Raw genomic sequence first — 112,005 nt, forward strand, 5'->3', positions numbered from 1 at the left:
TTCAATAAATAAAATTTAGTTATCTTATCAACAACGAAGTCCGAATATGTTACAACCAGAAGTTATTGTGCTCGAATTCTATAGATAAGATAACAACTTTCAGATTTTGAAATTAAAATAAAAAATATTTTCATTAAGTGTAATAACACTAATGCTATTAACTTAGAGTAAAAATTTTATAAATAACTTTTGAAAAAAAATTTTAAAATAAAATAAAAGTTTTAAATTTTTTTATTGAGTCACCTTTAAATTTCGATAATAAGTTTTCATTTGTAAATCAATTCTATTAAGAAAATGTATTTAAAACTTTTTCTTTTATTTTCTTGAGTTTTGAAAATGAAAATCTTTTAAAAAAAATTTTTGTGAAAAAAAAAATAATAGTATGATGAATTAAACACAAAGTAACTAACTTTTTTGTAAAAAATAGTAAAAATCTCATATAGTTGACTTAAGTAAGATGAAATATATAACACCCAACCTTTCTTTTTTCTTTTTTAATTATTATTATTATTTTCTTTTATATATAAATATAATTATTATTTATATAATTTTAATTTAATTTATTTAATTTTAATTTGATTTAATAATAATAATAATAATAAAAAGGGTAAAAAATTAGTTAGGAATTTAATTGAAAATAATTTTGGAGAAAATGGGTAAAAATTTGGGTTCTTGGAGTATTTTTGAAAGCAAAATCAAAAACTGGGGGTCAAAATATAATTTAAAAAAGTTACGCCACGTTAACTGCCCAGTCAGCAGCCCCAACCAACCAGGACGCGTCAGGTGGCAGAGACGCTGACGTGGGAGGCCACGCGGAGGAGAGCCACGTGAGTGATATGCGTGCGCGCGATCGAACGGCTAAGATCTGTTCCCGCGCGCACGGACAACCCAAATCAAAAACGCGCATGGACGGCCCAGATTGCATCGCGCACGAATGGTCCAGATTGAATCACGCACATACGACCTAGATTAAAGATGATGGACGGCCCAGATCAAAAGCAAATAAGTATAAATAACCCCATCCGCACTCAAACCCTAACCCTAGCCGCTAGAGCCCATCGTCGGAGAAGACAGCCCAGCTGACCGCCGTTATCCACCGCCGTACCAGAGCAATTTTCGACTGCCAAACGAGGTAAAAAAATTTTTTCTTGCAGGAAATTCATTTTAAACCCACCCATGACCAAATCGGAGTGAAAGAATCAGCCAATTGGCCGAAAAATACTGCCGAAGGTCAGCGACGCCGTCGCAGGGTGTTTCGATTTTCGCATCCGATGAGGTTCTTCCCGATTTTTGTTCGATGTGATTTTTTCACTGTTGTGATCACTATTTCCTTCTCTACATGTTAAGCAAAGCAAAATACCCAACAGCAACGTGAGCCGGAGAAGCCGCCGCACTAGAGAGCTCCACCGCCGGTGAGTTTCGATTTTCTACGTTTTTTGGCCCATCGATGGCCCTAAGTGTGTTTTCTCACAAGAACCGATGCAAGTTTGGCTAAATTCAGTCAAAAACAACGAACTCGAGGTGGATCGCCGCCGCGGGCGGCAACCGTCGCCGGAGCACGGCGGAGCCGCCGTGCCGAATTTTTAAATTTGGTCGAGTAGGCACTGAGATTGATTTTGGGTTATTTGAGATATTTGTAGGTACCGTAAGCGCGTTTCAGTTCCCGAAGGAAATTCATAGAACCCAAGGACCGCCCGTAGACGCAATAATCATCTAGTTTTCGGTATCGAATCAAGTAAGGACCCCTCACCCTATTTTTTATCATGGGATTGAAGTTTGAATAAATGATAATACTGTACTTTGTATAAATTAAATAGATAGATATGTATAATTAATTAAGGGTACTAATAGAGTTCGAACCGGACATTATTCTCTGCCGATTCCTGTTTGATTTATTTTACAGTTTAAATGCATTATGGTATCTGGTCTATCTATTCTATGGTTTTAAATGCATGTATTACTGTCTTACTTGATTATTGTGTGATTTTAGAATTTAAGATATGATTGTATTATCGGGCACATGTTTATTATTTATGTGATTATGTTTAACTTGGTAGCAGAAACTAAAAGAAAACAGATAAGGTAATAACCTCACTAGATATCCTGAGAGATGGTGAACGGACCGAGTTCATAGGGAACCCTATCGTGAACATTGTCTCATACCGGGCGAGATATGAAGACTTGGTCATTTGGCACTCATACCAGACGGGATATGGGGACGACCCACTTCACCCTCATACCGGACGGGGTATGGAGACGGCTCTGAAATTAAGATTGTTAATGAAAAGAGTTCACGTGTAGCGAGGACACCCCTATGAATCTTCGTGGATACTAGTAGACTAGTGAAAATGAGAAATGGTGATAATCAGTTATTGTTAATGAATACAGATTTATGATATATTTTATGTTACTGATTATGCATGAAATTGTGATCTGCATGATATTATTTCTTCTATAATTTGTTTTCATAAATTTCTCGATGGTAAGAAAAAGGGTAAATAGTTTTATTTTAAATAAATGTATTGGTTTAAATCTACTGTTCCATTGGTTGTTTTGATTTTCTACCAATCTTTACTTATGTGACGGTGATATATTGTGATATCCTTACTGGGTTAGTGTAACTCATTCCTTATTTAACCATTTCAGATCAGGAGGTCCTGGTTCCCGAGCCTGATCCACAAGAATACTACGAGTAGATACTATATGCTTTATAATTTTATTTATTTTTTCATTTCTCGTATTTCTTTTAGAGAACTTATTCTGTGATGTTATTTAGTACTTTTAAGTTATTGTGTAAAAGATGTTAACTTTAATCTTTTATTTCGTTTCCGCACTTAAATTATTATATGTATTTCCTTTTGAATTTCCGGAGCTGTTACAAAATAAGTGCAATTTATATATAATATCTATAAATATAAGTTTGCACATTCTATCTATCTCTCTTTAATTATTTTACTATACTTTTTATTATTACTTGACATTTATTTTCTTTCTTGTATATTATTGCTTGTAGTGGTATAAAAGGTTGAAAATTTAAACAACTTAATTTGCCTCCCTTTTGGATTATTTTAGTAATTGAGACCAATTATGAGAAAAATGAGAGAATATAAAGAAATTAAGATGAACAGGTTAGAGAAACCATAAAATAAAAGAGAAGACAAAGCCAATCTCATTGGATAAGAACACCCATGTACGACTTTGTTACCAAGAATCGACACGTTTCATAGTAACCACATGAGTTTAGGAATAACAAAGTGCATCATAAGTTAGAGAGAACAACAAGAATAATGAGTAAAGGTTGAAATAAATCACAGACTATTTAAAAACAATAAGAGATACTAACAAGTAAAAAATGATTTTTTTTTTAATATTAATGTAAGTAGTTACTAAATAAAGAAAAACTCAATTCATATGATTATGAATTTTACAATTTTTAAAAGATAAATGAAACATAAAAAAAGAATGCACGTAGACCAATGATCTAGTTTTAATAACATTTACTTTAAATTTTTAATTTTAATTTAATCAAAAACTAAACTAAGTTTTATTTTTATTAGAAAATATCATTATTTTTTATATTTCACAAATAAAATACATTTTTCTTAACAGCATTAAGGACTAGGATATACTGATTTATTTTCTAAGTCCATGTTAAATTGCCAAGGTGGCCCTTCCCTCATTAACAATGTACGCATAACCGTACAGCTGGGATCAAGAGCAAATTCTAACTTGTCCCTTTTGTGCGCTTGTTGAAGAACTTTCCCTTCTTCTTTTATTCTCTTCCCTTCCAAGAAGCAACAGATAAATCGTTTCCACCTTGAATCCATGCTAAACCTCACCTAATTTTTTTCTTAATTATCTCTATTATTACTATCAACTAGTTCTTCAACCTTTTTTTCTCTTCCACTGATTCTACGGAGGATCGTACACAATATTTCCTTGCAAACGCTGAATCAAAAGGTCTCTCAAAGGTTTTCACAGGGTTTCAGTCTTCTTCATCTCGATTCACAACAACTGTCGATAGATATCCTTCTTTTCACCGCTCATCACCATCATTTCCGTCGTCTCCGTCGTTTCATTACCTCTTTAATCCAGGTTCTGTGGCATTCCCTTAATTTCCCATATCTCTTTTTACTAATTTCTCAAGAACATTAAAGAACCACATCCATAGTTCTAGAATTAGATCTGTTCCTGATTTTTTTATAAAAAATATGGATGCTTTCCCCGACATATTTGATACGGCCTGTTAAGTAAAGGTTTTCCGTTAATTTGATCATCTGATTGACTGGTATTATTATTGTGGATCTTACTACAACTGGGATTTGGTATGCTCTGTTTCTGTTTCATCCCATACTAATTATTGAATGGAATGGGTCTGATGATTTTTCATTTAGGTGTTAAACAATATAGAAGATGGGAGGATTTATATCCAAGTTTTGGTTCATGCTGTTCCCTGCAAAAGAGTACAAGATTGTGGTCGTTGGATTGGATAACGCTGGGAAAACAACAACGCTATACAAACTACACCTAGGAGAGGTGGTCACTACTCACCCTACTGTTGGAAGCAACGTTGAGGAGCTTACCTACAAGAATATTCGATTTGAGGTACTTTTGCAACTTTTAAGCAGTAGTTCTATTTGATGATTTGAGCGGTGATGGGTGTTTATTTGGTCCTAGCATGATCGCAACCTTGAAAATTTCAGTTCTTAAATTTATACGAGTTCAGCTGCGTAAGCTTATGTAATGTTCACTTAATGCATGGCAATTTGTTTGTGTGTGGACTTGTTGATTTTCTCATTTTATGATTTTGATTAGAATAGATTTGTTACGTCTTCTGTGTCTAGAGCAAGAAAAAAAGTGTTCTTCGTGGTAGAGAGTTGTAGTGGGAATATCTGTTTGCTTATAGGTTACAGTATTGTTAGGTTGTAAGTGATCTCGCATTTGTATGAATAAAAAATCAGGCAGCTATTTGATTTGACAGGTTTTAGAAAAAGTTGGTGTATTTGGCCCACTGGTTTTCCATGGGCAAATATGGGCAAAATGATTACCTGTTTAAATAGTCAAAAGGAAATTTATGGAATGGAATGCCCTAGAGCTGATTGTAATTGTTCTGATGTTTCCAGTAGTTGCCGGCATTAGAGATGCATGACGGCAAAGCATAAGTAATCTGTGGTTTCAATCTGGAATGAGGTGCTTTATTTATTTTTCGATATTTTGGTACTGTTATAACCTTACTTTTCAAAGCCTTTGGAGGGCGACTGTGTGATCAAGAATCAGAAAAAGACTGCTGATATCAAGAGACAAGAGGTTTGAGTTGGAGGCTATGGAGGTCTGAGGATTTTGAAAATTGAACTTAGAAAATTGAATTTTGAGTGGGTTGGGCTTTGGAGTAAGGCTGAACTTTGAACCACATGGAGAAAGGTGATAGGCTTATGGGCTGGGAACTGGATGGCTTAGAAAGTTTGCTCTTCTGTTCAGGATTGGAATAAAGCCTGAGTTCAGTCCATGAAATTTTTTTTCTAATTTTATTTTTTATACTTACATATTTGTATACATAAAATAGAAGCATATGTGTTATTTTACTAATGAAAAACAGTATTTAGAAAATGAAAGTATAACATGTTTCTTTAGAATAAAGAAAAAATATCTTTTATATTTTCTGTGAAGTTGTTCTTATTTATACTTAAATTACCATACATGCACATACTACTTTTATAAACATTTATTTAGAAAATGAAAACTCTGAATTATTTTCATGTAACAATTGGAGTCTCATAATCTAAGCGTTTCGTTCAAGCTCCTGGACCGAAGATTGTACCAAAGTAACTTTGTTTTCTTACTGGACTGCTTTTCAGTTGGATCCAGTCCATATCAGAATTTGAACACCCTTATGATATTTGGAATTTTTAGTTGATAACTTTGCTCTTGGCTGACATGTTCCTCTCTTTGTTCTCTCGCTTTTTTCAAAAGCTGCTAGTTCAAAATAGCCATTTTTTAAAAGAGAGGAGATTATGGTATTCTTTGATGTTACTTGTCGCTTTGTTGTTCAAGGTATTAAGAAAAATGTGAAAATTAGACAGAAGTTCTTAAGGTTTGTGGATAATTACAATTGGGTGCACAGGCTTTCAAAAAAGAAAAGAAGAGTCCTTTCATCATTTTGTCGTTGTAAAGATGAAAAAATGTCACGATCCTTAGACATTCAATAAGAATTTTCTGAAGAAGAAGAAAAAACAGAGTTGCAGAAAAGATGAGGAAGAAAAGATAAGAGAGCTTCAAATTGATGATTCTGCTTAGCGATCTCATTCCGTCTTTTGTTGTAAAGTTTCCCATTCCCCTTACAGTCATAATTCTGCTATATATATCATGCTGTCCAAGAAAATAGGACAAAGAATAACAAGGAAGTACAGCTAATAACAGAAAAATAAAAATATAAACCACAAAAATAAAAATTCGAAACCAACAGGCCATGTAGCTCTTCTGTAGAGCTCAGCTGCCACATATTGCCTCCAGACCTGAAATTTCCCTCATCTTTCAGATCTTCCTTGTCTGAAGGGAGAACTCTGGAAAGTCAGGCTTGAGAAAGGAAACATACTCCTAAGTTACTTAATTGTCACCATAATCCATGCTGCCATCAGACAGGCATGATCCCATAAAGAGGAGTTGCCTATTATAATGCTAGTAATCAGCTCCCATAGGAGAAACTTGAAGTTGAATGTGGTTTGTATGACAAATTTTTCAATAAGTATAGCTAGATTAGTTCGATAGAGGTGACATTTGGTATACACCCAGCAATCGACTAGAAAGGGTCTATTACCTGTGTGAAAATATTTCCATTGATTCCAAAGAGGGTGATCGTGCTTTGTCACTAGAGTTGTCACTTCCACGACTCCAAAACCATTCTTTTCTCTATTGACTTTTCACATATATTGTGTGTTAATCCTTTCGCGATGGAGTTTTAGTAAGTTTGGCTCCTATTCTATCTATCAGCAATTTCAACGATTTTCTCTTCCCTCTATAGCTCTCCTCATTTCCAATTTCAAGAAAAGGATCAATAAATTCTTTCTTCAAAAGGCCATTGTCCCGAATTCTCATGGTTTCCATTAGCTTTCATTCCATAGTATTCTTCAAGAGAAGGTGAACTCAAGTATGCTGCCACGGTTCTTGGTGTAATATTTAATACTCAATTTTCTGAGGATACAATGTCATAATCTTTACTTTCTAATCAGTATTTAAACAACCTTTTTTTTTACAAACACTTGACGTGCATTATCTTCCAGCTTCCCAAAGCCACAAAATTCTTCTCTATAATCCCAAGTAGGAAACAATATAGTACTAATTACTTCACCAGTAACTGTTGAGGTGCATTTTTTTTTGTTGCGCTTGTTAGCTGTCTTGCTAGAAAAAGAGATCTAGAAGATTATAGGGAATTTTCTTATCTTACTGTTTGTTGGTTGGGTTGCTGGAGAAAATAGCTTTATAAGATGAGAGAGAAAGGATAAACAGTAAAAAATGTGGAGGTTAGATGAAGAATGAGAAGCAGAAAGAATGTCCGAGAAACTTATAACGTTAATGCCAATTAGTCAGGATTCTTAGCCATTCAATAAGAATTTCCTAAAGAAGAAGGAAGAACAGGATTGTAGAAAAGATAAAGAAGAAAAACAGACTGAGTGAGAAGAAGAGAACATCAAACTGATGATGCTGCTTAGGGATTTTATTCCATTTTTTGTTTTAGAAAATTCCCATTCCCCATACAATCCTAATTTTCTTATATAAAATAGGAGAAAAATAGCAGAAGAACAGAATGAAAGAATTGCAGCTAATAACAGAGAATTGAAAATATTAACCACAAAATTAAAAATGAATGAAAAAATACAAATATGGAGAGTTAACCATCCTCCTCTTCTCAAAAATAAAGGGGAACAATATAACTTGTGCATGACAGTAAAATAAACACAAATTTAAAAAGAAGCTAAAGGTTTGGAGCAAGGAGGTCTTTGCGGGAAAAGCCTAAGATGCCTAAGAAGAAGCTCAATTGATAACTCATTTGAGCTTTGTAAAATGAATTTCAAGAAACTGAAAGGTTGGGGTGTATGATTAAAGGATTTTAGATATGAGTATTTCTTTTTAGTTGTTTTTAGTTAAGCAGTTTCAGTTATGGTGAAGAGTACGGGTTTGAACGTCATATTCCGAGTAGAAAGGAAAATTTTCAGCATTGATGGAAAAGGCGGATATATGAACATTTAAGAGTTCTTCAAAACAAAATCCTCTAATCTTTCTTTGGACATTGAAGGTGTAAAGTGGTTAACTCAGGTTATTAAGTCCGTGTTAGATGCCAGAGGGAAATCTGTCCCCATATGGAGAAGACCTGGATATTGTTTAGCTGAATTATCTTCCAATAACAATGGGAGCTTCCTGTCTGTATCTCAGCATGAGGGAGGAAAGAGGAAGAGAAATGTTTAGCGGAAGGGAAGCAACAAATTGACTGGAAATATCTTCAAAATGCATTAATGAGATTCTGTGAGATTGTGGCCACAACTGGGATATCGTGGCTGGCGGTTGGAAACAGCAGAACAGGGCACAAAGACGGCGCATTGCAAATACCGAGGAGCGCCTGGGGAAAGAGATAGGTGGCAGAGAGGGAGGAGCAAAGGAAAATCGAAGCAATATTCAAATTTCAAAATGGCTATAGTCGTACCTTAAAATAAGGAAGGAGTGAATCAAGAGGCAGCATTTCAGGATGCTTAAATCAAGGAAAATCTGCATTTATTATCTAAATACACAGTTGTTATTGAGGTTGACCCCGAGAAAGAAAGGCAAATCAGATTGTTTGAAAAGGTGAATCTCAAAGAGAATCTCAAGCATAACAGATCTTGTAAAGAGTCAAACAGAATTCCTCTTTTACGTAGGTCTTTTAAATCTGCTCTTTTTACATGAGCTGTATCGGATCTTGTAAAGAGTCAAACAGAATTCCTCTTTTACGTAGGTCTTTTAAATTTGCTCTTTTTACACGAGCTGTAACGGACCTTGTAAAGAGTCAAACAGAATTCCTCTTTTACATGGGTCTTTTGAATCTACTCTTCTTACATGATCTGTCCACCAACACGAGTTCATCCCCGTAATAAATCAAAAATCTCGATATGATAGTACTGGCCTCCACCTCAACCGATCCATAAGAATTAAAACTAGGCTTCTTCGGCAGCCTAAAAAGTCAAACTGGAGCACCTATCATTAGGAGGTTACAGACCCATCGCTACTCTGTCGTCCACAATTCTTGAAGATCTAGAACGTGGTGGTAGTATGCAGGGGCACAAAGCAAGCCAGAAAAATAAGGGGTGTGAATCGAATGTGGTAGAAGGGGAGAGCCTAAGATCTATCATAGTCTCACCCAAAACTGGGCTAAGCAACTGTGCAGAAAGTGTAGTAGAAGAGGTGAAAAAGACCCCAGGTCTTGAATTGGATCCAGAGGTCAACCTGGAGCATCCAAAGAGGAAGAAAGAAGTTTGAGCTTGGCTAATCATGGAGCGGTATATGGTAGATTGGAAGAAGGAGATATGGGACGGGCTGTGGACGCTATTTCGTCCATTTCCTCATTTGACTTTCCAGTGTTCGAGGATCCAGGCTGATATTTTGAGGAGGCTTTTGAAGAAGCAGAGGCAGATACTGTGAAGGGAGAAAGGGACCATGCAGGAGATGTATGGGAAGATGTACGAAAGCTGTTTGATACACCTGTCAATGAGGAAATGCTAGAAAAAGACAGAGATCAGCGGCTTGATGGTGCAGAGCCCGAGACAGAGTTACACACACAAGAATCATTAGATAAGGAATTTGATTGGCACCAGAATAGCCTTGGAAAATTATCGGAGTATTCTTTCATAAATCCTAATCCCAATGCTGGCCTTAACCTTTGTTTTGTTAAACCCTTGGCAGGCATGCAAGCTGAAACAGATGATCCAGAAGGCTTGCAGGTTGGAAAGGATACTCAGGGCATCCTCTCTATTCCATGTGACTCACATGAATACCGGAGGATTACTTATGAACCAAAGAATTAGGTAATGTCTAAAATCTCTATACTGTTAAAATGAATAATGACAAGCTCTAAAATGGGGAATCCCAATGTCCTCCGTAAGAGTTTAGATTTTAAACTAGTGAAAAAATCTGGGGAAGTAGTTAGAATAGAAGTGTCACCTAAGACTTACATATGAAGAAAGAAAAGGGTAGAAGAGGGAATTAAGAAGATAACGGGTAAATTAAATCAAAGAGATCTAGGCAAAGTCGAGGGAAGTCGCATATCTCATGAAGATAATTTGCTGGAATGTAAATGGATTAGGTTGTGGTCTTATGAGGAAGACAATTAAGGAGGTGGTTAATAGTGTTTGCCCCAACAAACTACTCTTGCAAGAAACAAAAAAAGAATTTGTCTATAGGGTTTTGATTAGAAGCATTTGGGAGTTGAGCTTTAAGGATTGGGTGGTTGTCCCATTCTTAGGTGCCTTAAGAGGCTTGAGTATTTTGTTGGACACTTGGGTTGCTAGTCGAGTGGATGTGATAGAAGGTTTCGTCTCAGTAACTGTTCTACTTAATATGAAAGGAAAAGAGTCATGGTGGATAACATGTGCTTACGGGCCAATGATGCAGACCTCTTTTGTAGGAGCTATCATTTCTCTTTGGATTGTGCAATCCACATTGTTGTGTTGGGAGAGACTTTAATGCTTGTCGATTCCTTCATGAGAAGTTAGGAGGTGGTGAGGAAACTATGACCATGCGAAGCTTTAATGATTTTATGCAGGATTGCAACTTTGCAGTCTCCCACTTAATCATGCTTGAGTCATCTGGTCTATAGAAAGATGAGGTAGATGTTTCATCGTGTATTAGACGCTTCTTGACTTTATCTTGTTGGGAGGACACCTTTCCGGATTTCATATAGGAGGTGTTGCCAAGGCCTGCATCAGATCATTTTCCTATCATGTTAGACTCCCAACATGTGCAGTGGGGCCTTACTCCATTCAAGTTTGGGAACATGTAGATCCAACATCCTGATTTTGTGGATAGAGTGAAGGATTCGTAGTAGGAGGACCTGGATAAGGTTTGGGTGGGGTATAAATTCATGCAGAAATTGAAATTCCTTAAGGAAAAATTGAGGAAATGGAATAAGGGGATTTTTGGGGGTATAAGAGGAAGACAGATGTTGAACTGAAAGATTTGGATACTTTAGCTTCGTAAAATAATATATTTCAGAGTCATTTAAATCGAATTTCCGACCTTAGGATACTTGAGGAGGTTTTGTTGAAAGAGGAGCAAAGTTTTAGGCAAAAGGTTAGATTGAAGAGGGCGAAAAAGTGTGATGCAAATACTAGGTTCTACCACCAGATTGTTAATGCTCGTAGGAGGAAGAGTGAGATTAAGGAGTTAGAATTGGATTGGGGAAGAGTTGAGCGAGATAAGGAGTTGATAAGGCATGAGATTACTGAGTTCTATCATAGGTTGTATACTGAAGAGGAGGTATCTAGGCCTTTCATTGGCAGTCCGTAGTTGTGCCAACATATCGAAAGACAATTTGAGGGAGAGGAGGTTGGGAAGGCTATTTAGGCTATATCCATTGAGAAATCCCTTGGTCCTGATGGGCCTATAGGAACCTTTTTCCAATCTTGTTGGGACGTTATCAAGAATGATGTGATGAAGGTATTCAAAGAATTCTATCTAAATGTGAAGATATGCCAAGATATGAATTCAACCTTCATAACCCTAATACCTAAGAAAGATTAATCAAGAAGAGTATCTAATTATTTTCCTATCAATTTGGTGACTAGTGTCTATAAAACCATTGTTAATGTATTGTTCTTATGCCTTCATGAAATTTTGAATGATACCATATCACCATATTAGAGTGCCTTTGTTGGAGGGCGACAAATCCTGGATGCATCTTATACTGCTAATGAGTCTATAGATTATATATAAAGGGCTAAGATAGAAGGGCTAGTACTTAAAATAGACTTTGAAAAGGCCTATGGTAGGGTGAATTAGGGATATCTGGACTCAGTGATGGCTTACAAGGGTTTTGGACCTAAATGAAGATCATGGATGAGAGGGTGACTGTCTTCTATCTCTTTTGCGGTGTTACTGAATGGTAGACCCCAACAATGGTTTAAGGGTACTCTAGGGATCAGACAAGTGATCCATTATCTTTTTTACTCTTCACTTTAATAGTGGATGGTTTAATTAGGATGCTTACAAAGAGGATTTTAGAGAAGAGCAATTGAAGGGTTTATTGTGGGGAATGATAGAGTTGAGGTATCCGACCTCTTTGCGGATGGCGTAATCCTATTTCTATCTCATTACAATAGATCTACCTTTAATGTACTTAACTTGGTATTGGTGTTTGAACTTATATCTGGGCTTCGCATTAACATGGAAAAATGTGGGCTCGTTGGTATTAATATGTCTGATAGCAAAGTCAACAATCTAGCAGATGTTATTGGTTGTGTGACTCTAGCATGGCCCATTACATATCTTGGTATTCTGTTGGGTAGTAACCCTAGGTGTAAGTCATTTTGGAAAGAGGTGGTAAGGTATCTAAGCGCTTAGACAAAGGGGGTTTGTTTTTGCTAGGTGGTAGGGTCACTCTTGTCCAAGCATGCTTGTCTAGTATCTCTATCTATTACACCTCCTTATTTAAGGTCCTTGTTAGCGTGCTTAAGTGCTTAGAAGGTGCGATGAGGAATTTTCTATCGACAGGGAATGGTAAGGATATGAAAGATGATCTAGTTAATTAGGAGGTATGTTGTAGGTCTAGAACATTTGGAGGATTATACACAAGGAATCTTAAATTTAGGAACTTGTCATTATTGGTTAAGTGGCTATGATGTTTTGTGCAGGAACCTAATTCTTTGTGGCATAAAGTAATTAAAGGTATTCACAGGAGTCAGTGGAGTGGCTGGGATGCTATAGCCATGAGATCTACCGGCCTCCATGGAAGGCCATTTCAAGCTTGGTTAACATCTATAAGCCTCTTACTAGGTATAAAGTTGGAGACTGTTCCATGGTCCTCTTTTAGGAGGATCTTTGGAGGGATGACTGATTCTTGGGTATTCAGTTCACATGTCTCTTTCGCATATCTTCTTGTCATAATACCCCGATTTACTAGTTTTTTGCATTTTCAATGGTTCTCTGACTTGGAATTTTCACTTTTTCCGTAGCTTGAATGATAGAGAAACCGTTGAGCTTCTTACCATGTTGAACTTGTTACAACCATTTCAACCTTCCCATCAGCCTGATTGCAGGATATGGACTCTAGATTCATCAGGTACATATGCCTGTAAATTGTTTATCGATCATATGATAAAGAATCCTGATTGTTAAAAAATTACCTTTACCAAGTTATTCAGGCAAGTCAAGCTCCTTTTGAAGATATGGTATTCGTGTGGACTGTTATTTTGGATCAGCTTAACTCTAATGAGTTGCTGCAAATTTGTAGACCTAACCGAGCTTTGTCTCCTGACATATGTTTTACGTTCAAAAGGGCGGGGAAACACATTCTCATCTCTTTTTACATTGTCAAGTGTCATGGAAATTATAGGTAAACTTTTTTGACACTTTTAACCTAGTATAGGTTACTACTCCTTTGGATTGTTTTATCAACACAAATTTGGTGGCTTTGGGATTGGGTTAAGGTCAAACCATTGTGGCAGGGAGCGTCGTCTGCTGGTCTTTGAACTATTTGGATTGGAAGAGATTGATGGATATTTGAAGACTGTTCTTTGTAGGACAACCTTGTTTGGAAGAAGATGACATTTCTAGCTTTCTTTGGAGTCAAGGCTCATGGAAAATACTCTGATATCGCTCTCCCGATTCTACATGGGAGCTGGGATGTTATAGCCACGTGATTTGTTCTCTTTTTGATGCTTTCTTTTTGTATTTTTTGTCTTTCCTTTTGTTCCAGTTGGATATCTTATATGCTGTTATTTTTGTAATGTTTCCTCCTTATCTTAATATATTTTCTTTTTCTACCAAAAGAAAAAAAAATTCCAAACCAATAAACCACATTGCTCTTCTGTTGACAACTAAGCTGCTACATGTCCACTTCAGGCCTGACAGGTTTTTTTCAGAAAGTGCTAGTTCAATTTTCTAAAAGAGAGGAGATTATGATGTTCTTTGATGTTAAAATTGTAGCTTCTGTAATTCAAGGTATTATGATAAAGTGTAAGTTAGAAGTTCTTAATGTTTGTGGATAGTTACAAGTGCGTCTACAGGTTTTCAAATAACAACGACGTGGTCCTTTCATCATTTTATCATTGCAAGACTGAAAAAATATATATGGTAGTTTCCTGTACACACCGTGTTCTGCTTAGACTGTTATCGTTAATTTTTCTTACATATTGGCTAGAGCATAAACGATTTTGTGTTTTCTCAACCAGAGTATCTAATTATACTGTTATTCTTATCATTTGACAATCACGTGACTGTCACGTGATATAATATTAGATTATCATTCAATGTCTATTAAGAAACTGAACTTAGTTGATGTATATACTTTTTATAAGGGCCACATCTTAATTTTTTTTTTTTAAAAGTGTAGACTTACTTATAATTATACATAAACCTCAAGGAATGCAGAATGGCATAAAACCGGCCAGTCGTGCTATTTATGATTGAGGTAAATGAAAGTGCTCTGTGTAAGGAACTGGATAGCTTGTGGGGATACGATAAATGTTTTCCTTTAATAATGTTGTTTTAATAAGATAACGACGGGAAGCTTGTAGGGGTGGCTTCCTTTCCAATAAGGTAATGGGCTCAGGAACTAAAGTTTCTTTTTCTCTCTGGAAGCACATGGGAAGGAATTTAAGCGTCTAGAAGGGGAAGAAAATCATTGCCTTCATTGCCCTATTAACTTTCTAGGTGATTTGGATTGAAGAGTAGAAGGGCTTCTGAAGGATTGAAAACTCCTTTACCCATGTTCAAATATAAGTTTATTCTTCTTTTAATTTTTAATTTAATGGGGATCCTTTTGTAAATGAGAGAGCTCAGTATCCTTATATAAATGAGGAAGAGTTTATAGATCCTTTGGAACTTTTATATAAAGGTCTCTAGATGACGTGGATTAGCCTTTGGGCAGTGTTTGTCTTCTATGATCTCCGTTACTGTGTTAAAACTGGAACAATGCACGAGTTGATAATTGCAACATTTCTATGATTTGTATCAGCTCTTTTTTTTCCCTGTCCGTAAGTTTTATTCGGATACAATATGAAAGAAAAGTGAATCTGTGAGCGTTAATGGCCATAGTCCTTATTCAGTCAAATAAATTGTGGCGGTATATATCAAAATTCTGAAGTTCAGCAAGCATGTTGATGTCTTAGATTTTTGCGTTGTATGTTTGAAATATTTGCTTATATCAGGTCTGGGATCTTGGTGGTCAAGACCGACTGAGGACATCATGGGCAACATACTATCGTGGGACTCATGCAGTTATTGTGGTGATTGATAGCACTGATAGAGGCAGGATTTCCATTATGAAGGATGAACTCTTTAGGTTGCTAAGTCACGAGGATCTACAACATTCTGTCATACTTGTTTTTGCAAATAAACAGGACCTTAAGGATGCAATGACTCCCGCTGAAATCACCGATGCCCTTTCTCTACACAGCATTAAGAATCATGATTGGCACATCCAAGCCTGCTGTGCTCTTACAGGAGAAGGGCTGTACGACGGTCTAGGATGGATTGCCCAGAGGGTAACTGGCACAGCACCAAGTTGAAAAATAAAAAAAAATATGAGAGAGAGAAGGTTCATCTCCTGCATTTTTGTGGTTCTGATAAATGAAGAATAGATTTGTTATATCAACCATTTTAATTGTATGAAAACTATTCTGATCGCGTTTGTAGATTGTTCTTTACATTTCAATTTGGCTGAAGGAAAAAAAAAAATTATTATACTCTGCACAATGAAGCATTTCATTCAAAACATTTGTTAATGATCCAAATGCCGCTATAGAATTGTTATCATCTGCACAATGAAGTATTTTTCATAATTTTTTGCCGGACGAGAAAAGTATCTATCTAAAATTCTGTGACAAGTTGAATCCTCTGCAGACAAATGAGAAGGGAAACTTTTGAAATCAGCAATCATTACAGTATCCAGCACCTGCAACCCCTCGAGTCTTGTGGTCCTTCAAACCATCTGTCCCATGATGGATTTATAGGGCCGGTTGTCCTGTCAATTCAGAATAAATCGATTATCAGAAGGTTTCAATTTTTTCTGCTGGGGATTATGAAAGCAGAGAAATTAGGAAGCCACTTTACTCAGAGAGAAGTGGATCTGGTCTACTTTCCACATTATGCAGCAACCTGGTATGCAGAGAACCAAATAAGGGAAGTTATATTAGATGTAAAGAAAATTAACATGTGTATCCGATTACATTCTTTTCATACTTACTCCTTGCATACTGCTGAGGCCTTCTCCAGCTTCTCAAGCTTTTCCGTCTCTTCCTGTGTAAATTATTGGCAAAAGTAGGTGATTTTTCTTATGGGAAAAAGAAAAACAACACGGGAGGAAAATAAAAGAAGAAAAAGGAAAAGAAAAGGGCAGAAACCATCAAAGTGACAACACATCCTTGTCCCTTTGCATAATTCTAAATGAGAAGCCCTTGAAGACACCACGACCCATTCTATCCCTTAGTAGAGACGGATGAAGATGACATTTTTAGAGAGTCCAGCATCACACTCCAGCCATAACACCCACAAACCCAGCAAATAAAGATTGGCAAACAGGTCACTATCACTATCAATTATCATATATAATGTACTTGAAGCAAAATATAGATGATAGGAAAAGAAACATCTTTCAATCTATTACAGAGTGAGTACAGCAAACTTGTATTTCTTGTGAATGCCTCACAGCGAGGAATTGTTGGAACAGTTCTAATTTATTTAGGCCTACAGCAAAAGACTATAGTTTGTAGCCGCCACCATTGTGATGCTATTCAATTTTGGTACTCGGCCAAGGATCACCTACTCTCTGTGCTCTGCTACCCTTGAGTTGCAAGTTTCTAAGACAGAGAGAGCTAGCTGTGTTCATAGAAGTTGTAGATCCGTGACAGAAGATTGAGACTGACTCTTATTTTCCTGTTTATATTTTGATTTCATAACAGGTTCCGGGCCTCTAAATATGAGTTCAAAGCTATCTTCATTGTTACAATACAAGACATCCTGGGGATATCTCTACTTAAAGTACTATATGACCATTTTACTGCACCAAAAACAAAGTTGTCTTGAACAGAAATCAAGTTGACCACGTAAAATTAGTGCCAGATTAATTCCAGTTGATGCACAGACAAAGATTGAGAGCTAGGAAAAGCCTCTTTTCATTGATTTCCACAGTGAAGGAACTGATTTAATTTCCAACCATAGACATTATGTTCAAATGCAAAAACACAAGAGCCATAGGTTTGCCCAAAGAGAAAAAAGACAGAACAATAATACTTCGGTATGGTGTGAAAGTAACAATTTCAACTAATTAATTCCCCTGGATAGCCATAAATTTGGATTCTGGTTGTAGTGTGTCAGGATCATAGCTCTATTACACTTCTTAGGGTTTGAATTAAGAAAGGGAAGAGACAGAATTTCCAGAATCTGAGAAGATAAAAGAAGGAATTGAAAACAGAGAATCAACGAGAATTGCTGATTCATTTAACGAATTTTGCGAATATCCAAAAATTTGGCCAAACAACCGGATACCCTCCTTTCCTACCCATTATTCCCGTGATTTCACTAACAGCATAACAGAATCCAAAAGGAGAAGAAGCTGATTTACAACCATACATAATGGAAATAAAGGAAATAAGTGAAAGATAATGTTTTGAAACTAATTTCAGGTTCTCACCCTCTTATTATACTAATTACCCCAACTAGTTTCCTGTTGAATCAGTTGCCTATATCTCCTGCTTGTTCATTTTCCTCTTCCAGAGCCTCAGTTTGTCGTCTTCCTCTGTTGCATTATTTGTTCAGATCCTGACATTTCCTTCATCAGGACAACCTTATCCTCAAGGTTAAATTTCGAAAAATGGGTTTTGAGGTGAGAAACATCCTCCCAGTGATGTATTGAAAACTCACTTGAGCTCCACTTCAACGCCCTAGCGCAGTACTTTTTTAGTTGTTTATGTGGGTGGAATGTCACATGTTTCCAAACATCAATTCATAATGTTAGATATTATATACAAAGACTAATTGAGTCCCGAAATACTTATTACTTTCCACAACCAAACTTAGCCTCTTAACATAATTCTCAAACTAATAACTTGGTAAGAGGAATTTTTCCAAATAGTTGATGTTCATTCAAGCATCTACCATTTTTAACAAACTTCGAATGCTCAGTTGACCCATCAAACTTTTCCCCAGTCGAATAAAACTCCTCAAAATCTCATTCAAAGTTTTTGCCATTTTCCATTCCAGCAGTATCCCTCAGTTTCATGCACAACTCTTTATTTGTCTCTTCATGCTTCTCAGTCAATTTTCTATGTAAAACTACTCAAATCAAAATGAACTCAAGTTGGCATTGCTCCCGGGATCGTGTAATGATTTCATTTAATCCTTCTGAAGCAGAAATTTCCAGCACCCTGGTGCCGCATAAATGTATCAGCTTCTCTCTCTTTGCTAAATGATAGTGACGTTGAAGAAAAGATATCATTTTGACTTGCTGTGGAAGACAAAAGGAAATCCACTTTACTGGAATTTGTTGAGGAAGGAGAAGCCATTTTTGAAGAAGTTTCTCCAAACCAAGTCGATGGAGTTATCTTTTTTGGTGAAGCAGGAGAGGTAGGAGAGAATCATTGTCGTGCAATATGTTCCAAGCTTGTCCAATATCTGTTCCAACCAACAGAAACACGCTTGTAGAGCAGCTTTTTGCTTTTGCCACCAGAGTTCTTTGTTCTCTTTGGTTTGCATAGAATAATCCTGAATTCTTGAAGTTTCTGTTTCTGAGTTTAGTGGAAATAAAGTAGATTCACAAAGACAGGGAAGAAAAGAAGAAAGAAATTTTTACCAAGTAAAACTAGAGAGAACTAAGAACAGGAAAAAATGAGAGGAGAAGACTTGCCGAGAATCAATGACTCGGAAACCACTTTGTCAGGATCCTAGATCCATTACACTTATTAGGTTCAAATTAAGAAAGAGAAAAGACAGAATTTTCAGAACTTGAGAAGCGAAAAGAAGGAATTGAAAGCAGAGAAATAAGAGAATTGCTGATTCATTCAATGAATTTCGTGAATATCCAAAAACTTTTACGAGAAATTGGATACCCTCCATTTGTGCTCATCAATCTCGTGATTACGGTTGTAGCACAACAGGATCAAAAAGGAGAAAAAATTGATTTACAACCACATGTAGCAGAAATAAAGGAAATAAGTAAAAAGAGAATGTTCATAACTAATTTCAGGCTCTCACCCTCTTGCTACACTAAATACCCCAACCAGTTTTCTGTTGAATCAATTGCCTATTCCTTCTGCTTGTTCATTTTCCTCTTTCATAATCTCGGTTTTTCGTCTTCCTCTGTTGCATTATCTGTGGAGATCCTGACACATTGACTGCACTTAACGCCAATCATTCCCCAAATTTGAAGAATCAAGCAAGTGCCTATTTAATTATATGCAGACACTTTTTTTTAAATGTACTATCATGTGGAAAGAAAGTAATTTGCTTTTCGTGGTTCACTTGTACCATTATTAATCCAGCAGCCAACGACATGATTATCACCTTCCTTGATTTATCCTATTTGGTAAGAATCAGTCAGACGTTTTTGACAGTTTGATATGGTAACTAATAGATGTTAATACAATGGGAAGTTTAAACCAAACATCTACCCTTCAACTCTGTTCGGCATCCTTTTTTCCAGCTTCTCAATGAAAATAATTGTTTGGCAAATCAGGTGAGATGATCAGTTAAAGAAATGACCATCCTTAGAAAAAGTTGAATCTTTGGTCCAAGAGAATAAATACCTAGTTCCATGTAACAAGAAATTGAAAGTAGAATCAAAGGAACAATCATCACTAGAAAAAGTTGAATTTTTGGTCCAAGAGAATAAATACCTAGTTCCATGTAACAAGAGATTGAAAGTAGAATTAAAAGTCTATGAGTTACAGTGCAACAACTAAATAAATAAAGCCTCATATTCTCCTACTCACTATAACTCCAAAGGTTTGTTTTAAATGTTCAGCAATTAAGCAACAGAGCTGCTGGCGTCAATGCAATATTGATAAATTACATCAGAACAATTAAGTCAATGATCCCACATCTTCTTTATTGGATACTAAGCCTTAATTGTGCATCTATATCGAACATAGGTCTCGCATCTCATACTAATTGGTAGTATTTCTCTTCTTGCCTGATGGAGTATCTTAATTCTCTTTTACCATCAACAAATTTCTGTAGCTTCCTTAGAACATACACCTATACCTCTAGTTAAAGCAATACACTTAATCCTCCTCCTTTTCTCGAACTGTAATTAAACAGAATTCACTCTTCTGTCATGGAGGCTACAAAGCTGCAATCTATAGAACCAGATGTACCATTATTTTGATACAGATAATTTAGTAGTATATATGCAGTTCCTTCACTTTTCCTTGCCTGCCAAAGATACTTATCCTATTCAAAGAAACTATAGTCTCCAACTTATACGCCAGCTTGCCCCACATAAAGCAGAATTTGGTTGATTCTGTGCTGTAACTCTTTTAAATTCCGTAAAATGGAATAACTCCCCTTATATTCCTCAGACTGCAGATTAACATGACCAAAAAAGTACAAGTATAGTAAGCACTTCTCCTTTACACAAGAAGGCAATGCCATGAGTAAATTGAAGCTAATAATAGTAATCAACTCGCTTTCATCAACGTTGAGTCAGTAAAGATAAGCCTAGAACCTTTGACTCAGTGGCAACTTCTCCCTGAATAGAGCTTCCATTCTAGAGTTCAATACTCCCTACTCCTAATTGATTTACACCCCTTACATCACATGGGCAATCCAAATAAACAAAGTTTCTAAATTAAACTATTTTTTAAAGTTGAACTCTAAGCGGTGAAATTCAGTTCCAGATAGCATTTTTTTTTTCTGTCGATCTGTCATATTCAAATCCCACTCTCACTCTCAACCCATTCCCACTCTCATAAACTAATCTTATGGTCAAACAGAACCCTGCACCAGTTAAATCCAGCATTATTCCAAGAATTCAATTCCAAATTTGAATTACTGATAAGCAGAACACAAAAAAAGAAATCATCAAATAAATGCAGATTGCATTCAAGGGTCTAGAATCCTTCCATGATCCACTTGAATAATACCATATTAATACATAAGGAAGCATAGAGACACACCAAAAACAGGAAGGATCAGACGATAGATGAAGCCATAAAAAGCAAAAAAATTTAAGAAGAGAGAAAAAAAGAAGCATCCTGGTAATTTACGAGACGAAACTAGAAAAGAAGAGCTAACCTCTAAGAATCTAGCTTCTTGGTCGAGTCGTTTGAGTTCAGCTTGTATCCTATGCTTGCCTCTGGTATCAGTGGCGGCGAAAGAGTGTAGGCGTTGGGCGAGGGATTGAGAGGTAGGCGATTGCATCTCTATAGAAAGGAATAGTAGAAAAGCAAGCAATCCCAAAAAGCCCTAAATCTTTGTTTGAGAAAAACAAAAAGAAACTATGCCTTATGAGCAAACAAAAGGAACAAAGTTTGAAAGTGTATCAGGTAAAAGACGATGCTAGAGAAGAAAGTAACGATGACCCAGAAATCCTTTTGGACCCATCACCTAACTGTTCTTTTCTGTTAAAGATTTCTTTTTTTTTTTTTCTTTTTCTGAAAAGATCTTTTTAAAACAAAAAAAAAAAACTTTTTTTTTTTTAAAATTACAGAGACAGAGAGATCTGGCAATTCAACTGGAATTTTTGTTTGAATATAGACAGAAACAAAAGAAGGAAAAAATTATATTTGTTTTTGCAGTAAAAGGTGGTGATCTTTTATACCTGCTGCTCATTTGTTGAGTGTTGTTTTTCTGTCAGCTCTGTTGGTGGGCGGGTCAACGGTCAAACTCTATCCTTGCCACTGCCAATTAATAATATGTTATATGATTTTTAAATTTTGATAAAATATTTCAATAACTTCACAAATTCCATTTTTTCTGTTATTAGTAATTAATTCGTCATTCTTTACATCAAATATATTACTTTCTATTGAGGAAAAAAAAGTTGACTAAAGAATGTCCACTCAATTATAGTACCTAATCTAATATATATATATATATTAAAAAAAATCATAATTACAAAATTTAATTAAATTATGTGACAATTATTTTAGAAGAATAATTATTATAGCACATCCGAAGTTTTTATAAAAAAGACAGGAGAAAAAAGAGGGAACGTATATTTTACGTTATTAACTAATATATGCTTATTAAAAAAAAAAAAAAAGGGGAGCGAACGGTGGGTTAAGGTTAAGAAGTATTGTGAAAATTTAACAATAAATTTTAGTAATACGATAAATGCCATTTGTAAAAAGAGTTTATAATTTTACGAGTTTGATTCTAAAAAAAGAAATATTTAAGAGTTTGAATTTTAGAAATATATAATAGAGAATAATTTGGTTAGCTGTTTTAAAAATTTTATTTGAAATGAAAGTTTGAAAATATGTATGAACAATAAAAAGAATATAAATTTTTTGGATGATATTTGTTTAAGGAAATATGTCTTTAATACAAGATATTTTAAAATTGTTTACTTAGCAAGTCGTAAGTTAAGTCCTATTTTATTATTTAATATTCGCGAATAATATATATAAGTTCAGATGATAGATAGTAAAAAAAATTTATTTGGATGGAATGAGGAGATATAAAATTTATATTATATATTTAGTTCGATAAATTTAAATAAAATGCAGATGATAGCTTGCTGTAATATTTAAAATTAAAATTTTTTCATCAAGTTATGGAAAGATAACGTGAAAAGCGTAGTAAATTTGCAGACATTACTATTTTTCAAAGGTAAAATTCGAAAATAAAAAATTTAACAAAATAAAAGTTCTTTTATGAAAAAATTGAAAGGGTAAAATTTTAGCATTAAAATATTTACACAAGTATAATGTTAGGCTTGATCTACTAAACAAGTATCAGGGAGGGAAAGATTCTGTTGATCATGTATATTTGTATTGTAACTGGAGTTGAGAGTATGCGGTACTTGTATTTGGAATGTTGAAGGTTAAAATGCATTTAGAGATGAAAAACAAGGCGAGGAAAGGTTGAAATCTTTTGTTTTATATAATTATTTAATTCATTTGGTTGAAAAGGAATGACAAGATTTCTAGATGAAAAATAATGGGAGTTTTGTAAAAGAGTTTCTCTTGCGAAAATTGGATGGACGTGTTGGGTAAAAACTCTATTCCCGTATGTGCATAGCTGCTTACAAAAACATATTTGTTCCAGTTGCTGAATTACTTTTTCACACAAAAAAGCAAAAAGATGAGGGAGATTGATCTGAGCGAAGATATTGTCTTTGATAAAATCGGGTTCAACCAATGTTGGTATAACTGATTATAATGAAGGGAAGCTGGCGAGGGAGTTTGTGGGTGGCATTGGGGTAGAACTTGGGTTGTGAGTAACGGTTTCTTTATGGGATCTGGGTGGGAGAGAAGCGTATATTTGGTAATTTTCAGTTTCTCATTTTGTAAGTAATCTTATTTGTTAGCTCTTTTTGTAGAGTGAGACAAAGTTTTTGAGTTTATAAATAATTTGTTCATGTTTAATGGTGATTAATGTTTGTAAAACACAAGTTTTGGGCACCAAAAGCTTTTATAAAGAAGTTTCGTTGGTAATGTGAGTTGGGATGCAGTAGAGAGTTTTTGCTTTATTTTTCCTCCTTGGTTTTTGTTTTTTTTCCTTTTATTTCCTAATACCTTCGTACATTCTTAGGTTATTATTGGGCTAACTTTACCAATAAATAATTTAAGCTTAGTTGAGCCAAAGCTCGTCGCATTCAAGTTTGTCCATACATGTTTTTCTATATATATATATATATTCAATTTATTATATTAAAAACTGCATCTTAATTTAATTAGAATAGAGATTTAAATTTAGTGAAATTTATTGCAAAGTTTATTATCTTCTATATTATCGAAATACAAGGTTAGAAAAAAAAAATCGCTCAAATTAAATACAAATTAAACGCAGAGTTAGAGTTTTATAGAGTTAAATAATTCTAAATATTTTAGTAGAATTTACTCTTCATCAGTTGTTTAAAATTACTAACTTTTGAGAGCTAATAATAATTATTATTGATATATTATATTCTTGTCAAACCACTACATTAATTTTGTTTATTATCTTCATATTGCCAAGAGCATATGCTTCTTTTTCTCTTTTAAACAAGACAAACGTTAATCTATGTTAGGTTTAAAATTTAACGGGCACTGTAATAAATTTCAAATACACAAGAATATAATAAATTTACTAGAATGTTCAATATTACCATGAAGTGCAGAGTTTAATGGACCTCCACGTGGATGCTGATATGTCACATTTTGATTGGCTGTGCCAATTGCTGACATGCCAGAGAAAGGTTGGGTGAAACGTGCAAAAAGAGAAAAGTATAGACCCTTCGCCAGTTGGCATGTGGAGAACCTGGAAATAATCACCACAGAAGCTGACACGTGTCAAAACACTCGCCGTTGAATTCGCATAATCATCCCCGTGAGATTAAAAAGCAGTTAAATTCGTTAATATTACTTCAATCACACGAAAATCAAAAGAAAAAGAAAAAGAAAAAGAAAAAGAAACAGAGTATATCACACTCCTTCCCGGCGCTAACTTCAACGAACCTGGAACTTCAAAAACAAAACTCCACCGCCCATTTTCTCTCCATTCACGAGACTCACACATTCACCTTCTCTCTCTAATCAAATCCGGGGGAAAATAAGAAGAATGGCGTCCAATCTCGGTGCTTCCTCACGCGCCATCGCACGCGTCTCCCGCTTCCCTCATTACCATTACGAACGCTCCTTCGCATTTACTGCACTGCCCCGACGACCGGGCAACCGGACAAGCAGACAAGGCCTGATGATCAGGGCTCTTGACCGTGGCGATTCTTATCTACATATGTGGAGGAAGGCTGTTGATCGCGAGAAGGAGGAGATCGAGTTCCAAAAGCTTGTTGATAACTTGGCCGACGTCGGTGCTGACGGCGATAATAAGGAGGGGAAGGGTGGAGAAGAATTAGAGAAGAAGAGTCAGGAGTTCGAGAAGATTCTGGAAGTTTCCAAGGAGGACAGGGACCGGATTCAGCGAATGCAGGTTATTGACCGAGCCGCCGCGGCGATATCAGCGGCTCGTGCCATTCTCGGTGAGAGTAAAGCTCCCAATAAAGACGAGGATTTAAGCGATTTAAACAGCGAGAATGGCTTAGCAACAGGGGGTCGTCAAGGAGGTCAGTTTCGAACTTGATTACCAATTCAATACTATTTGATTTACTTATCCGTTTCTATATTATGTGGCTTTCTTAATTTAGAAGACGATTGTATGATCATTTTTCAAAATAATGTAGCATAGAGCTGCAATATTTAATTAAAAAATTGATGATAGGGCGATAAGGGTTCTGTTGAAGCTAAGCTGGAAACTTTAATTATGAGAGTAGGATTAACTTGTCCCGTTTTGATCTTTGCGACCTGTATGGTTTAATGCTACTCAACTTCTGTCTTATTTGTTTGATTTATTCGGATCTTTATAGAATTGTATCATCATAGTTTCATTTTAATAACCTCCAATCATGTAATCATATCTTAATTTTTTCAGAAATTGATTTTTATTTCATACAAATACGGTAGGAAAGAAACTAATCCTAAAGAATTCTAGTTTAGCAAGGATTCAAACATTATGATGTATTCCATATGTTGATAATGTTTGAGAAACTAATATCAAACTAGTGGGATGAAAACTTGATAGGAATTTAATCAAAAAAATCCTTAAGAGTCCATAAATTGGATTCAGGATTCAAATATTCTCTTGAAAATTTTCTCTCTTAATGTTCCTTTTTCCATATTTTGCATATCACTGATTGGACATCTTATGAATTTGGTTGCCCGCATCCCATGCAAAACTGTGAATTGCCACTAAGCTTTTAAGCTTTACCAGGAACATGGTACAGGGATGTGTTTGTGCCTCAGTCAGAAGCTTCTCCAACTGGGGTACCGGGCCCAGATTTTTGGTCCTGGACACCTCCTCAACAGGGGGACAGAGATTCAGATGATGACAGTACCCTGCAGCCTGCTAAAAAATCTTCTGTTTATCCTACTTTAGCCAGTCACATAATGGAGAAAGAACGATCAGCAGATTCTCTCCCAATTCCATTCGAGAGTAAACTTTATGATATCAATCGCAGCGCCACTCTTCCCCCTTTTCAGTCATTGATAGAGGTTGAAAGAAAGGAAGTCTCTGAGCCCAATCTAGAGACCCCTTCCTTGAATAAGGAACACGACCTGAATGTCTTATTTGCAGAACATGCAGCTGAAGCAGCTCATGCTCTTGAAAAGCTGGATGAATCTTCCTATGGAGTGAATACAGATGGATCAAGGTGGTGGAAGCAAACAGGAGTAGAGAAAAGACATGATGGTGTGGTTTGCAGGTGGACAATGACCAGGTGTGTTAGTGCTGACCAAGCTGTAGAATGGCAAGAGAAATACTGGGAGGCCTCCGATGAGTTCGATTATAAGGAACTTGGTTCTGAGAAATCAGGACGTGATGCAGCTGGAAATGTTTGGCGCGAATTTTGGAGAGAGTCAGTGTCTCAGGTTAGTAGGAACTGAGTATACAATCCTCAATTAAGGCATGATATTTTAATATTCTTGCCTATAAAAAGGTTAGAGTTGCTTGCTATTCCACAATAACTTTGCTTAGTTGTTTTGTGGTACGTGCATGTCTCAAATACCTTATAGCATGCATCACGACAAATTTCCGGCGCCAGTAGTTTGAAGAGCATTGAAAGTTTAATATCTGTTTGGAATGTTCTAAGTCGAGCATAAAAATAGCCTTACCATCTAGGCATCACAGGATCATTTTGGAGAAATTATGATGTCTATTGGTTCAAACCCTATTGACAGTAAGCTCTCCTTCAAATAAAATAAACACATTTAATAAAGAAGGTAAATGAGTAGCGTGTTATGTTTCCCCTAGGATTGTCCTTAAAATTGAATCCATGACAACAGCTTGAGAACACATGCATTTGTCTCTCTTGTCTTGTGTTCTAGAGTTGATAACTTAAATTGCTAATTTGTGGTTTTCACTTTGACCTCTCTTTTCTTGTGTTTTAGAGTTCATACATCAAATTATATAGTTATAAAGAGGTTGACTTCTGCTTCCAGTCCTTTTTGTCTTTTTTCTTTTTTACTTTTTCTTCTCAAGGTTGGATGTGCTGCCAGGAATGGGGGTGGGGATATAAGTCATTTGCAGTTTTATACAGTGAAAATTATTTGGATTCATTTGACAATAAATTTATGTTAGCAACTATATTCCATTAGTCATTTGCTTATCTTCTGCTGCTTCACTGGACTTAAATCCATCACTAGTTGGATGGTTTCTAATTTGTATTTAAGATGATATGAGATTCATGGATATTTGGTGATTCTTACTATCCTTTTTTCGTGATTTTTAGCACTTAAGGTATTGCATTTGAATTGGGGAAATCATGCCATTCTTATTTTACATGCTGGGAATTTATTACAAGAAACTGAAATGTAAGTTTTTGTCTATTCAGGAATGTGGGCTTGTGCATCTTCAGAAGACTGCAGACAAGTGGGGGAAGAATGGCAAGGGTGAAGAATGGCAAGAGAAATGGTGGGAACATTATGATGCGGCAGGTCAATCGGAAAAATGGGCCCATAAATGGTGTAGCATTGACCCCAATACACAACTTGAAGCTGGTCATGCTCACGTTTGGCATGAAAGGTGAAAAGCTAATATCTGAATTAGATTTAGTTTGATATTCTCTTTATCCTTAAAAATTTGTTTAGTGAGATCTCTCAGTTAACCCTAAGTTTCTATAGAATAATCTTTTTTAGCATGAAGTAAACCATTTTGAAATCAGTTTATGAACCTCAAAATCCATTTACTGGTTCTGAATAGCTGTGGTCTTTCCTTCATTCAGTGAAATTGCAATGGTTCTGTAAATTCTTGAAATATCAATAGGTTTTGGCTTTTTTTTTTTTCTTTTAATGAACAGGTGTTCCTCTGAATGTATTTAAGAGTTAATTTCACGGCATTACGAATGTCTTCTACACAAATAAATGTTTAAAAATATTTGAACAAGGAACTGTTATTTTCCTTGGTAAGATTGATTATAATCCAGTATTTTGTTTTCATGTTTGTTTAGGTGGGGTGAGAAGTATGATGGACGCGGTGGAAGCACGAAGTATACGGACAAATGGGCAGAGCGGTGTGAGGGTGATGGGTGGACAAAGTGGGGTGACAAATGGGATGAATGTTTTGATCCTAATAGTAAGGGTGTGAAACAGGGGGAGACATGGTGGGAAGGAAAGCATGGGGAGCGATGGAACCGAACTTGGGGTGAGCAGCACAATGGGTCTGGTTGGGTTCACAAGTACGGGAAGAGTAGCAGTGGGGAACACTGGGACACGCATGTGCAGCAAGACACATGGTATGAGAGATTTCCACACTTTGGATTTTACCACTGCTTTGACAACTCAGTGCAGCTCCGAGCCGTTCGGAAACCATCAGAGATGTCATGAGCCATATATATATATATATATATATATATATATACACTCCTGCACCGCACTGATACAGTATCATAAATAATACACAGCTTACAGCTCCTTACAAGCATCAGATTCCTTAGCAACACGATGTAAGAAATTTTGTTTATTGGATTCAAGTTTATAATTGATGTTATCCATTTGGCAGGATTGATGGTTTAGTTGGGGAGTTTCTTACCACATTTAACTTGTTGTTTCCCCACAGGTTGATCAGAACAAAACTGTGTAGTTAGTTGAGATGAATAATTAAGGGAATTGTGTTATGTCTTTCGCATTACTATTATTTTTCTGTCTTGTGGAACAAGGAATTATGTAGGTATTTCTTCTATATCAATATAAGAAATTGTAAGTTTGAATTAGGTTAGGTTATTTATTCTATGTCTTTGTTAATTATAATTGGTGTATATATTTGTTAAAAGTCAGTAGAAGACCCATAAAAAAGTAATCTTAATTATTTATCCAGTTTCTTCATTCGGAGATCTTTTTTCCTTTCTTCCCTCATTTGTCATCTCTCATCTTTCATCTCCTTGTTTTTCGGCAGGGATGAATGATTTTGAATAAACATTGAATGAATTGTTATTTTCCTTATTAATATTGTATGACCAATTATTCGTTAATAATATTGTGGATACTTACACCTTTTTCTATAAGGATACGAACTTTAATTATGAGTTGTATGTCATATTTAACATTGTTAAGATATTATATTATTTGTGTACTCGTTAAAAAATTATGTTATAATTAATGTGCAAGTATCTTCTAATTAATTTTTACTCAAAAAATTTATTAATATAGATTAAATGAAGAAATAATTATGCATCTTGTACGTCTATTGATTTTTTCTTTTTGTTAAAAATTTTAAATCAATTGTTTTTGGAAAAAAAATTGAGAATAGAATACAAAAATGGTTGAATTTCGGTTTAGTCGTTGGTCTATATGGCTCATGATTTATGTACGCAATTTAACTAGGTGTTGATCGATGAATACCCTAATTTCTACGGTGAATTGAAAGTTATGACCTAATATAAAAAAATTCAAGATTTAAATAAATTATAAAACTCAATTAGTATGTCCTAATTTAGGTAGTTTTAGATAAGATATTTTATTTCTTTATCTTTTTTACTTGTTCATGATCAGTTTATATCATTATTAATTTTTTACTTAAAATAATTATGTGATAATGCAAATTCATACAATGTCTAAGAAAAATATAAGTATGAGATTTTTTGGGTTTTATCATAATTAAATTTATAACTAAATTAGATCATTATCCTTTACGTTAAAATAAAAATAAGTATAAAAAAAGTAAAATATGTAAAATAAATATATCGATCATCTATAGATAAATATTTATAATAAATTTTTTTAGGACATTTTGAATTACTACATGTTGATTTGTTGGATCATATGGAATAAGTATTTACATAAATCAACAAAAGACATTTGAATGAAAACTTAGGTAATCAAAAGCATTTGTAGATGTTTTAGAATATGAGAAAATGTTTAGATAGAATTTATAAATTGAAGAATGAAAATTTTAGACCATAAAAGAAAAAACAAATATATATATATATATATATCGTTCTCATAATGCCACATGAAATGAATAAAACATGGGAAGTATTTTTATAATTTCTTCAAAAGAACCCATTATGTATATAAGAAAATACATTTTTTAAAACAATTTGAAAAACAAAAAAAAAAATCTCTCACCATCAAACTAAAAGAAAATCGTGATAAATGTTATAACAAAATTGCAATCTTGAAAGCCTAGTTTAGAATGCGCCTTAAGAAATCAATGGTGGCATTATCTTTATCATCCATGTGTGTGTGTGTGTATATATATGCATATAGTGCTTAAGATAAGATGGCTCAAAAGCTTCAAAGTCAAACATCCATCTTCCTTGCAGCAACATCGCTACTTTTGAAGGGTTGCAAGTGCACAGAGTAGACCATTGACGTGTGTTGAATCATAAGCCATTAATAATAATACTAATACATAATTGAATTGTATTTTATTTTTTCTTTCTTGATTTTTTTTATGTTGCATGTAGATTAATATAATTTAATTACCTTATTAGTCAAAGTAACTTGGCATAAAACATTTAATTAATTAATTTATATATATATATATGTATGTATGTTTTTGGTTCTCTCCAAAATCAAGTCGGAAATTAATTTAATTAAATATGCACACGCGGGAACTGGAACTGAGGCAAAGATAAAACCGCGTAGACAGGCAGGCACATTTATCGTCTCTGTCGACATTGTCTTTCTTTCATTTATTATCACCTTCTTACTTTGAAAACTATTCTTTCAATATTCTCTTATATTATTAATATATATATATATACAAGTGTGTGCAGTATGTAATATGCTTTTTCACACCCACACCGTCCAAAGAATTTAGCACTTGTACCCGCCATCCTTAAATATATGATGCATGTTTAATTTATTGAGGCAAATAATAGTTTTAGCCATGTAACATGATAAGATTAAACCATGTAGTTTATAATTTTATTTCTTTTATATATATATATATATATATATACATATATTCTAATACAAGGGCAAATTATTTTTAAATGGAAATCCTTTTACTTTCTAACATCTTCTTTGTTTCACACTTGAGTATTCTCTCCATAGAATATTACTACTGATGTGAAGCTAAATATTATTAATTTCATATAATTTTGCTTTCTAAAATATGTATCACTTAAAAGCGATTTGTTCATGAACATATTTATCATTAACATTCAAAGAATTTTACAAAACAAATTTGTAAAGCTTTATGTTACTAGAGTTTTATTATTTTTTTCAAAAAAAATAATATTTAAATAATAATACTATTAAATTATTATTATTTAAGTACTTAAAATGACGTATACATTAAATTGTTGACAAGGATGGCTTTCAATCGAGGAACATAAATTTAGCAAAGAATTGTGTCGATATCGAGCAAGTAGAAATGGACGATAACATGACCAGATAATTATATCATTTTAAGAAGTTTTAAAAGAAGAAATTGCACTGGTTAAAGGATTTGATTTGGAAGGAGGACATAAAGGTTATGAGCCTAAGAATCAGTGTTTAGGAGGCATAACTTGACTTTGACTTCTGTTGTTGACAGATAAAGTAATTAGAGAAGTGGACTTAAGTTTGAGGGTGATTGTTTAAGGGGGAAAGGTTGACCTGGATTTGGAGGAGGGGTTATAATGGGGATGATTGAAGAGGTGAAAGAGGAAGGAGGAGGTAGTGGAAGAAGATGTAGAGGCGACAATAGCAGAGCTAGTAAATGGGGGACTACGAGCTTCTTCAAGTTCTCATTTGTCTCTGATTTTGAGTTGATTTTAATTAGTTTCTTTTCAATATTTCTATCATATTAAAAGGATGAAGGATTTTTGGAGTCTATGTCTGTCCCTTGCAGCGTCCACATCACAATCATATTAAATAGGTCAAAACAATTTAAACTCAATTTTTTTAATCATATTTATAATTCTCCAGTCAAATTTATAATTTAATATAAAAAATCATGTTTAGGATATTTTGAGACATTTAATATGAGCTCTTACATGGACGTCATATAGTGCTGATATGATATCCACGTGGACTATTTCAAACTCAAATTTAAGTGTCAGGCCACATGGCGCCAAGTCATCACCACATAGCCAAATATAAACGATTTCTATGTGTATTAATAAAGATGGTGAAATTTGGAGTAAATTTAAAATTAAAATGTAAAATTTAAATAAAAAAAATAAAAGTGAAATTTAATCATTTTTCAATTGTATACAGTAAATTGTTATTTTAATAGTAAAACATCGCACATGATTAGACCACTATCTATTCACTAATATTATATATCCATTATTGAACTAACTTTTCTAAAAAACTTACTTTATAAAAAAATTCTAAATATATTATTCACATATATATTAGAAAATCTTGTCATATGCAAGCATTAGGCAAAAGTATGGATGAAACACATACCTTTCACACATTTTTTTTAAACTTTAAATAAAAGAAGTAACACGATAAATAGAATTTAAATACTAAACTTTTGAGTATAAGGTGAAGCTAAGTTGTCGTAATACAAAATTCATTTAGTAATAGCTTACGTTACTAACTAAACTAAAACTCTTATTTTATTATCTTAAATTTATTATGAATTTAAATGTTGGATATCTCTTTTCAAATAATGTTTGTGTTATTATTTATTATAAATAATGAGGCTGACATATTAGTTTCATACCACTTTAAATATTGTAAAAAATAAATAATTCAGTTAATTATATATTTTTCTCAAAAAAATGAGAAGGGTAAAAAGCATCTCGATGTATAAAAGAAAATTTCATTTAAGAATTATGTACTTTGATAATTTCCTATAGAAAAAGATATATGTATATATATATGCATCCTGTGTGCTAAATACTTTTAAAAATATATTTTTTTTAATCATTTTATTGAGTTAAATGTCAAAACCTTTCTTCTAAACAAATAGATTCACAAGCTGTCTCATCTTGTTCAAATTAGGTTCCAAAACCTTTCATTTTGAGCAATTAGATTTGATATTTTTCGTTGTACTTAAATTGGGTGTGCAATATTTATGACTATACTTAGTTGAGTGCCTTTTTTTTTTTTTTTTAGTCAACGACGGCAAATGTATTGCCATTGGACATATAATGATATTTACAAAAACTAATTTAGTATGCTAAAAAAATAAAAAATAATAACAAGTTAATTATAATATAAAAAAGTTATCATAATGTAAAAAAAAATTATAAATGGTATCCAATTAAGGAAAATGAAAAAACAAAGCACCTCATAATTCAAAATAAAAATTTAGAAATTTAATTAAACAGAATAAATATAATAATATTATGGCGGAAAAGAAAACATACCTCCAAATGTGATGAGAGAGGCGGAGAGAGCACACACGGTGGTTCGTGGGAAAAGCAAAAAGTGGCACGTGCGAGCATGCAGCGTGCTTGGTGGAGGTTTGAAAATGTGGAAACAAAGTACACGTCTCCCCATACTCACTAATCTCCTAAACATCTAACCCTTACAGCTGTCCATTTATTTTTTAACCAATCCAGAATTTTTCTTTAATTTTGTGATATACCATTTCAATATATTATATATATATATATGTATGTATAAATGTGCATGTAAAAGAAATGTTGAAAACACAATGAGATAAAGAGACTAGTAGTGATTCTTTTCTTCTAATAAAGCCAATCATCCTTGTTTATATATATATATATATATGTATATATATATATATAGAGAGAGAGAGAGAGAGTCACAATCTTGATTTGACTTGTTTGTTCATATGGGTTGATTTAATAATATATAAGTGAAAGAAATTAAATGTGAAATTTCATGGCTACTGTACTTAATTTATTTTATTACCACATTGGAATTCTACATATATGCCCAGCTAAGCTTGAGCTATACACTCTCAATTAATAATTCTCTCTCTTTCTCTCTCAGAGACATTCAAACAGAATCAAATAATTTGCAGAGCAAAGTACTACTCCATGGCAGAGGTACTGACTGAAGATCAGATTGTTGAGTTCAAAGAAGCCTTTTGTTTGTTTGACAAAGATGGAGATGGTGACTCTCTCTGCTTAATTAATTTGTTTTCTTATCTATCTTTCAATTTCTTCTTGAATGCACGTATATCATGTGCGTGAATATGTGTGTGTGTGTATACATACATACATGGTGTATGTGTAGGTTGCATTACTATTGAAGAACTGGCTACGGTGATTCGCTCGTTGGATCAAAACCCAACCGAAGAAGAACTTCAGGACATGATAAGCGAGGTCGATGCAGATGGAAATGGAACAATTGAGTTCGCCGAGTTCTTGAACCTCATGGCCAAGAAAATCAAGGTACATATATATATATCTATAGAGTGTATGTAACTATGTATCCAACCACCCCTTTTACCGCATATATAAAAATTTAATACACAAGTGGGAGAAGATGAAATTTGGGTTCTGTTTGCAGGAAACTGACGCAGAGGAAGAGCTTAAAGAGGCTTTCAAAGTTTTTGACAAAGATCAAAATGGCTATATCTCAGCTAACGAGGTATGTTCTGTTTTACATTTTCATTTCCCTCAACTTATTATGCAGTTTATGTACATATACATAGTGCATACAGGTAGGGTCAGTAATTAATTACACTGGGATAATATATGGTCTTTAATTACTGTATGAAGCAGTTTTTCTGGGTTAAGGGTGTATTGGAATTATACATATGAAGATGTTTTTTTATATACGATTTATGTATGTATATATGCAGTTGAGGCATGTGATGATAAATCTGGGGGAGAAATTGACGGATGAAGAAGTAGATCAAATGATCAAAGAAGCTGACTTAGATGGTGATGGGCAAGTTAATTATGAAGAATTCGTCAAAATGATGATGACTATTGGATAGCGCATATATATATATACACACACACACACACACGCATATATATATATATATATATATATGGATGGCATTGGCGTACTGATTCATCATCGAATTTAAATTTCTTTATCATTTCCAACGAATTGATAATTAATCTGGTATTATTAGCATGATAATTAAATTGTATTCTTTCAAATTTTAGTTGCATAACAGCATGTGGGATCCTCTCCTACTCTACAATTTCCTACTCAGAGCTTAAACTTATAAAGAATTATATGTCATTTCTTCACAACAGATGAAATTTTGATCATTACCAACATTAGTATCTAGAGCCTATAAAAAGTATTATTTAATTAATTACATAACCAATGAATTTATATATTGAAAAATCCCGTTACTTGTAAATTGGTTATTCAAGAAGCATATCTAAAAAACATCACACAACCTTCTAGTTATCATTACCCTATTGAAAATGAGAAGACAAACAAATGAATTCACTAGAACATGCAGTACAGCGCATGCATGCATTCCCTTCTATTATCGCCTTTCTCTTCGAAAATATAGAATTTTTAAAGAACAAGTCCTCCACAATATTTGATTAGAGTGTTCTTTCATTTTCTGCTGGCATCATATAAGAAAATAGATAGAAATTACTTTAGAAAATATTATATTTTAAAAATTATTACTTTGTACATGATTTGTAAAGACTTCATAGCAAAATCAATTCATTGGTGCTAGTATAGTGTAAGATCTGTAAGAAATTTTTATGCAGAAATCATTTGTTATTGAATTTAACATATTTTAAGAAAAGAAATTAAGCATAAAGTTGGAATTACATACCATTCTGAGATGATGCATGTATAATGTGATTGAGATACCTTGTATAAAAAATTTTAATTCTCTGACTCACTTTTTCTTTCTATTTAACTATTATACACAAAAACTTTATAATTTTAATTAATGAAAAATACCTTAAAAAGAGAATTTGTACTCCTTTTATAGATAAAATGAGAGGTCAAAATATATTTAAGGTAATTGAATTTGTTGATAACAGTTTCTATTATTGTATTTTAATACTCATAAAATACAATAATTGTATAATTTATTTTAATATTATACACTCCATCAATGTTCATTTTTCTTTATAACGGTTATCTATTAGTTTAGGTGTCCTTTAAGTTAGTTTCAACTCTTATAAGTAGATAGAAAAATAAAATATTAGATTAGCGGGTCATATACTTAATTGTTGAAATTAACAAGATCAACTTATTAACGGTTAAATCATTCATAGCAACTCGGATCTAAAAGATCTGAAAGACATTTTGTGGATAGAAGAAGTGCCGCAAACTCGACCCACATCTAAATACTATTTAGGTTCACACAAAAATTGAGTGCGCAATAAAAGTTCGTGGGGTTCACGTCATCTTGAGCAATAGAGATCAAAGTGTTAATTGGGGTTAACTAAGACGTGGATTGCTAACAAGGAGAAATTTTTCCTCTCAATTTTAGTTACCTTAGGTGATATTATTTAAAAATAAAATTATATTTTTCTAAAGATTTGTATAAATTTAATTAAATTATTAATATTGACCGGTGTCGTCCCTAATTATCAATTATGATTTCAAGTGAAATAACAAGATCCCAATAATTAAGAAAATTATTTAAGAAATTCTTTAAAAGTCTTCTAAATTAGCAATATTATAAATTTAAGCATACTCTTTATCATTTGTTTATTTTAAGTACATATAAAATTCAATATTTTTGAATATGTTTATATATTTTTTTAGAATAAATCTAATTTCTGATAGAATTAAAAAAAAAAAAAACAAAAGACAAATGGAAGTTTATCTAAAATGATCGGGAAAAAAAAAAAAATTACCACACATAAAATTAGATGTAGAATTGAAACTAATAATTTTTGCCATAATAAATATACTTGAACTCTTTTACCTCTTTGAGAATGGGATTTTAAATTACATGGAAACACATGATCATGTGTGTACGTACGTCAATTTAGACCATTGATCTGCATGCATTTTTATCTTCTTGAGGGTCTTTTGATTTGATATTTGAGACTTAAAAAGTTTTCTTGGTTTGATCAATTAATATCTTCCCTATCCTCCAATTCAGGAATAGTATATTGATGTGAAATTAGTGGAACCTAGGTTGTAATATTTGACTTTTGGTTTGACTTAAAGATCAACGGCTAGAAGTCTTTCCAAAAATTTGATGCAGGAACTTCCTTGACAGTTCTCTTTCTTTTCAGAAAAGACTTAAGAAAATATTGAGGTGTCTCTGTTTTACACGACAGCGGGTCAAACTGAAAACATTTAAATATAAGTAAAATGTCGGTATCAGAAAAAAAGATGAACAAGACAATATTTTTAAGCTACAACTTTGTACCACTTCAATTCTCAATTCCATAAAATTACTACTGTTTTTTATGTTTGGAATAATTATCCAAGAAAATTATCAATAGATCATATTACAATTTTCTTAAATCATAATAATAATTATTAATTCTAATAGTAGTGATATTAATAATTACTGTGCTCTTACACTTTCGCAAATACTACTCCTTTAATTTCCTTAGAGAAGAGATTGATGAACTCAATATATCATAATATTTTTATAAACAGAAAAAAATAAAAATGAATATACAGTCAAATGAAATATCAAAGCTGATCAAGTTACATTTCCTCTCAAAACCTTACAAAATCTTCTCCAAAAATTTAAAAAAGTAAACGAACACAAAATACAGAAAAGAATAGGTATATTGAAGAATCAGATATAAAAAAAAAAATGGGTGGTCATAAATATAAAGTAACAATCACTTTTGTTCGATTGGATTATCACAAATGCAATAACCAATTAGGAGTGTTAAACTTCGGAGAAACTTTAGATTTGAAGAAAACTCAAATAAAAAACAAACTTCTTCAGTAAAAATGGAAACCAGAAAATTGGTTGATTTTTAATTTATAACACTCGCACAGCACATGCAAGTTCCAAATAGAGTAGACCTGCTAACTCTGCGCTTCTCTTTCAGTTTTGGTAAAGCTGGTGAAGCTTCCTCGATTGGCTTCTGTGCAGCAGCAGATGGATTATTCTCAGGATTGATGGCGTTAACCAAAATTTGAGCTTCTTCTTCTTCTTTCAAGAATCCCAGAAATGGAGTTCTTGATTTGTCAGAATCAGTACTTGTTTCTGATGTGACAACCTTCTCTTCCGCTGGAACTATGTCTTGATATTTATTAGTATGTTGATCAATATCAATTGCAGCTTTATTCTTAAATAGCAATGGAGTTTGATCTGATTCCTCACTCCTTTCTTCCATTCTTAGATCAAAACAAAAGCTTGGAGATTTTTGCATTTGAGGATGAACTTTCAAGTTACTAGCTTCTGATTTGATGCTTCGTTGTGCTTCATAACCACAAGTACTTTCAACTTTAGTCTCATTCAAGAGAATTTCGGGTTCATTTTCACGATCTTTTACTTTTTCAGCTTTAGCAGCAAAGTTGTTGTTTGGATCACCTGAACATTCTTGTTGATGAGGTAGAAGAATTTGATGGGATTTCTCATGGGATAGCATTGCCATTGTCTTGCCTTCCTCTTGGGAGTTGTCTTTGTTCTTATTAGCCATATCCTCAGAATCCTTTGCATCTTCATCTACTGAAATCTGCTTGTTAACAGCTACATCAACTGCGAGATTTTCCTCGGGGACTTCTGCTTCATCTAGTTTGAAGTTGTTGTTATCCTCATTATCAGAAATAGACATTGTTTCCACTTTTAATTCTTTGATTAAGTCTTCGCCTATTTCATCATTTTTCATGCTGTCTCGAGTTTCGGATTCTTTTTCTGTCGATATTGTTTTCTCAAAAACAATCAAGCACTCCTCCTGAACAGCTTCTGAAACTTCCATGTCTGAAACACCAATTAGACTGGCTTCTTGTTGTGATTCTGGTAAATCATTTATGGTATCATTCGAATCAGTCTGCAACTTTATGTTTCCAATACAACCTCTAACCAAATCTGATGTGGTTCTGATTTCACCTAAATTAATGTGCCCAATATTTTGTTCACTGGTGGATGTTAAACCAGATTGCATACCATTTTTCGCTGATTGATTAGTACAAATGTTACCCAATTCTGTTTGATCAAGTTCCAATTCTCCAAGTTCTTGCAGTTCTTGGTGACCTGAATAGGACTTTCTTGCTTCATCATCATCTGTTCGAGTTTACGAAAAACTCAATGAAAATGACTAACTATATACAATGAGTTTGGTTTTGTTAATGAGAAAGTATATCACTTGTGCAAAGCAGAAATAAGAAGACTGAAAAGAATTGCAAACTAAACCTTTCTTTACAGGAATTTGTTTGTCAAACTGATGATCATTTGTGTCCGATTGATTCTCCTCTAAAGTCGAATCTTGTATCTTCTGATAATCTCCTGGATCATCCGGTGAAGAAGTTGAGAGGATGTCAATACTGTTTTCTCTTCCGGTAATCTTTACTTGGATGACCTCCCCATTCGGAATTTCTTCTTTCTCTGTAAACTCAAATATATTGCTCCAACTCATAAATGCAAAGAGCGTAATATAAGAACAACATGGAAAATTTACTAACCCTTTTCATTTGAAATGATATGTTTTTCAACTTGATGATCAATCACTCCATTCAAATATCCAGAATCCATCTCTGTCTTCTTCTCATCAACATCTTCACTTGGGTTTTCTTGAATAATATCATTTTGCACTGTTACATCATTTGCACGAACAGCTTGATCTTCCCTGGACTTTTGCTTGGGATCTTCATCTGCAAATTGTCACAACTCACTACTTGTAAAAACATCTAAGCTTGAATCTAAATGATTGTTAGACCATAGTGACAGAAATGGTCTAACCTCTGCCGTCTGATGTATTCTGGTTATGGTCATCAACTTGATCATGACAATAAATCAACCCTGCCTCCTTGGGAACACCTTTAACTTGAGGATTTTGTGGGTTTACATCTTCTTCGCGAACACCCTCTTGCGAAGATTTGTCCTTGGGTTCAATTGTCGGATTATCTTCTTCTGCATTAGCGTATCAGAAATGTAAATAGATAAACATGGGAAACATTTCTAAGAACATAAATTTTAATACCTTGCAAAGTGGATTTGTTGTTACCCATCTCATTCCCCATGTTCAATCACCAAACCCTGCAATATAGTAGCAGAAAAAAGGATGAAACTTGAATTAACAATGGCTTCCGGTATAGGAAATTAAAGCATGAATTGAAAAAGAAAGTTTCGAGATGATTCAAAATATACAAAAGTCTCACAAGACATTATACCATGATTATGATTATTTTCACATGCATACGAGGGACAGCCAGAGTGTTAATGGTTGATTAAACTGGGTAGCAAACTCATATTATGTAAACTAAAGCTGATACATTCCATTACAATGGCCTTTATACTTGTCTCCATCGGAATATTAATTGTTAATTAAGTGGGTAGTGTAGCTAATTATCATAAGCAACGCTTAACATGGATGATTATGTTTCCACTAATTTGTTAATCAAGCAGTTTCCTAAAATAAAACAGACCGTTTAAGACTGGTTTCTTGTTTATTTTGTTACATGTTGAATTGTATATGAGCCGCATATCGTAGTTGTTAGATGAAGAGTTTTTAGGCACACCCGTCAACTATTTTGACACCATTTTTGCATCTCACTCGGTCTTTTGAGGGCAAAGCCAGCTATTATTAATCAAGAACAAAAATATGGAACTAAACTTAAATAAACTTTAACGAAATTCTCAAATCATTTCAAACCAAATAATTTAAACATGGAGGAAGTAAACAATGATTACAAGTTGTTAAATATTCAAATAATTGGGTTTAATTATTAATTTGAAATTTGTGGGGGGGCTACCCACGAGCTGAAAAGCAAATTAATGGGCTCTTCCCTAATCTTATTCTAATTAAGAAAAATGTTGGCAGAAATATTTATTTCAGCGTTTGAATATAAATATTAAGAGTTATAATGATTAGATCAAATTGCACCCATTTGCCTACTTTCTTTTTATCGATGATTAGGGTTTGAGCAAGAGATTAATTAGTTACTTACTTTGATCATGATTCCATTACAATGTCTCTTTTAGTTTGACCTTTAAGTGGGCTTGGTTCCTAACTTTATTTTATTCACCAAGTCCATGTTAGAAAGGACCAAGGTCACAAATATGATTTTGCCTTGTGCCAATAACTGATGATTCAGATGTACTTTATTTAATTTAAGTTTATTTTTACATTCTACATGTATTTATTATTAAAAAATTATATTATTATAGGTACTATTTAATAATTAAAACATATGAATTTTTACTTTCTTGATTACAATAAGTACCTACTTTCACACATTGACATTGTAATATATGTATGTTACCAAACTTGACGGGAATAACTAAATAGATTTGGTTGGATGCATTATTATTTATTTTGATGAGTCTAATATTATAAATAAATAAATAAAAGGAGAAACAAAGAGAATTTTAGAGGTGATGCTGCAAGAGCACAAGTGAAAAACATTTTAACTAAGAAATTAATTGATTATATTTTGAAGTTATATTAAATTAAATATTTTTATAATTAATAAAACAAGATAAATGAAAATTAGTTAATGGTTTTTCCATTAAAAATACAAATTAAACATGTATTTATCGCTCGCAGCCTGGAAAGTAAGGTTGCAGTCAATTTGCTTCAGGTGATATTAGTTCAATTTAGTTGTTTGTTAGGTTGGAAAATAACTTTTCCCAACAACTATATATATATATATGTGGGTGACATCTGGAGTTTGACCCATTACATTTATACCATGATCTGTTTGGAAATAATAGATAGTTTAATTTTTCTAATTATGCATGCTTCAACTTTTTATTCTCTTTAATTTTTACTCTTATGATGTATGTATATATATATATACACACACACACACGCACAGATAGTATGTTTTCTATTTTGTAGTTGCATACATATTTTATTTATATTCAAAACTATCAATACTTGTCGTTATTGTATTTTTTTTATAAAAAAATTCCTAACATGTTTATGAATCATTAAGAGAGAGTTATTATTAATAAACTCTCAAATAATTTAATGTATTAATATTGTATATAATTATATAATTTAAATATCAATTATTTGTTTTATAATATAAATAGTTATTCTTCTTAATATATTATAATGTGATAATCTTTTTTTAGTATTGCAATATTTAATCAAATCTAGCTAGTGTTAAGATTCAGCCCAATTAAAAAAAAATGATAAATTAATAATTTTTTTTAAAAAAAGAAAAAAAATTAGGCCTACAGCTCATATATATATATGTATGTTGCACGATTAAGGGGAAAAAAAGAGAAGAAAAAATTCAGAAAAAGAAAGTGAGAGAAGGAAGATAAAAAGAGAAATTATACATATATATATGGTAAGAGTGGTAAAACGCCGGCCAAGAGAAAAATTAAAAAGGAGGCTTACGTCATCACTGATGTCAGTTATTTTGTCTCTTTACAAAAAATGCTGCATAAAAATAATTTAATTCGCAATTTGACTCATATATTTTTCTCTTTTACGTTAAAGAATTTTTTATGTGAAATTTTCTATCTCCTTAATTTTAAAATTATTAATATCATATTCGGAAGACAACAATTAGTATATGAACTCCTAAGTTAATTATTTGCAATTAGTATATCTCTTTTTTTTTTTTTACTATTTAAAAAATTTATTTTTAAAAAAATAATTTATTTTTATTGTATTTTACGGGAGACATATATAAGCATAATATGTCAATAACCATGCATACAAATCTCGCCCAATGAATGAAAATATTCTACTCGAGATATGAAGTTGACGGAATGGTGGGAAAAGTGTCGAAGGAAGGATCCTGCCCATACCAGCCGTAGTTACATTTTCATCAACCTTTTCAAGTTTTTTGATCAAGATTCCCCGTCCTAACCAGTTCCAGAATATATATATATATATATATATGTATGTATGTATGTATGCAATATACATTTAATGGAATTACACCTCATATATCACTATGTACGGAAGTTTCTACGTTACACCAAAAATTGTTCTTCAAGTTTTTCAGATATTGACAGAATATTGATCCTTCAAATTGTTTATATTAATTGCCTACATATTATTATATAATTATTACTTAATTAATAAAATATATAATCAATTATTATTTAATTTAATAATCTATACATTTTATTATTTAAAAAAATGTAGTTTGTCTAAATCAGATTGTATTCTCAAATGTATTATTAATTTTTTGAAATCATTTTTGTAATATTATCATTGATATTTATATTTATATATTATCTTCTTCACTCAAAATGGTAAAAATAAATTAAATATATAAATCTCTATCGAAAAAAAAATTGCAGATATATTTGTGTTTCAGATCTGACGGAGATATTTGTGTTTGATATTTGATGGATTTTGTGCGCGCCTAATCCCCTCATACACTTGTTTATAACACCCTTTGTATTTAAGACATTTGAAAGTATTTCTTTTCATTCTTTATTTACCTTGCATGTTAAGAAACGTTAAAATGTTTGACACGCCATTGGAGACGCGGCCACCAGTCGACTTCCCAGATGCTGCTGCAACTTCCTTGTCCTCATCCAGCTAACAGGCAATTCGGATCCACACACACACATATATATAAACACGCATTCTGCACTCATCATTTACCCATTACTTCCTAATCGTCAATTGCCTTTAGCTCGCCGGATTGTTATTCCTTGTCATCTTTTTTCTTTTGAAGATTACAACATGTCTAATGCTTCCCATGCAAACCTTTCATGCATCGATGTTCTTCTTGACGTTCCTTCAGGTCTTGCCAAACCCATTGTCAGATGGCAATTAGCTTTTATCAAAATTTACTGTTCAAGAACTCTCTTCTCCATCGCCAAAAACCCTAAACCCAACAGCAAAACCAACCATCTTCTTCCTCGCTCTCCTTCTTATTCCCTGCTCCAAATTGACCAACCCAAACTCTCCGCCGCCTCCAACTTCAACATTGATCAACTAAGCCTCGTTGAGCTTGTCAAGCATAGAAACCTCGACCACCTTCAAAAGCTCGGTGGTGTCCAGGGAGTAGCTTCCGCTCTTCAAACTCATCTGAACACCGGAATCTATGGCGGCGACGAAGAAATCGACCGCAGACTCGAGGCATTCGGTTCTAACACCTATAAAAAACCGCCCGCAAAGAGTTTTTTCCATTTTGTAATGGAAGCTTTTAAAGATGTTACCATTCTCATCCTCTTGGGCTGTGCAGCTCTAGCACTCGGCTTTGGAATCAAAGAGCATGGCCCAAAAGAAGGTTGGTACGATGGAGGAAGCATATTTCTTGCCGTCTTTATTGTCATTTCTTTCTCTGCAATCAGTAACTATCGCCAGAACAAGCAATTCGACAAGTTATCCAGAGTTAGCAACAATATTAAGATTGAAGTTGTGAGAAACGGACGCCGTCAGCACATCTCGATTTTTGACATAGTTGCCGGAGATTTAGTTTGCTTAAAGATCGGAGACCAAGTTCCCGCGGACGGATTGTTCGTTGATGGCCACTCATTGCAAGTCGATGAATCGAGCATGACGGGGGAGAGTGATCACGTAGAGGTAGATAGCAGAGAAAATCCTTTCTTGCTTTCAGGAACAAAGGTGGCTGATGGTTATGGTCGGATGGTTGTCACTTCAGTTGGGATGAACACAACATGGGGAGAAATGATGAGCCAAATCAGTCGAGATACTAATGAACAAACTCCTTTACAAGCCCGACTCAGTAACTTAACTTCATCAATAGGTAAGGTTGGTCTTGCTGTTGCTTTCCTGGTTCTTGTAGTCTTGCTGGTTCGGTACTTTACAGGAAATACAAGAGATGAGAGTGGAAATCGAGAATTCAATGGAAGAAAGACAAAGTTTGATGATGTAGTGAATTCTGTTGTTGGGATTGTGGCTGTGGCTGTTACTATTGTGGTGGTTGCCATTCCCGAGGGATTGCCATTAGCTGTTACACTTACTCTGGCTTATTCAATGAAGAAGATGATGGCTGATCAAGCAATGGTAAGGAAGCTCGCAGCCTGTGAAACTATGGGCTCTGCAACCACAATCTGTACGGACAAAACAGGTACTCTCACATTAAACCAGATGCAGGTCACAGAATTCTGGGCTGGCCAAGAACATGTGGAAAAAGCTACAGTTTCATCAATCTCTCCATTTGTGATCGAATTGATTCGGCAAGCAGTCGCTGTGAACACAACTGGTGGTGTTTACAAGCCAAATTCAGGATCTAAATTCGAGTTCTCTGGCAGTCCCACCGAAAAGGCAATTCTGTCTTGGGCTGTATTGGAACTGAACATGGATATGAATGAAATGACACAGAGCTGTGACATTCTTCGTGTTGAAACCTTCAATTCACAGAAAAAGAGGAGTGGGGTTTTGATGATGAACAAAGCTGATTCCACACTACACGTGCACTGGAAAGGTGCTGCGGAGATGATTCTAGCAATGTGTTCAAGCTACTACGACGCTTCTGGAATTGTGAAAGACCTCGGTGATAATGAAAGAAGCATATTGGAGCAAATAATTCAAGGTATGGCCGCCAAAAGTTTACGTTGTATTGCTTTTGCACACAGTCAAATTTCAGAAGATGAACAGAAAGGGATAAAAGAAGAGAACTTGAGCCTGATTGGCATGGTGGGCATAAAAGACCCATGTAGACCCGGAGTGAAAAAAGCTGTAGAGGAATGTCAATATGCAGGTGTGAACATAAAAATGATAACTGGAGATAATATTTTCACTGCAAGAGCTATAGCAACCGAATGTGGGATTCTAAAACCAGGTGATGATGACATGTTGAGTGATGCAGTGGTAGAAGGTGAAGAATTTAGAAACTACAGTCCAGAGGAAAGAATGGAGAAAGTTGATAAAATCTGCGTGATGGCAAGATCTTCTCCATTTGACAAACTCCTTATGGTTCAATGCCTGAAACAGAAAGGCTATGTTGTAGCAGTCACCGGAGACGGCACTAATGATGCACCTGCATTGAAAGAAGCCGATATAGGATTATCAATGGGTATTCAAGGCACAGAAGTAGCCAAAGAAAGTTCAGATATTGTCATCTTGGATGATAATTTTGCTTCAGTAGCCACCGTTTTGAGATGGGGAAGATGCGTTTACACCAACATTCAAAAATTCATTCAATTCCAACTTACAGTAAACGTAGCTGCACTGGTAATCAACTTTATAGCTGCAGTTTCTGCAGGTGAAGTTCCTCTAACGGCAGTTCAATTGTTATGGGTCAATCTGATCATGGACACCCTTGGTGCTCTGGCTCTAGCCACAGAGCAGCCGAGTAAAGAGCTGATGGAGAAACCTCCAGTGGGTCGAACCGAACCACTTGTAACAAATATCATGTGGAGGAACATATTAGCTCAATCTCTTTACCAGGTTGCAGTTCTTCTGACCCTTCAGTTCAGAGGAGAATCAATATTCAGGGTGACCCAGAAGGTAAACCTCACTTTGATCTTTAACACCTTTGTGTTCTGCCAGATCTTCAACGAATTCAACGCAAGAAGGCTTGAAAAGAGAAATGTTTTTGAGGGGATACACAAGAACAAATTGTTTGTGGGAATAATTGGATTCACCATAATTCTTCAAGTGGTGATGGTGGAGTTTCTGAAAAAGATTGCGGATACAGAGAGGTTAAACTGGAGTCAATGGGGAGCCTGCATTGGAATTGCAGTGGTGTCATGGCCGATTGGTTGGCTTGTCAAGTGCATACCTGTCCCAGAAAAGCCAATTTTCAACTACTTAAAGTGGAGAAATGTATAGAAATTTAATTGATTCGTTTATTTTATGTAAATTTATACATTGGTTCTACAGTCCATATGCGTTATAGTTTTTTTATTAATAAAATACATCATTTGTTAAAGAGGCGTTTGAATTCCTTTGTGGGTGTAAAGCATTGAGCCAGATGTTACAAAACAAGAAGAAGAAATCAGGAAATTAATTTCCACTGATAAAAAATGAGAAACTCAAAACACCCATCAACAAAGGGTTTCCTAAAGTTCCACCAAACACCATTTTGTTTTTCTTATTCAGTGTTTGATGGCTTGCATCTTCAACAATTGATGTCATAAGAAAATTTGAGGCAATCTGGAGAAAAGAAGAGAGAGAAAATAAGCAGTAAAGATACAGGGAAAAAAGACAGCTGAAATTAGCAGAGGCATGACTTTTCTTTTTAAGAAAAAAAGAGAGAAGAAGAAGAAAAAGACTAACCTGGTTTTGCTAGCGGAAGAAAACGGAAGCCATGGAAGCAGATGTGGAGGGTTTTGAAGGGGTTTTGGAAGTAATATCTACAACGTGGGCTTGTGAGATTTGAACCCGCTCAGGATCCCATTGTCCCAGTCGTTGTTTTAAACTTATTATAAAAGTTTTCTCATATGAGATGTAATATTATATTTTATAATTTATGTTTTAAAATTAATAATTAATTAAGAATTAAAAAGTAAGTTTAATAATTACGTAAACAATATTTTTACATTTTTCTTAAAAGTTAATTGAATAATATAAATATTAATTTAATAATTATTATTGATATTTTATAAGGTAGGAATAGTTACGGGGAGTTTGGTCAAGACTTTACATTTTTTAATTGTTTCTATGTTCATCTCCCCCCTTATTTCTCCATTTTCTTTTTCTAATGGTGATTCATTGAGGGTAATATTTCTTTTCTCTCATCTTTGCCACCAGCAATGTTTACAATTCTAGAAAGTAGACCAAAAATTAAGTGGAAAACATGAGACCTGCAGACTGGCATTAATTTGAATATTTGGGTTTGACGGGCAAAAGAAGAAAAATGAATGATGATGGCGGATTTCATAAGAGTTTCAAGAATCAGGATGCAAAACGATTAATCTCAACAACCAAATGTTGTTTATAGGAACACAACAGCAATATGGTACAATGCAGGAGCACCCGAGCTAGGTGCTACAAAAGACGCTCAGATTACAGAGACACAAATCGAAAGCCTCTCTCTGTTCCTGCGTCTCTCCCCCTGATTTTATTACACATCTGTTCTGCACACAGATTCTTTCTTTACATAGTCCAGAAGTTTCTCTCAAACATCAATCATGTTACAAATCTATCATACACAATTCTTTCCGTCATCCTTCCTTCTTAAACAGCAACTGCTTCAGGGACTTTGTCGTTGATCCTGGGTGGACTCAAACTATCGTAATATTCAACTAGCACTTTCCACCCACCAGGGCACATAAATCCGTCGGGAGGATTCTCTTTGTTCTTTGCCAGTGTTCGCATCTGTAAAATGCAAACAAACCGTGTTAAATTACAGAAATTTCTTACATCTTAGCAATTATTTTTACATCAATTCTTTTGCGTAATCTTAACTCCTCCCCTTTTGGAATATCACAAGGCTTTTTTTCCCCTCAGAATTATCCTTAGTTATTAACAAAAATGGCAGTCAGTATTTCCAACAAAATACTACCTTGGTGCCTGATATGAACAGGAAGTCCTGGGCCCTTGAGGGATCAAAGAATGCCATTTTGCCTTGAGTTTTATCATATGCAGCCACCTGCAGTATAAATAATCAATTAAGATCTCAAACTTCATTCTGACAAGTACTGACGTAACATTTACCGTCATTAACTCAATAAGTTTTGATGTCAACTAGTATCTAGTGCAAGCCCAGATGCTTTAATTACCTTGAAAGGAAGGATATTCAGCCGCTCAAGTCCAGGCGCCATGCTCAGTACCTTCTTCCCATGATCAGCATCATACAGATCTCTTTTTTCCACTGGATGGCCCATGCCAGCCGGGTCTCTACCAACAATATAAAAGTTAGCCCCAGCATTTATTCGAGCCTTTGCATGCCACTGTACTTCAGTTGGACCAGCATAATGCATAGGAGATGGAAATATTGAAACCACAGTTGTCTCTGGATCAAGAATACCATCTTCAAGCACCTGATCATTTACAATTATCATTGTACTAAATCAGTAGCAGTCATGGGAAATTCTATGTCAAACTCAAACATAATGTTCCTCGGAAGGAGATTAGGGGAAAAGAAAGCAAGAAAATGTCCCTCAATTTCTACCAGTCATGGGAACTTCTATGTCAAACTTCTATGCCAAACTCAAACATAATGTTCCTCGGAAGGAGATTAGGGGAAAAGAAAGCAAGAAAATGTCCCTCAATTTCTACCAGTCATGGGAACTTCTATGTCAAACTTCTATGCCAAACTCAAACATAATGTTCCTCGGAAGGAGATTAGAGGAAAAGAAAGCAAGAAAATGTCCCTCAATTTCTACCAGTTTTCTGTCTTTGGAAGAAAAAGAAAAGAAAACTCGGGTGTGGTTTGAAAGAACCATCCATACTGGGTTCCTTAGAGATTGTATAGCTCAAACCTTCTCCAAAGCCCCTACCTTCCCTAGAAGAATAATAACAATAATAAATTAAATCAGATGAATTAAGTATGTCCTTACCTTCTCATGTTGTCTCATCCGCCAACTAAGAGGAACATCATCTGCTTTTGTGTAACCTCCCAAAGGATGAAGCAAAAGTATGGGGTTCTTGTATCCCATTTCAAGGAGTCGACGACGAGTATCAGTCATGAGAAGGGCATGGCCATTGTGCACGGGATTCCTGAGCTGGAAAGCAAATACTGCATCTGCATTACGGCTTGTAAATTCCTTACGTAGTTCTGAAGGAGACAATCGAAACCGATCAAGGCCATCATGGTACTTGATAGGCTCTAAAACCTCTAACGCCCCTCCAATCAGCCAATTTCCAGCATTTTTTATAGTTTCTTCCACATAAGGTAGCCCAGGAGCAGTAGTTCCCCATGTTCTGGCTATCCGTTCTTCTTTAGGATGTTTGTATATCTCAATGCTGGAAAAATTAAACAAGCCAAGAAGACATGGGTTATGATAGAAGGTAAACCAACATATAAATCCCCTGAGATAGTATGCACTGGACTCTCTACAGCTAAGCAAGCTGATGCAGTATAAGGCCTATATAATCTTGGAAAGACGCACGTATTGAGAAAAATACAGTAAACAGATCTAGAAATCTTAAGCCTGCTCTTCAACTTCATGTCTCTCTTTTTTTATTTTTCGCTTGTTCTCTTTCTTTGCTATCGGCTAAATTCTCATTTCAAAGTTGACGAATTCTTCGAAAGACGTCAAAGAAATTTTAATATACAAATAAACTTGGAAGAATGATAAGAAAAGCAGATATAGGTGCACCTCAACAAGTAACCATCCTGTATGAAATAATATTTGAATTTACATCTCATGTCATTTTCAAAACTTGACAATCTAATTTGATAGTTGACATTACGTATTCCTACATACTGGATTCTTTAGTCAAAACTGCAGAACAATGGAATCCATAAAAATTCCAGGTAACGAAAATCCGGATTAAGCAAGTAATGAAAGGGCCATAAATAATTAACTAGTTCGGAAACCACAGGATGTTGACTTCGTTGTCTTGAACTTATCTGTCTTTCCCGCCTTACCAGATATTTAAAATCTCCTAATTTAGTTTATTAATGATTAAATTGAAATTTTGAAGGTGATTGACTAAATTAGTTACCAATCACAAGCACCAGGCTAAAAATCCCTGATCACAGGAGCATTCAAATTGCTTATTTTTAGTGGGACCAACCAACATAGATCAGGGGGGGAAAACTTTCTTACCCATTTGGAAGCAGAATTTACTGCTCGGACGGAAAATCGAAACATGAAAAACTTGGATATGAATTTGGTCCAAATTCACAAAATAAAAGTACACCATCAGGAACTGACTCTCCTATTTTCCATGAAAGAAAAACAACTAGGGTCCTCATATCATCACTGATATCAAAATTAGCAGATATTTTCTTGTATTTACAACTCCATTGTTAATTGCATCCCTGTTTGTCTGAAAGTTATTAAGCCAGTATTCATTTTTAAAATTCTTAATAACGCCACAAATAAAAACTGGGTTAATAAAAAGCACTGGTGAAGATACAACTGAGTTTGAAAACTCATAGCACATTTTTATTCTACTTCTCCAAATTGATATTTGTAATAGTTGTTAAACATGAAAACAACTCGTACAGAAATTTTACAAGGATTAATATTTTCCCAAAAAAGAAAAACAATATATTCTCTTGCATTACACTTTTCAGCAACCAGTTTTCATTTTCAATATTTACCCAAAAAACAAAAAAAAAAGAAAATGTTTTTATTTCTAAAATAGGAACTGTTTTGCATAACATAAACCAACCATTCATTTTACTTTAAATCTATAGGCACTACAAACAACCTAATGCGAATACAGCCCCTCATACTAAATCCAATAACAACTTAATCAAAGCTTTGAAAGGAAAGAAGAATGATATTATTTATCAACTTACTCGTTGAGAATGGCAACAAGGTTGTCGTCGGAGTCAACGAGCGCGACCCTGGTCGACTCACCGACTTGGTGCTTCTGCGAATCGTCGATGGCGAGGACGATCGGCACCGACATGTTAACGACCGACCCGTCTTCGAGTCGGAGCGCGTTAAAATGAAGAGTTTGGAGGAACTCGGATTCTCTCATGAATCCACGGAGGGGGCTGGCCCACCCCTCGCTCAACACATGGACCCACTGCACGTCGATCCCGGTGAGCTTGATTTTCGGAAGCGAAGTCGCCTCTCTCCTCTTCGCAGGCCTCTGTGATTCTTCAACAACCAGCTCCACGAGCTTCCCGCCATCGGGTTCTATCAACCCGGATCGGACCCGGAACCTCTGGCGAGACCGGAGGCGGATGGAGGAGGATGACGGAAGGGAGATGGAGAGAGTGCAGGGAGGGGTAAAACGGGGATTGAGGGATTTGTGTACGGAGCGAGAAGGGAATGCGGTATTGTTGAAGATAGCAGCCATGGAAGCCATCGGAGGGAGAGGGAGAGAGAGAGAGGAAGAACGTAAGTGGCTGGCCCCTTGGTAATATAGTAGTGGAAATAGTGGAAGGGAAGGGTCAGTGATGTAAGGGTATTTTGGGAATTTCAATGTAAGAAAGAGGGTTTTCCCAAAGGGTCATTTTGATTAGAGTCCGGCTGTTTGGATTTATAGGGATTTAAGGTTGGAATGGGAGGATGAACCTGGACATTCGCCTTTTCTTAATTAATTATTCATTTTATTTTTTATTTTTATTTTTTAAAAAAGCCATTAATGTAATTAAAACTCACCTAAAATTGCCTTTCCACATGTAAATCAACATTCTATTTAAAATAATTAGTATTATTATTTAATATAAAAAAAATATTAATTATTGCAATTAAGCGTCTCAAAGAGAATTGGCAGATACTGAGTGGATTGCTTGTGAGAATCTTCAAAACTTTAGAATTCAAATTGAATTTGGTAAAAGGGTTGAACACTTCCCATACTACGGCCACATTCAAAACGCCAGCGTTTTCCCCATTTATTTTTGGCTTGCGCCTTACTATCCTTGGACAACATGATGCCATGCATCAAATTTTTTGTGTATTTTATTTTGGGTAAATTATAAAAATATGATTCAAATTTAAAATTATATACAAAATCATAAAATTTTTACCTCTCATATTCATAATTTAAAACATTATACTAATATTGAGTTTACCATACCATATTCATAATTTTATTCTTCTTCTATAAATCAAAAAAATAAAAAATTATTGTATAACCCGAATTTTTATCTTAAATTATGGTTAAGAAAATCAGGATTCATTCTCATATGTATAAAATTAATAACTTATTGAAGAAAATATTTTTTTTCTATTTAAATTCATATGTACAAAATGTATATGTTTAATTATATTTAATTTTATTTTATTTTGTGTCTAAACATGTTAAACAATTAAAAAAATTGAATTTGATTGACAACTAATTTATAAAAGATGAAGGCAATGCAAATAAGAAAGCAACATCTCAATTTGCAAAGCAAAATTTTCTTCTTAATAATCGAAGTTTTTTTGTGAAAATGAAAGTGGGAAATAATTAAATTCATAAATTATTATTTGTAGAAATATATATATATATGGGGTATTGGATAAGAAGAGTGTAATGGGATATTTGCTGGATTTGTATTACCTTAATAATCAAAGAATGAGTATATAATCAACAAGTTTAGTCTGACATATGCACACACCTAAACCATTATTAATAAAATTTTCTTAATTAATTATTAATGCAACCAAAACAAAAGGCTTTCAAATTTTTTATTTACATATTTTGTGCCAAATCGAGATTCGAATCATGGGTGGGGGCAAATTTAAACATTATTTAATCATCAAATCATTAAAAGTATATTAACCAAAAACATTTGCTAACAAATTTAAATTTTATCTTTATTTCTAAAAAAGTTTGGTCAATTTTTCATGGGATGGTGTAGTTTGCTTTTTTTTTTTTTGTGGGGAGATTGTCTTCCATGGATTAATTTAATACAACTAATTAATTATGAACTCTTTGAATTAATCATCTATAATTAATTAAAATATTATAAAAGTTTTATTTGGAGAAATAAATCATACAACATAATTATGAAATATCTACGAAATATAAGCATTATAAATTATTTTGTTTATGAAACAAAAAACATTGATAAAAGCATTATAAATTATTTTGTTTAAGAAACAAAGCACATTGATAAAATAAGGAGAAATGGGCAAATCCTCTTGAGAAATAACATGTGGTTGTGGGTTATAAGTTGTTAAGACTTTAACAAAAAATACTGCAGCTTCCCATTTCCAGTAGCAGGTTTATACAAGATGTTTGTTGTGGATTCGAAAATGTAGAATAGATAAAGTATATCTCTTAAGTTTACATATATCTGAAAGCTTGATTTTGAATGAATATTGATAATGATAATCTTTAAATCTGTGGATCACAACAGATTTTTATGTTGGTAGTAGATATTTATCTATTATGCTCCCTCAAGATGAAGGTCGAGAACGAAGTCCAATCTTGATCTTGAGTAGAAGGAATTGTTGTCGAGGAAGAGGCTTTGTGAGAGCATCAGCAATTTGATCTTCAGAAGAGACATGAGCAACACTAAGAATCCCATATTGAACCTGATCTCAAATAAAGTGAAAGTCAATTGCAACATGCTTCATTTTTGAATGGAAAACTAGATTGGAGCAAAGTTGGATAGCTCCTATATTATCACTATAAATTACAGGGCAAGCACAAATACGAATGTCAAGTTCAGATAAAAGAGAGCAAAACCAATTTATTTCAGCAGTTGTATTAGCGACATAGTAGTATTCTGCCTCAGTGGAGGATCGAGCAATAGTCTTTTGCTTTTTGGAACTCCATGACGCAGGATTTTTACCAAGATAAACAACATAGGCACCTGTGGAGCAAAATGTGTCTCTGTCCCCTACCCAATTCGCATTCAAAAAGGCATGTAAACTGAGAGACTAGTCATGGTAAATTTGGAGGCCATCATTAATGGTGTTAGCGAGATAACGTAATATGTGTTTAACAAATGACCAATGTTCGGTTGATGGATGATGCATATATTGTGATAATTTATTGACAGCAAAGACTATATCTGGTCTTGTGATTAATAAAAGCTACCAATTACTTTGTGGTAGTTAGATGGATCAAATAGAGAGGAGCCCGAGTTGATCGTAAGAGAAGGACTGGTCGATATTAAAGTGAGAACTAACTTGACTTCATGCCTTTTTTGCTTAAGTTAAAAGATCCATAATGTAACGGCGTTGTGAAAGTAATATACCATTGTTGTTAGGTACAACCTCTATGCCCAAGAAATATGTTAACACCCCAAAATCTTTAATAGAGAATCGCTGAGTAAGTACAATAACAAAGCTATTCACTATGGAAATGTCAGTACCGGTAAAAATTATGTCATCAATATATATAAGAAGATATAAAGTATGGCTAGAAGCATTGAAAACAAACAAAGAGATAGCAATATATGAGTTCTTAAATCCAGATGAAATGAGAAAAGTTTAAAGTTCCTGATACTAGTCTTGAGGGGCTTATTTCAGGCCATAGATCGTTTTGGAGTTTGCATATATGTGTTGGGTTATCTTTATCAACAAATCCTAGTGGCTGAGACATGTAGGCATTTTCATAAAGGTTTCCTTGAAGGAAAGCATTGTTTACATCAAGTTATCTTAATAACTAACCACGATTCACTGCTAAACTAAGAACTAGTCGAATTGTGGTGGGCTTGACCATAGGGCTGAATATGCCATGAAAATCTACTCCAAGACATTGATGACCCTTGGCAACCAAATGAGCTTTATACCCATCAACAGAACCATCGTATTTATGTTTAGTTCAAAAATTCCACTTGCACCCAACCAGGTTGCGGTTTGGGTCAGGTGGCATTAAGTCTCATGTTTCATTCTCAACTAAGGCATCATACTCTTCAGACATAGCCTGACACCATCTATGATTTTTGAGAGCTCAAGTCACTGAAGTTGGTTCAAGGTCACTAGTTGTGGATAGTTGATTATGAAGGTTTATTTTGGTGAGAGGTTTGTGAATGTTGTTTTTGGCTCTAGTTATCATGTGGTGAGTGTTTTGTTGTTGAGTGGGAGGGGAAATTGTGGTAGGTGAGGCATTAGATGAGGGAGTGTCACATTGGGATGGCTGAGGAGTTACTTTATCTGATGGTGTATTGAGTGGCATAAGTAAAGAGTGTGAGGAAAATAAAATTGGTGGTGGAATCCAAGTGGTAATGGTGTTTGGTTTATGACGATGAGATGAAGGAGATAGAGTTTTGAAGGGAAATACAGACTCAACAAATTTAACATGCCTAGATACATAGATTTTGGAAGAGGAGAGATCAAGGTAATAATAGGCACTTTAAGTTAAAGAGTACCCAAAGAAGACACAAGGTTTGAATAGGAATCAAGCTTATGTGAAGTATATGGCCTAAACTAAGGGTAACAGAGATAACCAAATATTCTAAGTTTAGAGTAGTTCGGAGTAGTTCCAAATATGTGTTTAAATGAAGAAGATAGGTTTAGAATAGGTGTAGGCATGCAATTTATTAAGTACACAGTAGTAGCAAATGCATGAGACCAGTATATGAGAGGAAAAGCGGCATGAGATAGTAAGGCGAGACCTATTTCGACTATGTGTAGATGACATCTTTCGGAGAAACCATTATGTTTTTATGTGTGAGGTGGTGTAGTGAGATTGGAGATTCCATTGATGGAAAAGAAATTAGATAGAGAAATATATTCTCCACCATTGTTAGAATATAGTGTTTTGATGGTTTTATTAAAGAATTTTTCAACAATGGCTTTAAATTTGATGAAAATACCTTTAACTTCAGACTTTTATTTAATGGGGTAAAACCAAATATATTTTGTAAAATGATCAATAAAAAGAACATAGTAATTAAAGTCATCATGTCAGAGAATTGGTGAGGTCTAAACATAAAAAAATTAGTTCAAATGGATGATGAGAAACAAGTGTAGAAGTAGAAAAAGACAGGTTGTGGCTTTTATTGCATAAACATGCATTACAAAAAACATTTAATGAAGAAGAGGAGGATAAGCGCAAATTGTTACTAGAAATAATAAGTTTGAGAATAGAGACAACTAAATGTCCTAAACGGTGATACCATTCGGATGATGTAGAAATGATATAGATTTTATGGTAGAAAAGGCAAGCAAAGGAGAAGAGACCGGCCACTCATATACCCATTCTTTAGTGTGACCCTTCAAAAGTGTTGTCCCTACGAAGCTCCTTCACAACAAAAATAGATGGTAAGAATTCAATTGAGACATTATTGGTAAAGCAAAACTGAGATACTAAAATAAGATTCTTTTGCATGCTTGGAACACAGAGAACATTATTTAATTAAAATTTATATTAAAGAGTTTTACGAGAAAGAGAACCAGTGTGACTAATGGATATACCCGAGCCATCGCTAATCATAATATCATATGAACCATTGTATGGAGTGTGCAGTGAAAGGTTGCTTAAGTCAGAGGTGACATGATGAGAAGCACTATTGTCTAGTAGTCATGATGGAGTGATCGGAGTATTGGCAGCAAAGTGAGCTCGTGGTTGCCATAGTGTGGTTTGATTATTAGTGTCGCTTGAGGAGCAAATAGGAACAAGTCAAAAGGAGGGCCAACACTTCACAGTGTGCCCTTAAAGTCGATAGAGTTGACAATAACCAAGGTATGGGCGAGAGGAGCGATCATCTTTCATTGAAGTCGACCCACCGGTTGGAGATGCTGAGTGACCAGTAGTATGAGAATATGATGGGCACCAAGAGGATTTGTCATATCCTGTATGGGATGGTGGGGACCAATTTATAGTTCAACTAGTAGGATTGGTAGTAGCAGAAAAGTAAGAGGACTTAGTTGCAGATGTGAGGAGTGAGGCTTCAACATTGAGTAGTTTTTCATAAAGTTCTTCAAATGAGATGGTAGTGTCTCTGGCTTGAATAACAAAGACTAATTCTTTGTAGGAATCACCGAAACCCTCTAGAATTTTCTTAGAAATCTTGTAATATCTGGACCTGAAAAAGTTAGCTTGAAATAATTAAATATTAACAAAATAATAAATCAAAATAATTTAATTCTTAATTTTTTGTTAATTTTTGGAGAAATATGGATTTAGGATGAAATTGAAATTAATTTTGGAAAAACATTATGAAACTGTGAATAAAGGGGGGTGTATTTGAAAAAGAAATTTAAAACAAGGGATCAAATAACAAAAAAGAGAAATACGAGCCACGTAGGACAGCCACGTCAACAGCAATGAAGAATCAGAACGCGTCGTGTAGGGGACACACTGACACGATTCCATGTAAGAGCCATGCGGGCGATCCACGTGCATGGACGATCCAACAGCGCAGATCACATCCTACACGCACAGACGGCCTAGATCCATTTTTTTCTTCATCGGACGGCTGGATTTGATCACGATAGATGACCCAAATTTGCACACGGATCTACCTAAATAGGCTTCGAATCGAACGTCCCTCCTCGCTCTATGTCGACGAATGGACGACCAGGATTAAGGGAATAGAGGTATTTAAGTCTCTCAAAACCGTAGCTTACACCCTTGACCAGAGAAGTAGAAGAAGAAGGGCGGTCAGAGGGAAGCTTAGCCGCTAGAGGGACACTATCGCCGTTGCACTAAAGCCACCACTGACGCTGAAAAAGATATAATTTTTCTCCTTCCGCTTAGAATTGAATTTCGAACCTCCCCACACCCATATCGAAGCGAAAAAAGGCATTGGGTGAGCCAGAAAATGCGAGTGGAGCTCAGAGAGCCGTTGTGGCCATAAACCGAAAATCTCTCCGATGACCCTTTTTTCGTTTTTCGTTTTCCTTGATTTTTTAACCATCGTATTTTTCATTTCTTTCTGGTGCAGGTTAGCCGAAGAAAAATTCTGACCGCAAAGGAAGAACGGCGAAGCCATCGCACTGGGAGACCCCTCCACCAGTACGGTCTCGGTTTTCTCATTTTTCAGCTGACAAAGGCTTCCCAACCTTGCTTTTTGCAAGTTTCCATGCAAAAATACAAAACCGACCTAAATCAGCTGAAAACTGCCAAGCTGAGAGGAACCACTGGCACAGGCGGTAGGGCCAGCGCCAGAGCATGGTGTCGCCGCCATGCTGGAACCCTAAACTGGCCGAAAAAGTTCAAAAACACTTATTTTTGTCTTTTGGGATATTTTTAGATATGTGACGCGTATTTTTAATTTCTGCAAGAAAATCTCAAGAAACTTAGGAACCGCCAAGAGGCATGGTGAAAAAAACATTGTTTCGAACACTGGGGTAAGAATTCATCACCCTTTTTTTCGCTATGATAATTAAAGTTTAGTAATTAATAATAGTGTATTTTGTAAAAATTAGAAAATTCTAAAATTAATTATAGGTCATTAGTGGAGCCAGTAACTGGTCAGTACGAAATTATCTATTTTTTCTATACTGTTTATCTATTGCTAAGATATATTTGTTGGCTTGCTGCGTGCACTTTTATTTATAAATTTATTTTTCTCTCATTATTGATTGCTTAATTATTTCTCTCATTTGTTGATTGATTGAAATAAATGTCCTAATCACGTTTTCTTGATTTACATATTGTTTATTTGCATGACTTACTGCTAATTGGTAAAAATTAAATGTTGGTATGTGATTGGTGATTGGTTGAAGGTGTGGAACATATGAAAGGTTTATTGCGTACCCCAGAGAATGGTGTATGGACTCGGTGCATAGGAAAAATTCTAACGTGGACATTATCTCAGTCGAACAGGACTGATAAGTCCCATACCGGAAAGAGTTGGGATGTATAGTTCACCCTCATACCGGACGGGGTATTAAGACGGTGATATGTTTGACGCCCATTATTGGACGGAATATAAGAACGACCAGTTAATCGATGAATTGAATATTGGGTCCAATCATAGGAGGATCCCTATGGACCCCCAAAGGTACTGATAAGCAGGTAAGAATGTAAGTTTGTTATTATTGCTCATTTGAATATATAATCAAAATATTATTCGGGTTATTGTTTTCATAAGTCGGTTTTGAAAACTCATAAGGGCAAGTATGAAATAACACTTTTTAAGTTAAACAAATTTATTTAAAAAGAAATAAGGGTTCCATTGGTTGTTTGACAATTTTTACCAACCTTTGTTTTTTCGTATTGGCGTTAAGTGTGATATTCTTACTAGATTAGTTTAATTCATTCACCTTATTTAACCATTTCAGATAAGGAAGAGCAAGATCCAGATCCTGAACAGAAAGAATGTTGTGAATAAAATTTGTCTCTCGAATCCCATCAGAGTTGCCTAGTGGAGGTTAACTCTATAGAATTTTTATTTATATTTTGTTTTAAATATTTATTCTGTTATTTAAACTTCTTTAAAGGAACATTCTCGTAACTCTATTGAATATTTTAATTTATTGTGTAAGGAATAAAAATTCTAAACTCAGAATTGCTTCTGTCATTCTTTACTAATATAATATACATTCATTTCCTGAAAGTTTTGGCCCTCTACTGATCCTCTTCATCTATTGATGCTCCAAAAAGAACAAGTTCATTTGCTCAGGCTTTGACATTCTACATGTACTCAGTGATAGTAGCTGGCCCTTTGGTGAGGTTTTTGAGTTGGCTCTTAACTTGCTTGATGCATCCACAAGAAGGCTTAGCATATGGTAAATACGAGAGGATTTACAAGTCGGAGTTGTTTGAGAGGGAGGAGCCTTTTTGGTGTGTGCGTTGGTACACTGGAGGCTTATTGCCAGGTGCTTGGGAGCGGTTGAGCAAGACAGGATGGAGATGGAGAAGAAGTTGATTGAGGCTTTGAGAGAGATGGTGAGGTTGCAGGTTGGGTTTTTGAAAATGTTCAATTCAAATTGATGGCTCTGATACCATTATAAGCTGTTAAGACTTGAGCAAAAAATACTGCAGCTTCCCATTTCAAGTAGCAGCTTTATACAAGAAGAATAGATAAAGTTTATATCTTAAGTTTACATATATCTGGAAGTTTGATTTTAAATGAATATTGATAATGATAATATTTAAATCTATGGATCACAACAAATTTTTATGGTGGTAGATATTTATCTATTAGTGGGTTGGTAAAAATCCTCTCAACCCGTGACGAAAACCCTAAAACTTTTGGTGAACCCATGGGTTTCACTCAATTTCTCTCGTTTATTATTATCTTTTGTGAATTTTAAATTAGATATAAATTTAATTTTTTCTATTTATTTATCCACCATTTCCTTAAGAAGAATAAGTTTGTATGACCAGAGTTTAAAGAAAAAAAAAAAAAATCTTTTGAACTAATTTTGTTTTTCTAGCCAAGAAAAGAAAATGATCTAGATCCTTATCTCGCAAATTTGTATCTTTAAGATTTGTTTGTTCATCATTGTAGAGAGTTGGAACATTTTATCAACAAAAAAAAAAAGGGGTAATGGCATTCGCAGAATCCCAATTTATACTTTCTTATTTGTTGTTTATAAATAATTTTGAACCCTCAATTCTAATAGATATTTTTAAAACATAAAACCACTCGTCGAAAATGTTTTTTTTTTTTTTTGGTTCGTATAGTTTTAGCATTTATATATTTAACTTATCAAGCATGTAAGATTATTTTAGAAAAATAAATAATTATGTAATATATTTTTGTTTTTTGGCTTTATATATTCAGCTTTTTTAAATAAAAAAAAAATTAATCGTGAGAATATTTATTAAATTGTTTTTAGTAATACACATCAAGTCTCGCAAAAGCTGGACACAAAATGCAACCAACGCAGTCTAGTCACGGTGGAGTTTGGGTCACGTGGGAAGCAGGTAGGAACAATGCTGTCTTAGGTGGGACCCGCTCCTTAATGTACTGCAAAATTATGCTGCTCTTTTCCGCATCACTCCTTCCTTGTTCCAACCTCATGGGTTTTATGTTAATTTTTATTTTTATTTTCTACCCACCAACATCAAAAAAAAAAAAATTATTTTCTAATTTAAGAACAATCTTGACATATTTATAAAAATAATTTGCAAATAAGTAATAATAGGTTGGTATATTGTGAAAAATGGAGTAAGAAGAGTATAAGTGGAATATGTTATGTTTTAATAATTTATTTAATATTGTGATTAACTTTAAATCTTTTTTATGAAAGGTGTATGAAAATATAAATATAAATATAAATATAAACATAAACTTATATGCATCGCATGTGACTTTTTTCTACAGGAAAGGAGAGGAAACTTGCCATTCTTTAACTATTATTATTGAAAACCCAAGATTTGAATTTTCTTTTATTTTTTTTTATGTGTCGGATCCATTACCACACGTGCAAAAAACATCCCACCAGTTTCATGTCGGATTTATTTACACGTGCAAAACTTTGGTCAGCAATGCCAACTGCCTTCAACTACCAAGGTGTCATGCACGTGATGCTTTCTTTTCGTGCCACCTAATTTTTGAACTATCATTACTTCTTTACTATTAAACAACATTCACTCTTTTCATAACATTAAATTTTCCCTTCTTAAAAAGATAGTTGTAATTAAATTTATTAAGGTTCTAATATACGTTTGGTTTAAATTATTAATTCTATTTGTAAAAATATAGTAAAGATACTTTTAAAAAATTATATACTTTTTCTTTCTAAATAACTTATTATCATTAAAATTATGTTTGAAATTGATCCGAAATTTATATGATATTCATTTGCAAACCTATACTTATTTTAACTAAAAAAATTATGAAAATTATATTTCACGTAATAACCCTGACTCCATCCAGAGTTCTGACCGTACGCCTACAATATTATAATAAAATAATTAATTGGAATATTTTGCGCAGTAAATCTTAAAATAACAAAAGTACATCCATTGCATACTTAAGTACCTAATATCCATGAGACATATCTAAATTCTAAAATAAATATTTACTATAAATAAAATAATTAATATTAAGTATTTGTTCGAATTAAAATAAAAATTAAATGATCTCCTTCTTTCACTGTTCAGTGACGAGATTCTAAATATTTTTATCTGAGAAAAAAATGAATAATAAATATGGTGAGTTTAATATATTCAGTAAGCGTGTAAGTACCACAAACAATAGAGTAATCCATCTAAGTTAGTAGAAAATATAAAACTACCGACAGAGAGAGTTTAAAATACTTTTCTCTTTAGTTAAGAAAAAACTTATATCTACATTCTAATTCATTCACTGAACCTTATAAATCAGTTTGCTCAGTAAATATCAAGATTCAGTATAAATAGCTAAGTAAACATAAGAATTTAGTGTTAGATAATCAGTTCAATAAATATTAGAATTCAGTATTCTAGTCTCACAAGCTTTACACATAAATTTTGATATGTTCATACTAGTTTACATCCTATTGAGAATGGTTTCATCTTATTTAATAATATCACAACTTTTGATTATTTTTATCACTTCATCTTTTAAATTTCATCGTGCGATGTCATTTTTACTGGAATCATCGAGGGTAAAACAAATTCCTTCTACACGTGGATACCAATAGATAATATATCTTCATTCCCCAAAAGGTTATAGGCACCAGATAACAAATAACAGATTTTCAACCACGACGTCTGATATGGAACTTTCCAGTCATGTCTGATTGACACTGTATCCATGGGTAGGATTCACCTAGATTATCTGCCAAATTGGCCACACACGCACACACCCCTCTTTGATACCGATTAAATTATTTCAACTCGCTAATAAATTTTTTAATTTTATCATTTAATATTTCTTATACCTGTAACACACATACACATACAATAAATATTCATCACCCTAAACTCTTATACGTGTCTTTAATATATTAACAATTACATAGCAATTAGTACATATACGAACTTAGTTACAAAATATAGCAGAACAATTCATCAACAATTTCAATAATAAACATAAATAAGAACACAACAATCAATAGTAAAATTTCGTCGGAATCTTGCACCTAATCATCAATTATTAAACGTCACAGTTGTAATATTCGGGTATAGAATTTGACTCGGGATTAATTTTAAAATTTTTAAAAAATATATAAAAATATAATTTTGAAATTAATAAATTTTTATTTAATGTGAAATTAGAGAAAATATAGGTTTATGATGAAATTGAAAAACAAAATTAAGAAAAAGAGGTGAAAATTTGGGTTCAAAGAATGTTTTTAAAAGAAAAATTAGAAACTGATGGCTAAAACATAATTAAAAAAAATTACGTCATGTAGGACTGCTCAGTTAGCAACCCCGACGAACCAGAGCGCGTCGCGTGGTAAGGCACACTGACTCAGTGCCATGCCAGAGGCTACGCTGGCAATCCACATGTCCGCGATCAGATGGCTCAGAAGCGTTCCCGTGCACATGGACGGTCCAGATCCGTTTCCTCCTCAAGTGCGATTGAACAGTCGCGATTAAACGCGATAAACTATCTAAATTCGTTCTCTCTTTAAACGTGATTGGATGGTCGAGATCAAATTACGATAAATGGTGCAGATTCATTTCTTCTTTAAATGCGATCGAAAAATCGAGATCAAATATGATGAACGGCCCAGATTTAAGCGAGACAAGTATGAATATCTCACATCACACCGAATCCAAACCTGGCTCATCTCGTCAGAGAAGAAGAATCAGTCGCCAGAGAAGAGAGTCGACTGCCGCTCGTCGCCGCGCCGGAGCTACCTCCAACTGTTAAAAAATGTAAAAATTCTCCTATCCGCTCGGAATTTGATTTCGAGCACCTCATGGCTAAACCAAAGCAAAATGAACGATGGATGAGCTAGAAATTGCGGGTAAAACCCAAAACCACCTTCGATGAACCCCTTTTCGTTTTCTGTTTTTCGTTTCTTGCTATTTTTTAACCATTGTGTTCACATTTCTATTTTCTACAGGTTGACCGAAGAAAAATGTCTACCTGCGAATGTGAGCCACCGAAGTCGTCGCATTGAAAAATCACGCCGCCGTACCGAAAAATTATGTCGCCGATAGGTTTTTATTTTTTGACTTTTTTCAGCCAACAGAGATCTACTAACGTATTTTTTCATAGGGACGGGTATAAAATCAATCGAAATTGGCCAAAATTGACCGAAAACGGCCAGACCGAGGTAAAGTGTCTCTGCGGGCGGTGGTGTCGTTGCCGGAGCACGGCAGTGCCACCATGCTGGAATTTCAAAATTGGCCGAAAAAGGTTTTTAACATTAATTTTGGGTTCTCTGGGGTATTTTTAAATACGTGAAGCGTGTTTTAATCTCCACATGAAAATTTAGAAAATCTGGGGACCGTCAGTAGGCGCAGTATAAAGTTCGGTGTTTTAGATACTGATTCAGTTAAGAATCTCTTATCTTATTCTCTATTATGGAATTAAAGTTTAATAATCGGTAATATGGTATTTTGTATAATTTAGAAAACTTTGAGAATAATTACAGGTTATCAATGAAGTCAAAAACCGGTTAGTGATTTATTTGTTGTCCTGTTAAATTGATTGTTAAATTTACAAGTTTAAATACATGATGATATATTGGAATACTTAAATAATTCAATTGTGTTTCTTTGATATATATATTACTTGTCTTATATAATTTACGGTTGATTGTGAAATTGGTAATTAATATGCAAACAGAAAATTGTCTGATCATGTGAATTAATAAATGATAGACTTATTGGATATATTAAGAGATGGTGGATGGATCAGGTACATAGGGAACCCTACCGTGAACGTTGCTTCATACCGAACGGGGTATCGAAAAATAGTATTTTTGGTGTTCATACCAAATGGGTATGGGGACAACCCGATTTACCTTCATGGCAGACGGGATATTGAAGGATGATATTTTTTGTACTCATACCGGACAAGATATGGGAACAGCCGATTAGTTGATAATGTTAGATATTGGTTCAAGCATAATGGGACATTCCTATGGGCCCTCAAGGATATCAGTAGGCAAATAAAAAAAGAAAGTTATTGTTATAGTTCACTTAAAAATGAGATTGATATGTTATTTGCGTTATTGTCTCTATATATCGATTTTAGAAATCTTGCAATGGTAAATATATGCAATAAATGATTTTCCTCATAATAAATGAATTTACTTAAATTAAGAGCTTTATTGGTTGTTTTTATGATGTTTACCAATGTTCAGTTTCTGTATCGGTGAGTAATGTAATAGTCTTACTAGGCTAGTGTAGCTCATTCTTTCATTAACTATCTCATATTAAGAGGACCAAGACCTAGATCCTAATCAACAAGAGGGTTGAGAATAAGTTCACCGCCCAAACTCCCTTCAGAAACTAGTGAAAGTCATCCTAAAATACTCAGTATATTGTCTTTTGTTTATTTCTTTGATTTTTGTTTGTTCTTTTAGAATGGACATTCTCGTAACCCTATTGGGTATTCTAAATTATTGTGTAAAGAATGTAAATTCTAAACTCTATTATTTCACTTTTACACTTAATTCTTGACTTTATTTCCTTTTAAGTTCCGAACCTTTATAATAGTTTTAATATCTTAAAAAGATTAAACTATATTTATAAGCGCTTACGCACTTACCTAATTTTCATTTGCGGATCTACTTCGTAGAAGAGTTCCCGAATGCCAAATATAATCATACATTACCACCAAAAAAACACGTCGTTGCATGCCTCCACATGATGTCACCGGAGCGTACATGTGCCGCCATCGAAAACCGTCACGCGCTGTCGCCAGACCACCACGTGCCGCCACGAACCACTGTGAATCAACCATAACTCACCGTGAAATGGTTTGCTCCCTTAGATCCAGCGCAGATCTAGTAAAATCACACCGAAAAGAGCCACGGAACAACAAAAACATGTGTCAAGCCATTGCACAGATCGTCTTCTTCTCCTATGCACCGCCACGTATAGACGGATCAATTTTTGGATCTACTTTGGTTTTCTCTCCTCTAGTTCTTTCTTCTCACGGGTCTAACGCAGCTTAGGAACACAGCGCCATCGTCGGTTCTTCTTCCCTCCACATGAGCTCTCTCTCTCTCTATATATATATATATCTATTTATCTGCTCTGATCTATTTCTCTCTCCTTTGCTCTCTTTCTGTAGAAACCGGAAAGGAGGAAAAAAAGAAAAAAAAAAAAGAGGGGGGAGGCCACGTCAGCAGCCACGTCAGCAGGCCCGGTCAGCAGTCCCGGCCAACCGGGGCCTGCCACGTGGCAAGACCGCGTCACTCCGAAAGGAGCCACGTTGGCGATCCGCGTGGGTGCGATCCGACGGCCCAGATCAATCGCGCGATCGGACGGCCCAGATTCAATCGCACGGACGGCCCAGATTCAATCAAAAACGAACGGCCCAGATTAAAACGAAATGAACGGCTGTGATCAAAAGGCAAGGGGTTATAAATAGAACCCCCACACCAGACCACAAACCCTAGCCGCCCGCCACTCGCCGGAGAAGACGAACCAGAGGCCGACTGCCGCCACCCGCCGCCGCACCGGGGAAATTTCCGACCGCCGATCGAGGTAAATTTCATACCCCCGACTCGTTTTTCTCCGCTGATTCCTCCTATGGCCAAATTGAGGCCGAAATCCCGGCCTAACGGCCGGAATACGCGGCCGAAACCCAGCGGCGCCGCCGCGCCCCTCTCGGTTTTTGCCTCCGACGAGGTCCTTCCCGGCCTCCGTTCGATGCAATTTTTATATCACCGTGATCACCATTCTTTTCTCTACAGGTTGACCGAAGCCGAATCACCAAAACACGAACCTCGCCGGAGAGCCGCCGTACCCGAGAGCGCCGCCGCCGGTAAGCTCCGCTTTTCCGTGATTTTTGGCCCCCCCGGGGGCCCTAGGGTTGTTTTCTGACAAGGACCAATGCGAGTGTGGCCGAATTCGGCCGAAAACAGCCAACCCGAGGCGACTCGCCGCCGCCAGCGGCGGCGCCGTCGCCGGAGCACGGCGGAGCCGCCATGCCGGAGTTGCGATTTGGTCCGAAAGGGGCTCTGGGCCTAATTTGGATTTTTTTTGGAACACGTGCAGGTACTGTTAGTGTGTTTCAGTTCCCCGGGAAAAATTCAGGGAAAATTAGGGACGGCCTGCAGGCGCACTGTGAATCGTATTCGGATCCCGAAAACAAGTAAGGACCCCTCACCCTATTTCCTATCACGGTATTAAAGTTCAAAATGATAAAACGGTATTTCTTGAATTAACGCATGTGTGAAATTGCTTAAGGTTGCTAATGGAGCCCGAGTCTAGTGTGATTGATGATTTACTGTTATTTGGCCTGTTTTACACTGTTTTACAGCTTTAAATGCATTATGGGGTTTGATGTGTTCATTTTATAGTTTCGAATGCATATATTACTGTTTTATTAATTATGGGTTGAATGACTGAAGAATTGATACTGTATGTTGTCTGTTCGGCATGAATTACGATTTGCTTGTTTAAATGTGAATTGATGATGCTTATTGAGGAAAAGGGAAATGAAACATTGTATAGACTGATAATTGTATGATGGGGTCAGCCTGACTAGATATCCTGGGAGATGGTGGACGGACCGGGTCCGTAGGGAACCCTACCGGGATTGTGGTCTCACATGCCGGACGGGGTATGGAGATCTTATGGTTTTGGCGCCCATACCGGACGGGGTATGGGGACGGCCCTGGAAACTGATTATGAATGTTAAAGGTTAACGGGTAGCGGGACCCCTAGGGACCCCCATGGATACTAGTAGGCTGGTAAATGAGAAAATGATATGTTGTATAATGATTGAATTACAAAAGGCGTGATAAGTGCTATGTTTTACAGCTTATATTATTCCATGATTGTGATAATGTTATTATTTTTCTTATATTGTTTTCATAAATTCCACCGAGGTAAGTGGATGGTAAAGGTTTTCATGTTAATAAACGAGTTTATTGTAAATTATGCTCCATTGGTCTTTTTGTGTTTTTCTACCCACCTTTACCTCCGTGACGGTGAGATATCGTGATGTTCTTACTGGGCTAGTGTAGCTCACTCCTTATTTAACCATTTCAGATCAGGAAGACATGGTTCCCGAGCCCGTTCCGCAGGAGGACGACGAAGGGGATACCTAGAGACTCTGTAGTCATACTCATAGTTTTATTTTCGAGTTTCTCTCTTAGTTAGTTTAATCTTTTATATTTTAAGTACGTTTTTGGTTTTTCGTGTAAGGGATGTTAACTGAAATTTTGATCTCGCTTCCGCATTTGATATATTTAAATACTCATTTCATTTTAATATTTCCGGGGCCGTTACAGTTGGTATCAGAGCCGCATTTCCTCGGACCCATCCCTTACACTATAGTCCTTTAAAGAAATACTCACCGATTGGTCGTTACTCAACCATTCCTTGTAAATGCAGGTACACAGAAATGAGGAGAGGAAGGCCCCCACTAAACCGAGCGGCCCAAGATAATTCGCTTCGGGAGGATTTGGACAGATTATATGAGATGGTGGAAGCTCTCGTAGCTGCCCAGCGAAGGCAAGAGGAGAGAAGGGAGTTACCCGGACCTCCTCCGCTAGCGCAGGTTGAGCCCCCGTTACAGCAGGCTGATCCCGAGCCACCCCGGCAGGAGCCTGTTCCTCCACAGTACCACCCGGCACCACAGCCGCGGTACGACCCGGTACCACAGCCACAGTACCAACAGGTACCGCCACAGCATATTCCAGTGCCCCCACCCCATCAGCAGGCGCCACCACAGGGTCCCCCAGTTCACCCTCAGCCGGCCCCAGTCCCTTTACCTCGGGACCCCGCTCCCTCCTTGATCGACCCCGGCTTCATAGAGAGGTACAGGAGACTGAACCCTTCTACTTTTTCAGGGGGATCCTCTTTCGAAGAGGCCCAATACTGGCTGGCGGAGACTGAGAGAGCCTTTGAGACCTTGGGAGTAATTCCTGAGCAGAGGGCTGCCATTGCCTCCTACATGCTGGTAGGGGAAGCAGTACGCTGGTGGGAGCTCAAGCGGGCCACCCTGCCTGTACCAGTTACTTGGGAGCAGTTCCTAGCGGCTTTCCATGCGGAGTATCTCCCTAAGCACATCCAACATTTAAAGGAAATGGAATTTGCTCAGTTGGTCCAGGGTAATATGACAGTGTCGGAGTATGCCCGCAAGTTCCTGGAGCTGGGCCGACATGCCCCGGAGACATTGTTGGATGAGGGCCGAAAGGCCAGGAAATTCCAGTGGGGTCTCCGCCCGGCGATCAGACAGCACTTGTTGGTGATGGAGCTCGAGACATATTCGGCAGTCCTGGCAAAGGCGCAGATCATAGAAAGGAGCTTCGACACCCGCCCTCAGCTAACGGGAAGTTCCCGACCTTCAGCCCCGCTCCGCAGGCCAGCGCCTACCATGCCTGTCCAACCCAGTAAGAGACCCAGGCCTGCCGTTCAGGGCCCTCCTCAGGCTATGGGGGCAGCTCGTGGGAAGACCTGCCAGTACTGCGGCAGGGATCATGGGGACCGACCCTGCTACCGCCTCAACAACACCTGTCGCATATGCGGCAGTGCCCAGCACTATGCGAGGGAGTGCCCTAGGAACCAGAATCAAGGGAGGCCTCCAATCCAGGGCAGAGTTTACAACCTTACCCAGAAGGATGCCGATGCAGACCCGGACGTGGTACATGGTATGTATACTATCTCTGGCCACATTGCTCATATTTTGTTTGATACTGGTGCATCACATTCTTTTATTTCACATGTTCTTGCTTCCAAAATTTGTGTATCACCTGATAGACTTGATTCATTATTGTTGGTATCTACCGCTGGGGGGGAGACATTACTAGGAGAGGTTGTCTACAGGGCATGTGCCGTGGAGATAGCAGATAAGAAATTGAGGGTAGACCTGATAGGGTTAGACACAGGGGATTTTGATGTAATCCTAGGAATGGATTGGCTGGCGGCGTATCACGCCACCATAGACTGCTTTAATAAAAAGATTGTATTTAATCCTCCCAACGAGGAGCCATTTACAAGTTAATAAAATTATTCGGTACTGATTTTCCCTAATGACAAATTCTTTTCTTCTTAATTCCCAGTGCGTTGATATTGTATTTTCCCTAACTAGGTAAACCCAAGAAGGAAGTTTGTATCCAAGAGATTCCAGTAGTCCGAGACTTTCCAGACGTATTTCCGGATGAACTGCCCGGTCTACCAGGGGACAGAGAGGTCGAGTTCACCATAGACTTACAGCCAGGAACCCAACCCATCTCGGTAGCTCCTTACCGAATGAGCCGCATCGAGATGGAAGAGCTAAGGAAACAAATCACTGAGCTACAAAACAGTGGCTTCATTAGACACAGCATTTCCCCATGGGGTGCCGGGGTTACTTTTACAAAGAAAGGAGATGGAACGTTGAGACTGTGTATTGATTATAGAAGGATAAACAAGGTAACAATTAAAAACAAGTACCCTCTCCCCCGGATTGATGACCTTTTCGATCAGTTGCAGGGTGCACAGGTCTTTTCTAAAATAGATCTACGATCAGGTTACCATCAGGTGAAAGTGAGAGCTGAAGACATCCCCAAGACGGCATTCCGAACCAGGTACGGACACTATGAGTTCCTGGTTATGCCGTTTGGGCTAACCAACGCCCCGGCCATCTTTATGGATCTAATGAACAGAATCTTCAGAGAGTTTTTGGATAAATTTGTCATCGTGTTCATCGATGATATCTTAGTCTACTCAAAAAGTAGAGAAGAACATGCTCATCATCTTGCCCAAGTCCTCCAGGTACTCAGGGGAAAGAAGTTGTATGCAAAGTTGAGCAAGTGTAGATTTTGGCTCGAGCAAACCGCCTTCCTAGGACATGTTATATCGAAGGAAGGGGTGTCGATGAACCCCGAAAAGGTTGAAGCGGTACTTGGTTGGGAAAGGCTGACAACAGTTAAGGAAATTCGCAGTTTCCTAGGGATGGCGGGTTATTACCGCCGGTTTGTCGAAGGGTTCTCCAGTCTAGCGGCCCCTCTAACCCGACTCACAAAGAAGAATGCAAAGTTTGATTGGAATGAGAACTGCGAAAGGAGTTTTTCAGAATTGAAGAAGCGACTGACTACTGCACCCGTGCTGGCTCTACCGAGTGGATCAGGAGGGTATACAGTTTATAGTGATGCCTCCTATCTGGGCCTGGGTTGTGTCCTGATGCAGCATGGAAAGGTTATAGCATATGGGTCTAGACAGCTAAAGAATCATGAGAAGAACTATCCTACCCATGACTTGGAGCTTGCCGCAATCATACACGCCTTGAAAATCTGGCGCCATTATTTGTATGGAGAGACCTTTCAGATCTACACCGATCATAAGAGCTTGAAGCACATCTTCACTCAGAAGGATCTCAACATGCGTCAGAGAAGGTGGATGGAACTCCTCAAGGACTATGATTGTGACATCCTGTACCATCCAGGTAAGGGCAACGTAGTAGCCGATGCCCTCAGTAGGAAGAGTGCAGGCACCCTAGCCCATCTGATGGTTTCGGAATGCAGGTCCATTGGGGCTACGCAGCAGGTTCGACTGCAAGATCTGAAGAGGGCCACATGTTTGAGCCACCTAGCAGTCCAACCCGAGTTAATCCAAAGAATAAAGGAAGCCCAGTCAATCGACCCCGCCCTAGTAAACCGCAAGAAGGATGCAGAACAGGGAGTGAACTCAGAATTTCAGATCTCTGCCGACGGATTGATTCGTTTCAAGGACAGAATGTGTGTCCCAGACGACAATGAATTAAAAAGAGACATCATGACAGAGTCCCATAGTTCAAGGTTCGCCATGCATCCAGGAAGTACAAAAATGTACCAAACTATGCGACCCCGATTCTGGTGGAATGGGATGAAGAGAGATATAGCCGACTTTGTATCTAAGTGCTTGGTATGTCAGCAGGTCAAGGCAGAACATCAACGCCCAGGGGGGTTGCTTCAGCCTTTACCGATTCCAGAATGGAAGTGGGAACACATCACCATGGACTTCGTATCGGGACTACCCAAGGCACGATCGGGACACGATGCCATATGGGTAATTGTTGACCGACTCACTAAGTCTTCCCACTTCCTGCCCATCAGAATGACTGATTCGTTGGACAAGTTGGCAAGAATGTATGTCTGGGAAATAGTCAGACTGCATGGGGTCCCAGTAACAGTGGTGTCCGACAGGGATCCCAGATTCACTTCTCGGTTCTAAAATAGTTTCCAGCAAGCTATGGGAACAAAGCTGTCCCTTAGTACTGCCTTCCACCCCCAAACCGATGGACAATCAGAGACGACAATCCGTACGCTGGAGGATATGCTCCGAGCTTGTGTCCTTGACTCCGGAGGCCATTGGGACGACCATCTACCCCTGATAGAGTTTGCCTACAACAACAGTTACCAAGCAAGCATCGGCATGGCCCCATACGAGGCGCTATACGGGCGTCCGTGCAGGTCACCGATTTGTTGGGAGGAAGTGGGCGATAGAAGATTGTTTGGCCCGGATTTGGTGGAAGAAACCACGTCCAAGATAGTTAAGATCAAGAAGAACATCCAGACAGCTCAGAGTAGGCAGAAGAGCTATGCTGATACCCGGAGGAGAGACCTGGCCTTTGAGAAAGGTGACCGGGTGTTTCTTAAGGTCACCCCCTTCAAGGGAATTAGTAGGTTCGGCAGAAGGGAAAAATTAAACCCCAGATACATTGGACCCTTTGAAATCTTAGACAAGATTGGTACCACTGCCTACAGACTTGCACTGCCCCCTGAGCTCTCCCGGGTTCACAATGTGTTTCATGTATCTATGCTGCGCAAGTACAATCCGGACCCTTCTCATGTCGTGGCTCATGAACCGCTTTCACTCCGAGAGGACTTGTCTTATGAAGAAGTACCGGTCAGTATCACGGACCGAGAAAGCAGAATACTCCGTAACCGGGAAATATCATTTGTAAAAGTCTTGTGGCAGAACCACACGCCTAGGGAGGCGACTTGGGAGCTGGAATCAGAATTTAGGGCCCAATATCCTCATCTGTTTGATCAAGAGTAATGAGGCAAATTTGGGGACCAAATTTCTTTATGGGGGGGAGAGTTGTAGCACCCGGAAAGGAGAAAAAAAAAAAAAGGGGGGGCCACGTCAGCAGCCACGTCAGCAGGCCCGGTCAGCAGTCCCGGCCAACCGGGGCCTGCCACGTGGCAAGACCGCGTCACTCCGAAAGGAGCCACGTTGGCGATCCGCGTGGGTGCGATCCGACGGCCCAGATCAATCGCGCGATCGGACGGCCCAGATTCAATCGCACGGACGGCCCAGATTCAATCAAAAACGAACGGCCCAGATTAAAACGAAATGAACGGCTGTGATCAAAAGGCAAGGGGTTATAAATAGAACCCCCACACCAGACCACAAACCCTAGCCGCCCGCCGCTCGCCGGAGAAGACGAACCAGAGGCCGACCGCCGCCACCCGCCGCCGCACCGGGGAAATTTCCGACCGCCGATCGAGGTAAATTTCATACCCCCGACTCGTTTTTCTCCGCTGATTCCTCCTATGGCCAAATTGAGGCCGAAATCCCGGCCAAACGGCCGGAATACGCGGCCGAAACCCAGCGGCGCCGCCGCGCCCCTCTCGGTTTTTGCCTCCGACGAGGTCCTTCCCGGCCTCCGTTCGATGCAATTTTTATATCACCGTGATCACCATTCTTTTCTCTACAGGTTGACCGAAGCCGAATCACCAAAACACGAACCTCGCCGGAGAGCCGCCGTACCCGAGAGCGCCGCCGCCGGTAAGCTCCGCTTTTCCGTGATTTTTGGCCCCCCCGGGGGCCCTAGGGTTGTTTTCTGACAAGGACCAATGCGAGTGTGGCCGAATTCGGCCGAAAACAGCCAACCCGAGGCGACTCGCCGCCGCCAGCGGCGGCGCCGTCGCCGGAGCACGGCGGAGCCGCCGTGCCGGAGTTGCGATTTGGTCCGAAAGGGGCTCTGGGCCTAATTTGGATTTTTTTTGGAACACGTGCAGGTACTGTTAGTGTGTTTCAGTTCCCCGGGAAAAATTCAGGGAAAATTAGGGACGGCCTGCAGGCGCACTGTGAATCGTATTCGGATCCCGAAAACAAGTAAGGACCCCTCACCCTATTTCCTATCACGGTATTAAAGTTCAAAATGATAAAACGGTATTTCTTGAATTAACGCATGTGTGAAATTGCTTAAGGTTGCTAATGGAGCCCGAGTCTAGTGTGATTGATGATTTACTGTTATTTGGCATGTTTTACACTGTTTTACAGCTTTAAATGCATTATGGGGTTTGATGTGTTCATTTTATAGTTTCGAATGCATATATTACTGTTTTATTAATTATGGGTTGAATGACTGAAGAATTGATACTGTATGTTGTCTGTTCGGCATGAATTACGATTTGCTTGTTTAAATGTGAATTGATGATGCTTATTGAGGAAAAGGGAAATGAAACATTGTATAGACTGATAATTGTATGATGGGGTCAGCCTGACTAGATATCCTGGGAGATGGTGGACGGACCGGGTCCGTAGGGAACCCTACCGGGATTGTGGTCTCACATGCCGGACGGGGTATGGAGATCTTATGGTTTTGGCGCCCATACCGGACGGGGTATGGAGATCTTATGGTTTTGGCGCCCATACCGGACGGGGTATGGGGACGGCCCGTTTCACCCTCATACCGGACGGGGTATTGAGGTTTATGGTTTTGGCACCCATACCGGACGGGGTATGGGGACGGCCCTGGAAACTGATTATGAATGTTAAAGGTTAACGGGTAGCGGGACCCCTAGGGACCCCCATGGATACTAGTAGGCTGGTAAATGAGAAAATGATATGTTGTATAATGATTGAATTACAAAAGGCGTGATAAGTGCTATGTTTTACAGCTTATATTATTCCATGATTGTGATAATGTTATTATTTTTCTTATATTGTTTTCATAAATTCCACCGAGGTAAGTGGATGGTAAAGGTTTTCATGTTAATAAACGAGTTTATTGTAAATTATGCTCCATTGGTCTTTTTGTGTTTTTCTACCCACCTTTACCTCCGTGACGGTGAGATATCGTGATGTTCTTACTGGGCTAGTGTAGCTCACTCCTTATTTAACCATTTCAGATCAGGAAGACATGGTTCCCGAGCCCGTTCCGCAGGAGGACGACGAAGGGGATACCTAGAGACTCTGTAGTCATACTCATAGTTTTATTTTCGAGTTTCTCTCTTAGTTAGTTTAATCTTTTATATTTTAAGTACGTTTTTGGTTTTTCGTGTAAGGGATGTTAACTGAAATTTTGATCTCGCTTCCGCATTTGATATATTTAAATACTCATTCCATTTTAATATTTCTGGGGCCGTTACACTTTCTTTCCCTACCTGATTTATAGTCAAAGAGAGGAGAGCCCTACACGCCTCTTCTCCCTCTTCCTCCCCGACCAGAGGCGAACAGGCCTCTAGTCAAATTTTTTTTTCCTAACCCAAAACGGTGTCGTTTTGGAATTTTTTAAAAAATTACGTCGTTTTGATCTCTTTTTTTCCCCTTAATTTTTGGGTTATTACATTTCGAATTATAAAAATTTACCTTATATGTAATTTCATTTAGAGTTAAAATGATGATACATTTTTTTCTATTGATATGATGAAATCTTGAATAAATTGTTATAATTTCACATAAAATTGTATACAATCTCAATTATTATTATCTCTAAATAGAATCTACATTTATTATAAGATAAAAATATGTAAATTTGCAAATGAAGTATAAAATGATTTTGATTATTTGTTCTAAATATAACCTAACTCAAAATGTTTGAAATTACTAAAATAAGAAATATGCCCTTTTTGATATATCTAATTCTTCATAAATCCAATTCTCATCTTAATTGTTTTTTAATCAAAACTAACTAAACAAAACTTATACTAAATTAATTTAAATCAGAAACCTTATTGTATGGTTTAGAAAGTTGCACTTCATAAATTTGACAGTTCAACATATTTATCTTTAAATTTAAATTTTCGTCATATTTATCTTCAAACAAATTAAGAATAAGCTTAGAGAAAGCAAGTAACTATTCACATTATAAATATATTCACAATTATGAAACTCGTTGCTCATGATATCATCCTATAAACATTTTTTTTATTATTTAATAACTACTTGTCCCTTTGGTTCTACTAATGTTTATAATAAAAGAGTTGCTTAAAGAATTTTGAGAATAATTTTTAATAAAAATAATTTAATTTAAAGTAAAAAGAATAGAGTATTTTATAAAATTATTAGTTGTAAAAGAATATTTGATATAAAATATAAATATTAATAAGATAGTAATATAAAAATTAATCATTAAAACTATTTAAATAATATTAATTAATTTTGATAATTAAAATTATGTATTTAATTAAATTATTCCATTTATTTTGTCCAATATAAATATCAACTAATCGTCATTAACTAATAATAAAATTATAGTAAATTACAATATTTAAAGAGAACAATTATAATTAATTTGCTAACGACCAAACAGAGAAATGTCTAATATTCTTGTGTCTCGGTCTTCATGAAATCAAGCAATTGTAGTTGAAAAATGACTTGTGATTAGAGATAATTAGTGAATCAACATTTTGATTTGTTAACTTCTAGCAACAATTGTTTCTATTCTTGATGATGCTCATAATTTTGAAGCTCTTCTTTTGAAAATTTTAAATAATTATTATTATTAAATCAATTTATAAAGACAGCTTTTTCAATACTACTTTTCATATTGAGAAATTGAAGAATAAAAATGTGGCTTAAAGAAATAAACAAAGAAGAAGAATTAGTTTAAAAAGTATAAATAAAGGAGAAAATGTTAAAATGAAATAGATAAGCTAAAAGAGACAACTGAAGAAAAAAAAAATGCATTTAACAGCCAAAGATTGTTTAAGAAATTCCTACTCATCTTGAGCTTTACAAATAGAATTCTTTACTTCAGAGGAAGAGATAACAATTTTAAGTAATGAATCTCGATTGAATTAAATCTAACTCTTGAAACTTTTAATAAAGATCTTTTTATTTACTCTGAATTTCAAGATCAAGTTGGTTTGTTTGATTACAACTATTTTTCGCCATGTTTGGAATTGAGATTTCTTCTTAGCATTTGTCCATTTCAGTGTTCTAACGTTACCATCAACTTCCATTATTTGTGTTTTGTGCTTAGATTTTCTTCTTTGATCTTTATGACTTGTATATGTACTCACATGGACATATATCTAATTTTAATAAATAAAAAATTACTTTTGGAAAAATAAAAAAATACTACAAGATTTTGTTCTTATTAATTATGATAACTTTGAAATCGAAGTCATTTGGACAAATAACATTCCATGCTGTGATGTGAAATTACAATATTTAGGATCAATTTATGACAAAAATGAATCTTCCCACATTTACTTTTTTCTTTTGCTAGCTTTTCAATTACAAGCAAGGATGCATCACCAATAATCAACACAAGAGCAAGTTCCACCTTTGAAATGATGAAACCTATTTCGATCTCTTACAACTATTTCTCTTCTATATATGGTGGAAAGAAGCTTAGTAATTGCATGACAATCCACACAAACCCGAAGGTTTTTTATAATCCGAATAGGGAGATTCGAATTAGAAACCACAAAAGCAAAGGCAATGGCTAGCCTTTCACTATGATAAGAAAGAGCATCTTCTTTTTCCTCCTCTTCTATGTCAAACAACACTTGTTTGGTTCTTGGCTTGTGACCATATTCTTGCAATCTTGTATTGATCTCCTCAAGCTTTCCATAAATCTCTTTTGTGTATGGATGTGTTCTATCTCCGGTGAAAAACTCATGCATGATACCATTAACCTCAACCAAGCTACTTCCAGGCATTTTATCGACCCCCTGATCTTTCATTAATTTCCTTATTCTCTTCACATCTCCCCACCTGTGAATACTTGCATATATATTAGATAGAAGCACATAATTCCCACTCGTCTCTGGCTCCAATCTTAGCAGATGCTTCAATGCCATTTCACCTATCTCTAAATTGCCATGAACCCTGGCTGCCCCCAACAAAGACCTCCATAACACTGCATTGGGCTGCATTGGCATTTTCCTAATCTCTTCCTCCGCCTCCTTAAGCCGTCCTGCTCGACCCAGCAGATCCACAAGGCAACCATAGTGTTCTTGCTTTGGTTCAATCCGATAATACTCTTTAATGGACTCAAATATCCGGCAGCCATCCTCAAGTAGCCCAACATGCGAGCAAGCACGCATTACTACCACAAATGTAATATCGTCAGGGACAAACCCTTCACTTTTCATCTTCTCGTAAAGATGGAGTGCTTTATAACCATAACCATGCATGCCAAACCCACCAATCATTGCATTGTAACACAACGTGTCCTTTTGGGGCATTTTCTCAAACAATTGGTAAGCAAAATCAATAAACCCACATTTCGAATACATGTCAATTAAACCAGTACCAACAAAACGATTCAACTTGAGATTGCACTTCGTAACATAAGCATGAGCCCAAGCACCCTGGCTAAAAGCACCTAAATTAGCACAAGCGCTGATTACAGCCACAAGGGTTAGTTCGTTAGGCTTAACTGGAGATTTTTGCATCTCTTTAAACAGCCATAAAACCTCTATACACCGGTTAGAATCTGAATCTCCACTGTAAATGGCACCAAGAGAAGAAGCAGTAGAAGTTGGGCAACGTGCATAAGCACCTAATATAGAATTCCAAGTGGGTAAATCAGGTTTACTAATTTGACTGAAGAGGTACCTGGCCACTCCTAGTTTTCCACTATTGGCATAGAAATTGATCAAGGAGGCCTGCACAAAGTGGTCATAAGGGGGTTGAAGGAATTTGAGGACATGGGCATGAAGGGCTCGACCATGGTTGAGCCATGGAGGGAAGCCACATGCTTTGAAAAGAGATGGGTAAGTGAAAACATTGGGTTTAAGAGTGTGGTCTTGGTGGGTTAGAATTTTGTTGTAGACAAAAAGGGCTAGACTTGCGTTGTGGGTTGAGGAGGAAATGAAGGTGTTGTAAAGGAAAACTGTTGGATTGGGAATTTGGTTAAAGATGGAGAGAGCATAGGAGAAAGCTAAGGTGGAGGATAAAAGAAGCAGTCTACTAAGAGGGTACGTGTGAATAACAAGAGCATTTGTAATGGCTTGGGCATGAACTTGCTTGAATGAGTGCACCGTGTTGCATTTTTCCAAAAGTTGTAGTGCTTGATGTTTGAAAATTGGGTTTGAAGACACCATCGCCAAGGGAAAAAAATTTGATAGGAGGGAATGGAACAAGGCCAAGAAAAGAAATTATAGTGCAACCCCATATGATGCATAAAATACCAAGATGGCCGTGTATGGAACATGCCCAATTCAAAAGGTAAGCCCATCTAGATTATGATATAAGATGGGCCATAGTCCAATTATGCTAATACCCATTTCTTATTTTCTTTTTATTATTCATCATTTAGAAATATGAACTTCTGTTTGGTGTATAGAATTGTACTCTAGTCTTTTTTTTTTTTTTTTGTTTATATGCCTTTTATTTACAAAAGTTATACAGATTAATTAATAATTAAGAGAATTGAGAGTGACAATGGTGATGAAGTTAGAAAATTATAAAATAATATTTTTAGTGTTTTCTACACAGCTCTCTTGAATTTCAATTACGATAATTTATCGCTAGAATTGTTCAAAGATACAAGAGTTAAAATATCTTCTCAAATACATATAATTCCAAATAACCAAAATTTTAAGGTAAAAAAAGAAGAAGATAGTCAAAAATAGTGTTGTGGTTATTGAAGTAGAGATTTCCTTGTTTCAATTACATTGGGTGCATACCAATCAGTTAAACCTATGTTTTGTTTTTAGTTTTTCCTTGAGATGCTATTGGTGAGATTATAAGAGGAACCCTTTTTCCTTGTAATAATTCATTTTGTCTCGAAGTTGAACAATTGAGATCCCTCTTTCCAATTATGTGCATATGTATAAGGTGATATATACACATGTGTACGTAACAGATCTTATTAACATTAACGGGTACAAACGAATAATGTCCCAAAACCAGCAGCAATTTTTGTGTCTTTTATTTAAAAAAGAAAAACGAGATAGTGAAATGAAATAGAATTCAAGGAGTAAAGACAAAAGGAGTTTGAAACTAAAATAGTAAAAATATCAAGTGGGTTTGCCCATCAACATGTAGCATGTAAGTATTTTAAGTAAAAATTTTCTTTATTGGTTGAAATAAAGTAGAGGCTTATTATTAATTACGGTTAATTTGTGTGTTACATTTTTCTGATGTAAAATATAATAATAGATTATTTAATGATGTAATTATTGTAATTTTATGAGATAAAATTAATTTTAAATTATTATTCCTTTATTAGAAATACATATTGATATGTAATATTATTGTATATGTTGATAAAAATATATTTTTTTATTAATTAGAATTAGTGTTGTAACGTCTGTATTTATCGATATTAAAAAAAAATTTATTAAAAGAAAAACTAGCAAAAGAAGGAAGAGGATTAAGTGATAATAGTTTGAGTGTTGATTTAATTAAAGAAATAATAGAGAAACCAAACAAACCTGAATGGGTTGGACAATTACATCAATCAAAACAAATCTTTCTGGTCTTTTGTCATTATGCATTGTAGGATGTGGATGCCCATTTTGTCACTTTCCTCCTAAATGTAAATACACACACACATATATATACATACACATATACAATAAAGTTTGAATTAAATTTAATGCATGAATCAGTTTTAAAAAAAAAAAACAATTAATGCATGCATCCAACCCCATTTTTTTAAAAGCAAAAACTTGAAGAAATAATGTTTCTATGATTTCATAATTTCAAGTTTTTATATATATATATTTTTTTTAAAATTAGCAACTCAAATCATGCATAAAAACAAAAAACAAAAACTCCACTTCATGCATGGATAACAAACATTTCTATCAAATTCAATATAATTTCTTCATAGATATTAAATAATAAATTAAACATTTATCACATGTAAATTATGTGATTTAAATTATAAAAGTAAAAGATTTTATATGAAAAATAAAAAATGATGATTTTAGTTTATTTCACAAGAATAAAAACAAATTCATAGGAAATATTAGAAATGTGGAAATAAGTAAATTGTATAAATGAATATTAAAAATAATAATTTTTTTAATTTATGAAAGAACAAAATTATTATTTAAAAAAATTAATAGACTCAATTGTAATTATGTCTAAACACTCAAAAATTTTATGTAATTCTCCTTAATTTTTTTATAATAAACATCATAAAATAAATAATAAAATCAATTATTTTTATAACAATGAATAGTAAATATAAAGTTTGACTTCATGTCCTGACGTATCAAATATTTTATAAAGTGAATGATTACATAGAAAAAAAAAGACAAAGTACAAAATATATGAGAATAAAAAAAGAGAACACAATTAGAATATGGTACTAATCAAGACCTTATTTAAGTATCAGTAAATTAATTACGATTTACATATTTCATAAAGAAAAATAAAAATAAGTAAAATAATAAATCATTGAACAAACAAACATAAATAAATAAATAAGAATAGATCATAATTTTAAGGAAGTCTAGAGAACTAATATGAATATGGTGAATTTTCCAGCACCCCACCAATATGTAAGTCCTCTATTTTTATGGCACCTTTCAAGAGAAAAGGGAAGATGAAATAAGAAATAGGATTGAAGGGAGAGGGGAAGATAACAATTGAAGTAAACAAATAGTTAGGGTGAGATCAACTCCAAAGGTAAGGTGCGGTTACGAAGTAGCTTATTTACATTTATTATCTTAGTTTTCACAATTATAATAATAAATATAAAAATAAATATTTTCTATCGTGAAAGACCAACATTATAATTTTTTACGCACCGAGAGTCTCTCTTTAGGAAAATAAAGGATGGAGTATTAATTTTTTTAAAAAATGAAGATCATAATACCCTCTTGAAATAGACAAAAAAAAAAAAGTGGTAATAAAAAAATATGTTGTAAAATATAAAAATAAAATGAATAAATTATTATGAAACAAAATATATCAAATATAATAAATGAAATTAAAGAAAGTAAGAAGTAAGAATGTTTAAAAATTATTTACATAGTTTTCTTCGAAATCATATTTCAGTTGAATGTCAACTCTTATGATAAGGAGTTCAGTGTCAGGAATCATTTCAAGTCTCTATTCTAATTCAAGGTCCTCTTGGAAGGTTTTGATGATGTAATGGCCATTTTTAAATTTTTCACATATGAGCTAGTTATGCGATATTTTAGAATATTGATATGAGTACAAACTTTAAATGATTTATAATCCTACAAGTTTTTTTGTAGTAAATGAATGATTTAATTTTTTAAAAAAATTTAAAATTTTAATCTTGTAGGCGACTTGTCGAGTATCATCTTTACAAGTCACAAACTAGGTATAGTTTAGGAAGCGTGCTAGATAATCTGGTTTACATGATCCAAAAATTAATTTTCTATACGGTCAATATTAATAAGTCAACTCTTGTCTTGCTTTAAAATAAATTTATTTGGCGTGTGATTATGTTTAATTTATAAAATGTTCTATATTTAAGAAAATTACGTAAATAATGAACAAAGAGAAGATGATATAATATCGATGAATGCATAATAATTGTAAGAAGGAAAAAGAAACAACAAACAGCATAATTCAAAAGATTGACGAGATTAAAAAGAGAAAATAAATAAATAAATAAAAGAAAGAAGCTTCAAAAATAAATATAAAACTCTATAATTGAGAATTTCATGAATATAGATAAATTTATATCAAAATCAAATTTAAGATTAATCAGACAAAGAAATGTTGTTTAGTAATGACATAAAATGAACACTTTTTCAGTATGAGAGTTCAATCATTTTCATCATCAAACAAGAAAAAAAAAAGAATAACAAAAGGGGTTGAAAACCCTAATTACCATAAAAAGTATTTCTTAGTCTTTTTTTTTTTTTTTTGGTTTCCTCTTCAATAATCTCACATTATCTCTTATAAAGATTACTTTTTTGGTCTCTTCTTTATGGGAAAAAGATAAATTAATGATGAAATTCAACTTAAAAGAGAATGACTACTTTATTTTACTTTCTTTTATTTTTTCCTTTTTTCGGTACTTAGACCTAAAGTCTATAACAAGCAAGATTGAAAGCCATTACCCATCCAATGGTAGACTAGAAAAGTCCAAAAAAGTTTTAAGTGAGATCTCCAAAAAAATATTTACTTTAAAATTAAAAGCTATGTGTCAACCACAGGTCTTCAAAATGAAACCATACATTTCATGAGTCATACTATAACTTGGTGAAGATAGTAGTTAAGAGTAAAAATAAGAGAATAAGTAAGAAATTGATATTTTAATGTCACGCGATATGATAATTATATCAAAGAATAGAAAAGTTAACAAGACAAAATCTCATAATATTTAATTAAAAATTTAATTTTAAAAATAAAAATAAAAAACATGAATATGTTTTTATAAATGATGATTAGGGTAAAAACCTTAAGAAATTCATATGTTCTAATTGAAAAATAATAATAATAATAATAATAATAAAAAGAAAGTGAAAAGTAAAGACAAATTATTAATGTAAACCAGGAACCAAAAAGATAATGTCGGGGGCACGAATTTATATATAATAAATCGCCCCACCCCCAACCCAGTCAAAAAAAAGAGAGAGACCAAAACGATAATGTTTGGTCTTTTAACACATCACTTTTGTCATAATTTTTTTTTTTCATTAAATTTAAAAAAGTAAAAGTGTAAGTAGCTTTTTGACGAAAATGATGTTACAAATTTTCACGGTATACCACCTATGACTGTGGAAACACTCGAAACGTTTCTTTTTTTAAACCAAGAGAGAAGAAACGTTTTCTTTAACATTACTGAATATTCATGACGTTTCACTTTCGATGTAGATGTTTATGGAGGAAAAACCAAAGATGATTTATTGAGGAGGAAATTCAAGTACCAATTAAGCCCATCTTACTGTACGGACTACTACGATTTACATGGGCCCCACTCAAATATATATATATATATATATTACTTATATTTATATAGCCGGACTTTCCCATGTTTTCCGCCGGGACCCACTCGAAAAACAACTAAATGACAAATTCTTTTTTTTTTTTTTGTTTTTTTTCCTTCTCTCTCAAATGTTTTTCTTTCGGGGTGTTGAAGGTATCAAAATTTGGGGAACAGAAAACTCTTGATGGTTTGCAGAGAAGAAAAAGCAAATGGAGGAGATGATAAAAGTACTTGTTTTGGTTTTTGGGTTTCTCAATTTTTTATTTTTATTTTATTTTTGATCATGCACGTAATTTGTCTATTAAAACTAAAATTACTGATTTTATGTAAAATAATTTAAAATTTTGCTAAATTATCAATAAAAACAACGATTCAATTTCTAAACCTCATTTTGAAAAATAAAATAAGTTAGAGATGGATTAAAGGCCCACCGAACTAATAAGATTCTTTGCAATTATGAGAGAGAGAGAGATACATATATATATATATATATATTTATTTATTTATTTAACGTAGCATTGGGGTTGCCTTTTTTTGCATAAAAAGACGTATGTATGTAATAATAGTATTTGAGAGGGGAGTTTTTATATATTTATATATATATAAAGAGAAATTTACAATTACTTTCTGGGATGGGTCCAACAACTGCATTTTAAGCCAATTATTATAAGCTTTTTGAAGCTATTTTCAGATTTCAAGTGGTATGGGCTGGGCCCAACACCAGCTTGGCGAATCTCCCCATCTTGGCCCATCTCTATCAGGAAACTAATTAAATACTAAAAAGAAATTTTAAGTATTTTAATTGAGTAGATTAAAAATAATAATACTATATAAAGTTAACTGTACAGGTGTTAAATATTCACTTTACAAGAGTACTAAAGAAAAATAAAATATTGGAGATTAATGTTAATGAATAGTTTTGTCTTTATGCCTGAATTTTTCTTTTTTGCAAAGTACACAAAAGTTAACTTGGTGGGACTCATCACTAATCACATTCCTACTTTTTCCCCCTTCACTTAACAACAATTAAAAGTCATCCCATTCTATTTCCCTAAAGTATTTCCTTTTAATAATTTAAATTTTAAGTCTTACCGTCTGAAAAAAAAATAATAATAAATTATAAGTTGTATTTTTATGTGTAGTCAAGTTTTGATTACGCTTAATATTATAATTATTCGAGTAAAAAAGTAAACAATAAGAATAGATTTTGTCATTCATGTTTGCACCTACCTTAAGCTCTCTTGCTAGGTTTTTGGCGTGCCCATTATTCCCAACAGTAATAATAATAAGATTATGCACAATTAGCTTATTACTCGCGTAAACAGTGAAATGAGTAATGATAAAATAATTTAGATATTAAAGATCTCTCTTATCTATGTATAAATCAAACAAAATTATAACTCTACATGATTTGTTTAGAGTCAATTCTATGTTTGGTGATGAAGAGAGTTAATTAATTAATTAATGATAGTTAAATATTAATTAATCATTTAGCCATGCTATGTTAATTTGACCCATCTTGTTCCCAACATTCCCCAAGAATAAATCTATCAATTAAATTAAACAAACATTCATATGACCTTACAATAATAATAATAATAATAAATGAAACCTTGTAGGTAGGATAGAGAGGAATTATTAAAATGTCTAGCTAAGTTGCTCTCTTATGGTTCCTACATTCATTATTCTTTCTTCTTTTATTTGGCTAGGGAACAATGTACTCAAATATTGCTGCTTTTTACCCAGAGAAAATTCAAAAAAAAAAAAAAAAAAAACCCCATTAAATCAAAAGGACATATATATGCACACACACACACACACACACATATACACGTGCATATATATATATATATTAACTTTCTTTTACTTCTTAAGAATATCCAAAAAGAAAAAAGAAAAAAAAGAAAACAACTACTCTATTATAGTCGAGGGTCTATTTATGATAAACTAGTTACGTATAATTAAGTCACAAAAATACATAGGGTCAATTTTTTATTCAATTAAAACTAGTTATAACTCTATTAATAAGTGTGACAACAATTAAAGTATAAATTTCTTCCATGCCAACTAACTACAAATTGTAGTGAGCTTAAGAATGTTTTGGGTAATTGGGAGGTATATGTATATACTATACGACTGGTTATATAAGCAGGGAATGGGCTTCACATGGGTATTGAGTATGGGATAAATATTTGGGATTTTAATAATACGATTTATGATAAATTTATTGGATAGATTTAAAAACAAAAAACAAAAAATAAATAAAATTTGTAGGGTTTTTAGTAAAATAAATAATCATATCAAAGGTACAACAAGAGCATAGAAAGAAGCAACGGAGCATGTTGGGGATGCGATCGTGTCTCTCTTCTAACATATATATTCGTGATGTGGAGAATGGGACCCACCACACGCACTCCTCTTTTCTCTCTTACTCTTCTTCTAACTTTTTCTTTAAAATCCCAACACCCACCACCACCTTACCTCTATCTCCCTCCCTTAACATGCCCATCTTAATTCCTTTTTCACAACAAATCACTTTTATCAAGAATTAATTCCTATTCGTGACATACACCACTAATTGCTCAAGTAAATACTACATTATCACACAGAGAGTGATAATGTCTTCGTAGGTTTAAGATGAGTAAAAATATATTGAGTGATAGTATTTAAGGAGAACTGTCAGGTAAAAAAGAACTTAATGTGACAAATACAATTCACTTGTAGTTGATGTAACAAACATGAATATAGGATGGAGAATGGTTAAGTCACGAAGAACTTGATGTAACAAAAACAATTTAGTTATAACTGCTTACATGAACAAGATATGGAGGTTTTTTTCTTTAGTTTGTTCAGGGTATTAGGGGTTATAACAAAATCGATCAAGAACCGTATGAAGAATTTTTTTTATGAGTTTGTAATCAACATCACAATAAGCTCAAATATAAATATCACTAAAAGATGAAAAAGAAAAAAAAAAATAAAGCATCACCTTTTAGGCTTAAGTAATAAATGACCCTTAAAGTAACACCAATGTAAGGCTCTCAAAGCCAACATGTTTATTGATTTAGAACCTCCGCAACATATATTATTTTAAGTTTCTAATGGATAAAGATAATAAACATGCCACAAGACGATAAAAGCGACTATAATCTCACAATGATTATGCTGTCAACATAAATTAGTTATAAATTGTTGGCCATTCTTAAGAGTAAAAAAGAAGTTATTTGCCTTAAATTTGAACAAATGAAATTCAATTATGGAAGAGAAAATATTTCCAATAATTTTCAAAATACTCAATGTAAATTATATAAGAATTGAATTTTGTAACAAACAATGTTGTTTTTAGAGATTGAATATAACAGTCCGAATCCCAATGTCGGTGGGTACGGATATTAGCACAACATTTTTAAGTAGTAAAACAAATAAATATTAAATATGCAACGGAACTATACTTTAATACACACATCTTATGACTGGATAATTATTTATTTACAAATAACTGAGGCATCTAACAAGCTTTTCTTCGTCATCTCTCATTGATTTTGTACTTCCTCTGACTTGGATGATGAATGAATTAGGGTGAGTTTCATGAGTTCAGTAAGAAAAAATAATTCTATAATGGAGACTTACGTACATACATTCACGCAATATATAAAATATAATAATATTTATAATCAAGAAAATGTCAAACAAAACATCCTAATCAAAATACACAACAAAACAAATCATCACATAAAACATATTCTAATCCTCACTCTTATAACCTAATTCTTATTCTTATTTCAAATCACACTTACACTCGAACTGTCAACATACACTCAGAATATCATATCTAAAAGCACAATGTCGGTTATATCGTCATCGAATAGATACGAAATGGATCATCCTATCGCATGGATAAAACACACAATCTCACATTGGTCACAACAGTTACGTTTGTTAGGTGACTCGTTCACAAATACCTATCCACATCTGGACTAGGTTTCAAACACTATCCATGTGCAGGTTCACCATACCTGTTGAACTTTAGTCACACACGCACCCCTCTCCTCCTCGATTTAGAATAATGAGTAGATATATAGGGTCTTTACACTCTACACTCTTTTCAAATTTTTCTTATTTCTAACTGACTTATTTCATACTTAAGATCTTAATTTCTACGTATAATAAAATACAAACAGACACATAAAATATACGATATCATCACATACATAAGAGCTATACATTTCAAACCACTTTTTGAATTATTCTGTACCAAATCACACAGTAAGTACAATGCGTTGTACATCTGTACCAGATCACACAGCAAGTACAGTGTACCCAAATTCTATATGTACACACACTAGTTACATATTTTACAATACATACTTGTACCATCACTACATCTCTCACACGTAATATATATTTATATTTACACACACAATCTCTATCGGTACATATACACAATCACACACAATATACTATATACATATTTATTCACGCATTTGCTCTTATCAGTTATGTTCTTATTAATTCTGTTTTTATCAATTCATATATCATTTATTATATATTTATATATATACACATACATGCGGAACAAGGTAGATATATATACAGTATATAAATACACATAAATACAAATTAGACATACTACTTATATTTATATTATATTAAACATACATTTAAACATTCACACATAATGCACTATACATATACACATTTACATAAACATATAATTTATGTGTCCGTACAGAATACACATAATTCTTACCCATAGTGTGATCAGAAAAGCTGTAATCCTGTATAACTCGATCTACAATCTTTTCAGAAATCCGAATATCGTTTAGATAATTTTTCTTATTTATAATAAAAAACACATATTAAATTATGAATAATTTTGGAAACTATATTACGTGAAATTAAGAATTGATTTTATCTTGAGACACGCAATCTCGGTCGCGAACGTCACCACACACTAGTTCACGCGTGTTACTGAATATACCACGTATTGATGATCGAATCAGTGCACGTTGTCGCATATAGTGTACCAACATCATATTTGGTCACCACATTTTCATTCTTTTCTTCATTCTTTTTTTTTTCTCTTTTTTTTTTCTTTTTTTTTCTTCTTTTTTTTTTTTTTTTTTTTTCTTTTCTCTTCTCTCTGGTCTTTCCTCTCCTTTTTGTCTTTTCCTTTTTTTCATATTTTCTTCTTTTTTTTCCTTTCTTCCTTTTTTTTTCATTTCTTCTTTTTTTTCTTTCATTTCCTTTCTTCTTCTTATTCCCTCTCTCTCTCTCTCTCTATCTATCTCTCTCTCTTTCTCTCTCTATCCGACCATGATTCTTCCCTCTCTTCTTCTCCTTCAGTTGTGGCTTCGCGCAACACCGCACGACTCTTCTTTCTCAGCTATCGACACCGCTTGACACTTTTCTCCTCTCACAACCGTATTTCTCTTTCCTCGTTCTTTCCTCTCTCCTTTTTTTCTATGCTATTTCACTACATATATATATACATATTTGCCGCTTGGTCTTGTTCTCCTGCTCTCTACATTCTTTTTTATTTTTATTTATTTTTTTTATTATAATTAATTTTATATATTTTTTATTATACATTTTTTTTCTTTTCTTTTATACCCAGCTAGGCACCAACTGGGTATTACATCAAAAATCCATATGGAGATATCTTGTATACCTATTCATATAGATCCCATGGATAAAAAACATAATATATATAACTAGTTGATGGAGTTTCAAAGTATTTTAGTTGCAATAGTGGTTAATAAACATTAGACAATAATAAGTTTGGCCACAATTAAATAGGTCTCATGGAAGTTTAAACCCTTAAATTGTTTATAACCTTTGACCACAAACCTAAATTGTAGTTTCAACAGTATAGGCACTTGATTTTAAATACCTATCTAGATTTGCTTTCTTGTTTATTCAAAAGTAAAGGTTCATCTTCCAAGTTAACAGGCTTTAAGAAATTAAGCTCATAAAAATAGCAATTACCTAATTACAATCCTTTAAAACTTTTGAGACTAATGTAGACTCATCATGAGAGGAGATTGATGTTAATAAACTTTATAAAAAGTTGTAAATAAATCATAAGACAAATAAGAATAAAAACAAAGGTGTGCCAAATAAAATTAAATTGATGCTAGATTGAGCTATTGAAACACCTCCAAGGAGTTGACATTAATAATGTGATATATGTTGTAGGTGATTTCAATCTTGGGCAAGTAGTACTGGGATCATAAGAAATGGGGAGTGAGAACTTGACATATTCGCAGTTGGTGAATATATATGAGGTTATGGTAGAAGGTTGTGTGGATTACTTGTGGAGGAATCACGATATATAGAATATTCAATTTTGGTGTTATCAAGAGGAAAAAAAAAATAATAGTATATAAATAAAAAATGGTCTTCATGGAAAAGAAATGGATAATGGTGGGACTACCACGTAGCCTCGAGATAAAGCACCAGGCCTTAAAATTTATTGAATTCATCTCTCGTGATGCTCAATTAAAGGAGGTCCAACAGTTAGGACACTACACTTGGCTCCCATAAAATGAAAACCCTATTAGTGAACTGAAGTTATTCTTTATACCTACTGATCCATTTAAAGAATTTTCATCATATAGATCTATCTACAAAGTCTTAATTTTAGGAGTGATACAACACTCCTAACAATAAGGTTTGAGCCTTAAAAACTGGATTATGAGTCTAATGGACTTTAACCTTAAAACAACCAAACCAACTGATGAAACCATGTGTTTCTGTTCTAGTCATGATGGAGAAAGACTAATAACTTGATTGTTTTATCACATTAAGTAACATCCTTAAATTCAAATATCCTATGTATCATAACAAACCATTCTAAAGATTCTTAGCACGAAACAAATAACTATTTAAATAAACAAAAATCACTTATAAAAAGACCACTATTTGCCCCAAAAATCAAGTTCCTATAAATACCTTATTGATAAAGATAACATTTAGTTGTCCTTTCAATTCTCTTTCACCACCATCAACCACTTCATCATAGGGAAATTTCATGCGAGAGATAATTCTAATATCCCACTAATCCCCTATTTGTTTTATAAGTTAATGGCCTCGAGACTTTTTTGCACCATAAATGTAGTAATAATTTTTGTATTGTCCCATACATTCGTTTTCTATTTTAACAAGCTTGAAGTTATGAGAAATAGGATAAATGCTAATAAGTGTAATAATGAAGGTAATTAAAATATATAATAATATAAGTAGAGGAAAAATGATTTGTGCACAAAAATTATTTTTTGAAAATTTAAAATTGTGAATCCAAATTCATGTTTAATAGAAGCTTTATATTTCTAAATAATCTGTTTGTGTTACCAAAATAATAAAAGAAAAGTAAAATTACTGGGTTTTTTTTTAATTTGAGAAATGAATAAGTAATAAGAGCACTTGTTTGTGATTTTATTTTATTGGTGAAAATTACAAATCTCAAGCTCGATAAAGTATATGTAGATATATGTATATATATATATATATATATATATAAAATAGGAAAAATCCAAAACCTCCCATTAAAGTGACGACAAAAGGAGACCATAACTCTTGTGGGAGTAATGATTTGGTGCATTTAATGTATGATGGAGCTCAGTGTTGCATGACACCAACAAAAGGGCACATTCTCATTTATGATACATCACACCGTCCCAAATCTCTTTTTAACTATTTGCTCTCCATTTTGTTGACTTGTTCAACATCAGCTGGTCCATCTCTTCCTTTTGGATTTTACTTCTCTCTAAGTTGTTCGTACCCTCTTCCATCCTCTCTACATCTTTCAATTCATTTAATTTCTCTAATCTCTGTATATACCAAATCTTATTTATTATTAATAACGTAATTTTCTTTTTAAGTTCACACTCTAATCAATCTCAAAAAAAAAAAAACTATTACTACTAATACACCAGAAGTTGTATTATGCAATTTGACTAAGTTAATGAGATAGGATATTTTTATATATGTATATGTATTGAAATGGATTTTTAAAAGATTTTCTTTTTAAAAGTAACCGTGAATATATATTTTTTTTTTAGTGAATTAATCTCCTAACTTTTTTCAGGTGATTGATCTAATTTAAAAATATAAATTTTAAGATATGCTTTTATCATATTATTATTTGTTGGCGAGCACACGAAGACAAAAAAAAAATGTAAAAATTTTAGTGAAATTAAATTGAAAAAAATATATACATTATTATCATAATGATTTAATTTGGTGAGGGCTTATCAAATAACTTCTTTTTTAATTTCAATGTGTTTGAGCTACTTAATTTTATTGGTTCACCATTATACTCTTCCGAAAATAAGCAAGAAAGCAAGAAAATGAAACAAGTTCATCTCTCACGTACCAAAACATTAATTGCAAAGCATTAAAAAGCATAATCACCCTAGAAAATATGACAAATATGATGTCGCTACATATGTGGCCTAATAAATACTTTTAAGTGCAAATTGTATCGATATAATTGAATTGATAAATAAAACTATCACATAAAAATTAAATGAGGAAGACATTACATAATTAAGTATTTTCATTATGATTTTAATAAAGAAAACGTTACAAAATTGAATTATTATTAATTGTACATAACGTTTTTTTTTATGAAAAACTATTTATAAATATAAGCAGTTTTGTTGGGTCCCTGAGCACATAAAATCTCTTTCAATACATTGCTCTATCGTGTGAGGTTCTTGAGTGCTTAGAAGAATTTAACCCAGAGAAGAAAAACAAATCAACTCTTCAAATAAAGTAATGACGGGAAGTATTTATTGATCTTTTGTTTCCGTTAATCTTTATTTATTTTGTCATTTAAATATGTTAAATGTTTATATAACTTATAATTATCACATGAAAAGTAGTAGATGTTCACAAAATTTTCGTTAAGCAAATAATAACTTTTGTAATAAGAAGTTTGACAAGATTGACAAAAGTCTCTACATTGAATGTGTTTTATTGACCGACTTTTCTTAAATAATGATTTTTTTACTTGATATTTTTATAATTCACTGCAAATTTTATCCATTTGGTGTTTACTGTTCACTTGACACTTTGTTTCCACTAAGGATTTTTTTCATTGATGTTGACTTTACCCCTATATGAGGTTACGTTTTCCTCCTTTAAGAAAAAACTTTTCTTTTTACCCTTTGTACGTTACTATTCATGTGGCATTTTACATCCACCAGGAGTTCTTTTCATTTGATGTTAACTCCACCCTGATGCGAGGTCATGTTTTCCTTCGTTACAAATATATGTTGGAGACATGTTGTGAATCAAGATCTCTATGCATTAAAGGATGATAAAATATTGATTTTCGAATCTTACTACATTATAAGCTTTTCGTTGATTTCATATGTGTTTATAAAATTAACTGTATCCATAACAATGTTGAGCACTTTTAAAACACCTTTTGATGTAAAAAGCTTTAATTGCTAATCAATAATTTTTGCATACATAACAAAGAACTATATTGGTTATATATAAACAACACTTTCTACATGGGGGCCTCTATGCAAGTGTTAGTAAAGATGTCATAAATTTTTAATAAATCATATATTGATCATGTTTGGAGACTAAAAAAGTATTTTTCTGAACTTAAATAGGGTTATAAAAACTAGTTTAAAAAGCTCTAAAGCTTTATGTTGTTGATTTATTCTTTAATCATGCTAGTTTATGTAAATGATATAACTATTGCAAAGAATGATCCAACTATAATATGTCAAGTAAAATATCATCTTGATTTTTTTTTTAGTAAAAATACATATATTTCGTTAATTATATAAGATTTGCATTACAAATGAGAACACAATCTTATAATAAGAACATATTTAATGTAACTTCTTAAGAGGGACACATGGGATGCATAATCTCAACTCGAATCTATATTTTCATAGAAAAGGGTGAATCCATTCACCACTAAATAAAATACAATGTTGACCACTTTAAAAAAATAAGGCTATTAAATGATAGACATGCTAGTTTTTATATATTTTTCATAGAAAATGGTAGATCCATTCACCACTAAATAAAATATGCTGTTGACCACTTTTAAGAAATAAGCCTCTTAAATGTTATATATGCTAGTTTTTATATGAAGTAGTGATATAATTTGGTTGAGTATTGCTAATGTAGTTTTGGATTTAGATTACTATCATTGCCTTATTGGTAGACTACTTGATAATCACTCAATTTTACTTCACTTATCCATTATAATTTCTAAGTCACTTGATGTAAAATTCTTCTGTCTTCCGATTAATGCAACATATAATATTATATGGTATCTTAAGGCAACACTTAATTAGAGTATTTCTTTCTTGTACTAGTTGTCCAATTATGTGTGTTCCTATGATCAACTTGGTGGTCTCTTTAGTAAAGACACCTGAAAAGACAATTTCATCATTTATTGGGCAAGTTAGGCATTAATCTTGACGCTCTAACTTAAAGGATAGTGCTAAGGTTTACAATATCTTCTATAACGTATAGTCTTATATATTTATCATATAATATCTCTAAAAGATTATATATGTGAGAGAACATCTTGGTCTAAAAATATTTATTCTCACTAAAAATTGGTCATTCATCCTATAATTTATCGTAGTCTGATAGCATACATCTTGCCTCATGATTTTTCTTATAGAGAATAAGGTTTATGGATCAGTAAAGCATGTTCGATATTTTTTTATTTCTTCCAATTTAAATTTCTTGATCATGTGCTGATATTTATAAATTTTATTATTTATTGCTAATTTATAATCTATACACATACACATGAGATTATGTACGAATTCATTAATTATAATAATTTTATATAAATATCAAATAAGGTATTATTATTTAAAATCAAACAATATAAATAATTTCGGTCAACCTATAATTAATAATAAAATACAAAATAAGGTGACAAAGTAAATACTATTATGTAATTATTAATGTTCATATTTATATTAGAGTTTTTCAGTTTTGATTTTGACTTATTAGAAGATTAATAAATATTACTTTATATTTAAAAAAAAACATTTATATCATGTTATACTATTGCACGTAATAATGACACTTTTAGTTTTTATTTATTATTTATTCTTTTAAAATCTTAATATTATGCTTTAATTTTTTATTTTTTAGATAATGATGTCTGTGATTTTTTTACGATAATACATTAATTTGTATTAAAATCAAAAGTTGTGGCCTATATGAATATTTGAATTTAATTATTATTTTATTTTGCCGAGAATTTAACCTATACACCCTATTATATAAGCTGGTAAGATATTAACTACACTAATTGTAGTGGTAATAATAATGATTTTAAGTTGGTTCTCTGCGAGCAGCAACACCGAAACATTTGAAACCATCATGACAGTGGGTCAACAATGTAATCATAACCGGAGCAGTGCAACAATCACAACCGTCCAAATTATAATGAGTGGCCTCCCACAGGATCAAGGATATGTTTCTTCCAAGTGGGGCCCATCATTTCTCTTCAAAGTCCAGGATCTCATCATACGCAATCACTCCTCTCATATCTTGTCCACTGGGTACTACTCAGAGGATCCATCGCAAGGCAAAGGACACAGCCAATGTCCAAAGGATTCATCATTATCATCATCATCACCATATACCAATACCACTGATTCTTGGACCCACAGGTGGGACACACTCTAATACCGTAGACCTTACTGTATGGAATTACACTGTTGAAAAGCAACAAAGTGGGGACACGAGAAAAAAGTGGAACCCACGAAATTCTCGTCTCCAAAGAATTGGACCGTTACAGGGTTCATTGGGTAGGTTTGGGTGCAGACAATTTAAAAAGAAAAGTTCATGGGGAAGTGAGAGGGAGCACAAATGGAGAAGTCTGCAGAAGAGAGGACTGCAAGTTCGAATTATTCTTCTTCTGTGTATGATTGCCTTTTATTTTTCTCTTAATTAAACAAAAATAAAAATGGGTTCTCAGTAATTCTTTTGGACTATCTGTAAATCTATTCCCCACCACTCCCACCCATTACTTCAACTTTCTCTCTCTAAATATATATATATGCGCATCTCTTTCTCCCTTTCTCTCTCTAATTTTTCAAGCGCCATACGTTTATGACTAGGCTAGCTTTTTCACAAGACGGGATTTTTTCTTTCTTCTTTTTTTTAAGCATTGAGTGTAATGGAGAGTCATGGTACGTCCCCGAGGTTGCGCAATCCAGTCCACAACTGAAACGGTAGAGAGAGAAGCCATTTTTTTTAAAGCAAGAAGGGGACTCACTCAAAGCGTCTTACACGTGATAAAGAAAACACCAAAAGCATTTGCATGCGTGTATAAAGATTCATCATCATCATCATCTCTCTTTCACTCTCTTCTTCCTCTCTCTCGCTCTCCTCTTTCTCTGTTTCCTCATCACCATCATCATCTCTCTTTCGCTCTCTTCTTCCTCACTTTCTTTCTCCTCCTCCTCCTATGTTGAGGGATAAATCTGAACCCTCCACAAAAACCCATCTCCTTTTATTATTCCCCCTTTTACCTTCTCTTTTTTAATTACTTCACTTTCCCTGTCTCCTCCACCTCCTCTTTTTAATACCTCTTTCCCCTGTAAAGTAAAGCTCTTGACAGTTTCAAGCAAGGTAACTCAAGTGAGAGTCTATGGCGGGTTAGTTTCGTTGGTTGGTGAGTTTCAACTTCGTGGGCTTATTTTTGATCTAGTTTGTATCAATGAGCCATTTTTCTTACACCAATAAATATTTATTGTGGGGGATTCTTTTAGACAGTGATTTCACTACGCTTTTCAATGGTCAATGTTTATTCCTTCTCTTTGGATATATTTTCATGTCTCTTGTTTTTTCTAGATGGTCTTATTCTGTTTCAATACCAGTCCTATGGTTTGAAAATCTTGTCTGCAAAATAGATTTTTTAATGTTTCTGCTATATTTCTATCTGCCTTTGGCGCTGGGGCTTATTCAGTATCATCTTCTAATTCATATTTTCTAATAAATGGTAGGGACAAGACCTAAGGATGCGGTCTTGTCTTCTGGATATAACCATTTATCTTTTATGCTTATATTTTATTAAGCTCCTGTCTTTGATTTGTACCATTGGCTTCCAAATACAAGAGTATGAAGATGGTCTGGGTTTTTGGTAATGGTCAGTTTTGTCCTTGTATTTATCATTTCTTTGAGTTGCTTGGGATTTCGTGTTTCGATTCTTTTCTTTGCTTGTATCTTTGAGGTTTGGAGCAAAGATTCAGGAGAATATTTAAAATATAAATTTAAAAAATACATATTTTATAGGTTTTTTTTTTCTTCTTGCGTATCCTTATACTTGCCTTCACTTCATTGAATGCCTGTGGCAGTATCTCTAGTCAGATGAACTGTAACTTGTGTTGGTTGGTTTCTTATTTTCATTCGGGGTTTATCAGCAGAAACAGAGGTGATTCTAAAATTCTTACCTTTGGAAGGAATAGTAATGCTTTTTAACCTGAAAAGTAAAGGTTTTTTTTTTACCCGTTTACTCTTTTACTATTGCGTTCAAAGAGAAAAAAAAACTTTGATGCATTCTTTTATTGATCATCATCATGTTTTCTGTTTATTAATGGTTTTGGGATTCTGAGTACTATTTTACTGACATCTGGTTTTTTCAATCACCAGGACGAAATAGTCCTTAATCCATGGTTTGGACCGATTTAGTCGAGTCTAAAAAGCAGAGAAACAGAAGCCCGTGTTTTTGTATGCGCCATTTGGTGAAAACTCGCTTTCTTTTTGAATAAGTAGAGAAAGAAAACCAATCATGCCTATAAGGCAAATGAAAGACGGCTCAGAGCAGCACTTTGTAATCAAAACCCACCTCCAAAACTCCATGAATCCCACACAAAAACATCCCAAAGCTACCCAAAATGGTAAAGGACCACCACCCCAAGAACAATCCCACAATAACAAACCCCATAACCAAGCATCACCTCCAACGAGAAATAGAGGAAGGAGGAGAGGCAGAGGTGGCAGGAAATCTGATCAAGGAGATGTCTGTATGAGACCGAGTTCCAGGCCTTGCACAGTTGCACTTAAGTCCGTCAACCCGGCTGGTGATCTTGTACCAAGCAACCAAATTAAGTCTATTGAAAATGTTGAGAGTGTGTGTCAAATGGAAACGGGTTTTCCTACTTCAAGCAAGTCTTTGAGTTTCGCACGTAGGCCTGGTTATGGACAAATTGGGACAAAGTGCATTGTCAAGGCTAACCATTTCTTTGCTGAGTTAAATGAGAAAGATTTGAACCAGTATGATGTAAGTTCCACTTGTTTTGATTTATTTTCCATTTAAACTTGATTATTATTTTTAAATACGTTATGGCTATTGGGGCCCTTCAACATGTTCATGCGGTCAACCACTTGTATTCTTATGTTTTTGCTGTTACATTGACAATAGAACTGAATGGATTTGCCCATAACGTTGTCCTTTTCTTCATGTGGAGTATTTATGCGTGTTTATTTGTGGAATCTAATCTTTCATTTTTTCCTTATTGTTTTTTGCAGGTCACAATAACTCCGGAGGTGCCATCAAGAACTGTGAACAGAGCAATTATAGCAGAGCTTGTCAGATTATATAAAGAATCGGACCTAGGAATGAGACTACCTGCTTATGATGGCCGAAAGAGCTTGTATACAGCTGGCGAACTTCCCTTTGCTTGGAAAGAGTTTACCATTAAGCTTATAGATGAAGAGGATGGAATCAATGGCCCCAAGTAAGTAATCTATTCTGTTTTAGTGGCAACTAGTATTAAGTTTCCAGTTGGTTTTTTCAATGGTTGTTGATGAGTCTTTACTTGGTTTGATTTATCCGTAATTTTATCTTAACTAGTAGAAATTTCAATTTAACTAGTCTATCAATAAATATTCCAGAAGGGAAAGAGAATACAAAGTGGTCATTAAATTTGTAGCTCGAGCCAACATGTATCAATTAGGACAGTTTCTAGCGGGTAAGCGAGCAGATGCACCACAAGAAGCTTTGCAAATTCTTGACATTGTGCTGAGGGAGCTCTCAAACAAGAGGTATGTTGTCTACTTTATCAAGCTATATTCTAACCCATTAATGAAATTATGTTAATATTGTCACCTTAACTTTTCTTGTGAAGATATTGCCCTATTGGAAGGTCATTCTTCTCTCCTGATATTAGAAACCCGCAACGCCTTGGTGAGGGTTTGGAGTCATGGTGTGGCTTTTATCAGAGTATTAGGCCTACACAGATGGGCTTGTCCTTAAATATTGGTAGACAATTACATAAAAAAGTTTAATGATTTCAATCCAATAAATATTGGTAGTTCTAAGATCATTTAACTAAGTTTCCCTTTATTTTGTTTTATTTTCTTACAGATATGGCTTCAGCTGCATTTATTGAGGCTCTCCCTGTGGTAGAGTTTGTAGCCCAGCTTTTGGGAAAGGATGTTTTATCAAGGCCATTATCTGATTCTGATCGTGTGAAGGTGGTTTTCTTTATATTGTTGTCATACATTTCATCATTGTTTAGTGTTTAATTTATTTAAGAACTTTTACTGAAGTGGTAAACAGATTAAGAAGGCTCTTAGGGGAGTAAAAGTGGAGGTTACACACCGAGGAAACGTGAGAAGGAAGTACCGTGTTGCAGGATTGACATCCCAGCCAACAAGAGAACTAGTGTGCGTTGAAATTCTCTACTGTTTTGTTTTACTATATGTTTTTGTTAGAAGGTCTTTTATTTTAGGTTATTTGGTATATCAGTACAAGTGCAAAAAGCTGTATTTTCATTCAGGAAGGATTCTAGAATCTTGAAATGTAAAAGCGATTGACTGATTGGGAATGCTTTCCATTTTAGGTTTCCCGTTGATGACAACTCTACCATGAAGTCAGTTGTTGAGTACTTCCAAGAAATGTATGGCTTCACCATTCAACATACACATCTGCCTTGTCTTCAAGTAGGAAATCAAAAGAAGGCAAACTATTTGCCTATGGAGGTAAGAGGAGTTCATGTAAATTGGTTTCATCTGAGATTTTTTCCTGTTGTATAATCTTGTAGATAATTGCATGCAATGTCAGGCCTGCAAAATTGTTGAGGGACAGAGATATACAAAAAGGTTGAATGAGAAGCAAATTACTTCCCTTTTGAGAGTTACTTGCCAGAGACCTAGGGATCGGGAACATGATATTTTGCAGGTAATAACTGATATTTTCTTCTTATCATGTAGAAAGATAGAGAATCCTTGAACCTGGTTGATTAAATCTTTCTTAGTTGAGAGATTATTTGTTTTCTATTACTTGTTATATTAACTTCCAAAATATGTTATTTAGAACTTGTTGCATTCAATAAGCTATTGTTGTGGCTTCATAATTTAGGTTATGAAACCACCAGCAAATTTAGTATCACGATCTAGGAGCTTACAAAATTACTGGAAGGTTTGGCTACTATACATATATATGTTAAGAATAGTCTCATTGGAATGCTAGTGCAACTGAGAAGAGAATGGAGATCCTGCATGTTATAGCTGCATATAAGAATGTGAAGTAGTTTTTAGTTTCCTTAGTGATTTAGTTATTGGCATTTTTTTTTGAAACCTGGAAATAATTTGTCATTTTCTTTTGGGATGCAAGCAGACAGTTCAACATAATGCTTATGATCAAGATCCTTATGCAAAGGAATTTGGAATCAAGATCAGTGAAAAACTAGCTTCTGTTGAGGCTCGCATTCTTCCTGCTCCTTGGGTAAAATTCAGGACATTTTTAGTTCCTATTGGCCATGGAACAAGGAGCATCAATCATTACTTACAGTCATGCTCTTTTCTGCAGCTTAAATATCATGAAACTGGAAAGGAAAAGGATTGCCTGCCCCAAGTTGGCCAGTGGAATATGATGAACAAGGTATGGTCCTTCATTGCAGGGATTGCTTCACTTTAATAATAAATAAATGATCACTTATTTCCATGTCTCTTGTACTAGCCTTTTTGAGTTTTTTGTTTGCATCCGAGAGGCAAACCTTCACAAGGATCAGTAGCAGAGTAAGATATTAAATAAGAGAGATGGAAAAGAACAAAAACGACATGATATATATTTTTCTGAAATCCCTAAGAAACTATTCAGTTTTTAGATTGGAGAAAGAACATTCGTTATATTTTCTCCTGTCAGTCAAACTACCCAAATGCCTCCGCAACTTTCTGCTTACTTAAGTTTAATTTCTCACCTTTTGATAACCATCCTATCATCCAACAATCAGTTTTGTTTCTGCTATTACTGCTGATCTTTTGCTGCTTTTATATTGCAGAAAATGATTAATGGGATGACTGTAACGCGATGGGCCTGTATTAACTTTTCACGTAGTGTACAAGAGAGTGTTGCTCGTGGGTTCTGCCATGAACTTGCGCAGATGTGCCAAGTGTCTGGCATGGTAATTTTCTGTCCCCTGTCTCTACATATTCAAGAGCATGCTTCTCTGGGGTTATTGGTTTAATATTTCTATTTGTTCTCTTTGCAGGAATTCAATCCAGAGCCTGTCATTCCAATCTATAGTGCCAGGCCAGAGCAGGTGGAGAAAGCTTTGAAGCATGTATACCATGCATCCATGAACAAAACTAAAGGAAAAGAATTAGAGCTTCTATTAGCTATCTTACCTGACAATAATGGGTCCCTGTATGGTATGCTATGCAATAATGGTTGTATTATGATATGGACAATTTGATTTTTGCATGGTTTAGTTAATCAGAAGTACAATTGGTGATACGTTTTTCTTTTGCAGGTGATCTTAAGCGAATCTGTGAAACTGATCTAGGTTTAATATCACAATGCTGTCTCACAAAACATGTCTTCAAGATCAGCAAGCAGTACCTGGCTAATGTGTCCCTAAAAATTAATGTTAAGGTTAAATTCTGATGATATGATATATCTCTTAATTTTCCTACATCGTAGGGGTATCCGTTTCTGGAAATGGTTGAATCCAACTGTTGCTTTTTCTTTGTAAAAGAATATTGTATGATATGATTGTTGCTTCATTTTTAATTCCCCCCAGTTTCACCCAAAAAATATATGCTTTTAATTTGATCTCTGTACAAGTTTCATATACTTATATCTCTTTCCTAATGATCCACAAAATTTTTTATTGTATCGGCATAAATTGCTAACCTTATTTTCTGTCATTTATGGTGCAGATGGGTGGTAGAAACACTGTTCTTTTGGATGCTATCAGTTGCAGAATTCCTTTAGTTAGTGATATACCAACTATAATATTTGGAGCAGATGTAACCCACCCAGAGAATGGGGAAGACTCCAGCCCGTCGATAGCTGCTGTATGATTCTTTGCTGGTCTTAATTGTAGATAAGCTATACAATTTGTGCCGGATCAAATATTGAGATCATTCTTGATAAAATATTATGGTTTGTTTTTAGGTAGTAGCTTCTCAAGATTGGCCGGAGGTTACTAAATATGCTGGGTTAGTTTGTGCTCAAGCTCACAGACAGGAACTCATACAAGATTTGTACAAAACGTGGCAGGATCCTGTTCGTGGCAATGTTAGCGGTGGCATGATCAGGTAGATGTCACTTCCTTGGATCCTTTTCTTGTATGCCATTTGACTCTGTAGTTCATATTCCACTTTAGATGTTAGTACTTTGACTCTGTACCTCATTCTCTTTCTCGTGTGCAGGGACCTTCTTGTTTCCTTTAGGAAGGCAACAGGGCAGAAACCATTAAGGATTATATTTTACAGGTCAAAATTCTTTCCTATATGTAGTTGTTATGACAATTTTGTACTGATGAGTAGAGTTATTCTCTACCTGAACAAATTAATAGATTTGTGTGCAAATTGTTGACATTTGTCATTCATTACCAGTAACCACAATTCCACATCTTGTAATACCTCCTCTACAGGTTACTATAGCCAATGTGATAGCTTTGATATTTTTTGAAGTCATCCTCATCATTCATTTTATTTACATATCCAAATAATAATTGCACTCATCCAATCAACTTGCTGCAAGATTTATGTGTGATGTTAAATTCTAGAAAGCTTGGCTAATAGGTGGAAACAAACAAATATTAAGGATTGTTGAAGGCATGCATATAACTGTGCCTCACTGGAACTAAGAGACTATGGTTGAGGTTCATGACTGTAGTTCTAATCTCCTTTTACGCAAGGGATAGACCTTAACCAGAAACAAAATGTACCTTACTAGATTCACTATATGCATGCATGTGTCACTATCCTAATAATTAAAAATTTTTGATTGTGCAGGGATGGTGTAAGTGAAGGGCAATTTTATCAAGTTCTACTTTATGAGTTAGATGCAATTCGAAAGGTGATAATTTTGAGATACTTTCCGCATAAACCAACAATTTAGATTATTTGAAGCCAAAGTGGTGGGAACACTTCAAAAGTTTTATCATTATTTTGCACAGGCTTGTGCCTCTCTAGAACCAGATTATCAACCACCAGTTACTTTCATTGTTGTACAAAAGCGGCACCATACTCGATTATTTGCAAGCAACCACAGAGACAGGAGCAGCACAGACAAGAGTGGGAACATTCTGCCTGGTAGATTTTTGAGTATCCTGGAAAAGTAGATTTTCCTTACTGTATGCTCATGCACAAGTTTAATCCACTTATTGAGACAGCCTACTGTTTACTGATTTTGTTATGATATTTTGCATTTCAGGCACCGTGGTTGATTCAAAAATCTGTCATCCATCAGAATTTGATTTTTACCTCTGTAGCCACGCTGGTATTCAGGTAGAATTTTTTAGTTCTTTTCTACTAGAAATTTTTTAGATGTGGTTTTACCTCTGTAGCCATGCTGGTATTCAGGTAGAATTTTTCAGTTCTTTTCTACTAGAAATTTTTTAGGTGTGGTTTATCATTTGTGGCCAATTACATCCTTGTAGCAACTTGATTATATTTGTCGAATTCACTTGATCTTCAAACATTTATGCAACTTTGGCTCAAGGGTGCTTGACCTGCAATCATTGACTATATGTTGGTTCAAGGTCTAGAGAAATGTAATAAAGTAAAAAAAAAAATTATTGTTGCCCGTTTCGGTTGCATTATTTTTCTGTACTTGGAATATGCACCTACTGATATGGCATGATGTTGCACTCCTTGGAAAAAGAACCAAATTATATAACAAGTGTTTCATGAGATGTGCATGTTTGTTGCCAATATTTCTCTTCCTATTTCTGAATATTTGGATATCGTTTGTTGCATGAGGACTTGGATGGACGAAAATTTTAGTCAACTAGTAGCTGTCATCCTACAAGCATAAGAATAGATTTGGCAGCTTAATAACTTGTTTTTGTGAAGGATTGTTTTATATCCTTAACAGGGAGAGAGAATCCATCTAGAAAACTGATCTGGAGAATAATGAGCCAAGTCCCAATGCTTATGGTCTTCAAGGTTTTTTCCCTATCTAAGTCACTTAATAGAAAACTGTTTAAAAAATCAGTCCTGATTGAGGGATTCCATATGAATTTTGTTTGGATATTCCATTCTAGATGATCTGTGCTTTTCTAGACTGACTGAATTAGTAGACAATCATAGTGGTTTAGTTGGTTTAACTGTTGACTGTTGCAATACAACCTGGTGGAAAATCACATGGACATTGGATAATTTGAAGATCATAATATCCTTGCTGGTTTTCTGGTCCTGGTTCCTTTGGGTGGGTTAAAGTGCTGCATTGAATCTAGAAGGGGCAGGGAAGTATCGTTCTAATGCTGGCATTTGTAATGGAAACATTATCCATGAGTCTTTCCATTCAATTGAATTTCGACAAATGAATAAGCATTCTTTCTCTAATATCAGTAGTTATACCTGGGAAACCATGGGATAAATATTTTGACTTGTATTTTGACAGGGGACTAGTAGACCAGCTCACTACCATGTGCTATGGGATGAGAACAATTTTACAGCAGATGGGATGCAGTCTTTGACAAACAACCTCTGTTATACCTATGCAAGATGCACCCGCTCTGTCTCCGTTGGTAAGTCAATACTCTTCAAAGTTTGATTATTCCTCTTGATTAAGAAAAAAAGCTTTGCGTCCTAGGTTCCTAGTATTCTATCTATATGTAACAAAATATTTTTGGCGTTTCAAATGATGAAAAAGTTAGGCTTTTAAACTCGAGACAATCACACATTTCTCAATGAAATTGAATTGTCTACTAACTATTGTCCAAATTTTAAATAAATTATGGTCTGAATCTATAAGGGACAGGGAAGCATCATTCTAATGCTGGCATTTGAAATGGTAACATTATCCACGAGTCTTTCAATTCAATTGAATTTTGACTGAGTGAAATAAGCATTCTTTCTCTAATATCCATAGTTATACCTGGGAAACCATGGGATAAATAGTTTGACTTGTATTTCAACAAACGACCAAGTTTTAGGGGCCTGTAATTTCATTTCCTAGATTACTGCTGAACTGACCATAAGATATTAAGTTTACTCCTAGCATTTTTTGCTGGTTTGCCGTTTGCAAAAATGGAGTAATACGCCATTTCTGTACAGTCCCTCCAGCATATTATGCACATTTAGCTGCTTTTCGTGCTCGATTCTACATGGAACCAGAGATGCAGGAGAATGGGATGACAGGGCATGCTGCTAAGGGCACACGACCAGCAGGAGAGTCAGGAAAAGTCCGGCCATTGCCTGCACTAAAGGAGAATGTGAAGAGGGTAATGTTTTACTGCTAAGAATGTTGATGTGAAGTTTCCAGGAGATGCAGCAAAACAAATACCTAGTCAATTTGTCGTGTCTGTATAATTGTTACTTCTTCTATCGCAGTAGTCTTTAGCTCAGTTATTGTAAGGTGCAAAGCTTGTAGTTTAGGGTTCTCCAATCCAATTGGATGGCAGTTTGATTCTCCAATCCAGTGTCCCTCATGGCCCTGGATAAGATGCCAAGGTGGGCTATATATATATATATAAAAAGAAAATCCATCAATCTATATGTAGGAAATTTTGCCCCAGCTCTAAAATGTTAACATGGTAGTTTAGATGGACATATTCCTGAGTTAACTTGGTTAGTGGCCGCTTTTCAATTTGCAAGCTCAATAAATTGCTGTTTATGGTACCACCCAAAGCGCTTAAATTTATCGGACGGTTTACTTGCGGTGGATGCTAAAACTGGCACACCAAGTGATCAGTAAGTAAATTGTTGTTTATTTGGTAAGTTTGGAGCTTAATATGGCACAAATGGAATGGTGATATATATATATATATATATATATATATGTATGTGTGTGTGTGTGTCTTCCCAATGATCTCCCTGTATGAGAATATGATCTGAAGCGATCATTCAACAATTATTAGTAGAGTGTAAGTTGAACTTTTATGTATAATTTAACAATTATAGTTTTTTACAATATACACGCCAAGGTATCGCGTAAAACTTCAATGAGTTTATTATTTTAGACTAACTTGTTAAGATTTGTACGACAATAACATAAGAAACATATGATTTTGGCAAGTTAGGATGTGATTTACCAAGTTTAATGCATTAAAAATTTCGATAAAAATAGTATATAATTTTTTAAGACAAGTTCACTTTTTATTCATTAAAAAAATCATAATTGAGGAGAAGTATATTGACTTTAAATTCTTTTGCTTGATTGTTCTGATTTTTTTTTAGTTTATTTGAAATTTTTTAGTTAATTCACACGTAAAAATTGTTATTGAATTGTAATTATACATAATTAATGAACATATTAATTCACTCAAAAAATTAAAATAAATTTACACCCACAAGCTTGGTCTAGAGGAGGGAATATACGGACTATATACATATATAATAATATTTCTACAAATTGTACTTGGCCCATGGTTTAAATGAATATTTTCATTATGGCCTTTCAATAATTGCAATTAGTTCAAGTAAAATAGATGAAATAGAAGTTTTAGCTTTTGGCGATTTGCCACAACTACACAACATTCATAACCATACAATATTAGGTTGCATTTTTTTTTTTTTGGGTTAGAAGAAGAGACATAAATTAAGGATATTACAAAGTCGTCGTGCAAGCTCTGAATCAAGAAACGTCCGTGATATTATTAATGAAGAGTTGTCGAAAATCATTCGGCATTTGAACATTTGGATGAAGATACAAATATAAAAAAAAAATTAGTATTTACCGATCGGTCAGCACATTTATTTTCTTTACAATAAACATGTTGAATTCGGACACGAAAATCCTAAATGTCTGTACTTGTACGTGTATATATTGAATATATTTTGTGGTGATGATATTCAATTTGGTAGGAGTGTTTTTGGATTTGCAGGCCCATTCGTATGTTGAGTTGATAAAGTACATATATATATATATATATATTACAGTACAGCATTTTCTTTCATTGAGGAAATACAGTACAGCATTGAAACAATACAAAAAGGTTTAGCACATCAAGATTGAAGAACAAAACAAGTTATAGTTAATCATGAGTTTTATGTTATGTTATTTTTTCTTAAAGAAAAAGTCAGAATCCTATGATGGCACCCATGATCCAAGTCCTATAATTGTGCCTAATATTTATGATTAATCGGTTAGTGTGCCTTTTAAGGTTATTTTAGTTTGTATTATAAGTTTTATTTATCAAAATTGATTTTAATAAAAAAGTTATTTAATATTTAAGTAGAAATATATGTTAAAAAAAAAATACTATTGTCTTAAAAAATAGAAAAAAAAAAATACTTTTTATGATTAAGCATAAATTTTTTAAAAAAAATTAAAATTATTTTTTAAAAATTACAAATTGTATTTTTTATATTTAAGTAAAAATTACAAATTGATTTTGACTTTTACTAAAAATATTATTTTTTTTTGTTTCACATGTTCAATTGCAAAGGTATTTTTAAAATGTAAAAACCAAAATCAAAAGTTATCACAAATAGAGTCTTAGTTTCTGGATAAAATAGTAATACATATTGATTAATACTTCAGTTTTAATTTTTGTTATATAGTTGTGTGTTTATTGTTATTCTATAAGTTACTTAGGTAAATAATTTTTAAAAATAATTTAACTTGATAATTTATTTCAAACATAATTAAGCAAGATATATTTTTAAAAGAAATTACATCTAAGTACTTGAATATTTACAAAGATAACAAACATGTTGAATTCATATACCTTTAAATTAAATAAGAAATAAAAATATAATACAAGAATACACATATATAAAAATATATAAAAGTCAAGATTTTTTGCAATGTTGCTATACATGAATATTAACTTTAACTATTTAATTTTTAAAATTAATTTAAAAACATCTTACTTAGTATTTAATAGATATCAATATTTTGCGAAGTATTGATTGATATAGATTACTTTTGATTATATTGGACTACGTAAGAAATCTTATACCTAATAATATTACTAATAGAACAACACAATAAATACTCACTGTTATGAATAAATAAAAGATGATATTTATCATAAGTTTTGGGACAAGACTTAAATCTTAGATCTAAAAATGTTATAACTTTAAAAATATCTTAAAATTTTAAAAAATTTCTAATAACATTATGGAATCATGGGATAATACTTGATTATTGAGATGATGCAAAAAATTTTGAGATTACTTCCAAAACTCTGACTTTATATAGATGTTTTGCGTGCTATGAATTTTTTAGGGTAACTTACTAAATTAGTTCATAAAATTTAATATATTTTACAATTTTATCCGTAATTTTTTTAATTATAATTTAATTTTTAATATTTTGTATTTATTTTTAAAGTACAGTATTAATTCGTTTGCTAATAAAAAAAAAAACTTAAGATAACCATATAAGAGATTTTAAGAAATACAAATGGTATGCAATGATTTTATAATTATAGTTGTATTTTGTGTGGAAATAATAGATAGGGTTTTGATATGAAGATAATATAGGTAGTAATTGTTCTTTTTTTTTAAAAAAAAAAAAAAAATTTCTTCACACTTTACAAATGATGTATTTATATGTAAGTACATAGATAGATGTCTTTACAAGAATTTAGATATTTCTCCATTCCCTACATCATTAATACCCTTCAAACATCCAATTTCTTCTATCAACTTCTACCTTATTAGCTTCTAGAAATTTCCTTCATCTTCTAGAATTATCTAGAAAATTCTAGATTTTTCTATAGACATCTAGAATTATCTAGTATAATTTGAAAAAGTCTCATTAATTTAACATTAGCTAATTCTTTTTGATACTCCTCTTCTCCAACAACCCTAGGATTTCATTCATTACATACTCTCTTTCCCCTTATTTTTCTAATAAACAAATTCATTGTCTTCCAAGGACTCTTTTCCCTTGTATTTAATTGCCATTAATTAACGGACCTAGCTCCTCCCTGCAGGCTGTTTCATTATCGCTTCTATACAGATATATATATATATATATATATACATATATATTCTTTTTGATAACTCTATACAGATATATATATATATATATATATATATATATTCAGGATGAACATTATTCTTATTTAATATGCTTCTCTTTGTCCTCGTTTCATTCAAAAGGAGGCCCTTATTTTGCATATCAGATTTTATAGGATATGTATATTTAATATTTTATATACCTTTCCTTAAATTGCCGTGCATCATACTGCTTCTGTTTCTTCATCAATTATGAAAAATCCAGTCCTACGTTAATGTTCCAAACTTGTTCAGACTCAAGTAATATCGGAGTTACACCTTCATCTTCAGCTTCCTGTATGACAAGAGATCAGATTTGCAGTATGCTGATTGAAGATCAAAATGTCCTCAATTTATTATAAGCTAAATGCATTAATTATCTACCATATGTATAAAATAAATAATTTTGTCTGCATTAAATGTGTATGAGATAAAATTTCAATTATAAAAGAGAATAAAATTTTAGTTTATTTCTTTCCAATTCAAATGAGTTTGTGATTTTTACCTAGCTACCTAGCCAAGTAGTAAATCTATCTACCTTATATATATATATTTATTTATTTAAAACTGATTAATCATTTGTGAACCAACTCGTAAGAAAATACTATACTTCTATCTTAGCCTAAAGGCCGAGGAAGGTATGACATGAACTGAAGAAACAAACAAACAAGAAATTATGATTCAATGATAATGAACATCAAGAAATTAATGGAGTACTAATTAAGAATATAATATGAACTAAAAACAACTGTTATGAGTTGTAGTGTGCTTGTCTGCTCGAACAGGATTAGAGGGAAGAGCTCTGCATGTGCAGCTTCGAGGGTTTTGGGATTCTGGCGGTGGCAGTGGCTTTATTTATTTATTTTTTTTTATCTCCTTTGTTTGTACTTGGAATACAGGTTTCTGATTAAGATAACATTTCTGCTCTTCCAAAAAAGAACTATATATATATATATATACATATTTATCGTTATATCTTATAATCAATTGCAATCTGTCATGAATTCAACTTGATCTCATGCAACCTTACCAACCTTAAAACAAAAACGAATTGATTCTTTCCTTATAAATTCAGTAATTTCTTGTATCAATTTCAGATCAATTGGTTTCTGATCAAGTTCTATAGCACCGGTAATGGTGATAGACAGGTTCTTTTGCAGTTATAGATAATGACAACTCAATAATTTATTATCTAAAAAAATAAAGTAACTACAGATCCATGAAAATTAAAATAAGATAGGTAAATGTTGAGTTAATATTTGAGCAACCATGTGTAAGATCTGACACATATATATGTACATACGTATATCATGACCGCATGCATGTAAAATACACAAACTTACATGTATTTGTTCATCTGAAAGTACATGTTTTGTTAAGTGCACATGGCACAGCGCAAGCAAAGTTTCAACTGAGCAAACAAAGAAAGAAAATCTTGTACCATACAAACAAACCCTATATACATACATATATCTATATATGTATCTTTTTTAGGAGCATCCTTGCAGCCAGGCAGCAGAGCATATATGAGTTGCAACATTTATTGCCGACCATATACTTTAAGATAAACATGAATGTGTGTAGCTAGCAGTATTAATAAATGTCCATCACACATTACGACCAATTAGCTTGTAGATGAAAATGAAAGTGAGTAGCTACGGATATTTATGTGTGTCCTTACATATCACAAGCTTCAAGATTATTAATTATCAGTTCCAGTGATTTGATTCTAGTTATAAATATATATTTATATATCATTATCATGTTTTTAACCAGCAGGCTTTCATAA

At 34.2% G+C, this 112,005-nt stretch overlaps 9 protein-coding genes across 12 annotated transcripts; 5 read left to right on the forward strand and 4 right to left on the reverse strand.

Annotated features, from left to right (window-relative positions):
• Positions 1–3,673: 3,673 nt before the first annotated feature.
• ARFC1 (ADP-ribosylation factor C1) lies at positions 3,674–15,957 on the forward strand. The gene is made up of 3 exons (XM_022043910.2): positions 3,674–4,095; positions 4,395–4,605; positions 15,390–15,957. Exons 2-3 carry the CDS (start codon positions 4,414–4,416, stop codon positions 15,747–15,749), a joined length of 552 nt encoding a protein of 183 aa, XP_021899602.1. The 5' UTR covers positions 3,674–4,095; positions 4,395–4,413; the 3' UTR covers positions 15,750–15,957.
• On the reverse strand, positions 15,930–21,965 carry AGG2 (G-protein gamma subunit 2). The gene is made up of 4 exons (XM_088215203.1): positions 21,472–21,965; positions 16,427–16,479; positions 16,294–16,338; positions 15,930–16,204 (listed from the first exon to the last, which is right to left on the reverse strand). The coding sequence occupies exons 1-4, from the start codon at positions 21,595–21,597 to the stop codon at positions 16,120–16,122; spliced, it is 309 nt and encodes a 102-aa protein (XP_088071329.1). The 5' UTR covers positions 21,598–21,965; the 3' UTR covers positions 15,930–16,119.
• Positions 21,966–24,769: 2,804 nt separating this feature from the next.
• LOC110815815 (protein LIKE EARLY STARVATION, chloroplastic) lies at positions 24,770–29,143 on the forward strand. Of its 2 annotated transcripts, XR_015817610.1 has the most exons (5): positions 24,770–25,444; positions 26,149–26,804; positions 27,767–27,957; positions 28,382–28,876; positions 28,990–29,143. XR_015817610.1 is itself a non-coding variant. In XM_022043767.2 (4 exons), exons 1-4 carry the CDS (start codon positions 24,943–24,945, stop codon positions 28,755–28,757), a joined length of 1,725 nt encoding a protein of 574 aa, XP_021899459.1. In that variant the 5' UTR covers positions 24,770–24,942; the 3' UTR covers positions 28,758–29,143. The 2 variants fall into 2 exon arrangements, 1 of the variants encoding a protein (XP_021899459.1); XM_022043767.2 differs by having other exon boundaries at positions 28,382–29,143.
• Positions 29,144–34,215: 5,072 nt separating this feature from the next.
• Positions 34,216–35,453, forward strand: CML11 (calmodulin-like 11). The gene is made up of 4 exons (XM_022043898.2): positions 34,216–34,400; positions 34,524–34,681; positions 34,800–34,880; positions 35,095–35,453. Exons 1-4 carry the CDS (start codon positions 34,325–34,327, stop codon positions 35,230–35,232), a joined length of 453 nt encoding a protein of 150 aa, XP_021899590.2. The 5' UTR covers positions 34,216–34,324; the 3' UTR covers positions 35,233–35,453.
• Positions 35,454–37,912: 2,459 nt separating this feature from the next.
• On the reverse strand, positions 37,913–40,513 carry LOC148266623 (uncharacterized). Its single transcript, XM_088214687.1, has 5 exons — positions 40,349–40,513; positions 40,108–40,278; positions 39,831–40,019; positions 39,562–39,753; positions 37,913–39,432 (listed from the first exon to the last, which is right to left on the reverse strand). The coding sequence occupies exons 1-5, from the start codon at positions 40,386–40,388 to the stop codon at positions 38,180–38,182; spliced, it is 1,845 nt and encodes a 614-aa protein (XP_088070813.1). The 5' UTR covers positions 40,389–40,513; the 3' UTR covers positions 37,913–38,179.
• Positions 40,514–43,966: 3,453 nt separating this feature from the next.
• On the forward strand, positions 43,967–47,186 carry LOC110815921 (ATPase E1-E2 type family protein / haloacid dehalogenase-like hydrolase family protein). Its single transcript, XM_022043897.2, has one exon. It carries the CDS (start codon positions 44,027–44,029, stop codon positions 47,084–47,086), a length of 3,060 nt encoding a protein of 1,019 aa, XP_021899589.2. The 5' UTR covers positions 43,967–44,026; the 3' UTR covers positions 47,087–47,186.
• A 981-nt stretch (positions 47,187–48,167) lies between these two features.
• APS1 (ATP sulfurylase 1) lies at positions 48,168–52,336 on the reverse strand. The gene is made up of 5 exons (XM_022043840.2): positions 51,675–52,336; positions 49,759–50,164; positions 48,979–49,239; positions 48,762–48,848; positions 48,168–48,574 (listed from the first exon to the last, which is right to left on the reverse strand). The coding sequence occupies exons 1-5, from the start codon at positions 52,190–52,192 to the stop codon at positions 48,434–48,436; spliced, it is 1,413 nt and encodes a 470-aa protein (XP_021899532.2). The 5' UTR covers positions 52,193–52,336; the 3' UTR covers positions 48,168–48,433.
• A 25,701-nt stretch (positions 52,337–78,037) lies between these two features.
• Positions 78,038–80,036, reverse strand: LOC110815817 (Pentatricopeptide repeat (PPR) superfamily protein). Its single transcript, XM_022043770.2, has one exon. It carries the CDS (start codon positions 79,978–79,980, stop codon positions 78,181–78,183), a length of 1,800 nt encoding a protein of 599 aa, XP_021899462.1. The 5' UTR covers positions 79,981–80,036; the 3' UTR covers positions 78,038–78,180.
• A 16,885-nt stretch (positions 80,037–96,921) lies between these two features.
• Positions 96,922–106,889, forward strand: AGO10 (Stabilizer of iron transporter SufD / Polynucleotidyl transferase). 3 transcript variants are annotated; one of them, XM_022043811.2, is made up of 22 exons: positions 96,922–97,479; positions 98,457–99,087; positions 99,336–99,544; positions 99,702–99,851; positions 99,935–100,068; positions 100,174–100,283; positions 100,369–100,475; positions 100,652–100,790; positions 100,873–100,989; positions 101,428–101,535; positions 101,620–101,691; positions 102,092–102,214; positions 102,302–102,461; positions 102,563–102,684; positions 102,972–103,109; positions 103,210–103,352; positions 103,467–103,529; positions 104,055–104,118; positions 104,219–104,354; positions 104,476–104,549; positions 105,139–105,209; positions 105,667–105,793. In XM_022043811.2, the coding sequence occupies exons 2-21, from the start codon at positions 98,596–98,598 to the stop codon at positions 105,163–105,165; spliced, it is 2,688 nt and encodes an 895-aa protein (XP_021899503.1). In that variant the 5' UTR covers positions 96,922–97,479; positions 98,457–98,595; the 3' UTR covers positions 105,166–105,209; positions 105,667–105,793. The 3 variants fall into 3 exon arrangements, with proteins under 3 accessions (XP_021899503.1, XP_021899499.1, XP_088071330.1); XM_022043807.2 differs by lacking the exon at positions 105,139–105,209 and adding an exon at positions 106,323–106,889 and having other exon boundaries at positions 96,928–97,479; XM_088215204.1 differs by lacking the exons at positions 96,922–97,479; positions 105,139–105,209 and adding exons at positions 98,087–98,238; positions 106,323–106,889.
• Positions 106,890–112,005: the final 5,116 nt, after the last annotated feature.

The sequence above is a fragment of the Carica papaya genome, chromosome 3 (genome assembly GCF_054855325.1).
Source record: "Carica papaya isolate Zhongbai chromosome 3, ASM5485532v1, whole genome shotgun sequence".
Lineage (NCBI taxonomy): Eukaryota > Viridiplantae > Streptophyta > Magnoliopsida > Brassicales > Caricaceae > Carica > Carica papaya.

Coding starts and splice junctions, on each gene's coding strand:
- LOC110815817 (XM_022043770.2), bottom strand. CDS start 79,980: ATGGTGTCTTCAAACCCAATTTTCAAACATCAAGCACTACAACTTTTG.
- AGO10 (XM_022043807.2), top strand. CDS start 98,596: ATGCCTATAAGGCAAATGAAAGACGGCTCAGAGCAGCACTTTGTAATC. Junction 101,536..101,619: donor GCATTCTTCCTGCTCCTTGG/GTAAAATTCAGG, acceptor TCTTTTCTGCAG/CTTAAATATCATGAAACTGG. Junction 102,215..102,301: donor TGTGCCAAGTGTCTGGCATG/GTAATTTTCTGT, acceptor TTCTCTTTGCAG/GAATTCAATCCAGAGCCTGT.
- AGG2 (XM_088215203.1), bottom strand. CDS start 21,597: ATGCAATCGCCTACCTCTCAATCCCTCGCCCAACGCCTACACTCTTTC. Junction 16,480..21,471: donor AAGAAGCTAGATTCTTAGAG/GTTAGCTCTTCT, acceptor TAATTTACACAG/GAAGAGACGGAAAAGCTTGA. Junction 16,205..16,293: donor CCAGATCCACTTCTCTCTGA/GTAAAGTGGCTT, acceptor CTGAATTGACAG/GACAACCGGCCCTATAAATC.
- LOC110815921 (XM_022043897.2), top strand. CDS start 44,027: ATGTCTAATGCTTCCCATGCAAACCTTTCATGCATCGATGTTCTTCTT.
- LOC110815815 (XM_022043767.2), top strand. CDS start 24,943: ATGGCGTCCAATCTCGGTGCTTCCTCACGCGCCATCGCACGCGTCTCC. Junction 26,805..27,766: donor GGAGAGAGTCAGTGTCTCAG/GTTAGTAGGAAC, acceptor TTGTCTATTCAG/GAATGTGGGCTTGTGCATCT. Junction 27,958..28,381: donor GCTCACGTTTGGCATGAAAG/GTGAAAAGCTAA, acceptor ATGTTTGTTTAG/GTGGGGTGAGAAGTATGATG.
- LOC148266623 (XM_088214687.1), bottom strand. CDS start 40,388: ATGGGGAATGAGATGGGTAACAACAAATCCACTTTGCAAG. Junction 40,279..40,348: donor CAACAAATCCACTTTGCAAG/GTATTAAAATTT, acceptor ACGCTAATGCAG/AAGAAGATAATCCGACAATT. Junction 39,754..39,830: donor TATCATTTCAAATGAAAAGG/GTTAGTAAATTT, acceptor TTGAGTTTACAG/AGAAAGAAGAAATTCCGAAT.
- CML11 (XM_022043898.2), top strand. CDS start 34,325: ATGGCAGAGGTACTGACTGAAGATCAGATTGTTGAGTTCAAAGAAGCC. Junction 34,682..34,799: donor TCATGGCCAAGAAAATCAAG/GTACATATATAT, acceptor TTCTGTTTGCAG/GAAACTGACGCAGAGGAAGA. Junction 34,881..35,094: donor GCTATATCTCAGCTAACGAG/GTATGTTCTGTT, acceptor GTATATATGCAG/TTGAGGCATGTGATGATAAA.
- APS1 (XM_022043840.2), bottom strand. CDS start 52,192: ATGGCTTCCATGGCTGCTATCTTCAACAATACCGCATTCCCTTCTCGC. Junction 48,849..48,978: donor TGAATATCCTTCCTTTCAAG/GTAATTAAAGCA, acceptor TTTATACTGCAG/GTGGCTGCATATGATAAAAC. Junction 48,575..48,761: donor TGTTCATATCAGGCACCAAG/GTAGTATTTTGT, acceptor TGCATTTTACAG/ATGCGAACACTGGCAAAGAA.
- ARFC1 (XM_022043910.2), top strand. CDS start 4,414: ATGGGAGGATTTATATCCAAGTTTTGGTTCATGCTGTTCCCTGCAAAA. Junction 4,606..15,389: donor ACAAGAATATTCGATTTGAG/GTACTTTTGCAA, acceptor TGCTTATATCAG/GTCTGGGATCTTGGTGGTCA.